This window comes from Arvicola amphibius, chromosome 5 (assembly GCF_903992535.2).
Source record: "Arvicola amphibius chromosome 5, mArvAmp1.2, whole genome shotgun sequence".
Lineage (NCBI taxonomy): Eukaryota > Metazoa > Chordata > Mammalia > Rodentia > Cricetidae > Arvicola > Arvicola amphibius.
In genome coordinates, this window is record NC_052051.1 from 24,063,183 (window position 1) to 24,203,643 (window position 140,461).

General features: G+C 47.6%; 6 protein-coding genes across 6 annotated transcripts; all 6 read right to left on the reverse strand.

The window, feature by feature from the left end:
• Positions 1 to 203: 203 nt before the first annotated feature.
• Positions 204 to 11,473, reverse strand: LOC119815145 (vomeromodulin-like). The gene is made up of 13 exons (XM_038331332.2): positions 11,209 to 11,473; positions 8,864 to 9,353; positions 8,455 to 8,556; positions 7,749 to 7,904; positions 6,886 to 6,970; positions 6,122 to 6,179; positions 5,141 to 5,211; positions 3,875 to 4,021; positions 2,766 to 2,888; positions 2,533 to 2,600; positions 2,237 to 2,267; positions 974 to 1,034; positions 204 to 295 (listed from the first exon to the last, which is right to left on the reverse strand). Exons 1-13 carry the CDS (start codon positions 11,471 to 11,473, stop codon positions 204 to 206), a joined length of 1,749 nt encoding a protein of 582 aa, XP_038187260.2.
• A 15,881-nt stretch (positions 11,474 to 27,354) lies between these two features.
• Positions 27,355 to 44,874, reverse strand: LOC119815866. Its single transcript, XM_038332191.1, has 15 exons — positions 44,766 to 44,874; positions 43,521 to 43,737; positions 41,936 to 42,040; positions 40,838 to 40,969; positions 40,161 to 40,245; positions 40,008 to 40,071; positions 39,518 to 39,603; positions 38,716 to 38,898; positions 36,030 to 36,083; positions 34,933 to 35,085; positions 33,814 to 33,881; positions 33,614 to 33,659; positions 31,232 to 31,295; positions 29,448 to 29,527; positions 27,355 to 27,384 (listed from the first exon to the last, which is right to left on the reverse strand). The coding sequence occupies exons 1-15, from the start codon at positions 44,872 to 44,874 to the stop codon at positions 27,355 to 27,357; spliced, it is 1,476 nt and encodes a 491-aa protein (XP_038188119.1).
• Positions 44,875 to 47,113: 2,239 nt separating this feature from the next.
• Positions 47,114 to 66,270, reverse strand: Bpifb1 (BPI fold containing family B member 1). The gene is made up of 15 exons (XM_038331865.1): positions 66,156 to 66,270; positions 64,238 to 64,376; positions 63,503 to 63,610; positions 62,555 to 62,704; positions 61,790 to 61,871; positions 58,254 to 58,317; positions 56,272 to 56,357; positions 54,688 to 54,867; positions 54,236 to 54,289; positions 53,726 to 53,884; positions 52,585 to 52,652; positions 51,644 to 51,689; positions 50,661 to 50,724; positions 49,094 to 49,170; positions 47,114 to 47,146 (listed from the first exon to the last, which is right to left on the reverse strand). Exons 1-15 carry the CDS (start codon positions 66,268 to 66,270, stop codon positions 47,114 to 47,116), a joined length of 1,425 nt encoding a protein of 474 aa, XP_038187793.1.
• Positions 66,271 to 103,977: 37,707 nt separating this feature from the next.
• On the reverse strand, positions 103,978 to 108,622 carry LOC119815065 (BPI fold-containing family A member 5-like). The gene is made up of 8 exons (XM_038331242.1): positions 108,483 to 108,622; positions 108,271 to 108,341; positions 107,452 to 107,608; positions 106,126 to 106,233; positions 105,676 to 105,825; positions 104,662 to 104,740; positions 104,321 to 104,384; positions 103,978 to 104,018 (listed from the first exon to the last, which is right to left on the reverse strand). The coding sequence occupies exons 1-8, from the start codon at positions 108,620 to 108,622 to the stop codon at positions 103,978 to 103,980; spliced, it is 810 nt and encodes a 269-aa protein (XP_038187170.1).
• An 11,408-nt stretch (positions 108,623 to 120,030) lies between these two features.
• LOC119814800 (BPI fold-containing family A member 1-like) lies at positions 120,031 to 124,461 on the reverse strand. The gene is made up of 7 exons (XM_038330854.1): positions 124,275 to 124,461; positions 123,955 to 124,114; positions 122,311 to 122,418; positions 121,873 to 122,022; positions 120,749 to 120,827; positions 120,410 to 120,473; positions 120,031 to 120,071 (listed from the first exon to the last, which is right to left on the reverse strand). The coding sequence occupies exons 1-7, from the start codon at positions 124,459 to 124,461 to the stop codon at positions 120,031 to 120,033; spliced, it is 789 nt and encodes a 262-aa protein (XP_038186782.1).
• A 6,951-nt stretch (positions 124,462 to 131,412) lies between these two features.
• On the reverse strand, positions 131,413 to 138,258 carry Bpifa3 (BPI fold containing family A member 3). Its single transcript, XM_038331333.1, has 7 exons — positions 138,132 to 138,258; positions 135,464 to 135,614; positions 134,197 to 134,304; positions 133,335 to 133,484; positions 132,358 to 132,442; positions 131,919 to 131,982; positions 131,413 to 131,447 (listed from the first exon to the last, which is right to left on the reverse strand). Exons 1-7 carry the CDS (start codon positions 138,256 to 138,258, stop codon positions 131,413 to 131,415), a joined length of 720 nt encoding a protein of 239 aa, XP_038187261.1.
• Between the last annotated feature and the right edge of the window lie 2,203 nt (positions 138,259 to 140,461).

Here is a 140,461-nt window from a genome sequence, read left to right on the forward strand (position 1 = left end):
CCTCTAGGAATTGCACTGGGCCCAGATGCAGGAAAGGATGGGGTCAGGTGCAGCTTAAAGTTTGAGTCATATGAGAGAAGCTGATGTTTTCTGTGTCAAATTTCATACTGATTGCACAGGCAGAGGATGAAAATATGTAAGGTCCTGCATTTGAGGAAAAATCAAGCAAAGCAAAGCAGAGAAGCAAGGAAAAGAATTGTATTTCAGTTTCTTACCGATTTCAGCGGTATGACATCGGCATTCAATAAGGCAAATGAAGACACTCCTTCTGGAACATTCATTTGTTTATACAGTTCTGAAATGGGGAAGTACCATCTTGTGACAAGAGTTAAGGGAAATGGTAACCTGGGTGGCTCTTCTGACCACAATCACACGTGGGATCTCTGACGTGTTTGTGGCCCTAGGAAAGTCATTGCCACACACATTCAGCATGGTGTCATGAATATGTCCACCCCAGCCTGTAGGATGGAAGCAAGGTATGGTGTAGGGGAAGAAAGGCCCCCAAAGCAGGTGGGGACCTGGTGGTCTAACACTGATGAGAAGCGATGCTCTGCCTCACTGCAGTACCTGGCTGGAGGTTGTATGTGCATTTGCTGACCAGTATACTATTTACAACCACAGTAGAGCTAACCAGGAATGTGCATACCTGGCACGTGGCACCACCATCATTGTTGTCTAAAAAAGGTTAAGCTTCAAGGGTCAGAACCCTAATGTCTGTAGTGCTGGGTGACCCAGGTCCACTGTTCATTTGTATGCCCTGGTGGTCTTGGTCCAAGGTACCTGTGAACAAGACTTCCTGGGAGCTGCAGAGCAGGCAATTTGATCTCTTTTCTCTTTGTAGCGTTAGCTGCTATCATTGATGACAGAGAAAGTGATGTGTAACCTGTCAGATGACAGGATGGCCCTGTGCTTGGTGCTTTAGTGTCACACATGTATATCTATGCCAGATGCCAGAGTTATTAATTCCACATACCATTGAAGACAGACCAGGACTTCTTCATGACTTCAGACAAAATGCCTTCCACCTGTTCCTTCTGCAAGACACAGGAAGACATTTACAGTAGAGCCTTGCAGGCCTCTGCTTGTCCTCAGGGCCTAGGACCTTAGCACAGGCTGCAGGTTCCTGTGGGATTTCTCTATTTCATGGGTCTGTCATGTGTTAAGTTGGAATGTAGAGATGGATCTCAGTGTATCCTTAGTACTCCTGTGTTTGGGAGTTCGGGGACCCCTTTTTTGTTTGTTCCCCTTGTGGTTCCATGAACAGAGGTATTGTCCTGTGCACTGGCACCTTGCTACTGTTACAGCAGGTGGCTTTGGAACTTCAGGAACAACTTGGAGACCAAAGGTGGGATGCCTGGCAGTTGTTGGCCACTGTATCTGTTGTGATGTGGTTCAAGGATGTTTAACTCTAGGTCCATCCCTGTTATGGTGCTCCCTTCTCTCTCTCGTGACCCTCCTCTGAGATCATATGGTGTCCATCCATGTCATGGTGCTCCCTTCTCTCTCTCTTGTGACCCTCCTCTGAGATCATATGGTGTTGTTTCTCTCTCGTGACCTTCCTATGAGATCATATGGTGTTGTTTCTGCACCTCTGCTTCCTTCTCATTGCTCACCCTTCTCTGTGGGAGGTCAGGTCTGCAGAACTGGTTTGGGGTGCCACTGTAACAGTACCCCACTGTGTGCACTCAGAGAACACTCCTTAAACTCTGCCCTCTAACATTCAGGGGCAACTCTTAGCATTAATGACTGTATTTGGGTGTCTCTATATGGTTGGGGGTCAATCCTACTCAGTGTTTTTCACTGATCCCACAGCCAGGAATATCCTGTTGAGAGGTAGGGATTGCTAGCCTTGGAATGTTCCCTGAGTCTGCTGCTTCACTGACTCTCCATATCTTGGGCTGCTAAAAGGACACATTTTCCAATTCCATCTCTGGGCACCCACTGTGGGCCTCTCTCCAGCTTGTGGCACCAGACTTTCAGTATCTTGTTTCCTTTTTATGTGTTTATATATATGCTCCTTGCACCCCCACCCCCACATATGTCAGTGTGAGCATGGGCAGCTGTGGTTTAAGAGTTCTCCAGAGAGCTAGTTAGGAGCCTGTGTTTCTGTTCCACATTAAGTTTGCATTCTATTCCCCATGGGCCTCTATTCCCCCACTCCTGAGACACTGTGTGTCCAGCATCGACATGATTTCCTAATTATCACGGGTCAGTATAAAAGGACACATCAACTTACAGCCTCAGGTGGCTCCACTCTGTGATCAGACCTGTCAGCCGCAAAGAACAGAGAAATGTTAGGCTCATGGGAACAGTACTACTCATGTTTAGAGTTCAAGTCTTATCTCAGTTGGTTTGGAATAAGTCATCTGTAGGCAGGAGCTACTGAGCAGAACAGACATATGACAAAGAGCACAGAAGCCACAATTCCTGAGTCCCTGTAATGATTCAGTTATCTGCCCAGACCCCATCATGTCTCTGTGTTTACAGGGTCTTTACAGTCTCTGAAGTCTGTGCAGTTGCACCTTGTAGTACCTTGTGAGTTTGATGTCTGGTACCAGTTTGGATTTTGAAATCTTGCTGTTATGGTTGATGATTAATTGCTGAAATGACACAAGGGAGCATGAGTGAGACATGGGTCCGTGGCCTTTCCATCCTCTATGAGGACACCAAGGCTGAATGGGCCTCAGGGTTTTGGGAAGCGTTCATTCCATGTCCAAGTCCTTGGCCTTATTCCAACTCACGAACCCTCATTTCTCGGCACTCACCGTTTTCCCAGTGGCAAAGTCCTCGCCATCCTTCGTTATTTTCACCTCATAAAAGACTCTGAGGAGTTTGTCTTTCTGGAAGGTATAGGCTATTTTGGTGATGTTGGCTTCCAGATCATTCATCTGTTGTGAAGAAGACTTTAGTTAGTTTGGGGAAGAGGATGGAGGTGCTGTATCATGAGCTAGCATGTGCTCTTCAGTCTTGGTTGAGATACTGAGTTTGATACTCTAGGCTTGGTCTCCCAGCTGGGGGCTGGTGCAACTGAGAAGAAGAAATGACAGGGACATTCCCAGCCCTTGCTCTGTTTAGTTCAGTGGATGGATGTTGAGGCGGAACCCTTGTGAAATGTCGTTTTCTATCAAGTCTTTCAAAGTAGCAGTGCACGTCTCTGCCCTTGTGTCCTGGAGGCTCTCTGCTGAAGGCTTATGGACTGTGTGGTGAAGATTCCTGTATGTTGCTTCACCTGATCATGGTTTATACAACTGTGAGCTTCTCTTACTGCAGTGAGTTCCTTTCATCTTTAATGAGGTGGAAGTCATTTTAAAGTACCCTGGTATAGGTCAGCCTGGTGCCCTTGTTGCTACTGTGACTTGGTCTGTCTCTGAGTCTTTGAGGGTATCAGTAAAATGAAGAAGAGTTCTTACATTGAGTTGTATTATGATAATTACTTGTCATTAATTATATGACTTTGTGTGCTTGGCATGTGGATGAAATACTTATAATGTTAACCTTTACCCCCTTGCCTGATTCTGATACCTTACTGATGATATCAACGGTCCTTTTAGTATACTAAGGATGATGTGTGTCCTGTGGCATTGGTCTTACCCATCTCGGCAAGAGCTTCCAGATCTATACCAGGCAGTGGTGGAACATGCCTTTAATCCTAGCACTTCAGAGGCAGAGGCAGGTTGACTTTGTTAGTTTAAGGCCAGCCTGGTCTACAGAGCTAGTCCAGTATACCCAGGGCTACACAAAGAAACCGTGTTTCAACCCCCCACCTCCGAAAAACCTTCAGATCTCATTTACATCTCTACTTTCTCCCTCAGAAGTGACAGTCTCCCCTCATGTCCAGAGTGGCGCAGACCTGGGGCTGATGAAGGACACTCACCTTGACAGAGCTCTGCTTGGCCACATAAACTAGAAGTGTCTTCAGCATTGAAGTGGACATAGTTACAGAAATGGTGGCGTTTCTGGGATCTGGAGGCAGTCGACTTCCAGGCACGGGCACAGTTCTTTTGCCAATGTTGGCTTCAGCCTACGGAGAGGAAATTAGAGACTATCTGTGTGAGCTCAGAAGACTAGAAGGAGAGGGAAGGCCTGTGACTCGGCTCTGACAGGGCAGGGTGAAGAGGCCTCAGCTCCAGTGGCAGGGTAGCAGGGCTCAGGGCGGCCAGGCTTTCCTGAGCAACCACGACTCCTCACCTGAGGCCAAGTCATCCTTTTATGACGGCCTTCATGAGGACGTGTGTGTTTACTGGTTGCTTCCTGTCCTTGTCACAGTCTACAGAACTGAGGGCTGGTCTCCCTCCATGTCCCCTCCTTCCTTTCTTCCCTTCCCACTTCCCTCCCTCCCTTGTACCATAAACCATGATATGGAGGAATAAGTTCTTAGATTAAGGCCATTCTTGAGTATTTTCTTGGTCTGTCTGTTTCATTCTCTTTTTGTATGCATTCTCCCCTCCTATTTCTGAGCTATAATCTCTTTCTGGAAGGGATATTGGAACATTCAGAGGTGAAATAGAAATGAAAGGGTTTTGCCTAACATCATTCTCCTGTGCATATGTCCGTTAGTTTTTGCCTTTAAGGTGATTCATATTATCAATTTATACTAGTTATATTCATAAATAATGGCTCTGTTTCCACATGTGACATGTGTAGAAGAATCTGACCCTTGGCTTGGCTATGTCCTTTGTGTGTGTTGTAGGTCGTTGATGAATGTCCTCCTGAATGTGCATGGATTTGTGTTTCAGCATCTGAGAGCAGTTTTGTTGATGGATTTGCAGAAGAGAAGCTGAGCCAACTCTGTCTCCTTTCTTCTGTTCTGTTTTGCCTTCCTGGTTGGGTAGCAGGTGGTTGGAAGGAGCTGGCCCTTTTTGTTTTATTGTGTATAACCCCCCGAGACTGGAGACCTGAGCTGGGCGAAGTTTTGGTTTTCTCTGTTGGGGTTCTCACAGGCCATGTGCTATGGGTTTGACTGAGCATAATGCTAGCCTGTGCATGCCCTGATGAGTCCTCAGGAGACTGATCCCAGGAAAGCATGAGGGGTGAGAAAAGAGCCGATCATTATTTTACTGTCCTGACTTTTTGATCTCTTTGTGAGCTCAGGTAGGCTTTCAGCCTTCATCCAGTTATTGCAATGACAGCAAATACTTACACAGTAGAAGATGGAAAGTCCTTTGGGAGATATCCTGGCACTTTGAGTCTGGTACTTGAATAAGCCAGTAGCTGTGGAGGAGAGGAGGGGGAGGAATGGAGAGAGTTCAGATGGCCATTGACGGCTGCTGTGCCTTAAATGCAGCTCTGGTCTGTCCCCCCCCCCCCCCGCAGATGGACATTTGATTCTGTCTGCCTTCCATGCACAAGGTGTTGTCTTGGATGCCTTCTACATCCTAAAGGATGCTATGCGCTTGTGGTTACCCACAAGGATTTAGATTTTTTTTTAAAGATTTATTTATTTATTATGTATACAGTGTTAGTTTCCATGTCTGCCCATATGCCAGAAGAGGGCTCCAGATCTCTATAGATAGCTGTGGAAATTGAACTCAGGACCTCTGGAAAAACAGTCAGTGTTCTTAACCTCTGAGCCATTGCTCCAGCCCCTGGATTTAGATTTTTTTAACCTGATGTATCAAAATCTTCTTGAAAAAGGAAGTACTTTCTATCTAGACCATGCATTTTGTCTACCCTGCGCCTTGAGAAATAAGCTAATTTTCCTACTTCAACTCTCTGTGTGGTTCAACCAAACATGTCCTCCCACCTTGGTTGTTGGCATGTTTATAGGGATATTGTGAGATTTCCTGACCTCAGGACTCCAAAATGAGGACCTGGGATTGAGGACCTGATTCAGAATCTTTGCAGTATTGGTTTGAAAATTGTTTGGGTTGGGAGCTCTGTGCAGATGCCCCAGAGGCACTGTGTCCTTTCTCTTCCATGTGCCAGAAGCCAAGTACCTTCAGAGAAAGGTCTGCTGGGCCATTCTCCTTCGTAAGTGTGCTGAGTAGGTTGTGTGAGCCCCTGTAGTTTTGGAGTCTGGTATCCCAGAGCCCATCCTCTGTAGTATGCCACCCTGTGAAATCCCCCAAGGTCCCGGGGGCACCTCAGTGTACTGGCAATATCCCACCATGGAAGTACTCACCGTTCTTGCACTCATTAAAGTTCGTGAGAACGATGGCGCAGGAGTTGGAATTCTCCAGCTGTGAAGTCAGCACAGGTTAGCTTAGCTGAGGGAGCACCAGTCGCCTGTCTTCTCATCCTACTTCCTCTCCATCTCCCCTGGCCTCCCTTTCCTGGGCCATTTCCCTGACCTCTATTGGACAGAAGTTATCCACTATACTCAATCTTGTGTTCTTTAGTTCTGCTGCTTGGTATACGTAGTGATATTTCATTGGTATTTTAATAAGTAAAGCATGTCTGGAGATCAGAGAGTGAAACTGCTTCCCTGGTCAGCCTTAAAGACCAGGCAGTGCTGACACACACCTTGAATCCCAGTAGCCACTCTAATTGCCACAGAAGCCAGGCAGTAGTGTGCACACCTTTAATGCCAGCACTAGAGAGGAATATGAAGCAGGAGGAGACAGCTCTCAGGTCAGTCTCATTGCGAGATTCCTGGAGGAAGGATCTCCATTGCAGACTGATGTAGAGGTAAGTTCCAGTTACTGGCTCTTTGCTTTTTCTGGTGTTCAGGTTGAGCCCCAGTATCTATCTCTGGGTTTTTATTAATTATACCACAGGCTTATGGTCCAGAGGAGCTGCTTGTCCATGGTGGCCCTTGTGTTCCAGAGGTCCCTGGCACTGTTCCTCAATCTGTCCCAGCAGCTGGGCATTTACAAATCTGCAAGTTTCTCTCCTCCTTCCCAGGGATCAGGTCTGTGCTGGAGCCCCACCCCTTCCCTGACTTACATTCTCATTCATTTCTGCTGTCAGCAGTACCGGGACGATCTCATTCAAGGGCAGAGGCACGGGGAGAGGCACAGTTCCTGTGACTCTGAAAGATATAATGCTGAGATAAGTGATCTTCATGTTCTGGGTTTGTCTGTGTCTTAGACACACCGACTCACTGATGAAGGCATCAGATGATGTCTGGCTTCTGAATGAGCGTGTGGGTCCTGAGCTCTTGTCTTGGTCTTTAGTGTTTAAGGAGCATGTAAAGATCCCTGGGCAAGTCACAGGACACCTGGCCCAGAGGTCCCCTTGGATGGATTCACCCTTCAGACACTGGAGCACTTTGTCCAGAGAGCTTTCTGTTGTCTTGGTGTAGCTATAGATCTGAATTCACAGCTTTCTACGTTCTAGTTAGAGAGAATATAATCACTCCTACCTAGGCCATAACAGAGGGAAGGAAGGAATGTCAAAGGTGGGTATGGGCACGTGAGAAGCATTTCTATTTTTCTAGTGTGTGCCTAGTCAGAAGGGCCTGGACCCTGTAGCTGTTCCAGGAGAGGAGCCATAGGCAGCTGGCCCACAGAAGTGGTAGAGAGATTTTTACTGTGTGACCTTGTGGTTCCTTTTTTCATTTTGACTCAGGTCTGTGTACTGTTTAGGAAAATATAGGAAGAGTCACTTAAATAGAGCCAGCAGGAAAGATATAAGGTAGGTGTGAGAAGGCTGTTCTTAGCTACAGAGGAACTCTGGTCGTCAGCTCTCCTGGCAATTCCTGACTGTCCTGTGTACCTATGGTGGACCAATCTCCTCTGAGGCAGCGGCTGGGCCCCTCTGGTACCTTTCTGCATTGATCGAGTAGAAAGAAAGCAGGTTTTACGTACGTCTCTATTAACTGAATGTTGACTTCGTTGACCTGGAATTGGGTGTCGTGGATGTCAAGGTTGACGCACTGGGTGTTGTTGGAGGAAACAGCAGCTTTCATGGTCACATCCATTGCAGTTTGAAACTGCAGTAAGCTGATGACAGGTCCAAGTACGCTGTGGATAGGATGTGCAGGGGAATGATGTACTGCCTGGGGTGAGGCTCCAGCATAGGGACGGGCATTTGGGAATCAGCCTTGGGCTTTGGGGAAGGTTGTTGTCTAGAGGGGAGGACTGTGTTCCCAGTCCACGTGCTCTATGTCCTCAGTCCCATGCCAGAGAGTGAAGAGGTTGGCCATTTTCGGTAGTTAGTCAATATTTGACAGATAATTGCCTTATGTAGTCTTGAGGAGGTCACCTGTTGTTGGTGGCAGAACCTAGGAGTCTCGTTCTTATGTCTTCTAGTTGTGTGGAAATACATAAGAAAAGCCTAGTTGGAGACAGCTTGGGCTTCTTAACATAGGAAGTTCCAGACAAGGCAAATAGTGTGTATGTGCGTGTGCGTGTGCGTGTGTGTGTGTGTGTGTGTGTATTTTTCAGAGGCAGGCTTGCTGGAAAATATGTGACTGTCCTTTTTCTGTGTACGTGTCCCTGTCATCTGGCTCTAGGGTAGGGACCTCATATCCTAATACTTGGTGACCCGGCAGTCGTTTGGGAACAGGCTCACCCTTTTCCACCTATGTTGGCCGTGACTGCCGAGTGGACTTGGATCTCATCCGCTGCCATGGTTATGTCCATGCTGTCCACGGTTACGTCATCAACCTTGAAGCTGCAGAATGACAACACAGACTCAGGTCTCCTCCTGGAACCAGCCTGGCCCCCATGAGAAACCCCGTGAGGTCGCCCGTTCAGCACCACCCGCGCTCTGCCAGTCCTCTGGCTGCCGAGTTCCCCTTCCCACCCAGTGGTTTAAGCTCAAGACTTCCTGGTCATGTTTTGCAGCTATTCCAGCAGGAATAAGTATGTCCCTGTATGAAAGGGTGGCTGTACCCAGGGTTGCTGTAGGGTGAGCATTAGCGCTCCCAGTGAGCAGTTGTTTGTCCAGAAACCCAGAGAATTGTGAAGGAAGTACTTACTCGAGCAGAAGGTCTTGGACCTTGACCTTGAGCAGATCTGAAAGTGGGTCTTTGATGCCTTCTGGGAGTATTTCATTCACCTTGGCCTCTACAGAGTCTCTTAGGTTGTCTACATTTCCAATCATGTCGTCCAATGGCTTCTTGAGATCGGAGAGCACATCTCCATTCAGAAGTCCTTTCCCAGGGCCCTTGTCTCCACCGAGGTTTAGTAAGCTGCCCAGGCCACCACCGCCCCCTGGGAGTAGCTGGCCGAGGCCTCCAGCGGCCTTGGGCCCTGAAGAGGGCTTTGAGGGATCCTCATTCCCTGCTTTGCCTAGGATTCCATCTAGGCCGAGACCGCCTGCCCCTTTTAGGAGGGAGGTGGGATCCAAGAGTGAGAGCAGGTCAGAGCTGTCCACCGTGGCTATCACTGTCCCAAGCACACCTGCCATGTTAACGTCATCACACTTGACAATGTCCTCGATCTGTGGGGGCAGAGCGTCCATGAGATCTGAAAAAGATCAAGAGACAGTCCTGCTGTGGGGTTTCTGTTCAGCTCATCCCTAGCAGCCTCCTTTTGGAAGATGGTATATTGAAATATGGGGCACATAGGAACTCTGAATTCTGCCTTCCAATTCGAGTGTTGCCTCTGCCCTAGTTAAGAATAGTTGTCTGTCAGATAGGTCCACATTTCTTGTTGCCCACAGTTCCCGTTAGTCCTCATGGAGCTAAATTTTATGGGATCATTTGTTTCAAAGATACTTGTGTATGGAGTGAAGTTGGAACCTCATATATGTATGTTATTTTTCTTGTAATTTGTCTTGTTTATTTCTTTTTTTTATTTAAAAAATATAACACGCAGTGTTTTTTTTCCCTCCCTGTGTCTACTCCTCAATATCAGCTCTGTTCTTTAGATTCTTCATGGTCCTCTGATCCCCATTCTCTGGGTTTTTTTTTTTTTTTTTTTGAGGCTTAAGTTCAGATGTGGTGCATGGCTTCCAGATGAAGGATACAGGCTATGGTTGCTGATATCTTGTGCATAGTCCAAGGACCACAGAAGTAGGTGTGTAGTTAAGGGACATGCATGGTTACCCTTTCTTTCTAGGCCATTTTGCCCCATTCGCCTCTGGCGTTTGATTCACCTCACCACCTCAGTAGTCTTTGCAGGGTATTGTTTCTGGGATGTGCTATGTTGTACAACTTTTGCCTTTGCCTGAGGCTTGGGCACTGATAGTCAGGTGCCTATCATATGCTTCCCTCCATCTGGTATAAATAGGAAGGGAGACATGGAATTCTGGGTAGTAGAGAGCAGGCTGAGAGCCACCCTGTGACCTGGAAAATAGTCTAATCGCTAGATTGCTATCCACATGCCTGTCTTGCTAGCTCTTGTAGGACGTGTATAGAAATACATGTTGGTGAAGTATTGAATATGTTCAGCCTTGCTAATTTCAGAGCCAAGACTGAACGATAGGGCATCTGACTCAGCAGAATTGCAGTTGAAGCAGTCCCCTGAAGCATCTCTTACAGCCTTGCTGGTCCTTCTTTGTTGAGTTCTGTGCCTAGGTCATTGGACTTATGGGGGGTGGTAGTTGGCCACTGTGACAGTTCAGTGGCTAATGGCCTTCATATCCATCCTGTCATGCTCTGATGCAGGCCTTTGCTAGACCATTGCTGCAAGGAACTTCCAAGATCTAGAAGGGTTTCTTGTTGTCCTTCTTTATTTTTCAAATTCTATCCATTTCCTGTTTAACAAACTGAATCAATTCTTTGCCATGCTTTTAGCTACCCAGGTTCCTATACTCTCAGCCTTTGAATTCCTCATCTCTTGGACCAATGTGTATCTCAGAGAGGGAATGGAGTAGAAGTTTCATGAGAGCATGTGTGGTAAAGGGCTTCCTGGCAGATTCTTAATTTTCTGTTTCCTTTTTCTGGAAACAGGCTGAGGGTTAATTAACTGTTGGAGTCTAGACGATCTTAGGACCCAACAAGGAGAAACTCTGGTGTAACAGAGTCTCTAGGTGGTAAAAACCCACTAGAAGGCAAATAGAGAGACAGACTTTGGGGTCAGACATGTCTGTCATCCAGTGTAGCATTGGTCTGTTCTGGGCTAAGTAAACATTGGAACCTTACATGAAGCTTCACCATCTCCCAGAGCTGTTGGATGAGCTGGATTCTCGCTCTTCCAGAATTTCTAGGTTTGAACCACATTCCCTTCTCTCCTTAGACACCAAGAAGATGTCCCAGGATCCTCATGTTTGAAAACCACTGTTTAAAAGGTTGACCAACCTGCTCTGAGCTCAGAAATGATCAGACTATGGGAGGTATGGACAGGAGCCAAGATGACAGCTGAGGTGAATCTTACTTACAGTCTTGGAGTTTGCCACTGGAGAGGAAGTATCTAGCTGCAGGTACACACTTGCCGCCTTTGGAGAGAGCTGGACGAATTTTGGGAGCTGAGCCTTGCTTGTTGGGGGGATCTCTGAGGAGTGGTGGTGTTGGCAGGTTAAGTGGGAGGGTGTTCACATTGGGCACAATGGCAGGGAGAGTGTTCAGCCCTGGGGGTGCTTCCACTAGGTCAAGTGTTCCTGCGTGGATGCTCAACATGATGGCCAAGGCCCAGAGAACCCACATCATTGTGACTGAAACCTGCAGAAGAGAAATGGGTCACATATGTCAGTCACAATGGGCCTTCGAGCTGGCATGCAACTTTGTGTAGAGGATTCCCTGGCTCTTATAAGAGCATGCTTTTCACATTTTGAAACTCCAGTTTCTCCTCTGTTCATGGAAATTTCTGTCTGATACACAGTATTTAACATCTCATGGAGCAACTCTTTCCTCTTTCTGTTTCTACTATGGGTAAATGTACAGGATTGACTGCAACCTGTCAATGTTGTCTGAGCCCTGCCCTGAGCTCTGACTTCCTGGGCTCATATATATCATCCTCCTATATTGTGCAGTCACGTATCCTTTGTATTATCCCCAGTATGAATTTCTCTCCTCTTTTGTTTCTCAGTGCTGAGGTTGTACATAGGACTTGCCCATGTTATACAATTGCTCTATCACTGAGCTATGTCCTAGCCCCCTGGTCGTGTCCTAGTCCCTGTCTGTGAACATGTCAAGACCTTAGCTCCAATCCCAGGTTTCTTCCCCAAGTGTCGTCTTAGTGAGTAGCTAGCATTGGACTTTCCCTGAGACATCTTACAGAACGGTGCCAGCAAAGCTGGGCAATAGGCCCCATTCCTATCCTGGTTTCCCTGTCTTGGCTGGTTTTCCTCATTCATGGTGGATCTGAGCTGTGCTGGTCACTCCTGGAGATTATTTTCCATCTCCCTGAGAAGGTTCCTTGCGTATGCTTATTCTCTAAGTGCTTTGTCTCTGACATTTACCTTGATTCATCTGATTATTCATTTTGAGACAGGGTCTTAATCTACAGTCCCAGCTTTCCTGAAGCTTGCTTTCTGGTTCTGCCTGGCTGTGACATCACCGAGAACTGTTGACTCTGTCCCTCCAGTGCTGGGATTAATGCCGTGCCCCTCCATGCCTGGCCTTCCTTTAAGTATTCATTGCTCCTCATTGTGTGTTCTAAGTCATGTGTAAGTCCCAGGACAAGTTGATGGAGTTGATTCTTTCTTTCTGTCATGTGGGTTGCAGGGATCAAACTGAGTTCATCTGGATTGGCAGCAGGCGTCTTTACCAGGTGAGTGGTTTCGCCATCCCCTCTCTTTACATTTAGAGCGGTGCTGAGCTATGTGCCCCTCACATCTGCCCTTAAGATATGTTTTGCAAGCCGGGCGGTGGTGGCGCGCGCCTTTAATCCCAGCACTCGGGAGGCAGAGGCAGGCGGATCTCTGTGAGTTCGAGACCAGCCTGGTCTACAAGAGCTAGTTCCAGGACAGGCTCCAAAGCCACAGAGAAACCCTGTCTCGAAAAACCAAAAAAAAAAAAAAAAAAAAAGATATGTTTTGCACTGTGACATTTCCTCCCTTTTGCCCTCCTTCACCTGCCAGGGTTTATAGTATTGGGGCATCTGGCTCTTTGCTGTGACCTTTGGGAAAGTTGTCAGAATTATCAATAGGTCCCTTCTGTCAAATCCTGATCCTGAAGGTAAATAAATTCTATTTTCTTAATGAATGACAGGACCCTGTGTATGTGTTCCTGTTTACAACAACCATTCCTCAGACTTCAGCTATAGCCCCTGCTTTCCAGAAACACTGCTGCTGCCTGGCACAGCTGAGGCTCCTATGGCATACCTGCCCAGCATGTGCCTCCTCTGCCCGTGACTGGTACCACTCTGGTAATTACTTGATGTTGATTTAAAATATCATCTATAATCCTTCTCCTTTCATCCTTCTAATCTTTCCATGCTCCGCTGTCTTTTCATACTCTAATCATCTCCAGTGCCCATGTCTTCCCAGAGCTGAGGGGGCCTTAGTCTGAGAAGCTGATGAACCTTAAACGGTGGTTGTGATGGCTTAGATCAGCATTGTGTTCACACATACTAGCAAAAGCAAGTCCTCTGTTGCCATTGCCATCAGAAAGTGGTTCCAGTAATTCAAGCCATTGACAATTCCTTGCCTTGAATAAATTGCCTTTTTGAAATCTAAATCTAGCCACAGTTCTTTCTTTTCTGACCTCTGGGAAATCTAAACAGTATTACATCCATCTAAATACACTGTTAGGACAAGTGGGGCATCTGTGCCTCTTAATGAGCTCATGGCTATGCCCAGGGGACTTGATGGACCCCTCTCAGAATTCAGCAGTCAGTTTCCTGTTTTCTTAAGAAAACAGTCTTCCACCTGGGCATGCCTTCAATCCCAGTATTCAGGAGGCAGAGGCAGGCAGATCTCCATGAGACCGAGGCCAGCCTGGTCTACAAGAGCTAGTTCCAGGATTGCCAGGGGTGTTACACAGAGAAACCCTGTCTCGAAAAACCAAAAGAAAAAAAAAGAAAATAGTCCTCTTATCAGCCCTTGATATCCACCGTCCCACTTTAGGCCCAGTGTCCTGCAGTTCAGCAGCAGAGGAACATTCTAGATTGTCAGTGAGTAAGCCCTAGTCATCTGTCCAGAGGTGACCTGTCCCATGGTCGTTCCCACGTAGCCTGCCATTCTTAGTGCATCCCTCTGGGCAGTCCTTACCTTGTCCCTCTGAAGGGTCAACGTCTTCAGAAGCTGCTTCTCCTCCTGCTCCTGCCTCTGACTGTCCACCCCAAGGCTGCACCCCACTTTTATAGGCATCCCCTGTCTCCTAGAAAGGTCATTATAGAGGAAGGGGCATGATCTAGATGTGCTGATAAGACGGGCGTGATGCAGTCTGCTTTCCAAAATCAGCAGCGGCTCTTCTTGCTTTTGTTGGCATGTCCCTAGGCCTGTCAGAGCTGGTTTTGAGATGGCAGAGTCAGGCATGTCACAGAGAGTGCAAAGGCCCTAGGGGCCTGGTGTTTCTTTGTGTTCTATATTCAGATATATGAGGAAGAGAAGACTATAAATTCTTTTGATCTGAACCTCCTTGAGTTTATCATTCTAGGTGGCTGATCTTTCTCTTCCTTCCTTTCTGTCACAATCTTGCTATCTTGTAGTCATACATGTTGGGTGAATGTCAGGGTAGAAAGGGCCTTGAAGCTGACAGTTTTCAGTCCTCTGAAATTCACTTCATGGCTCCTAACAATGCCCTGGGCATAGGTGAGACTCAGCGCAGGGTGACTGTCAGGAATCCATAGTACAGGACCATTTCAGACATGATTGACACGTAACATCTAGGAATGTAATGACGTAACAATGAGCATGGGATGCAGGTGAATGCACCAAGGGACCAGCTTAATTTGATTGAGTATTGCTGTGTTCCAGAGTTTGTTAAAAAGGAAAGCTAGATAATTGGGTGTTATCCCTTTTCTTTCTTCTCCCCATGGAATATAGCAGGCCTAATAGAGATAAAGGTGTTTTAAAAAGACAATGGAATCCCTACTGGCAAGGAGACTAAAACATAGCACTCTTGTGGATGGGCAATGACCCCTGGAACTCCACTTTGGGAACAGAAAGGCTGGAGCTCAGTGCCTGCCAGAGGAGTGGTGTGTCCTGGAAGAGATTTCACAGCTGGGGGCTCGTCAGACCACCAGCAGCAGAGCCTGCAGGGGGACAGTGATGGGAGCAAGCACATCCTGACTGGAACTGCTTAGCTGACATAACACTGGCCTCTACTTAGCCTGAACCTCATGCCAGACCCTAAAAAGGGTCTCAGTGGGGGAGACAGTGTGTCACTGGTCTCTTTGTCCTGCTTCCCATGGAGACATGCCGACTAAGTCTTCTTTTTGTGCTTTTCACATTCATTGGCTTTTAGTTATCTCCTTGAGAAGGGGTGTGCAAACCTGGCTTGTTGGATGGGGCACTGGGTGTGACCCTAAATTCAGTATCAGGATGAGATGTGAATGGTGTTAGTGGTCTGTGATGGTTCTGATTGTACCGAGTTTCTGCTCGGAGCCTGAATCCTTTCTGCCTCTTTTCTCATCTTGGGTTTCTCAAGCTTCCATGCCCGTTTTCTGGTGTGAGGCTTCCCTTCCACTTTCAAAGAAAGCTGCGGGGCTCCCATCCCTGAAGTGTTTGCCATTTCCCCCGCACATGCTGTCACAGGGTCTGGTAGTATCTGAGACCCTAGGCAGGATGGGGTTATTCAATGAGAGGTCTCTTATGGCTGCTCCGGCTGCCCACATGCTGGACTAGAGCAGTCTTCCTACTCACTGCCTGGCCCTTCAAGCAGCCCCAGCATGTCCATTCATTGCAGGGCTCTTCCCCAGCCACACTGGTCCTTGCTCTGAATCTCAGCAGCTGCTCCCCATTCAGGCCCCAGTGTGGTCTTGGTGAAATGTCAGATGCAAAGAACAGTTGGCAGCTGACCTTTTCTCACAGGGCAGAACTCAGAGCGTTACCCATGATGCTCAGTAGAAGACAGAAACTAAGTGTTGTAGGTCTTATTTTTTCTGGACATTTGAGGGAAATTGAATCATGTTTTTGATGACAGTTGTGCCACCTTTCAGTGATTAAACCTCTTGATTTAATGTCCCTTTTGGAGTCAAACAACTTATGTGAGAAGTGGGGAGCGAGCACACCAGGAGGCAGTCTGTGGTGGCCTCTGGTCTTCCTGGTTCTTAGGAGGTGTGGCAGCCATTGAATTCTGCCGATCCAGGATGCATGGAGTGTGTTATACAGGGCAGGTTTCCCAACTGGGGACAAAGGGCTGACAAAGGGCAGCTTGTCTCAGACACTAAGTGATTTAACCTTCTGATGTTCTTTTGAAGGGAGAGCCTTTAAAGGCTGTCCAGGACTGGTCTGAGGTCACAATTGCCTGATGTGTTGCAAGGTTGGTGCCAACTCTTAATGGCCTCAGTGTGAAGAGATCACAATGGGCCAGCTTGAACCAAAGGTGCCCCGTGGACACAGTCATCAAGATTTCATTTTCCCCTTTGATAGCTGTGTCCTTCAGCTCACACACAATGCGCACACTGGTGCACAGACTTCCATTTCTCTTTTCTCCTGGGCTTGTCTGTGTCTGGTCTTCTCTAAGTAGGGGCTGAGTTGGGCCTTTTGTGCCATTGCTTCTGATCTGATCAGTTCTGACCATTGGGAGTCACAGTCTGCAGGTCCCTCTCCTGGGTTCTTTGTGTCTCTGAACCTTCTGAATTTGTAGGTAAAGTGTGGTCTGGTCTGCACAGGTGACATTCAATTTTTCTAGTACTAGACATTGAACCAATGTCTTCCATGTGCTATGTCTGTACTCAATCACCAAGTGCTTTTCCTTTCATCTGCTCTTTTAACTTTGTATTGTTATTCTAAAGAAAAAAATGGGGATGAATTTTTTCATGTTTTTTTTGTGAGGTTTTAGCTTCTTCAATGCATGTGTATTGTGTGTGCTTGTTGGCCATGGAAGTCATAAATGTGAATCCACTTCATGTGACGTTATAGATGGTGGTTAGTCACTGTGTGGGTACTCACAAGTGAGTTTCAGTTCTCTGCAAGAGCAACAAGTGTTTTTAACCACTAAGCCAACTCCTAGCCCTTTAATTCTCTGATTTTTTGAAGCTGGGTATCATTTACCTCAGGCTGGCCTGGTTATTGTAGGTGATGGTGGTGTGGACTTCCTGCTCTTCCTGTCTCGACCTTCCCAGAGCAGTGATTACACGTGCGTCTACCACACACCCCTCAACTCTGCTTCACCTTTGAGATACAGCTAGAGTCAGTTATGCAAGGTGGACTTAATCCTTCTGCCTCAGTTTCTATGGCGGCTGAGATTACTTGGTCTTAATGAGTTTCTTCATGTATTTTGTTATTTACAAAATGTGACATTCCCCATAGTCAGAACCTGGAAACAACTAAATGCCCCTCTGAAGAATGGAAGGAAAATGTGGTACATTTACACAATGGAGTACTACACAGTAGAAAAAAATAATGACATCTTGAATTTTGCAGGAAAATGGAGGGAGCTAGAAAACATTATTTTGAGTGAAGTAACCCAGATACAGAAAGACAATTATCACATGTACTCACTCATAGGTGGTTTTTTAAATATAAAGCAAAGAAAAACAGCCTACAAACCACAATCCCAGAGAACTTAGACAACATTGTGGACACTAAGAGAGACTTACATAGATCTAATCTACATGGGAAGTAGAAAGTAGAAAAAGACAAGATCTCCTGAGTAAATTGGGAGCATGGGGACCTTGAAGGAGGGTTGAATAGGGAAGGGGAAAGGCAGGGAGGGGAGCAGAGAAAACTGTAGAGCTCAATAAAAATCAATAAAAAAAACAATTATAAAAAGAAAAAAGTGCGACAATCCCATAGTTTAGAAGGAGGTGAGATTTCTGACTCAGCTTTTGGGGTCAAATGGGGTCCAGAAGTGAATTGTGATTGAGCTGCTTGCAGGCTGCGTGTCCTTGGGTCATTAAGTTGGCCCGTGCCTTAGTTCCTTCATCCCACTTGAGTGTGAGCTCCTCTCTCATAGGATATTCATGGATTAAATTAGATGGACTACATCAAACAGTTGCTATCTTGACTGATATATGTGAGTAGCTATACTTTTCTTTCTTTTCCCCCTAAGAACTTAAAAAAATTATTTTATGTGTGTGCTTGACTGCATGTACATCTGTGAGTTGCATATGTACCTGGTACCTGTGAAGGCCTTGGATTCTCCAGAACTGAAGTTACAGACAGTTATGAGCCATGATGGGAATGCCGGGAATCAAACCTGGGTCCTCCGGAAGAGCAGTGGGTGCTCTTGGCTGCTGAGCCTACTCTCCAGCCCCTGTGCATTTTCTTCCTTGTCTCCCCCTCCTTCTTTTCCTTTTCCTCTTCTTTTTTCTCCTCGTTCTTTATCCTTGCATCTGCTACACTCAGGTTCCCCTGAAGCTTTTGTTCTATTTTATATTATCAAATTAGCAGTTCTGTAGATGTCATTATTTGACACTGCTTTTTTTTAACCTGTTTGCAAAGATGACCTATGGATTCTTCCTCCTCAGAGCTGAGGCTCAAATCCAGGGCCCTGTGCTTCCTAGGCAATTGCTTTGCCATTGTGCTAAACCCTCAACCCTAAAACATGGATTTTAAGGTTATGTTTTTTTTTTTGAAGGACACAAAATGGATCCTTTGTGGTGTTTTAGCAAAAAGAAGACAGTTGTTTTCAGTAGGAAGAAAGAGTCTTCTTGACGTCCTCTAGATCAGTGTGTGGGCTACTACTGAGCCAGTTCTAAAGGTGGTGGGAGTGGTGCCCTATGAGTATTGTGCCTGCTGTCAGGTTAGCGTACAAGATGTCTTCTGGGTCCTAGACCTGCCATAGAGGCAGCATGGCTTTTCCCATATTACTTGGTCTGATAGGGTTGAAGTGTGCATGTGACCTTCTGAGTATCAATGCTATTCTGAGGTCAGTGCCCAGGTGGCCTCCTGGCTACCATGGCAGCACTGGGGAGCAGTGTGCCAAAGGAAGTCAACCACATTTGACTTCAGGGAAGACTCTGGGTATTCGTCTTGTGTTGTAGGGCAGTATGTGGGCAGCCCTGGATGCAGAACTTTTTCTGGATGAAAGTGTGAAGGTAACAACGTGAATACTGGAACTACCCTGAGGATAGCTCTTTGGGAGCTTCCTTTGTATAGGAGATACCCTGGGAGCTTCATGTGGAAGCTTCCCTGGGTGTTGATCCTTGACTGTGGTCACCCTGGGCCTGATCACATGGCTACTAGATCTTCCCTGAGGTCAGTGTGCAGTCACCCACCTGGGTTCTTGTTCTGTCCCAGGAGCAGTGTACGGGTGCTCCAGGCAGTCCAACCGGAAGTCCATATATGCAGAAGTGAGCTCAGACTGGACTATAGAGTCACTTCTGACAGATAAAAGCCAGCATCCCTTAGGAACTTGTGAAATCAATTCCTATCTGCCTAAAGGAGTCTTTTTCCTTACCTCTGGCAGAAGGGACTTATGGCTCCATTGACATATACCTGTGGTTACATATCAAAGCCCATGCCAGCTTGCAGGCTTCCCCAGTGCCTACTCACAAGCACCCTGAGCACAATATATAACATTTAAAGCCCCAGTGCCAGCATTCCAGAACTTTTTTCTTTCCCAGGCTTCTCTTCTCCCAGGTACTAGTTTGTTCTCTTTATAACAGTGCCCACCTCTCTCGCCCCTGCTATTCTCCCTTCTCTTGCAGGCAGCCCTGGCCATGATCAGTCTGTTTCTCTATATCTCTGATCTGGACTTTTCCAGATGCCTCTGGACATTTTCTCTCTATTATTTACAATAAAAAACTTTTCTCTTAGCCATACGATGAGACAGTCATGTTGGCGTTTTCTGTGCCTGCTCATGTACAGAACTGCCTTGGGATCATTGTATGGTCATGCCATTGACTAACCTGCCCTGGGGATAGCTACAGTTGATCTCTTGGGATCTATGTCTCCACTGAACTCAGCATGTGGGCATTCCTATGGGTACTGGCCCTGCCCAAGGTAAGTGGAGGTATATTGTTCCTTCCTTGGGACAGTCCTCTTAATATTGGGTCTTCACGATGAAGTGTGTACTGGGCCCATGCTTATTTGTGTATATTTACCTCCTTGGAGCTGGGTTTGCCCTTTAGTCCACGTAAGGACATCCTCTGTGTATTGGGTCTACACCATAGACAGCATGGCCACATTCTCTTAGACATTAGACTTGCACTGATTTGAATATACATGCAGCCTTCTGTGTACTGGCTTGCTATGACATCAACATATGGGTTGCCTCTTGAGTACTTGCATTGAGTGCCAATGTGTTGCTGACCCCTGACTATGTAGGCAACCTGTGCTGGGGCTAGTGTGTTTTCAGTTTTCTGGGTGCTGGGCCTGCCCTGGTGGCCACATGCATGTAACTTTCTGGATCTTGGATTTGTCTTTTGGTCAACAAGCATACAGCTTCCTGGATTCTGAGCCTGCCCTAGAGTCAACATGAGTCACCCTCTGGTCAGTGGTCCCCTGTATAGGTTGAAGGTGTCTATGGTCCTCTGGACCCTTTCAGCATGTGAGCAGCTTCCTGGGTGATTTTGGCTTTGGACTCCAAATAGCCTTACTTTCCACATTCATCACTGAAGCTCTGACAGCGTGGGCGTACCTTGTTGAAGATGTAGCAGCAAAGGCATAGCTTTTTCTGGTAACGTTTATAGTTTCCTATTGTCCAAGCATGGCCAGTATTGGCTCATTGTAGGGTTTGATGAAGATGAGGATGAATAAGCAAGCAGGCAGAAGTCAGAGCTTCAGGAGGAAGAAGTGGTTACAAAGGCCATTAAGGAAGAAACTCCTGGGGCATATTAGTCTATTCTCCATCAGGATCTGGTCGGACTTCAGTATCTGATAACAATGAAGTAATAGAAGTGTCATATTAAAAATTCCAGGAAGTACAGAGAGCAGAGGAGGGAGACAGGCACTCTAACTTAAAGGTGTCTCCTCCCACTGGTAGGTGGAGTTAACGTTAGAGAGTAGACACCCAGAAACCCTGACTGCTGTGCTCTCTGCATTTGAGTATTTTGTATTTTTTTTGGAAATATTTATGGACATGACTAAAACTAAGCCACACTACAAAGCAACAAACAAAAACCAAAACAAAACCTCAGACATGTAGATTTATTTTATCCAGGTTGTCCTGAATAAGGGAAAAAGTGAATACTTGAATTCTTTTAAACATGAAAACTGGATTCAAATAAGACAGAGGTTCTGGGTAAGCAAGACCATGATTAGTGAAAACCGTGATTCTTTTTGTTTGTTTGAGTGAGGGTCTCTTTACACAGCATGCAACACCATGCCTCCCAGAATGTTGTTCATTAAATCTAAGGTTGGCATTATTTAATCACATAGCCACATACCAAGTAAAATAATAAATATCTGAAGCAATTGAAAAAGATTTATTTATATAATAATTTAAAAAGCATTACAAACTAAGAGAAATATATACTATCTTGGGATATTCCATTTGTTAATGCATTTTAAACCCACGCTTTTGCAGAATTTGACAAATTATTGGACTCATTTCTTCATTCAATAGTCTACATTAATAAATATATTTAAATACTTGTCCATTAAAATGAGATCCATGATCCCTATGCAGTTTAGCAAGAATAGCCCAAATAGGAATCATTCCCTTAATATTTTAAATGTGTGTGTGTGTGTGTGTATGTGCATGTGTGTGTATGTGTGTGTACATGTACATCCATTGTAGCTAGAGTTACAGGCAATTGTGAGCTGCCCAATGAGAGCACTGGGAACCTAATGCCAGCCCCTTGCAAGAGCAACAAGGATCTGTCACCACTGAGCCTTCTCTCTAGGCATACTTCTTTAGAAGAGAATTTTCCCTACTGATGAGGAAGTGGCTGTCTGGCAAGTGAAATCACAGATTTAAAATGTTTCATTTAAATGAATGTTTCATTAAAGAATAAAACAAAGTCCTTGCCTTTCTAAGCAAGTGATTTCTTTGTAAACATTACTAAAAGAAGATCAAAAAAAAATAAGATCAATACTTAAGAACACCTTGTTGTAAACAGAATGAAGCATACGTTTTATCTCAAGGCACTGAATTCTGACATTAATAAAAATTCAATAACTCATGATTATAATTGACTTCATTATTCTAAGTGAAGGCACAGTTAAAGCATTGAACTAGGCTACTGCTGTGCAGAAAGGAGCAGGCTCTTTCTTGGGAGGCAGAGAGAGCAGCAATGGTGGAGAGAGACAGTGGTGGGTTGTGGTGGGGGCAGTATGAAAGTCAGAGCAATCTGGTCGCTAGAGTGGGAGGTGTGGGTCAGTCAGAACAATATCTTTAAATTGAATGGCTTTTTCATCTAGTTTTATTTCTGGTCATCATAGATTTGGGCAGTATATGGTCATCAATTTAAATCCACTATAAACGATAAGTTACTTTCATGACATAATCAAATACATGGGATTATTTGAAAGTTTAAGACATCCTGGTTTATCTTTGAGCAGGTAATGGAGTTTTTATTTTTATTAATTTGTTTATTTTATTTATTTTTTATATAGACTCTCACTATGTAGGTCTGGCTGTCCTGGAACTCACTAATGTCAGTCAGGCTGGCCTTGAACTCAGTGAGATCAACCTGCCTCTGGGGTGCTGGGATTAAAGGCATGTGCCACTACACCTGGCATTTGTACAGTGTTAAAAATGAAATTACCTTAAAGTGCTTGTGTAGACACACATGCCAATGGCTATCCTTGTATACTATAGGTAGAAATCTTAAAAATGATAGAAGTGGTAATATCAGCATAAATCATATTATACAGCACCTCTCAATCTTATTTAGCTCTTTGAACATAAAATGACAGACAAATCATATAGACGGATTGGATGAAGGCTTTAGTAGCACACATGACAGCTGGAAGCACACGACAGCACATTGGAATAACATGCAATATGATTACATTGACCACTGAGAGAGCCAAAGGGTACGGTGGAGGTTTTTGAGTCTGTTTTGTGTAGTTTTTTTAAAAGTTTTTAGGGGAGCTTACTTGTGCAGGACGGAGAAATTCTGCTAGCTGAGTGCTTTTATGTCCTCCTTCCTCCAGAACATCTTGCCTTTGGTGACAGGCTGAGAACCGTGTTGCAGGTGAGTGGGGGAAATGAGGGTGGGTAGAACTTTATGTCTTTGGTGTGTGGCTTCCTGGGGATGCTTAGGGGACAAGAAAGAGGTACAGCTGAAGGCATTTCTGCAGGGTAAAGAATGTGGGACTACTTTGTGGGTTTTATTTGGATTTGGTTTGAGAGCCAATTTTACTTGGGTCACGTGTGGGCAATGAAGAAGTGGTAGGGTAGAGGGGCTAGCAGTTTGTAGGTGGAAGTATAATGCCTTTTTTTTGAGAGGAGCAGTGGTTGTTTCCTATGTATGCAGTCCTGCAGGCAGGTCTGGACAAGGCACCCCCGTGAAGGGCAGTGGACCAGGAGACAAACGCCAGTGCTGGGCTAGGGAAAAAGGAATGGGAAGCAGAGAGAAAGGGGGAAGATTTGACTGGGAAGTTCCCAGAGAGAGGGACAATCACCCCGGGAAGGGAAGAGCTGTTTTTCTGTCTCTTTTCTAGCCACATCTCCAGTGCAGTACCAAAGCGAAGACATCGATAGCTTGCCTTGACAGATCTAAGTGGTGATGAAGTCTGTTGGGATGTGCAATGGACATAAACCTTACAATTTAACAATGTATAGACAAGCAATCTTCGTTTATTGTATTACATTAGTGTGTAGTTTCGACTCAAATCTTTAAAAAATGAGGCAATATCATTATTTGTTAATGTGACCATATCGCACGATATTAAGAAAGGACATAAAGTGAAAGGGAACCGGAAAGGAGATGAAGAAAATGTCAGAAGGACGTAGGCAGAAAGATGTTTTTAGCAAAGAAGCATTTCTATGTTGTAGAGGGAATTTATGAACTATTTAGTTGTCTCTGCCTTATGTAAGTATTATATGGCACCTACATTTTAAAGCATGACTTATTTTTTAAAACTTCTGGGTGTTCAGTAACCACGCCTGCAATTCCACATCAGTGTGGACAGAGAACTAAAAGCACAGCCTGTACTTTGACCCTTGCCATCCGAGGTCAACATTTTCCAAATGAACACAGGACACCCTCTCAGAGGGCCATGTAGCTCTGGTAACTCATCTGTCCTCTCGTCTGAGATGCAGAACACATTCTGGAAAGAGGACAGAGTCCTCAAAGCTTCCAAAAGAAGGATCGGAAAAACCCCAACTCACCCAAAAATGACACAATGGGCAAAAGTAATATTAGAAGAACCAGAGGCCTCCCACGTCTCAAGTAACTCTCTGATGGCCACACCTTCAACTGGCCTTAATAATAAAATTGGAAATAGTCAACTTTGGCCATCTGTATGGTCTTAGCCACCTAACTGGAAAGTCCAGCTGCAACTAAAATGATTAGAGGCTTTTTAACTAGTCTAGGTACTCACATTCCCTAGATAGTATGCTTAAGTTCACATGAGATGTTTTAAGTTTGGTAAGAAACTGCAGCTCTGTGTATGCCTTTAATCCCAGCAGAGGCAGGTGGGTCTCTGAGTTCGAGGCCAGCCTTGTCTATAGACTGAGTGCCAGGATAGCCAGAGCTACAGAGAAACTCTGTTTTAAAAAACCAAATGAGAGGGCTGGAGAGATGGCTCAGAGGTAAAAGAGCACTGGCTGCTCTTCCAGAGGTCCTGAGTTCAATTCCCAGCAACCACATGGTGGCTCACAGCCATCTATAATGAGATCTGGTGCCCTCTTCTGGCGGGCAGGCATACATGCAGACAGATCATTGTATATATAATAAATAAATTAATTTAAAAAAAAGAAAAGAAAAACCAAATGAGGAAAGAAAAAGAAAGAAGAAAGGACAGACAGACAGACAGAAAGAAAGAAAAAAAGAAAGAAAGGAAGGAAGGAAATAAGGAAAGAAAGAAAGAAAGAAAGAAAGAAAGAAAGAAAGAAAGAAAGAAAGAAAGAAAGAAAAACTGCTACCCAGATACAGGCATTTAGCTTACTTTCAACACTCTGTGCCTACATAGGACCTGCTGCCCAGAGACAAGCTCACTATTGTTCCAACCTGAAGGTCAAAGAGGGTTAAGTCTCTTGTCTTTCTCCTTTTTGAGAGTTGACTTGAGAGGGGCCTTATGCAGTGATTCTGGCCACTCCAACGTTGCTCACAGTGCCTGAAGGCAAATCCTTGAAGGCCAGAGAAGGAAAGACCTAACTAGAAGCCCAGTAAGCCAGACATAGTTGGATGCTCTGGTGAGCCTGTGGGCTTTCATTCAGACATTTCATTTTTATTCTTTTAAAGATTTGTTTTATTTTTGTGCACGGGTGTGTGTGACTCTTTGTGTGTGTGTGTGTGTGTGTGCGTGCGCGTGCACGCGCGCGTGCGCAGGTGTCCACTGAGTTCAGAATACGGTGTTTGGTCCCTTGGAGCTGAAGTTGCAGGTGTTTGTGAACCAGCTGGTATGGGTGCTGGAGTCCAAGCTCAGACCCTCATGGGAGTGTCAAGTGCTCTCAACCACAGAGGTACATCTCCAGCTCCTGATTCAGAGACTGAATCTGAAATAAAAATCTCCTTTGTTCTGCCTTTTCCTGGTTCTCTTGAGCCCTAGAATGCTAAGCTTTTGTTGAGATCCTATCTGTTTACAGTGGAGTGGAATAATTTCTAATGTTCAAAGGGCTCCTGTTCCACTTTGCTAAGTCTTTGTTTTCTTTACACCTTCTCCTTCACATGCTGTCCAGATACCAAAGGCTTTTTTTCCCCATGTCACCTGGCTGCTCCACAAATGAAACCATGGAAGCACTTTCAAGTCCCTTAGACAGGATCACCAGAGAGGTGCCCTGACTGCCACCCCCAGTAGCCCCACCCAGCCAGAAGACCAGTCACCACCCCCACCCCTTTTCCTCATGGCAGTTAGGGTTGCTGCCTCTGAGGGGATGATGGGAACAGAAGACAGAAATGGCTCAGGCAGTTTTGAAGTCGGAGATCTTGATTCTTGTCCTCAGCTCTGTCCTAACTGGAAGGTAAAAATGCCAGAAGTATTTTAGGGCTCTAGATCCTGCCCTAACTTCTTGTTATCTTTCTTCTCTGTTTATACAGCTACCTGGAAACTGTAGGTGAGGGTGTGACCAAAACAGCAGTTCAGATACCTAGGGATGGAGAGGCACATGGATACCTAATGGGTGGGATAACTGGGCCAACCAACTCCCACAACCCATTTTCTGCCATAAGTCATATAAAAAGTCCTCAAACTAGCAGCTTAATGCCACCTTAATGACGCCCCATCCCCAGGCCCTTCTCTTGCTACACAGGAGCTGGTATTGCTTCTTCTCTCTTAAGCTCTCCCCTGTGAACCTATAATGAACTTATTTATAGAAACTCACCCTCTTCATGGTTCATGACATTTGCTCTGTGAATTTGTGAGACAGTCTGGAGCCACGGACACAGTGGAAGGAATTTTGTCTGACTCCTAGCTACTAGCACTCAAACTCCTGAATTAAGCCTTTCTGAGGCTAGAAAAGCCTCTGTTATACTCACGAACCCCACTTTCCTCTTGTTTTAAAGGGATCAAGAGGCCTGTTTGGATGAACCCATGATGGAGAGTGCTACAGACAGAGTTTCTATCCCACCTGGTCCTCTAGCTGTTCAGTTCCAAAGAAACGCACAGAGACTTATATAGTAATTATAAACTATTTGGCCTATTAGCTCAGGCTTATTAATAACTAGCTATTATAACTTAAATTAACCCATAATTGTTATCAATGTTTAGTCATGTGGCTTGGTACCTTTTCTTAGTAAGGCATTCTCATCTTGCTTGCTCTGTGTCTAGGTTGTGATTAATTCTCTACCTTTCCTCTTCCCAGAATTCTCCTAGTCTGGTAGTCCCACCTATATTTCCTGCCTGGCTACTGGCTAATCAGTATTTTATTAAGCCAATATGAAGTGACAAATCTTTACAGTGTACAAGAGCATTATCCCACATCATATCCCTTTTTTTCTTTTTAAAACAAGAGCCCTTGCAGGGATGAAGAGTCAAAAGGCTTTTCTCTTTTTTATTTTTCCATTCTCTTTCTCCTTACCCCTGCCCCTTTCTGGCTAGGTTTCCCTCTAGCCTGGGCTGACATGGAAGTCACTTTGTAACCTAGGCTGGCCCAAACACCTGACAGCTCCTCTACCTCAGCCTCCCACATTCTGGGCTGACAAGTGTGAACCACCATTCCCAGTCTTTCCTTCCACCAGGGACAGAACACAGAGCATTTTCCTGAAGGTTCACAGCAGAACTAGAGCGGGGAAGGATGCCCTTCATCTAAACCCTTCAAGGTCGCTTCCCTATTGTCAGGAAACAGCAAACTCAGACCCAGACTCACAGAGGAAACATCTTTATTACAGCTGAGAACTCCACTGGGACTGAAGCAGATCATGGACTTTCGGGTCTTGAGCACGTGCAGCTGGGGGCAGGGACTAGTCCTCTGCAGAGCAGCTACTCGGGAATGGTCAGTAGTATGTAATTCTGTGGACAGAGCAGAGTCCTTGTGTGTGCCCCAACTTCCACACAGTGTGCTTTCCCAGGGTTGCTCCTGACACACCAGAGGGGCCCACACCTGTGACTAAGAAAGGAGAGCCAGGGACTGAGTGGATGAGGGTGCAGAGCAGAGAGGAAGAGGAGGTCTTGGGAGCATTTATGAGGACAGGCACACTAGACTTTGCTTTCTGAGGTATGAAGTGAATGAAGGGCAATGAGGGCTGAAGGACAAGCAGGGCAGCCCTGGAAGGGTGTGTGTGTTGTACACTGCTCAGCTCCAGGTGACTTTTTTCTTTAAACCACAGTCTGCATGGTGTGCTCTGTAACCTGCACCTGAGAAACAGATCAGCAAGTGTGCCTTGCTTTTCACAGGTCTGGTCATGAGACAGGGCTGCATTGGCTAGAAGGTGCTGGCTGTGACCTGGCTCTGGCACTGGTGGCATTATTGTTAGGATAGTCACAAACCCTGGATTACCTGGATGTGTCCTCCAGACCTACTCAAGTAAGGGTTTCTCTGGACTCTCTAAGGCCCTTAGGCAGAAGCAGCAATGGTGGGGGATGGGGAGTGGAAGACACTGAGTGGCCTGATGAGGCAATGCCTGCTGCGGCTCCCACCTCAGATTCTTTTTTTTTTTTTTTTTTTTTTTTTTTTTTGGTTTTTCGAGACAGGGTTTCTCTGTAGCTTTGAAGCCTATCCTGGAACTAGCTCTTGTAGACCAGGCTGGTCTCGAACTCACAGAGATCCGCCTGCCTCTGCCTCCCGAGTGCTGGGATTAAAGGCGTGCGCCACCACCGCCCGGCCCACCTCAGATTCTTGAATGCAGACTTCTGCAGTCAGGAATGGGGATGGGAGGCTTGGGATCCTAAAGCTCAAGTTCATTCGTCTTTTTGTTTCTTCTTCTCTTCTGTCCTTCCTTTCTTTTTGACACAGGGTCCCATTATGTAGTCCAGTCTGACCTGGAACTCAGATCATCCTGGCTCCACCTCCTGAGTGCCGAGATTACAAGTATGTGCCACAACCTTGTAGTCATCTCAAGGGGAGGGAAGAAATGAAGAGTGTGTCTGAGCCCTGCCCTTCCTACCAACCTCCTTCCTCATTTCCCAAGATCCCTATCTCTGTCTCCATCTCTGTCTCAGTGTCTCTGTCTGTCTGTCTCTGTCTTCCCCTTGCCCAAATCTGGAGTTTATTGTGGTCATGTTCAGCTTTCAGAAGGCATTTCATTCTGAGAGATGTGTTCTGTTAACTGAGATTGCATTTCTGTCTGCCTTCCAACTTGTTCTTCTGAAACCTCCTTTAAATATTTCTTTCATCTTTCAAAACAATATGTTTATTTTGTTTTTATATTTGTGTATGTTTGTATGTCTGTGAGTGTATGTCATGTGTGTGCAGGTACCAGTGGAAACCAGAAGTGGGCATCAGGTCCCCTGGAGCTGGAGTACCAGGTGGTTGTGAGCCTCCTCTGGCTATGGGTGCTGGGAAGGGCAGCAACACTGTTCACCACTGAGCCCCCATCCCTGGAACTTTACGTAATGAACTTTCCCCCTTTGGGAGCCAGGACAGGAAACAGGACTGGCCTGGGAGCAGATCCCCAGGCTCACCTCAGAGACCCTCTAAGCTTATCCCTGCTTCCTGCCCTGGGTGTTTGCAGAGCATGGGCACTGGGCACAGCAGTACTGTTTGGGAACCAGGACACCTCAGTTCTAGGGAGGTGGGTGGTCCTGCCTAAGATATAGACTTGGAGGACAGATAAAGACTCCTGCTTTGTCACCCCGGCCCTGCTTTTCTGCCTTTCTGAGCCTTGAGTTTCCTCTCAGTCAAAGTGGGGAGAAATGTCTGTGTAAGGGGAGGGGCTCTTGATGATCCCTGAGTTCTGGCTTCCTGAGTGGCTCACACTGGCCCCCAAGGTCTCAGTCACTTTATAGCAGGTGTCGTATCCAGCATTGTGATGAGGTAGAGCTAACATGAGAGGCAGAGGCCTGGAGCAGCCTCAGCTTCTGACTTCCAGCTCATTAGCTGAGCATCATGGGGAGACCCCTCCCTCTGCACCTACCTCAGAGAAGTCCATTTGGGCCTGACTGAAGTAGATGCCCTTTATGTTGGGCAGTGGGAGGCCATGCTCTCTGAGCCACTCTGCAAGAGGAAGGCAGGAAGGCGCTCAGGGCCTGGAGGGCAGGACTGTCTGGCAGGTGTGCTTGGGAGACTCTGGGTGGCTACCCTTCACAGCCCCTAGCCAGGAGACCTTCTGCACCTTAATCCCCCTTGTCCAGGCAGTCCTGATAAGTAGCCTAGGAAAGGAGACGTTACTAGAGAAGTACCACTTTCAACATTTTGTTGTGATATTGTCATCTACAAACATGTTGGGACACACGTGTCCTGTGAGCCACAGGTCGGATCACCTCCCCATACCTTTACTTACACCTGTCTTTTAAAGGAACATTCTTACTAAATATGTCCCAGACCTGTGAACACATTGTTAGGAAGCTGTCCTGTGTGGTGTTTAAGGGAGATTCAATTTGATGAAGATTGAAGGTTTCCTGCGAATATGCTCAGGAAATGCATTTTACCTAAACCTCTCTCTCATTGAGCTTAAAATGAGCTGACGTGTTGAAACATGTTGAAATGAAACATCTCACAAATAGATGAGATGGGGACAGAACCAACTGAAAACGCTAGACATGGCCCTGTCAGACAGTATCAGATGTGTTTGCTCCCCAAACAGCTGCAAACTAAGCCTCAAATCAGTAAATTTACAGAGCTGGTCGGTTTGTGTCAGTGCTTCTGGCAACTACTTGGCTAGCTGATTTCCCATAAATAGTTGTGAAAAACTGAGGGCCTGGCATGGCCGCCTCCTGTGCACACCACCCTGTGTTGAGCAGACTTTCCCCCACCCCGTTCCACCCAGCCACTCTGGGCTTGGAGTGATCTGGCATCCTCTTGCTGGCCTAATGGTCACTTGGAGGTCAGGTGTTGGGGTGGATGGAGGAGGAAGAGCCCATGTGTGTGTTCTCCCGTTTGTCCTCAGACCTCACTGGGTCCCCAGCCTGAGGACCCCTCATGCTAGGTCTCTTCCATGGGGCTTTCCCAAGTCTCCCCACTGTGGTTTCTTCTCTCAAGTTGTTTCTTACAGCCCTCCTGGGTTTCTGCAATGGCCTCATACTGCCCTTTTCTCCTCTGGGTAGGGCTGCAGTGTGAACAGCACCCCGTGGAATTTGAGCAAGTTCCTAGCCTGGTGTTTAGACCTTGTATGACCATACCTGGCCAAGCAGGAAGCCCAGTGCTATGGATTTCCTTTCCATCTTCCTAACTCACCTCCCCAAGTGTCTACAGTGCCTTGTCTCAGCATCTGAGGAGCCCAGGGTGAGACAGGGAGTTTTGGAAAATTTTGGATTCCTGATAGCTAGAGGGAAGGTGATGTGTCGTGATATTTAGCTTTAAGCCGGTCTAGCAGGTACCGATGCCTACCCTGCTGATCATGTTTACAGTGTGAGCTGCCCACTTTAGCCATCCTTCCTATTGGCCTCAGCCCATCTAGCATTCCACTTGGGACCACTGACTGCTGGCCCTGTAGTTGCTGAGGCTGAGTGGCCCCTCCCCTCTTGTGACTTTACACCCTCCCTGCAGCTGCTCATCTGACCATCTGTCCATGCTCTGAGCTTGCATCAGCATTACGTCCTCCACAACTGCATCTGAAAGCTTGGGTGTCTACTGCCTCCTGCTTTGCCTGGAGGCCAGTCTCAAGTCTGACAGCTGTTTGCAGCTCCTGTGGACAGGTCTGGTGCTGCCTCCAGCCATGTATGTGATGTGTGGCTGACAGAGAGGTTCAGTGAGACTCACCGTTATGGTGAGGCAGGAACCGTCTCTTCAGGACCACCAAGAGCAAGGCCTTCAGATGCTCTTCCTGCAACGGGGAAAGAGCATACAGTTCAGTTTCTCTGGCTTGGTGCATCCCAGCCCAGGATGGGGAGGCTACTATACAGATGCTACATAGATTCTGGAGAAGTCCTATAGATACCACCTTAAAAATACCCAAAGTCTTCCTATATGGGCTAGGCTGACTTTGAACACACTATCCTCCTGCCTTAGCTTCCCTAGTGCTGGGATTACAGGTGCTACCACATCTATCCACATGTCACTTTTGAAGGACCTTGGAGGCTTTGGGTCAGATTAGTGAAAGGTCAGGCAACACTGAGGCGCCCAAGAAGGAGACACCTCCCCCACCAGCCACGTACCATCTCTGCAGGGAGGGAAACAGATGGGTCTATGGAACCCAGGGCATAACTTCTCAGGGACCAACTTTAGGTCAGTGTGAGAGACCACCTTCTAGTATTGAGAGATGCTGACAGCGGGACACGTTGAAACAGCAAGCCTCCCATCCCTAGGTGTGCGCAAGGAGGTCTTGATCAGGACTGTCCTGACTGCTGCTTTTTGTCTGGTGGGAGGCTGCTATTGCTACACACATGTTTTACATGTCTGTGGTGTAGGTGGCTTATACAGTGTATAAATTGTCGCCCTGGTCTCATGGGTGTCCTGTGATATGTCACAGACAAGATTCCAGATTGGAGAAAAAGAGTCTTTGTGCCTTTAATGCAGATTCAAAGCAAGTGAAAACCATAATATTCTGTAGGGCAGGCCTGGGTTCTGGCCCCAGTGAACTCTCCATACAGTGTTTCTTGGTTCATATACTCATTCGGCCCCACCTCCCTGTGACTCTTCTCTTTTAGAGCTGGAGTCTGTGACATACAGGCCTACAGAGAGGTCTGGTGGACTGTTGGGGGAGAGCCTACTGTGGCACCCTTCTTCCCAAGCAAGAGCAGGATCAACCCTTGGGGAAGAGGTACAGTTACATAAGCAGTGGATTGAGCTCAGGGCTGAAGGCTAGTAGGTTCAGCCATGTTGCACAGCTCCCTGCACTCCTGTGTTTAACATGTAGAACACAACTGGTCCTTAAAAAGCTTGCACCATCCTAGATGACTCCCCAGTTCCTTCCCCTTTTCTGACCAGGCTAGGAATCCTGTTGGTTAGGACCACCTTCAAAGATGCCAGTCCCTGACTCTTGTGTACTGGGCCACCACTACCACCTCCTGGGAACCTCGTCCACCCTCTGCTGGCTACACCCTGCTGTGGCCCCATTGCCTTCTTTTCCCCATGCACCCTCTGCTGGCTACACCCTGCTGTGGCCCCATTGCCTTCTTTTCCCCATGCACCCTCTGCTGGCTACACCCTGCTGTGACCCCATTGCCTTCTTTTCCCCATGCACCCTCTGCTGGCTACACCCTGCTGTGACCCCATTGCCTTCTTTTTCCCATGCACCCTCTGCTGGCTACACCCTGCTGTGGCCCCATTGCCTTCTCTTGGTGCTGCTTCTCCTCTGCTTACACTCTCTCAACAAGGCTTCCATTTCAGTCTGAGGAAAAGTCACCCCAGTATGAGCCCAGTAGGACCTGCCCTGCCCATCTTGGGTCTTGCACTTTGCTCCAGAGCCCTGGCTCTTCCTTGAACCCATGGGGACACATTTAGTCTTGGGTCTTTGGCTCACCTCTTCCCTGATGTCTCTAGTCTCCCCACTTCTGCTTTGAGTTTTTGTTTAAAAGCCACCTCAATACAACCCCCGACTCCCTTCTTAAAATAAATGATTTATTTATTTTTATTTTATGTACATTGGTGTTTTGTCTGCATGTATGTCTGTGTGAGGGTGTTGGCTCCCCTGGAACAAACAGTTGTGAGCTGCCATGTGGGTGCTGGAAATTGAACCAGGGCAGTGCTCTTAACCACTGAGCCATCTCTCTAGCCCCAGACTCCTTTCTAATGTTGCTGATCTTCACACTGACTCCTCTTCTTTCTTCATGGTGCTATCACCTGACTCTGTGCTGTACGGTTTGCTTTGCTGAGGCTTATATGGTCTTATGGCTGCTAGCCTATGAGGGGTAGGGGCCTTTGTGTTGATACCTGACTCATCTGTGTACCTGGGGCAAGGCTAGGCACATAGAAGGTACTCAATTAATATTTGTTATATATATGCAAAAGGATGAAACAGACAAGCCAGAGCCTCAGAGGCTACACCCTACCCTAGTAGGAGTCAGGGGCTCCAGGGTGAGATGAGATTAGGGACAGAGTGTGACTCAGGCTTTCCCAGTGTCACTGTGTCAGTGACTTGGGAGTAGTTACACTGTGCATTTATGGATCTTCTAAGACACAAGGCTGAAGAAAGGGACTCACCTGCTTCTCAATGATGGTGGGGTAGGAGCCCAAGGTGACAACAGTGCTGCCAGAAGAAAGAGAGTAAATCGGTGAGTGAGCTGGGAGTCTAAGTACCTGTCCTGCCCTGGGCACAGAGGGGGCTGCCATCCCCAACCATCCCCTTTCTCCTCATCCCTCACTCCCAACTGTCTTATATTTCCCAAATCAAAACCCATTACCTGTGTGGCGTGAACTGGAGTTTTAGTTTCTGACTTCTTGTGGAGAACGCAGCTTTGGAGAGGAGTCGCTGAGATGGATTGAAAGCAGACAGGCAGGGAAGAGTTGGAGCCATTTCTTACAGAGCTCCCCAACCCTTACCAACCCCATCCCAGTCCCAACCTGAGGCCCAGCCCATGAACTTGGGTTCTGTCCCATGGTCCTCATCCTGTACCCATGCCACTGTCTCTCCCATACTATGTGTCACCTGGGGGGTGTCTCTGGTGGGGCAGGACACTCATGGAAGGCAGAGGAGCCAGGCCTGAACCTGAGGCAGGCTCAATGGAAAGGTCTTTATTCTGGAATCATTTCTGGAAACCAGTAGGCGTCTTGCCTGTGTACATGTTGGGATGAACCTAGGGCCTCGTACTAGGCTAGGGCTCTATCAATGAGCAAGAGGCCTAACTGACAATATCATCATCATCATCATCATCATCATCATCATCATCACCCTTTTATTTAAAATGGATTCTTGCTATGTTGCCCAAGTTTGTCTCAGACTCCTGGACTCAGCGATCCCTCTGCCTCAGCTTCTCACTGGTTGAGATTACAGTGTGTGCCATCACGGCTGGCACCCCTTGGTTTTGCTGGGTGTAGATAGTCCTCTAATTCATATGGACAGGTTCAGCGCTCTTCACTTCCAGTGAGGGATAACTAACTCTTGTTTGTACAGTGATGCCATCTGGCTCACCTGTGGCAGAATACTCTTCTGCTTTCTCACCCAAGGTGCTTTTCAATTTTGAGGTCAGGGATTCAGAATCGAGCCGTTGGAATTTGGAGGGGCTGCATTTCCCAGAATCCTTCCCATGATGATTGGTATGGTGTCTTGACTTTGTAACTCATCCATCCCTAGGGGAGTTCTTTGAAAGCCCTAACTGCACCCTACAAGAGGGTCTGGAGTCGGAATGTCTTCATGGCTGAGGAGGTCTTCAGTGAGCACGGAAACTAGTATGTGGATGTTAGCAGTGGGCACAGCTGCCCACATGTAGACCATTGGCAGAGGGTGGCAGGATTGGTCACAGCCATCCCATCCCTGCCCTCAGCCTGCAGACTGGGAACCAAATCCCTGCAGTTTCTCTCACCCAGGCAATTGCACCAAAGGAGGCATTGTTGGTCCCCTGCAGCATCAGTAAGCCCTGCTGGGTGACTGTGGCCCCGACGTCATCAAGGAGGACAGTGGGGGGATCCAGAGCGCTGATGATCAGTCCCGGGCTCCCTCTGGTCAGATTATACACCTGAATGAAGTTAAAGCAGGGATGGTAGAGGGAGGGTTAAAGGTAGTTTTCCCTGGCCCTGGCTTGGGAGGGTGGGAACAAGACTCTCTGATGAGGCAGGGGACTGGGTTTCTCTTCTAGCCCTACAACATCGTGCTGTGTGGCTTAGGTGAAGTTACTTGGCTCCTCTGAACTTCTCTGAGGTGAGATCACATCCTTTGGTCCTGGGCATGCACAGTGCTGATTTTGAGAGTTGAAGTGCTGGCTCTACCCCTGAAAGCTTTGTAGCCTGAAACAAAATTCTTTTTTTTTTTTTTTTTTGGTTTTTTTCGAGACAGGGTTTCCCTGTAGTTTCTAGAGCCTGTCCTGGAACTAGCTGGCCTCGAACTCAGAGATCCACCTGCCTCTGCCTCCAGAGTGCTGGGATTAAAGGCGTGCGCCACCACCGCCTGGCTCTGAAACAAAATTCTTAATCCCTCTGTGCTTTCCATTTTCATTCTTATAAAATAAAGGTAAGAATTGTGCCCGCTCCACAAAGTCGTGTGGCTTAAGTGAGCTAACAAATGTGCTATGCTCAAAAGGCATTAGCACCTACAGTGCTACAGGCTTCTCTGCTGTAATTGCTTGTCCATCCGGTGAAGAGCTCTCAGAGAGGTCAGTGAGTTCACATCCTAGAGCAGAGACTGGGTTCCAATCTTGCTCTTCCAGGTCCTCAGCAATGCTTCCTTCAAGGCGCTGAGCCCTGGATGAGTCTTAGCAGGGCGGGACATGCTTAGTGTGAACACTGACAGCCCACAGTCACAGTCACTGTCTTGACTGCTTCCTCCTGTTTTACATCCCTGACACTGTAAAGGGCTGCAGTGACTTCCAGAGCCCACAGCAGAAAAATGCAACATGTCCATGAAACCTTTCGGTCCAGGTTGCCTAGCCCAGGGTGCTGGTGGAGGGGCAGGCACCATACCTACCTCTGGCCTGGGTGTTGGGGCACTCAGGGACAACAACTCCCACAGGCTGGTTTCCTAGAAAGGTAAGGGCCAAGTTAGCTGTGGAGTCCTGCAGGTGTGTTCTGACCAAACTGGGGGCTCAGGGAGACGGCTGTCTCTACTTGGTGCACTGTCGGCATGAGTCAGCCTCAGCTCAGGGCCAATCGTGTCTGGCTTCCCAGAGTCACTTATCTGAAAAGGTTAACTTTCAGTGGTTTTGATCATTTTTAGTCTAACATTTTATTATACTTTTTTGAGCGAGGGTCTCGCTTGCCACGTATCACTCTTGCCTCAAACTCACTGTGTAATTGAACTCCTGATCCTCCCCACAAGTGCTGGGATTACAGGTGATGCAATGCCCCAGATGGAAGCCAGGGCTTCGCATCTGTTAGGGAAACACTACTCACTGAGCCACACCCACAGCCTCTTAACTATGAAAAGCGCTGTAAAGACAATGAGCTGAGAGGGTTTTGTAGGGAACATTTGCGTGCTCGATTCCTGCCATTGCTTTATCACACTCCTGCCCATCCATCTATGCTCTACTGATTTCCAGGGAGGCATTGGGACTGAACTCAGGGCCTCACACGTGCTAAGCTCATTCTTGACCTCTGAGTTACAGTGGATCCCTGCTCCATTGGTTTTCCAAAATCACAATCATCACAGAGAAAGCTATAGAAATGTCTAAAGAAAAATTCACCCAATGTATCTTTACTTTTCTCTCTGAATCCAATTCTCAGAGGTAACTATTGTTGACATTTTGAAGGATATCCAAATGGACTCTCTCTGCTCACATACAAGCATGAACAGAGAGGAGCATTCTGGGCACATAGCCCTGTGCCTCGTTAGTGCCGCTCAGTGCCAGGACCAACAGAGCAATCTTGTTCTTACAAAGCACGGTGGCTTAGTTTACATTGCCTGTAGTCTCTGTAAATTTACTAGTTGTTTAGTGATGGGCCAGGAATCAACTTTGATTTTTCCTCTGTAGCAAACGAGGCTCTACAGGACACCCTGCAGATGTGCACACCCTGAAGATGTGCACACCCAGCAGATGTGCACACCCAGCAGATGTGCACACCCTGAAGATGTGCACACCCTGAAGATGTGCACACCCTGAAGATGTGTCTCTGTTTACCACTGTAAGAACTTCTTCAGATGTAGGGCTTACTTCTAACCGTTTCAGAGCTGTCGTACCTGTGAGGGATACAGATGCGAGCAGCGGGAGACAGGAGACCTCATCTATAGCCAGTCCCTCTTATGGATGATATAGAATAGGCCACTTCCCCAGTCTGGGCCCTCATTTGTGTAACTATACAAAACAACGTTCTTTGTGCAATGTATCTTTCTGGATGTGGCATGTTCCACTTGTGGTGTCATGTGGGCTCTTGAAAAGTTTTTAGATTTTGGAGCATTTGAATTTCAGATCTGAGTTAAAGATGCCCAACATACATACGTATACACACATATATATGCACTTTGCATTTGTAATTTCATATACATATGAAATTATATATAAAGTTAAAATGATATCAGTGTTTTAAAAGAGTAAGAGAAAGGGAGTAAAGGAAGAGAGAGAGAGAGAGAGAGAGAGAGACAGAGAGAGAGAGAGGAAGGCTGCACTTTCTTCCATCTTTAGATGCAGCAGTCTTAAAGGAGCAGTGTGAGGAGATGACATTCATACCGAGACTCCCAGTGAGAGAATAATGTTCCAGGCAGAGAGCCCTGAGCTGGGAATCAGTGCAGCCTGAGTGGCTAGAAGGCAGGGATTAGAGAGACAGAGCTAGAGAGAGGCCAGGGATCAGACTGCCCAGACCCACACAGAGGAGCCTGGCCTTTAACCCTGCGATAGGGAGAAGCTGCTGTGGGCTTTTGAACAGGGATATAGGATGCCTTGTTCATTGTTCCCATCAGCCTTGGGAAGCACTAATTCTCCTTGACCTGTGTGTGCGCCTCCTCACCACTGCAGAGGCCAGCCTCAGGTATGTCTTCCCTAGTGACAGTATGCAGGTGGCCTTCTGGCCGCCCTTATTGCTTTAAGAAAAGCCAGCTAGTTATTCTAAGAATGGACTGTTAGAACCTGGCCTCCACCAGGCCGCACATGGTACTTACAGTGGCATCCTTTCACAGATCCTGGCAGGCACCTCTCCATCCTCAGATCCCACCTCTGCCAGGAAGGCTCTGAGCCTGTCTTCAGAGACTGCCATGTTGTTTCCCATTGTCTGTCTGTCTGTCTGTCTGTCTGTGGTGTTAATAGCTCTAAACTCCTTACTCCCCAGTAATCCATCTCAGTGTCCCCTTGAGCATCCACCCTCAAGTCGTTCACTTACCACAACATTTTCTCGCTCAGTTTTCTATTCCCCTATGAGACTCTGATCCCTACATGATAGGGGCCCTGTGCTTATAGGGCCAGCCCACAGAGTCTTTCATAAGTATCTGCTGTGTAAGAATGGGTATGTGTTATAAAGAAAACAAGAAAGGCATGCGCATGTTCCTCTTCTCAAATAAAGGGACTTTTGCGAAGGGTTCTGAAGGATAAATAGGAGCTAGTCAGGTTAGACTGGTCAAGTCCAGAGTGGGGAAGTGACTTTTCTACTGGGGCCTTAGCTCTTCCACGTAAGAAACGGGGCAGGAACATTCTGTCCCTCCCTCCTACCCACTTCCCAGCACTCACTGAGGAGTCTTGGGGCTCCACGAAGATCTCCTGACTGGTGTACAGACAGGACAAGATGTCATTGTAGATTTCGAGCCAAAAGGCAAAGTCTGCCATGCTGTCCTGGGCTAATGCTGGGAGAGGTGGGGGAACCACATGCTCCGGCCTTGAGGCCCGCTGGTGTAGGCCACAGGGAGTCACAAGCTTCAGAGAAATGGTGGAAGGAAGATGGTCAGTGGGGATAGGTCTCCTGGTGGACACCTGGTTCAGCTCACCTTGCTGACACAGCAGGCACATACGGGCCCTGACACAGTTCCGTTTGAATTTACCAACAGCATCACCAGAGGGGAGCCATTATGGTCACTGTCTGACCACCAGGAAGCTGAGGCCCAGAGAGGCGATGCCACTCACTCAAATCTCACAGGAGAAGAGGTAGAGCCTGGCTTCCTGGCCTCCATCGAGCTCCACTCATTCTCTGAACCCTGTCCCTGCTGGGCCCTCTTGTTCCTCCTACCTTCCATACAGAGAGACATCAAGGAGCAGTAGGCAGGATCTGGGCAGTCCTCAACCATTCTCTGTCCTCAGTTTCCCCATCTGACTCAGCTGCTTTCTTCTGGGTTTGACTCACTCACTGGTCAGCAGCCTGTGTGGCCTCTCCATCCTCTTTCCTCTTTGGTTGACCATTCCCTTTTCTGATTTCTCGATTTCCTGTCTTCCTTTCCCCCCTTCGCTCCCCACCCAGTGAGGCCCCATCTCCCTTTCTCTTTGCCTGTCCACTCTCAGCAGGTTCCCCAAGGGCCTGTGGCAGTCTAGGGTTGCCTACCTGCACTTCCATCAGGATGGCTCCCTCTGTGAACTCCGTGCTGGTCACATAGTACTGGAAATCATTGGGACCCGAAATGATTGGAGCTGTGGTGCAGAAATGAAACCTAACTCATTCAGGGGTAGAGGTGGGAAGGATGCTGTGGAAGGCAGGGAGAAATTCCTTCTCCTCTGCTCAGCCTTATGTTCCTTGATGGCTAGGCACATGGCCTCCTAGAACAAGGGACATTTATTGCATGCTGGCTTTGAGCCAGGTTGTTAGTATTATTCTAACAGGCCTTATCTATGGGCCTTCCATTGATCCTGTTTAACAGATAGGGAAACTGAGGCTCAGAGGGGAAGTGACATATGAAGGTTACAAGCCATGTTGTCCCCTCCTTTTCCCCATTAGAAAGCATCCTCCCTGCAGGTAGGATTGTCCTGTCTCTGGATATATTCCTACACACGGTGCCTGGCACACGGCAAGGGACAGTTGACCAGCAGCAACATACGAAGAACGATGTGTAGCAGGTCTTCCAGCAGGAAGTTGAGGAGGTTTGTGGTCACAGGGCACACCTAGGGGGAAGGGAAGGGGGAGTCCCGTTGGTATGGAGCCGAGGTAGGGGGGCTCTCTTCGGGGCTACACCCCCCCCCACATGACTCACTATCTTTTGGAGGAGGAACGGCAGTGACTCGTCCAGGATCTCAGTCACCAGTTTCAGCAGCTGGTTTGGCAACAGGGTGTCTGCTCTAGGGGAGGGATGTGGGTAGGGAAGGGGCAGCTGAGCACCACTGAGGCAGGACAGCAGGACATTTCCTTTCCCTGGCATTCCAACCTCCTCTCCATTTTCTTCTTCCTGCTTCCCCCTCCAGTTTTCTGCATTGTGTTCTGATTTTTATTCTTTCCTTCATAAAGGTCTTTGGGATTTTCACTCAGAAAGTAACCCCACTGGCAATGAAAAGACCTCATCCTGCTTCCTGCAGGCTCTGGGTCTTGTAAATAGATGAATGATCCCCTTGGGAGTCAGTTTCTGTGCTATGTAAGTGGGTTCTTACATCTCCTGCCTAGGAGCATTCCGTGTGGGTTGGGTACTGTCAACAATGCAACCGAGGCTCCCAGAATGCAGGATCTGGCTGGGACCCTCTGTTAGGATTAGCTAGGCAGAGGTTGAGTCTTAACCATGACCTTCAGGGTGGAGGCAGGTGAGATTGATAGGTGGCAGGCACAGTTTGTGACTTTGAAGGAGAGGCAGCCCCAGCCCTGGGTTTCAGAGACGGATCACTGCAGGAAGAGCAACCATCTGCCACACCCAGGGTAGGTTCAGAAGCACCAGGTACTCACTGCTTCAAGATCTCAATGTTGAGGCTTCCAGGTGGTGTATGGCACTCCTCGAAGGCCACCTGGGTCTTGTTCCCTATCTGTTCTAGCCGTACTCCAATGCGTATGTTCTTGATGACTTCCAGCCACAGGATCCTGTAGGGATAGTGTGTCTGGGCAGGCTCCCAGCCAGACTCCAAGGTTGAGACCAGAAGTCATGAGCTGGTTGATACTGCTACCTGCGGGCTTGCATTAGGAACTAAGAGAGTGCTTTAAAATGTAGAACCTGCTGGCAGACCGGGCAGCATTGAGCCAGTGTCCTGACAGGGCAAGAGACATCTACACTGAGTGTGACCTTGAGATGGGACACATGTTCACCCGGTCGCCAAGGTCCATGGGTCAGGAATCTTACTATTGCCACACTACCCTAACCAAGGCAATAATATGTTCCTCAGGGAGCAGAGGCACATTTCTCAGGGCCCCTCGACTCTGTCGTAGTGTTTCCTTGGGCTTACATCTCTCATGCAAGCACTAACTAAGGGTCCTGGTTAGCTTGCAACTAAGCAGATTCATTCCAGGGGGAGTGGTCATAGAATGTTCCATTATTAAGTGGTAAAGTCACAGCAAAAGGTCATATTCACAAGAAAGGCAGGAGCTGGCGCATTTCCAAAGGGCGTTGTGACTCTCCCTCCTTCACAAGCCAGCATGGGTCTGTATCCCTGCCATTGCTGGTGGCCACAAGTATAACCACTCCCAGATCAGAGCTGTGCAGGTAGGCACTTGGCCTGCTGTAGCAGGGAACTGGAATTATACCTTGTTATAGACTCATGCCCGGGGAGTGGATACTCTTGCTTTAGCTTCCCAGTCCAGGAATCCCAGACCCCTCCCAGATGGCCCCATTAGTGCCAGTGTGCCCACATGTGCAGACAGCACGGGAGAGGACCCTCACTGCAGATTCACTTTATGCTCCTGGACAGGGCTCCTCCCCATTCTATGCCTCAGTTTCCCTGTAAGTCAGTCATTGAAGCATGCCCAGGGTGGGAAGGACTTGTGGTTCTTGTGGTAGCTTTTGTTGGTCTTGCTTCCTGGCAGCACACGGGAAGGAAGCACAAGGGCACTTACTCCAGGAGCGAGAGGTACAGTTTGCAGCGCAGTGTGATCTGCAGCAGGCTGTCACTTAAAATTTCCAGGGTGACTTCCGGTCCCTTGGCATCTTCTATGACCAACCTATGGGAGACACAGGGGTTGATGTGTCTGGCCCCACACATGTCTGGGGTAGCTTCTCCACATCAGGAGAAGTGGAGGCAGCTTTGGGATAGCCTGTCCTTGCCTGGTGGCCTGCTAGAGGCCACAGAACTCAGCGTCTAGTCTAAGCCTTGAGAATCTTACCCTTCTTGGAGTCAGCCTCTAAAAAACCAGGAATTATGGCTTAAGTCTATGCATACACAGCCATCTGAATCCTAGTATAAGCCTCTGGGACCGAGGCTGTGGCTCAGTGGGAGAAGCCTTGCCTATCATACACGTGATCTTGGGTTTGATCCCTAGGTATAGGAAACAAGGCTCTAGAGTTTCTCAAAAGGAAAGTCATCTGGCAAAAGCATGGAGAAGCAGCCCCTCTGCCACCCATGAAGGATCTGTGGGCTCTCCTGAGCACTTTGCTCCCTTCTGAGGCCTCAGGTGCCTCCCAACCCTGGGCTCTGAGGGGTCAAGTTTGCATAATGGACACCAGTGTCAGCTGGTGATTTCTCTGGAGCCACCGAGTCAGGCAACAATGCATTCTATCAAAGGGGAACCCTGGCTACCAGTTTGGAGCCTTCTGGAGTTTTTTTTTCTCTGTTTGTTTCAAAACAAGGTCTCATACAGCTTGGCCTAGTCTCTATGTAGTTAAGGATAGTCTTGGCTACAGTCTTTATGTAGCTAAGGATGGAACTTCTGATGCACTTGCCCAGCCTGGAGGATATTTTATTTTTAGGATCAGACCATGTGGTGTTTTCCTTAGTCCTTCCCAAGCCATGTCCTGGGCTAGGGATAGGCTTATAGCCATGGCATGACTACCCAGGTGTGGTGGGGGAATCAGTAGACAGTACCAATACTTGGCATGTCTGGGGTGGTATTTGTCTATGCTGCCTCCCAAGTTTCCCTGGGTAGTTCTCCTTACACTATAATTCCATGGCTTCTTACTCCTTTTCACACCCACCAGATAAAACCCTTTTGGAGCCTGGGGTCTTAGGACCTGTGGGTCTTTTCTTCTCATGTTGGGGAGGGACTCATGCATTTGGGGCCAAGCCTGTGGCTGTGCAGGTCACCTTGAGGAAGACATGGCCCCAGTCAACGTCAGCACCATTCCTTTAGGCGGTTTCTTGTTTGGGTAGGAGGCTCCAACCTGGGGCTTTCAGGTCTGAGCAAATAGCATGGTGGGACATCTGGGGACTAGCCAAGGGACTGGAGACCTGACACAAATGTTCGGCAGGTGTGGCCAGATTTTCATTTTAAGGGAAATCAGCATTATGGGCTGCACTGCCTCCATGTTTGTGGGGATTTGGAGAGGTCTGGAAAGGTAGCCATGTAGTAGGAGGAAACCGGCTTCATGCATTTGAGGCTGGGGAGATGCTGTTGACCCCACGTTCCCCCCTACCTCTGCTCTACTTGTCAGAGAAAAGCCTCCTGAGGGAGAAGAGTGGCAGAGGCCGCCTCGCTGGACACTCACCCAGTTGTCTCCAGTAACTTCTTCAGCTCAGGCATGGTCTTCCCAGAGAGCAGGTCCCCTACGAGCGACAAATCCAGCCCGCTCTTCTTCCTAACCAACTCCTTTCTGGCGAAGGGCAGGGTGTCCAGGACAGACACACCCTCACTTGGGGATCCAGTCACAGGCATCCTGATCAGACCCTTGAGGACCTGGTGCTCAGTGAACAGATCTGAAATGTCTGGGGGCAGAGCATCCCCTCAGGGTCCATTCAACCGTCTAGCAAACGCCCACCAGCACCCGGGCCCAGCTGGCAGACAAGACAGCCATTCAGCAACAAGTTCTTAGGAGGAGACCCGAGCTCAGGCCTCACTGTTTTGACCAGGTTGTTCTCAAAGTCCTGGGCTCAAGTCATTCTCCTGGCTCATCCTCACCTTGCCACCAAGTTCAGTGCGCAAGTCTTAGTCTGCTGAGCTCAGGAGGCAGTGTGGCTCCTGCTGCCCCAGAGTCGACATGTTAGTTGGGGAGAAAGACAAACTAGCAGTCAGGTCAGCGAGCACAGTATATTTTGTTACAAAGAAAATGAAACAGGGACAGGGCTGAGTCAAAGAGCGTTGAGTGAGGAGTCCCTGCTTCAGACATGGTGGTCAGGGAGGCCCCGCGCTGGAGAGGAGGACAAGCCTTGGGACAGACATCTCAGGGAAGGGAAAGATCTCATTATGGAAGGTTCTAGGGAGAACAGGTGAATTTCCGAACCAGATCTTCAAGCTGGGACAAGTACCTCACAGACAAGAGGCAGGGAGAATAGCAGACAGACAGACAGACAGGCAGGCTGGCTGGCAGGTGTGTCTGGACTGGGCCATTGGGGTTCTGCCAGAGGGCTGTGGGAGCCCAGAAGGAGAGACCTAACTGCTGCAGGGAGATCAGAAGAGGTTTCTGTAGGAGAGGAGCTGAGGGCTTTGCCTTCAAGGCCCAGTCAGAGTACATTACATTGAGAAGGAAAGAGAGGGGGAAGGGCCCACACCTGCCAAGGAAGTAGCCATGATGCCCAGGTGGTGGATAGGGAACATGGTGGCGAAGAGTTATGGAGTTTTGAATGTCAGGGTAAGGATTACTCATGACACGTGGAGGCCATGCAAATGTTAGAACCAAGGAGGGACAGCAGAGGTGGCCGGTAAGTGGGAGGCCAGAGGAGGAGAAGCCCAGAGCTGTCCCCTGCTCTGCCTTCTTGGAGATCATGCCTCACCAAGCTCATTCCCTGAGAGTCACCTGTTTCCAGCTGGCTCTCGCTGATCCGCAGGAGGAGAGGACTATGGGTTGTCCCTTGGGCTCCGTGTAGCAGCCGCCAGTACAACAGCAGTGTCCAGAGCAGCAGCATTCTCCTGTTAGGACCTGTGGCCATGGAGGTGAGAGCTTCTGTCCTCTCCAGGGGCACACGGCCCTGTGCCCCCACTCTCTACCCCCACATCTATCCTTTTATGTCCTGCTCTGGGCCAGATTCGCCCATGGTGACAGAGCAAGTGGCAGAGCACTTGGATCTGAACCCAGCGTGACTGGATGCTGAGAACCTCTGCTTTATTTCATCATGTGATAATGGGGTGCAGTCTGAGTATGCGGGTGCTGTCTTTTTTGTCCTTACCACTCCCAGAATGGAACCTTCTAGAATCTCTCAGTCTGGTGTCACCAGCTTTCTTGAAGGATTGCTCTTATAGCCAATCTCTGGAGCAAGGGGTGGGCACATGATGGGAAGTCAAGGCCCCTGGCCAGGGCTTGGCACACTCAGGAGTTCTTCAGGGGAAGAATCACTCCTCTTGGCTCTGTGTAGCCAGGGGCTTTTGGCCAAAATTGATAAAACCTGTTACTGAGGTGGGGATTAGAGGACAGGAGAGGTAAGCTTAGAACGTGGCAGACCCCAAGGAGGAAGTGGGCCAGGCCTGGACCCTCCTGTTGGCACATCTTCAGCTCTTGTGAGGGGTGCAGAGGCTACTAATGCAAGATGTGACTGGCATGGAGCCCGAGGAGTGAGGATATGTGTATGCACGTGTGTGTGTGGGGGGAGGGGGTGTGTAGCAGCTGAGGGGCAAATATGAGGCTGACAGTGTCTATGGCCACCTTGCCACTGCTATTCCCGTCTTTTTTATGTATGTTACCTGGGCTCTCATCTCATTTCTGCCCAGGTGTGGTCACTAAAATTGCAGACAGGCCTTGGAATGGTTGCTTTCACTATACAAGAGCTAAGAATTAAGAACAAGCCTTGTTCACTTTCTTCTAAGCCTCATTCAGAATATGATAAACATACCTATGGCATTGGGGGGATGGTGAAGGTCACTGTGGCCACTCATACAGATGTGAGCACGTCATACAGATGTGAGCACGGGCCTGGTGCACAGGAGGGGCTAACCAGCTGTTACGACTATTTACATTCTACCCACGAGGGAGCTGAGCTGTTGAGGGGCAAGTGCCCCCATCAAGGTCAGGTAGCATGCCCAAGGAAAGCTGGGATTTGATGTCAGGGTCCAGAAAGGGCACCGAGATTTGGTGGCTCTATCACAGCAGTTTCAAGCCTGAGCTCTCTACCACCTAGCTGTGCAGAGGCCCTGCCTTGTGGGGATCCAACCCCCTTGCTTCTGCATGCATCGAGTTGGGTGAGCGCAGCTCCTTCATTATTGGGTGGTGTGGCCACCCCATGGCAGACAGGACCATCTCCAGTTGGCTTGGGGTTTTCTCCTACACAACTCAGGGCACAAGCAGGACAGGTGTTAGCTCCATTTTTATTTCCTTTTTGTTTTAAACTTAGTTCTTTGAGATAATAATATCATTACAACACTTCTCCCGTCCTGCCCCACACTTTCCTCCCTGAGCTCCAGCTCTCACCTGGAGACTGTGCTCTGACAGCCAGTACTGCCCCTTCCCAGACACTGCTCCTGTCTTCCTGTAAAGGCTCTTGTGTGACTGAAGGCTGTGTCTGGGTGTGGGCACAACCCAGGCCTAAAAACAGAGGCCTATTGTCTTGTCTCAGAACCCTGGGCCTTCAGGGAAGGAAGGAGACAATGACTCTCAGCCTGTGCTCCCTGAGGTCAGGTGGCGAGTGCTTGTGAGGCCAAGGTGCTACTGGCTGAGTGCCAGGAGGCACTTCATTTAATCTTCACCTCAGCTCTGCAAGGTGAGAACCGTGATTCTCCCCATTTGAAGGGCAAAGAGGCCCACCCAGGGGAAGCCGCATCCTGTTTGCCTGTCTCCAGAACCACAGGGCTCAGAGAGCACATGACCTACCATGCCTACAAGATCAACAAAGTGGGTGCTCAAAAGCCATCCAAAAGGGAGGTGATCCCAACCCTACTAGCCTTCTATGGTCATGGAGTTTCCATATGACAAAGACTTGGCCAGGTTGGCTCAGAGGTGTCTGAACCCCTCCCATAGGTCTCTATCCTAGGCCTTCCAGAGACAGATGACTTGCATGCTGGACAAAACCACCCTGACAAGAGCAGCCATGGGCAAGTGTTTATTGATTGCAAAGGGTAGTCTACATGGATGGCTCCCACACTCCCAGCTGAGACCTGGCCTGTGTTAGGCAGCTCCGGTGCAGGTCTTCACCAGAAGGGAAAAGAGCCAGGGTTCTAGGAGGAGACTGGGGTGAGCTTGAGGGCACCCTAGAATCGAAGAAAAGTCGATCTGGTTAGTTTGTTGCTTTGGTTTGGTTTTTACTTCCTGCTTTTGGGGGGTTGCCCTATCTTTGTTCTCCATGAAGGAAGCCCTGGTGTTGGGGACCAGTCATAACCCTGAACATGCATGTGCAGAGCCTGTAACACAGTTGTAAGCCAAGGGTTTGGGTTCGAACAGTAATTTCCTCTAGCGCTCTTGGCCCAGTGGAAGGGTTTGTGCGCAGTGGCTGCGTTGTGTATGGCAGTTGTCCTCAAGCCCACGGGGGACACTAAGACATTTTATAAATGCAGACTCCTGGCTGCCTCTAGAGGACACCTGAGTTTTAAACAATTGTCTATTTAAAAACAAATGGAAACAAAACTAAGCGTAATGATAAAACTTGCTCTGGTCTAGTCCTCAAGACCGTATTCTGATCTCATTACAGCGCCAAGCAGAGTAGAAGCGTGCGACGGGCACGTAACCTTGTCGCCTGTGTTCCCCCGTCTCCTCTCACGCGCTGGCTTTACCTCACTCTGTTTTCACCCTCCTCACACTAGTTCAAATGTATGGTGCCACCAGCTATAGAGCACAACCAGTGAATTGCTGGCTACAGAGGAACCAACAGAGCCAAACGGGACATTTGGAAATAGGGGGAATATGGATTTAGATTTGGGGATTTCCCCATAACTAAATGGCTCAGGAGCTCCGTGGTCCTAATTGGAAGCTTGGAGGAAAATTGGGACTTGTAAGAGTCACAGGTTTGGCCCAGAGTGCCTCTGCAGGGTGAGGCTGAACACCTTGCCACATCAGGGCGGTCAGCAAGTCATCTGTGGGCTTTCTCATCATTAGCGTCTCTTTCTCTTTAAGGAGCCAGAGTTTCCTTCTCTTTTGTTCATTGTTGTGACCAGTGTTTGCACATAGTAGGTGCTTAATAATTGCCCACTGGCCTGCTGACCAAGATGGGCACTTCATTGACTGGCTCATGAAGAAGTTGGGGCGAAAGCAAGGGGTTATGGGGCAGGTTTCAATCGCAAATCCTGACTCTGCCACCAGTAGGCTGTGTGGCTTTGGAAAGGATCTTGCTGTCACTGAGTCTCAGTTTCCCCATCTGAAAAAGGAGATCAAAGATTCACCGCATGAGCTCAGTGTGAAGATGACAGCACAGTTGGTGCTGACATTGTTGTTAAGGCTGACGCGGGAGTGAGGTGCCTGACTCTGTTCAGCCCCTTTCCGAGCTGCAGCCAGGAATATAACGTGCTTACCAGCCATTTATCAAACACCTAGGGTGTGTCAGGCCTTGCTGACCATACTCCTGGGGGCAGCTGCACGGACAACCCAGCAATCACTCTGGTCTCCTCAAGCTGAGGTCTCTTAACCACACAGGTGTGTGTGTAATCTGAAATCTAGAGCATTGGGTGCTACCTCATACCCCAGACCTGTTCCTCATCTTTCCTGGAACAGTAAACATCTCAGCCTCAGGGCCTTTGAACTTGCTGGTCCTTTTGGTAGGACACTTTCCCCACCATCCACAGGGCTCACCATCTTGCCTTCCAGGTACCAGGAAACATCACCTTTTCAGGGAGGCCTTTCCTGCCCACCCCATCAATACCAGCATCCCACTTTCTCCTCTGAGCCTGCCTTCTTTTCCTTCCCAGCCTTTATTTGCTTGATTCTATATATTAGTTTATATAGGTGTCTCTCTTGCTAGAATGTAGGCTATCTCAGGTGGACAGTGTTTGCTGTTTCTATAGCCTGAAGCACTAGGAGCCATGCCTAGCACATATTACACCGTCAAGAAAGATTCCTGAATAAGTCAGTGAGGAAATAAAGGACAACAAGCAGGTGGGGAGGAGCACTGGCTTCTCACTTACAGGTGCCCACAGCCTGACAGAGCCAGGAGTGGTGGCATGTAGGCCACCCCCCGCCCAGACTGGTTATTTCCACACGCCTCTCACCTTGTTCACAGACAACATGGATTTCTCATATCCCAAGGCTCTCACCAACGACAGGGGGACTCCAGTTCTCACTTTGCCTGAAATAACAAATGCAGGCAGAGAGTGGTGGGTCAGTTTGGGCCTAGGTAGCAGTGGGCATGCCTGCAGTTCCTGGAGGCAAGCCTGGGATCTGGCATGTAGGACCTGCTATTTCCCTCCTTCTGCATGTGTGTCCTCTACTCTGGCATTTGCCTAACCCTATCTGGACCTCTGGCACCAGCTTGTGGTTGTCCCACAATGCACCTCACATCATCTAACACTCTTGCCTAAGAAGAGCCATGGCTCCCAACACCTGCTGCAGAAGTTTCTCTCCCTGAGATTTCCCACGCATAGAGCAAAATTAAAAAGGCAATGATGTCACTGGTACCAGCGATCACCCCTCATGCAGGTTATGATGTCACAGGTACCAGCGATCACCCCTCATGCATGGTGATGCTGTTACAGGCACCAGTCTCCCCACCTCTCACACATGGTGATGATGTCACAGGACCAGTGATCTCCACTCTTCATGCATGGTGATGATTTTACAGGGACCAGATCTCCCCACCCCTCACACATGGTGATGTCACAGGTACCAGCGATCTCCACCCCTCACAAATGGTGATGTCACAGGTACCAGTCTCCCCACCCCTCACACATGGTGATGATGTCACAGGTACCAGCGATCTCCACCCCTCACACATGGTGATGATGTCACAGGTACCAGTGATCTCCACTCTTCATGCATGGTGATGATTTTACAGGGACCAGATCTCCCCACCCCTCACACATGGTGATGTCACAGGTACCAGTCTCCCCACCCCTCACACATGGTGATGATGTCACAGGTACCAGCGATCTCCACCCCTCACACATGGTGATGATGTCACAGGTACCAGCGATCTCCACCCCTCACACATGGTGATGATGTCACAGGCACCAGTCTCCCCACCTCTCACTGCTTCCTCTCATTCTTATCTCTGAGGAAAGTACTCTTACTTTTCCCTTTCACAGCTGGAGAACCCGAGGCCCAGGAGGACCAGGCAGCTTGTTGAAGGCCAGCCAGCCAGCAAGAGTAGTTGGGCACTTGAGCTCAGTCTGCCCGTGGCCCCTTGAGTGAGCTCTAACTGTCTGTTTGCACGTGGTTCTAGCTGGTACTATGAATCTGCCAGCTCCTCCCTGCCTGCCTTAGATCTGTCATTAGTAAAGGGCCAGGCTGGGAGGAGGGATGCAGGAGGGGAGGGAGGAAGATGAGGCAGGAGGGTGAGGCAGAGGAGGAGGGAGGAGGGGGATGTGGGAAGGAGGGGTAGGAGGAGGAGGTAGGACGGGGACACAGGAGAGTCTTTTCCAGTCAGTGACTACGAAGGCTCCCTGGAGCAGGGAGAATTTGAACTACGCTTAGAAGATAGGTGGGTCTGGTAGTTTGAAAGAAAACGTCTCTTCATAGCAACAGAAACCCTAAGACAGTGGGCCATGAATAAAAGGGTCCCCAGGTGAAGGCAGGAGGTTCAGCAGCGTAGGAAAGGGCATTGAAGGCTGGGGGACTCACCGTTCTCATTGGGCAGCAATGTGTAGTTAAGGATCTTGGTCAGGGTGCTCCTCATGATTTCCGGCTGCGAGAAAGAGAAAAGCCATTACCAGGCTGCTTGTCAGGTCCTCTGGGCCATTACAGGGTTCCTTACTTGTCCCCCATGACAAGGACAGCCAGTAGGCGTGTGTCGGAGTACCAGGTCTCCTGTAGGCTAGAGCGGCCGTGGTGGGCCAGATAGACTGTGGAGAGGCCCTCCCTGCTCTGGCTGTGGCTCATTGACATTCAGGGACTTTTTTCCAGCCGGCAACACCCCGAGGGAATGCTGCTTTTGAAGAAAAGCCAGATGTCCAGATTTTCACAAACCTTACATTAAAATATTGTTTTTAAGACAAATATATCATAGAAACCAACGAAATGTCAGATGTGGTAATGGATACCTACAGTTCCAGCAATCAGAAGTTAGAGGCAGGAGGATTGTCATGAGTTTCAAGACTGGCTCCAGAGCTACATGGTGAGACTGGTCTCAACAAAACAAACAAAACAAAAACCCAAAACCCACAACTAACAAAATAAAGCAAATGAAAATTGAAACCAAACAGCAAAAGCACCACCTATAACAACAACCAAACTCAAAATAATGCAAAACAAAACAAACCCCAAAGATGAAGATAAGACTCAGCCCAAATGAGCTCTCTTCAGGCTAGGGACCTGAGAAGCTGAGGACCAGAGGGAAGGGGCAGCCCAGGGTCAGTAAAAGGACATTATTTATAACAGAGAGCAGGCTTAGATCTGTACGTGATCGGTGTTCTCAGTTATGTCTGTAGACAGTGCTCAGTAAAACGGGGAGCCTACAGACCAAACTTGCGAGGGAAGTAAGGAAACCCCCAGCCCATCCTGGGGTCCCTGTGATATCTTCTTAAAGCAAATCCTGGGTGGATTGTCTCATTTTAGAATGGTCCATTCTGGCCCCGTGCCCTTAGAGATAATCTGTTAATACTTACATTGAACAGTTTAATATCTGAGATCATCAGTTTGATGCGATCAATACTGTAACAGAGATACTTGTGAGAGTGGTCTCTTGGTGTCTTAGTTAATAACTTTGTTTACTGAGGACCTGTTGTGTGCCAGGCACAGGCAGGCTCTCATAGGACAATGGTTAATCAGGAAAGGTACTTGCTTCACGGTGCCACAGTCTAAACAGGGTGGGAAATGGCCCAAAAGACAGGAAATCACCCGGGAATGAAGGAGGATTGGTGAACTAATTAGTTCAAGTCTTTTCTAGAGGGGCCGCTAATTCCCATTCAACTACTCATGTAGAAATAATTCCAGTTTGGGTGATGGAGTAGTTTGATATCTATCTATCTATCTATCTATCTATCTATCTATCTATCTATCTATCTATCTATCTATCTATCTTTCTATCTATCATCTGTCACCTATTTATCTACCTTCTATCTATCTGTCTGTCTGTCTGTCATCTGCCATTTTCTACCTAGCTATCATCTTACTCTGTATGGACTAAATAAAGTGCTCTTCTGAGCCTAAATTTATCACTGGAGCCTCCAGTTGGAGTACCTGAATTTAGTTTGGGACAGAAGGTGGTAGACCTTTCAGGGCTGGCAGGGGCACAGATGTCCTTCTGTGCTGGGCCCCAAGTTTAGTATCTGGGGCTGTTACTGTTTCTGTCTTGAAAAGTTTCAGAATGGGCCGTTTTAAGCCTGGGTGGGGCATGGCAGGCCAGCCCTGTGGTGGGGCTGGCTTACTCTGTGGCTCCTGTGAAGCCCCTTCATTTTCTATTTGGAATTAGCTCTTAAGGCAGATCAGGCCTGGCAAGGCAGCCTTCTGGCATCAGCCATCTCTGGTGCCCCCTACTGGCGGTTTAGAGAAACCCACTGCTCTGGTCCAGCACTCAGCAGCACCTCACACAGATTCACACATTTACCTGACGTTATTGAAGTTGAGCATAAACCGGTCACCTTCCATGTAAAACTGAGCTTCATAATTGGTCTCCTGCAACAAGAGAACCCATCCCTCAGTTTTTGAAGAGAATTTATCTTGAGGGAGGGTTATACAGGAAAGATGGAGGTCAAGGAAATCTGATTTGACTCTTGGCTACTGACTCTGTGACCTTAGGATATAGTTTAGCCTCTATGAGTCCCACTTTGCATGCCCTTGTCCCTGTTTGACAGGTGACCCTTCAAGCCTAGGATGACAATTCCAACACAGTCAATCTGCACTGGCTGCTCACTGTGTGTCAGACAGTTCAAACGCTTTCTTCAATAAGCCCACCACCCCTCGAGGGAGCCCGTCAGTTCTCTAGTGTCCCTGGGAGGAGACCAAGGGGCAGAGGGGGTCAGTGGCTCTGGGAAGCCCTAAGCACCGTTAATATGATCACAAAGCTCAGTGGCTAAGTCAGGCTTGACCCACGGAGCTCAAGCCTTGCATCGGCTTGATCCCCAGGGCCAATCACTAGGCTCTGTTATAGCGGAGCCCAGGTAACCAATTCTTTCTGCTGTGCTTCCCATTGACCATGGAGGGGGTCATCAGGGAGTGAGGTTGGCCTGAGAAGTGGGTTACCACACTGTCTTTCACTGCAAGGCCAGGAAGTCAAGATGAACTCTCTGGGAGGTACCAACACACCTATAGTCTGTAAAAGGCACCCCTGATTGTGTGGTATAGAACTGCACATAGAGAACCCCCACTATGAGGAGTCAACATATAGAACCCCCACTATGAGGAGTCAACTCCTCCTCCTCACAACTGGTACTGCTCGTCCCCTCTGGGTAAGCCTGGGTGGCGGCACTCATGAGCCTGCCTTTCTCCAGTCTTTGCTGCCCTCTGGAGTACATGTGGTTGCCGTCCTACTCTGACCCACCTCTTCCTTCCAGGAGGGGCTCTGCCTTCAGAGGCTGCATGTTGCCTGTTCTCTGGAAAATGCTCCTAGCTGGAATGTAGCTGCCTTAATGGGAGTTATAGCCCTCTCCCTGGGGCTGCTGAGCCCCCAAAGTTCTTGACTCTTGGTTCTCAATGGAAAGGAAGACCTCCCCAGGCTTTTTTTCTGTGCTACAGACACTTGAACTCACAATGCCGAGGGAGAAGAAGGGCCGGACATCTGTATTGGTTGGGAAAACTTCCAGGATGATATTTTGGGCTGCTGTGGCACCGTCCTCACTCAGCACGACCTGGGGACCGCTATAAGTGGCAATCTTCACCATCTGGGTGGACTCCAGCCTGTTTGCTGCCTAGAAAGACATCAGACCCACACGCCTGGCTACAGTGCACAGGCCCTTATGGCCCCCTCTGGTGTTTCCCTGTGCTCCATCTCTGCCCTCTCCAATGCCCTGTGTGGGTGTTCTCTGGTTTCTCAGCCTGGAACAGGGCCTTAGAGTTGCTCTCACCACCCAGCGCCGGTCCATCCAGGTAATCATCAGATTTAAGATTCTCTGCTAGATTGAAGGAAGTCTCTGGGCTTCCAGGAGGCCTGGTCCCCATAGTGGAAAACAAGAGAGCAGCCCACATCTCTTCTCCACTGCAGAGACCCAAGGACAGTGGCAGCAAGCACCCAGCCAGCTACAGATGAGAAACAGACCCACCTCTGCATTGATCTCCTTGATGTCTTCCTGTAGCTGGCGGGCTATCTCAGGAATCTGGAGAAAAGGGAGGAGATGTGAGTCAGTTGCATCAATCATGATGCAGTAAGAGGACCAGAGTATGTGTTGGTACCCAGGCTCAGGAGAAACGAGGGTCTTGATCAGTTAGTGACCACTGGGGTGCAGGCACCATTCTGGGTTCCTCAGGATCCTGAATGTTCTTGAGCCCCCTGAGGATATCTGGAGGAGGAAATAGGCATACCCAGTCCCGTAAGGCAGAACCAGGGCCCAAGCTGGGTGTTAAGGGGTGCTTTTGGCTCTAGCATCGAATGTCAGAAACAGGGTCTCTCTGAAGGGAGGACAGAGTTGATCATTATTGGGAGTTTCCACCTCAGGCTCCTTTCAGTGGGCTGATGATGCAGAGGTGAGTTATTCCTGTTCGCAGCGGGGCTTACCACAAATCTAAGCAGGATCACGAGCTCCTCCTTGGGGACCAGGGCGTTCACAACGGCATTCACCAGGTCCTGCCTCAGGAGCAGGCTGAAAGGGGCCCCGTCTGGGGTGGTCTCCATCAGGGAAGTCACAGAGCTGTTGAACCAGTTGGTCACCCTTGCCTGTGAGTCCAGCAGCTTGGCCTGAGGAGACACAGGACAGGTCGCGGTTTGAGGGCTTTGATTCTGCCTTGTATCCCACAACTACCTGGAAGGAAAGGACTGTGCTGGGGGGAGGGGAGTTGGCTCCCAGAAGTCTCACGATGGAAGCCTTATCCCAGTGTAGCAGGATTGAGAGACGCACACGTCCTTCAAGAGGTGACTGGGCCTTGATCACTGGTCAGTGCTGGTACAGGAGTGGCCTAGTGACTGCAGGTGGGAGTGGGCCACTGGAAGGTAAGCTCAACCCCTGGCTGCCCTTGCAGTCACCCTCCCTCACTCTCTGTCTTCCACCATGGGCTGATTCAACATGGAGGCCCTCACCAGAAGATGCACCATGCTCTTGGATATCCTAACTACCAGGACCATGAGCCCAGCAAACTTCTATTTCTTATAAACCATTCAGGTGCTGTGTCCAGGCAACACAAAGTAGACTAACACAGATGCCGTTCTGTCTGCTCCCCAGCTTCGCCCTTGTGTTGGGAAGCTTAGATTGATGAAAGCAATGCCTGTCAGGTATCTGGCAGCCTCCACTCCTGAGTCCCTTACCTCTACTCTCCCTTCATCCCTCCCTCAGTTTCTTTCTCCATCCTTCTCTCTGTCCTTCTGCCTCATGTTTATAGAGATGGCATCTTCCTATGCTGCCCAGGCTGGCCCTTAATGCCTCAGCTGCAATGATCCTCTGTGGGCTCCCTCTTCAGAGTGCCTAGGATGGTGGATGCATGCTACCTGTGCCTAGCTTGTAACTGAAATGCTTGCTTTTCACTTGGGTTTCAACCTCTCAAACCCTCTAGAGGAAGAGAGGATCCAGACTGCAACAGAACAGAAGCAACTGTCCCATGCTGTGGTTTCCGAGGGACTCCTGAGAACAGGTCTGGGACTCACACCACCCACAGGGTGTGTGCAGTGCGGTATTTTACAGAGGTCCACTGTTATCGAGTGCCTCCTGTCTGGGAAGCCAGTATGTTTCATCTAATTGTCTCCTAGTATTAAAAGATATATTTTACAGTCAAGGAAACTGAGGCTCAGAGAGGTGAAGAAATCTGCCTAGAGCTACACAGCCAGGGAGTCATGGATCCAGGAATGGTAAGGCTATATGCTCCTCGAGGGTGCCTCTGTCCTGAGGCCATGCTGCAATGCCGTTGGAAGTCTGGGGTTTGGCAGGAGCTTGCCTGAAAGCCAGGGAACCATACACACATAGACAAAGGCTGAGGTCAGGACCTTTGGGTGGTGGGACATGAAGTTCTACTTGTTACCTTTCACAGAGTTCTTCGGGTCTGACTTTATCAGCTGCTGCCCTGATGCTGTGTAGGTATTAGGCCCTGGGTGGTCATAGAGGCGCAGCTGTTCCTCATTGTCCCCACTTGGCTCTGAGGTCTGTACACTCACCTTCAGGTTGAGCATGATATTACTGTCCTGGATAGCAGGAGACAGAAGGTCAAACGTCAGGGCTCCAGGGCTGAGGCCAACGGGTGCTTCTCAAGGCAAGAAGAAAGCTTGTGAGGATAGAGGGTGGGGTCGGGTGGGGTGGTTTTCTACAGCCCCAGCTTAGAAACTGCTAAGAGTCAGGGAAAAGGATGCTGTTGGTGGTAACTATGGCAATGATTATAGGGACCATTCAGAACACCAGCACAGAGATAGACTTTTATGTGTATAACTGGAACCCATCCAGTCCTATGCCAAACCTGAAAGGCTGTTTATAACCTGTGCCTCCCTCACCTCACTGCAACCCACTCTGGGCGCTGAATACAGATGTGCTCCTACAAGTTCAACCATCACCTGTGTTTGCCTTGGTTTTCCCCACTTGGTGAACAGGGATGGAGATATCCCATCTTCTCAGCTGTTGGGTGGAGATGGCAATGCATGGCCTGTTCCTGCCCTCTTCCAGCCCCTGTCACTGATCTCTCTCTCCTCGAGTCTCACACATACTAGGTAAGCCATGGCCATAACAACCCACCTCTAATTGGAGCAGGGGGAATTAGGCTCCAGTCTTCTGTACCACAAATCTCCTCTGTGAGCTCGGAGGAGATTTTCACACACATGCATTCAGGCAATTGAGTGCACCGAGGAAGTGAGACAGAAATGCCCAGCCCTGGATTTAGCCCTCAGATGCATTAGGCCCTTTCCTTTGTTCCCTTCGTCTCACTCAGGCTACCCTGTGACATGCCTCTTTGGATCCTAAATCAGCACATGATAGGGTTTTCTTCCACCTTGTTGATTACCATCCTGAGGGGATTGAGAAGGACCAATTTCCAAGGTTAAGGGTAGAAGCCCATAACATCTCCTCTTTGCTACTTTCAGGAAGGGAGAAATCACATCTGTTCTGGGTACATAGCTCACTTCTGTCCCTGTTCCTTCCTCTCAGTAGCACACAGTAATCAGTCTACCACTCATCCATCCATCCGTCATTCATCATCCATCCATCCACCCATCATCCATCATCCATCCATCCACCCATCATCCATCATCCATCCATCCATCATCCATCCATCCATCCATCCATCATCCATCCATCCATCCATCCATCCATCCATCATCCATCCATCCATCCATCATCCATCCATCCATCCATCATCCATCATCCATCCATCCATCCATCATCCATCCATCATCCATCCATCCATCCATCCATCATCCACCCATCATCCATCATCCATCCATCCGTCCATCCATCCACCCATCCATCCATCATCCATCCATGCATCCATGCATCCATCCATCATCCATCCATCCATCGTCCATCCATCCATCATCTGACATGCATTGATTTTTAAGCAACTCTGTGTTAGGCAGTGTATTCTATATGTTCAGAACTTTCCTATAATCTTTAAATGGTGACTATAATCCATTGAGGTTGGGAGGTAGAAAACCTTATTTTACAAATTAGGAAACTGAGAAAAAAAGGGTAAAGTGACTTTCCCCAAATCAAGGAACAAGTCAGAATCAGAGCTGGGCTTTAACTTGGCTCTACCTGAGTATCTGCTCACATAGAGCAGTGGTTCTCAGCCTTTGGGGGCTGTATATCAGATATCCTGAATATCAGACATCTGCATTACAATTCACAACACTAGCAAAATTAGTTATGAAGTAGCAATGAAATAATTTTATAGTGGGGGGTCACCATAGCATGAGAAACTGCATTAAAGGGTTTCAGCCTTAGGAAGGTTGAGAACCACTGTCTTAGATAGAGCCTCGCACATATAAGATGACCATGAAGTTGAAGCGGCAGCATCTGGACAAGGCTTAGCAAGTGCTGTGCACTGGTGCTGGGCCCAAGGCACTGATCGGACACAAGGGGGTGGCCTCTCCTGGGTAAAGGTGGGGCCTGAAGAACAAGCCCACAGATAAAGGAAAGACAGCAGAACCCTTACCTGTTGCCAGCTTCAGGAAGTCACTGTACATGTCATCGAAGGCTTGCTGGATCACAGGGCACAGCTGCAACAGCACAAATGCAGGGCCATCAGTGAAGACTCGGTCCCATGCCCACAGTGTCCCGGGCCTGGTCTCCCCCAGCCCGGGTCTCACTGCAGTGCCCCAGATAGTCAAATATTCATCTGTGGAGTTGAGGACGCACAGATTTGCCCACCTCTGTCCCCCATTGCTGTTCAGAGTCCATGACTGTTCTAAGGGCCACTCAGGGCCTTTCTGCAATAGTTTGCCTTTTGCCTTGTGTCCAGATTGTGCCTGGCCTGCCAGCTCCCCTCTCCAGGACACCCATGACTACTCAAAGGAGCCCATGCTTCCTTAGAGGAAGCCAAGAATTCACTTGTTCATTCCATAAGAACTCACAGAGTTCCTCCCACCTCAGACTCTAGAGCAGAGGCCAGCTGGGCCGCCCCATCAGATGGAAGCAGTTTCTGTACCTTGGTGAGTTTCCAGCCCCAGACACATTGCTGTGCCACCAGGGAATTCTCTGCCTAAGAGGGATAGCACCTCTCAACAGGAAATAATTTTGGTCTCTGGCAAGACACTGGGAAACATTTTTTAATGTGTCAGATGAGCCATACTGACATCTAGTGGACACAGGTCAAGGATGCTACTACATACCCCTCTCAGCCCAGCCCCAAAGTGTCAAAGTATAGGTAGCTCCTAGAGTCAGCAGTGTGGCTTTAGTTGTTCTGCTGAAGGGTGCATGTGTGTGAACATTTGCCTTGCTATCTTTAGGATCCGCGGACCTTTTGGTACTTAGCTGCTCTAATGGAAGGACCATCTCACTGGCTCCCCCTTCAGTAATCCTGTGTGATAGTGTATTTTGGTACTTAGCTGCTCTAATGGAAGGGCCATCTCACTGGCTCCCCTCAGTAATCCTGTGTGGTGTATTATTTTGAGAAATGCTAACTTGTGAACGATGGTCCCCTGCTTCCATCAGCTTTCCTAACCCATGGCCCAGAGAGGAGGAGGAAGGACAGACAAGCCGAGCGACATCTGATTCGGGGGTTAGAATTCTAATACTAGTGAGCAATTGGCTTGAGCTGGAAACCACATATGTCTGCTTAGTCTCCTATTTCCTAACTCTCTTTCTCCAACCTCCCCTCTTCCAAGAAGAACCAGGATTGTTTCCTCCCTCCCTCCCTTCCCCCTTCCTTCATCCCTTCTCCCTCCCTTCTTCCCTTCCCCCTCCCTCCTTCCACTCCCTCTACCTTCTTCCCTCCCTCCTTCCTTCCTTTTCTCCTTTCCTTCCTTCCCCTCTGAGGACCATTCCCAGGTCTCACACATGCTCAGTAAGTGCTCTACCACTGAGCCACATCTCCAGGCCTTTTGGCTTACTTTTAGTTTTGAGGAAGGATCTTGTCAAGCTGCCCAGACTGGCCTTGAACTTTCTCTATAGCACAGGCAAACATTGAACTTCTATCCTTTCCTAGACTCCTGAGAAGCTGAGGTTACCAGCCTATTCCAGACTGGTTAATACTCTTTTTCAACGAACTCTATAAAATATAGGATCCAGGGGCCTGGAGAGATGGCTCAACAGTTAAGAGTGTGTATTAAGAGGACCCAAGTTTGACTCACAGCACCCACCCCAGGCATTCAAACCTGCTTGAAGTTCCAGCTTCAGGGATCAGATACTCCTGGCCTCAGTGGGCTCCCATGTATGCAGAATATGCTCCTTCTCCCATACACACTTATACACGTGATATTAAGAATAAACTGGATCTTTGCAGTAAAATAAAATCTCACTTATGATTTCTTCTCTTTTCTTTTTTTGTGGTGCTGGGCCTCGTGCATGCTAAGCAAGTGCTTTATCACCAAGGTACATTCTTAGCCCTTAGGGTTTTTTTTAATAATTTGATTGTTTTTCTTTTTTCTCTGTAATATTTAGACATGTAGTCTACTAATAACAGATCCAGTAGACTGTTTCCCATCATAGAAACGGGTTGAAGCTTTACCAAGAATGAATTTAAAAAAATTAAAGCACAATTCAGTATTATACAATAGACTGTGATTAGCAGAAGCAAATGCCACACTTCTTTCTTGAAGATGACTTGGTAGGATTTGATACAATTTTGAACAATTTGGAGGGAAACTGATACTCTATTGTTTTAAAATAAAACCCCATCATACATATGAAATGTTGTTTTAAATATCACTGTTGTTTTAAAGTAATCTTAATACAACCATTTCATTAAAAATATCTTTTGATACATAGTTAAATATGATCCAACTATTATAACAATTATAAGTGCTAGATGAGGACCACGGAACGTCAGGTACAGTCACATAGAAATATGAGTGCCTGCGGGTAGAGCCGGAGATGTACAAATGGTCAAACAGCTGCTCGATTGGACTAGACACATTACGAATATTTTCTTCCCAGCTTGTGCTAGTTATTATGCCATCGTTTTCATTTAAACATTGCCATGGTACCAGCGAGACAAATGGCATCTTGTAGGCTTATGGTTAAGAAATGACAGCTGTTTTTGACAAGGAGCTCTATGCCCTCTGGGTAACTACTGAAGTGAATACATCTTGAATTTACAATGGAAATCACAGGTAATTAGGAATGGATCCACGTACGGCATGTTAGTTCACCTGTGGCATATTGCAGGTACCTCCTGTTGTAGAAGACTTGCCTAGCAGGCATGAAGCCCTGGGTTCTATCCCCAGCACCACACACACACACACACACACACACACACAGAGAGAGAGAGAGAGAGAGAGAGAGAGAGAGAGAGAGAGAGAGAGAGAGAGAGCCCGAGTTTACTGGCACAAATGAAATAGATGCAGTTGATCTGGTGGGCTGAACTGCCTACAAAGCACGTCTGGACGGCTGAGCAGGGGCATGCCACAGCTCGCTCATGACAGTATTCCAGCACAAAATGCTGGATGTTCAGGGATTTCCAGCTTAGGTTTTAAAGGTAAGGTATATAGACTTGCATAAAAACACACTAAAATAAACTTGATAAAGTGGAAAGGCCACCCCTCCCTGGGTGTTTTGCTCAGCATCCACTGTTGTCTACTGCTCTTGAGGTTGCTCTTGCCTACTGTCTGTTTGGTGTGGTCCCTCACAGAAGCTTGCTACTACTGTGCGCCTTCTTCCAGTTCTGCCCCATGACACCCCTTTACTCAAGTCAGCCTGGAGGCAGGATTTACAGCCAGGAAGTCAGCAAAAGCTCCACGTAGTTTCCACCCTTAACCCTCGTAGAGACAAGTGTTAAAAGCTTAGTCAGCACGCCACTGATTAAAGCTTCCTGGCTTTTTGGCTGTTCTGTTGCATTGACCTCAATGATCTCACTGACTCAGTGATTCAGTTCATTGACTCTGCGGTTTATTGCTCCTTTGCTTTAGGAATTATTCAGTCCCAGAAGCATCCCACCCAAGGAGACCAGACTCAGTTGGCACCAGCCTGCAGTCACACCTTAGCCCTACAGAGGATGCCATCTCCATAGGCCAGAAGTCTGGATTTACTCACGTGGTTTTTCACCATCTGAGGTAGGGCTGGCACCAGGAGATTCATGACATTATTTGCCAAGGAGTTGACCATGAAGGAGAGCCTTTGGCAAAGCAGAGTGGGAGATTAGGAAGCTTTATAAGAGAGAGAGTTGACCCTGCTTTATAGAGTGATATGGAATCCTAGGAGGAAGGAGCTGGCTCAAGTTTACCCGGGGTATTAGCCAAAGCTGAAGAAGAGGCTGAGCTGAGGGCAGACATCGACCTGGGTATTGTCTTTACAGATCTGGGTTGACATTAGGATGCTGGGAGCTGACGGGTCCCCTGAGAGGTGACATGCACTTGTATGAGTAGGTCACTCTTGCTGCCTGGAAAGTGTCATTAGCAGCATTTTCCAGACCAGAAAAGGTAACCATCTGAAGGTGGTTTGCCCAACATCACCCAGTCAAGGAAGAAGATAAACTTGCTTTGGGCTCACCTAGGTCTCCCTGGGTGATCTGGGAACCCTAAATGGAGGCTCTGCTCTGTCAGCAGGTGTTTGCCCCATGCCCACCCCACACACCCCTCCCCCATCCCTACCCCCCCTGCTACCCACACCCCACACCCACCCTCCCATCCTGGTGTCATGCCACCATTGCTGCTTTCATCTTTGCCATCCAGAGCTGCTCTGGCATCCTGGAGTCTTAGATCTAGAGTCAGGAGGGACCTGTGTCCGTTCCTTCAGTGTTGTCCATGGGCAAGGCCACGGTTTGCTTCTTCCGCGGGCATGATGGAGCCCGGCACTCACTTGTTCAGCAGGCTGAGGCGCAGGGTGTTCTCACTGCTAGAGCAGTCACTAAGGTTCAGGCGGGCAGGGCCGCTCTTGCTTTTCTCCACCCGGATGAGGGCTTGGATCTCGGTGTTCATTTGGAACTGCACCAGGGTCTTGATCAGTGGCCTATGCGGACAACATCAGTGAGAGTGAGTGCCGTTCAAGCCCACGCGGGAGCCGCAGATGGGTGTCTGTCCCTCACTGTCTGTTTTGGCTGGTTCCCCTCATCCCTTCAACATCTGGAGTCCTCTCCTGATCTCACCCATTACAGATGCCATGGGATTCCAAGTCACACACCGCGCCCCACTTGGATGTCCTTTGAGTTCCTCACGATAGCAGGGCAGTAGTAGATTTCACATCGTCCCCTGGCCAGCCACTCTCAAACTTTGTCCTCTTGGTTGCTGGCCGCTCCTCCCGGATTGACCTGGGAGCAGATCCTGGAGCAATCCTTGATCTCTCTCTCTCTCCATATTTAACTCACCAGGAATCCCTGCTGTTTCTGCCTGCTCCCAATACATAGCTAGAATCTGATCACTCCTTTGTTCACCTGACCTCAGCCATCACTATCTCCTCTAGAGTTGTTGAAGGACCTTCTATGGTGCATTCCTGCCTCCCCTCTTCCCACACTGTCCCCCCATAGCTCTTCCTTGGCTCAGACCTTCTGTTGCTCATGACCCTCATACTCCATGAAAGCCAAGTTCTCGTCTTGGGCTTGCATCATCAGGCTCCAACAGCTTGCTGATCTCAACTCTACCCCACTCCTACCCCTGCCATTTTTGAGCAAGGCAAGTAACACTCAGGCCCTTTGCACTTGTTCTTACTTTTGGGTTCATTTCTAGATATCTGCATGGAGGGAGGAGGGAGGAGGGAGGAGAGCAAGATGAAGCTGTTAGGTTAGCTGTATCAGATTCAGGGGACACTCACGTGTTGAGTCCAGCCACCATGTCCAGGGGGATTCTGACTACCAGTTCCTGGTCATAGGTGGAAGGCTGCACGACCAACTGGAGGATGTTAGCAGAGGTGACCCTCATCCTGGACAGGGAGGGGGGAGATGGAGTCACGTTCAGGTTCAGATGAGTGTGTCCCCCACCTGAACCTCTTCCCATCTTCTTTCCTGACTTCCGCGCATCTGACCAGACCCCAAGCCCAGTCTACTAACCTTCTCCATCATGGTCCTACCTCTGTCTCTCCCCTACACCCTTGCTTACCTCTTTGCAGATTCTTTGGTTTTTAGCCTCAGTCTGTTGGGCTGGCCGGGAGCCCCTCTATGACCCTACCCTACTGGCCTGTCACTCTTTACTGTGGGGGTTTGAAATGCAATCATTCTGAGTGATTCTTGCCCCTACATGCTTTTGCCCTACTGGTCCCTTTGCCTGGAATGCTAGTTTCTTGGTGTCTCTGGCTTAGCCATGACCTCCACTGAGAAGCATTGCCTGGTCCTGACACTGTACCACTTGGGGCTACCTTCCTATGTGACTGCCTTTTAAGGTACCAGTGACACTGCCTTATGGGCACTATTAGCTATTCTAGGACTTTTCAAAAGAGGGGCTTAGTCTGGTCAGTCTCCACCAGGTTTGTTGACTGAAAGCTGAGCAATTAGCATACTCGGGCAGAGGTGTGGGGAAGAGACAGCTCCCAACCCTGTCCAGCACTGCTCACCAGATGACGTATCTCAGAATAGAGCGCATCAGGCCGTCCAGAATGGGGATGCCCCCAGACCCCTCCTGCATGGCACTGAGCAGCGGCAACTCATGGAGGATGGCAGTGGCATCATGGTTCTTCAGTGCCTGGGTCAGGTCTGCAGATAGACCCAGGAATTAGAGGTCATGAGGAGGCTGAGGATGGCCATCACTCAGGACTCCTTGGACCTGGCATCAGGTGAGACTGGTGGTCTTGAGCCAGTGGGAACCCTCACACTCAGAATGTTGCCAGTCACTGCTGGGGTGCAGGACCTGTGTCCTCCCTCTCCCTAGTCAGGCCAAATATTTTTTGAGCTAAGAAGTCAATTGGGGACAATTTTGTGGCCAAATCACACTTCTGGCTCCCTCACTGTCCCGTTGTCCAGAGCACCTTAGGTGCTGAGCAGAGCAAGCAAGAAATGGGAGCGAGGGCCTTGGGGCTGGTGCCTGTTGGCTTTTCACCAGTGGGCAGAGCCCATTCTGTAGACAGTGATCCAGGGCCCTCGGGCCATTCCTACCAAGCATTTGCCTATTCTGTGCTAATGGGACTGGATCCATTAGCATTTTTCTTTGCCTGGTGTCAGTCTTTAATCCTATCAGCATAGGTGCTCAGGAGTCCTGAGAGCCTCCAGCAAGCTTCCAGGGGTCACACAGAGTTGGTTCTCTGGAGAGATATAACAGCTTCTCTTTCCAGGGAAGTCATTCAAAGGACATCCTCAACTGAGGGCAGGGAAGTGCTCTGCAGCTTCTATCTGCCAGCATCAGGCCAGTGCTGGCCTAGAACAACACTGCTAGCTTCCCTCCATCCAACAGGCCCTCATCACACCCAGGCCCAGGAGACCTTGGGAGGGGTCTCTGAGTGTGAGTGTGTTCTGTCCTTGGGTGCTACCTCATTGCTGGGTGCCCCTTAGAGTTAGTTCTCTTTGTCCCTCCTAGTCAAGTCCTCCTTCCTTTGATGTCCCAATATAGTCTTTTACATTAAACACTCCCCCCAAGGTTTATGGTGTGACTTTTATCTTCTTATGGAGTTAACGGATGCAGTTGCCTAGTGACTTCTGACCCTCAGTGGTCACTTGCTTAGATGGGCCACTGATTCTCCTGCAGGGGTTCTGCAGGAATCTCCTTCCAGACTGCACTGGTCATAACTCCTTGGCTGCACACTTATACCATGGTTGCTCACCCCAAGCTTCCTATAGCTCAAATGCCACATGTTTGGGAGTCACAGTTTGGGCTTCAGGTCATCTGCTTTCCCCAGCCTTTGGCACAGTGCTTGTCCACCAGGTAATTGCCACATTGTCATAGAAGACATGTGTCCATATCTGGGTGGAAGGAGCTTCCAAGTGTCTCCTAGCACACAGGACTATGCCCCATGCCAGAGAGGATCTGGGATGAAAGCTGTGACCCTGCTTGGTTCCTACGGTGTTGGAGGTTCTGGTTGGCACAGGGAGAAAGACCTTTTCATGTGCTTACGGAGAGTGAGGCTAGGTCCAGGGTGATGGACCTGTGTGTGGGACTGAGGCCACCAGACTCTGTCCAGGCCTCTGCTTTGGGGACCAGGAATATGCTGGGTGTTAACTTGTTGATAGGAGTCCAGGCAAGGACAGTACTGGGGTGCATCCCTGCATACAGAGACCATATACTACTCATAAGGCTCCCAGACCCCTGGAGTAGTGGCTTTTGGAATAATATCATTTGAGGACATCTTGGCATTGTGTGATCTTGAGATCATAATATTCCAGACCTTCATACCTCAGCCACTACTCTGTCTCACTCAAGTCTTGGGCTCCACCATGCCTGATAGACCCCTTTGACAAAAACTCCCCTGCTTTTTGGAGGGCTGTTCCATCTGTCCCTTGCTTTATGGTGATGAGGCTTGGGGGAGGAGGGTCATGACTTACATTTCTCGATGATTTCTGGGCCGAGGTTTAGCACTGCAGGGGGACCAAGGTTAGCTTGGACCAGTGTGGCTCCCAGCAAACCACAGAGGAGGGTAACAATCCACGGGCCAGACATTTTCCTGGGTGTTGATGAGAAGTAGGTAGCAGGTAGCAGGGCCTAGAGTAAGCACAAAGGGTCCTACTAGCTGGACAGAGGAGCCCATGCCTGGGGCACAGTGTCCAGAAGAAGCATTCAGGGAAGCTGGCTAAGAGTCAAGGCTTAGTTGTGCTTCTTTGAATAATTAAGGCACAACTACCTCTGAGCCTCAGGGTTCTGTAGTAGTAGGAGGCCACTTGTTCTTCCTGGCCACCCGGCTAGCTTAGACCCAAAATAATCACACAGAAACCATATTATTTAAGTCACCACTTGGCCCATTAGCTCTAGCTTCTGTTGGGCGTCAATCTGTAGTAAGGAGAGAGGCCGCTTGGTCATTCTGGGCTGCTCAGCCTTAAAATAACCATACAGAAACTATATTATTTAAGTCACTGTTTGACCCATTAGCTCTAACTTCTTATTGGCTAACTTTTGCTTCTTAATTTAATCCTCATTAATCTGTATCGCCACGTGGCAGTGGCTTACCAGCAAAATTTCGCATGCCTGACTCCAGCAGCTCCATGGCGCCTCCCTGACTCCACCTCTTTTCTCATAGCATTTTGTTTAGTTTTCCTTGCCTAGCTCTGTTCTCCTATAGCTCTGCTATAGGCCCAAAGCAGTTTCTTTATTAACCAGTTGTAATCACAGCATATAGAGGGGAATCCCACATCAGGGTTCTCCTCTGCTAAGTGGACAGGATGAAACTTCTCTTCATAGTCTCTGTGGTTAACAGTTAGTATCTAGAGATTGTTCAGTGTGGTGTTTCCCCACGGGAAGAACTTGGGGGACATTCACAGTTTTCAGTGACTACAGCTACTGGCATCAGAGGAAACCACGCCAAGATCACAGCCAGAGGGTAGAACTGACAACCTACATTGATTGACCAGGCAGACCACACCCTCAAACCATGCCTTTGTCTTCCCAATATTTTGCCCTTTTCTCCTTCCCACTGCTCAGATTTCTGATCAGACGGGTTCTGAACCCAAGACCTGTAGTGCCACCTCTCATGGGAGACACTGTCTCTGGCAAATCCCAGCCTGCATCCACCCACCACATGGTCCTCAGTCCCTGCCCTCTTCATGAACCCAGCACGTGGTCCTCAGCTCCTGCCCTCTTCATGGACCCAGCACGTGGTCCTCAGCCCCTGCCTTCTTCATGGATGCTTTTTGCCCCTTTCTAGCATCCACCCAGCTTTGCATCCCACATTCTACCTCTTCCAGGAAGCTCCTCTGACTGCCCTCTCTCTGGTCCTGGGCTTTCCTATAACACAGTAGGCCCACAATGGTCCCTTGGGAGTTCTTTGATGACTGCTGTGATTAATGCATCTCTTCGTCCCCCGAAAGAGCTCAGCACATGCAGGCACGGCACAACCAGTATGTGCAGAGCAGGTTGAAGTCCCTGGACTGAGGACTGGGAAAGACCAACAACCTGCCTCATGCCTCCATCTTTGCTCATGGCTTTTTGACGAGAGCACCAGTACCTCTCTGCCTCTCCCCTTAGGCCCCAGAAACCATAGCTGACAGGGGCGTTATTAGTTGGGCTGACCTCAGCAGGTGTCCCCTGTGAGGAACATTCTTGACTGCCCAGGCTTCTCCCTTCCCCACGTTTTACCTGGATGTGCTAGAGTCCTGGGTCTGCCTGCTCCTTTCCCAGGTGGTGGGTCTGGAGACCCAGCCTTATATACTGCAAAGCTGACTTGGGCAGCCACCCTGAGCATGTGGGCCAAGATCTCGGGCTGGGCTGAGGTCTCCAAGGTAAATATTTGCAGCTCTTGGTGAACCAGAGCCCTTCCTGGAGGCAGTCTAGGAACTCTCTAGCTTCCTGAGAGTTGTAGAAATGAGGGTCCAAGATAGCTGGAAGGGCAGAGGAAGCACTGGGGCATATGGCAGGGAGGTGGCTCAGGTACACACAAGCCTCACAAGGGGCTACTGCATCTCGGGCAGTCACTGCTGCAGGACCATGCAGGGGTCTCTGCAGCCTCCACAGCCAGCAGAGTCATAATCTGCAGGAGGCAAGAAGGCAGTTCAGTTCAGTAGGATTCAGTAGCTGGTGATGAGTCAAACTTCTGGAGTCTGACTGTGTGTAGTTTATTTGGGGCATATTCAAGCATAGTAATATTTGGTGAAAACTTATTTTGGTGATAATTAGCTGAGTCTCGTATTCACAACAAAGCATCCGTCAGTCTTGTTGAGGAACAAAGTAAGCTAAATATAGATCAGACATGACTACATCAAAACTCTTATAAAGTTCATAATGATAGATTTTTTTTTAGACTGACCAAGAAACACAAATTTACAATAAGGGTCTTGGGGAGGACTGGTGCCAGAAAAAGTCTCCAGCCACACAGATAGAGCAAAGGTCACCAGGTTAATTAACATGTCCTCTCTCTGCCTTTTGGGAGGATCACAGGCCATGCATTCCTTCCCCTGAGGGAACAGCCCTGTGTGTGTAATATTCCAGGTTCACCTAGTGCTTCTCTGTGAGCACAAAGACCTCTCTGCCTCCTACAGCACCATAGCGATCACAGCAGCAGTCGTGAAGGATGAACATCCCTGACATGGCTGCGTCATTCCTGCTTTCCATCAGTTAGGTTAATGGGCGTCATCCCTATGTGTGGTCAGCCAGTCTACATGAGGAGGAACCAGCCACCGCAGTCAGCAAACAGAAGAGCAAGGATAGTAAACAGAGATCTGGCTTTAAAAGTCATCTGGGGACATCCCCACAGCTTGGTGGACACAGGATGTGTGCTAGGGGACAGATCAGATTCAAGTCCTGGTTTCACCTTCTTCACTCTGAGCGACTTGGACTCTGAGCCTCTCTGTTTCCATATGTGAAATGGGCACTCGAGCACCTCTTGCTTTGAGGGCATAGAGTTGGGGACACTGGGCCTCCTCAGAGGAACGTTCAGTAACGATGCATTTGGGCCTCTTGTCATTGTTACTGCTTACAACAGGGTGAGATTTGTAAGAGGCAGCATTAACAGTTTAGTCAAGGCAACTGCCTGGAGAGGAGGAAGGTACAGCCTTGCCCACCTCGCTTTCTCCTCTGCATCGTGAGGACCTCTTCACACACCGATTCCTTCAAGAGAACAGGTTTGAAAAAGCTGCAGAGAAACCCTGTCTTGAAAAACCAAAAAAAAAAAAAAAGAGAGAGAACAGGTTTGAATCCCACCTCTGCCACTTCTTTGCTGTGCTCCCCTGGGCAGGGCGCTTCACTTCTCAGGGCCTCTCTAACCTCCTGGGTCCAGGGGGGCTCATGGTAAAGCTGTTCATCAGGCCCGTGAGAGCATCAGCTGGGCTATGGGCCATATGCCCTTGTCATGGACTTTCATTTGGTCATTTTATGACCCGAGCACCTCTCTGTCTCACCATTGCCAGAGAAGCTGTGGATGCTTGTGGAGTAGAAGAACAATGAGTGATGGACCACGGACCAAGCGTGAATGGCCAGAGGAACCCTGGCCACCCTTGCCTGGGCACCAGCTAGTCTCATGTAGCCACACAGCACCCAAGGGGAATAAACAGTCTTGCTTTTCCCAGGAGCACTGGCTGCTCAGGGGACAGTGATTTTATCAAGGTCACAGGACCAGGGGTATCAGAGAGGGGACTTGAGCACATCGTGCACACTCCTAGCCATACTGGCTTATTGACTCCTGGTTAATGTTAGGGTTAGCAGGGATAAAGATGTGACCTTTGGATAGCACATGGGCACATGTCTTGGCTTCGGTCTGTAAGTGATAAGCTATGGATTAGGGTAAGGAGATCCATTGTTGAGTCTTGTCCCCATCTGTGGTGTGAGGAGAGAGGGGCAGTGTCTATGAGGTCACACAGGTCCTGAATGGTCACGGAGGAAAATGTGGTTTGCATCCTGCCGTGTCTGGAACACTCAATAGGTTCTGAACACCAAAGCCAGAAAGGGCTCCCCGGAAGGACCCCGCCAGTGCCTTGGGCACATGTGAAGAGAGACACACACCCCTGCTTGGCTCCTCGACTGCCATGCCTGCTGCTCAGGGACAATGTCCCTCTGTGGGGTGGTGGAGCTGGTGCCAAGGCCAATGCCCATGTCTGCTCCAGCTTCCTGCCTGTTGGTTTGACCTATTAGGGTTGAATAGTCACTGTGCCCCCCCCCCCTTGGGCTGTGTACCCAGTCCCATGTGGCCCTGCCCTGCACCTCTCTCTTCCTATTGTCTCATCTCTTTCAGAGCCTCACTTTCTTTGGGTGTGTCCCCTTCCTGGAACTCCTCACACCTCACTAAAGCTCCTTCATGGGCCTGGAGAGATGAACAGTGGTTAAGAGCACTGACTGCTCTTACAGAGGACCCTGGGTTTGATTCCTAGCATCCACATGGCAGCTCGCAACTGTTTGTAACTGCAGTTCCAGGGGATCCAGTGCCCTCTTCTGGTCTCTGTACACCAGACACACACTTGGTGCACAGATATGCATGCAAAACATTCATATATGCATATATACATATTAATTAAAATAAAATAAAGAAATTTAAGTGAAATACAAAAAGATCTTCTGTGGTGGTGGCCAGAAGGAAACCTTGGAGTTTGAGACAAGACTTTCACCCTTTCCTGTGCCGTGAACTGTGGCCTCACTGAACATTGCTCCCTTTTGAGGAGGAAATGCCTGGATCATCACCCACTGAATTGCAATTCCACCACTACTACAGAACTGCCCTCACTAGTCCCCTTCAAGGTCCAATCCAGAAGGGAACATCTGCTCAGTCTGGTCCCTGTCATCTTACCCTCCTGAGTCCTCAAAGCCCACACTCCATTCCCAAGATATAAACCCTGTGCCTTGAGGAATGTTATTGCCTTCTGTCCCTCCATTATTCCTTAAAACTTCAGTCTTTTAAAGGTTATTTATTTATTTAGTGTGTGTATGTGTGTGTGTGCGCGCATGCGCACATCTGTGAATGTGGTATGTGCATGTGCGTGTGTGTATGCATGAGCATGTGTGTGTGCAAGCATGTCTGTGGATATGGTGTGTGTGTGTATGTGTGTGTGTGTGAACATGTCTGTGTGTGCAGAGGTCAGAGGTTGATGTCAGCTGTCTACTTCTTCTACACCCTCCAGAGCTCTCCATCTTATTATCTTTTAAAATGTTTTTTTTTTTAGTTTTTATTTATGTGTCTGTTTCTGTATGAATATATGGCATGTGTGTGGAGGTACCCACGGAGGCCAGACAGGGACATCAGATTCCTTGCTTGTAGTGACAGGCAGTTATGAGTCGCCTAGTGTGGGTGCTGGAAACCATCTCAGGACCTCTGGAAAAGCAAGCAACACATGCTCTAACTAGGAGCCACCTTTCTAGCCCCATCTCCATCTTCTGTTTTGAAACATTCTCTCACTGGCCCTGGAGCTCGCTGATTCAGCTGGACAGGCTGGACAGTGAGTCCCCAGAACCTGCCTGTTCCTGGCCCTGGCCAGTATTGTCATCAAACACACACTGCTGTATTGGGCTTTTATGTGGGTGCTGGAGACCCAAACTCAGGTCCACATGCTGCACAGCAGGAACCTTGTGCACTGATCCACTCCCTGCTTCCCTCCTCCCTCTGTTCGCATACAGGCCTCACTTAGTCTCCGAGTCCTCACCTTTAAGTCCCTCTTACTGCAACTGCAGAGCCAGGGGCCCTTGCTAAACTTTGTAAAGTCTTTATGAAGCTTGCCAAAGCCTGCGGTGCTCTTGCGTGAGACCCAAGCTCTAGGAGACCCAGCATGACTGGCTGCTCACCTAAGCCCTCATTTCTCACCAGTTTGCTCGTTTCCTTTTATCCCACCTTAGGGCCTTTGCACATGCCGAGGCTTCTCCCAGGCTGGCTCCTTCTCCACCAATCTCTGCTTCTCTCCTCCCTTTCTGTCCCTCAGGCTGGTCTTGGACTCTCCATTTTCCTGCCTTTGCCTCCCAGGTGCTGGAGTCACAAACATGGCACCACCACGTCCATCTCTGTAAAGGCATTTCCGAAGTGACGGCTGTGGTCTACCAAGAAAGGAGCAGGGGCTCTAGAAGGAGAGGGAGGTCCCGAGACCACTTGGGAGCTTGAAGCTGTGTTCCTAGAATGAGATGCACAACGGACTGAGCTCTGTGCGGGTGGATGAGCTGCAGTTGCGGAGGGCAGAGCGACATGTTTGGGAAGTCATTGCTGTGGATGGCACCCGGGCTGGTATAGACATAGCAGGACAGGGTTCTCGCCTGTCAGAAATCATGGTTTGGAGAGGAGCTGAGGTGATGACAGAGAGATGAGGAGGACCAGGGAGGGCTGGAGAGGCTGGTCCGGTGTGCAGGGTGGACAGCAGGGAGCTCTGCCTTGGACTGATTCAGCTTGGGAAGCTCAGCAGAGAGCCTTAGAGAAGCTCCCACAAAGGGCCACTGAGGCTCAGTGTAAGCACATCCTGTGCACAGAGAGCGAGGGCACCTTGCCACAGTCAGGCTACACTTTCCTTCCCTCTTCCCCACACATCTGTACTCCACTCCCTGATGGCGAGAGGAGCAGAGCTGACCGTCATCCAAGGCAGCTTGGATTAGGGCTGAGGAGAGAGGCCATGTCTTGTCAAAGCTGGTTGTCCCAGCAAAGCAAGAGGCAGAGAGGAGAAGAACACCAACCTCTACTCTATCATCACACAGACCCAGGAAGGAGAAAATAGCAATGTTGGCACTTCCCCTTTCCAGGTGAATTGGGGTCTAGGAGAAGAGCAGAGATCTGCCTGAGTTCCCACAGCCCTAAAGCCAGGGCTAGATAGAAACTAGGCCAGCTCTTTCTGACTTTATCCCATGCTCTGCCACCCTGTCCAGCTGCAATGGGGGCAGCTTCTCTGGAGAAGGCTATGGCCACATAGAAACAGAAGACGTGGGAGGGTGTGGCATGGCAGGGTTGGTCAGGTGGAAACCAGAGAACTTGCAAACTGTTCCTTGCCCAGAAGAGAGGTGAGAAGGAAGGCAAGAATTCAAGCTGCTCTCGGCAGACTCAAGTCCTTTACACAATGGCTCTTCTTGGCCCCAGCAAGCCTTCACTATTGTGCCAAGCCCAGTCATGGTTGTTGAAGTGCTCAGGATTAGGGTCTGGGGCCAGCAGAAAAGAATGTGACAACTGATTAGCAATGTCTGCCATGAACAATACAGAGGTTGAACTGCTGCCTCCTGTACCCTCCCCGTTAAGACTGTCTGCCTGTGTAAAACCCCAAAGACACAATGAAATGGACATGGGGACCCTGCAGAGGACACAGAGTTTGCCTCTGCCTCCAGTGGATTGATTTCGGATGAGCTGGTTCCTATCTGGCCTCAGTCTCCCCAGATGCAAAATAGAGGTGTAGGCTGGGTTTGTGAGCCCGTTGGTTGGACTGCTTTGTCTAAGCCTGTCCGTAGCAGAGGGAACTAGCTAATATTCAGGATGGGGCGAGGTGTGCTCCACACACTGTGAGTTCTGAGATAGGTTCAGCCCCTTGATTTGGAAGTAATGGCAAGGCTCTGCCGAGGGGATTGCCCAGTAGTCTGGGAAAAGGATTGTTAGGCTGATGGCTGTAGTGTGGTTACTTGTAATAGTCTCAAAGCAGGGCTAGCTTTGTAAATGTTTATGTAACTGGAGATCTTTTCAACCCCCAGACACTAGACAGCTGTCACTAAACAATGCCTGGAGACTGAAGCAAGAGAAATGGACCTAGAGAAAGTTTTGGAAGGATCTGGTCCCCTGAGATAACATCTGGGTTTTTTTTTGTTTGTTTGTTTTGTTTTGGTTTTGGTTTTTTATTTTTTTTGGTGACATGGTCCTAGGTGACTTTTATGACTTCCTTGGTGATTTTAAGATTTAAATATTTTTTACACAATGCATTTTTTTTTTGATCAGCAAACTACCACACTAAACAACTTGAAAATGAGCAGAAGGAGGCTGGCAGAGGTCAAGGAGTACAGGAAGGCTCCCTGCCCACCCCGCCCTTCCCAGGGCTTGAGTCATAGCCCTGCCTACTCCAAATTAGCTGGAAACTTTGCCACACCACTGCTGATACGTGCAACAAAAGCGAGGTTACATCAGTCCGGAAATCCCGTTCTGGAACCTTCTGGGCATAATCTCTCTTTTGTAGGGCAGGAATAGACAACATTGAATGCAAACAACCCATGGCTAAACCAGGCTACGTCCCAGCTCTGCCTGGTAATGAGGACCAGGGACCTGCCCTGATGAGGTTCACAATCAGGTCCTGGCAGGTGCTGAGTGGCCTCTCAGAGGTCACGGTAGGCAATGGTGGGGCTTGGTGCTGGCACTTCCTTCCCCACTGGTAGCATGCTATCAGAGGAGGACAGAGGCTGGGTGCCGTAAGGACAGAACCTGGAACAGGGTGGGGCATAGTCCAGGTCAAGTGTGGCATGCTAGCACGGAGCTTGGCACGGGGACTGTGTCAGAGCCTGGGAGTGTGGCGCACAAGCAGTGTGAGGACAGAAGCAACACACAGTGGAAGATCAGTACTGACAGAGGCTGGCACCCATCTAGGGTGTGGCTGTCCCTAGAATCACTGATGAGGCCTCCAGAACAGGTGCACAGAGAGGAGTTAGATCAGAGACAGCTTCTGGAAGTGGTGACGTTTGCCCTGGGCTGGAAGAGGGTAATAACTAAGAGCTGGCTACAGAGGGAGGGAGGCATTTCATGTGGGGCCCCACGGGGGCAAAACAATGAGTCTAGAAGCTTGTTCAAACCCTGTAGCAAGGATAGGGTAGATCGTAGGGGCCCTTGGCTCATCCCAGGACACGGCAGCCTGCACCAGAACCTCCCTTGGGTACGATTCTGATTCTCCAAGTCAGAGCCTTGGAGGACTGCTGTTCTGTCTCCAGCCCCAGTTCTCCTTCTCAGTGTCTGGTCCTCCAAGCCTGTCACTTTCCTCTGTCTTCTTCTCGCTCTTCCATTCTTTCTCATACCTATCTTGCCTGGTCCCACATCTCTCCCTATCTCTCTCTCCTTCCCTTCTAGTGTCTTTCTCTCTCTCTGTGCATCTCTAGGTGCCAGCCACCATGGAAGCCGAGACAGAGCTGAGGAACCATGGAGAGCAAGGTTTTGGTACCTGGATAAAGCAGGAGACCACTCCCGATTATGTGGCCCTGGATACGTGTCCTCACCTCTCTATGATACAGCCCGGGCCTGGCAGAGGGGCTCAATGTGTCAGTTCTGGGCACCCAGCTATGTTTAACCTTGACTGGGTAGCACTTCTCAGGGATGGACTTGGAAAGCTCAAAGTGTTGGCTTAGAGCAGGGCCTGGGCCCAGGGCAGGGTTTAGTTCATTTGCTTGTTTTTAATTTATTTTGTTTTATGTGTACAAGTGTTTTGCTTACATGTACACAAACCTCATGCATGCCTGGTGCCTGTGGAGGCCAGAGAGAGTGGTGGATCTTTTGGAACTGGAGTTACCTATGCATGGGTGCTAGACCGCTCAAATAGCAGAGTCACCTCCACAGCCCCAAATCAAGGGACTAACCTGAGCAGCTCTGACATCGTTACTGCCCGTGCTGAGATTGCTGTGCGTGTCCATGGCTGGAAAAAAAGAAAAAACCCAGTGCTCTGGAAAGTCCAGGCTTCTAGAATAAATACTCCCAGAGGTGTGGCTGTGTTGCTGGGGCCCTAGAGAATGGGGGATCTCTGCATTGAGGATGTTTCTGAGTGACAAGTCACTCAAATTGAGAGCTTCAGTTTGGAGGTGTTCAGAGGCTAGCCTCCCCCTCCCCCTCCCCCACCCCCCTTAGCCATGGTGGAGATAGACTCTCAGGGCAGCTCCTTCCACTCTACTCCAGTGCAGGCCAGGGCTGCAGCCTGAGACCTCATTATGCCATCTTAGGAGTTCACCTGAGCAGAATCTCTCACTGAAGTTTCTATTTCTTTAGAAGTTTAGGAGGGAGGGAGGGAGGGAGGGAGGGAGAGAGAGAGAGAGAGAGAGAGAGAGAGAGAGAGAGAGAGAGAGAGAGAGAGAGAGAGAGAGAGAGAGAGAGATCCAGCCAAGAGCTGAGCTGGCTAGTCAGCAAAAGTGTGGCAACCCCCCCACCATGTGGGAGCAGAGTTCTGTATGCCTTGGACACAGCAGGGGACACATTCTCCTAGACTAAGGTTTTCTGGGCAAGATGGAGTGAACTAGAAATAGACAAAGTGATGTAAAACCACAGTACTCTGTATTCTCTCTTAGGGCTAGAGCAGAGAGGCAACCAGAGAGGCCATTGGGGTGCTGTGCTGTGGAGGTCTAGGAGGTTTTAGTCCTACTGGAAAGTGGATGGTTCCTCCAAACTCTCTCTCTCTCTCTCTCTCTCTCTCTCTCTCTCTCTCTCTCTCTCTCTCACACACACACACACACACACACACATACACACACACACCCATCTCTCTTGTTCAACTGTCACATATTTGGATTTATAAACAACTTTGGAGGTTTCCTTTCACAGAAGCAAGGGGGGTGCCTGGCATGCAGAACAAGCTGGCCCTGCCACTCTGAGTGCTCACCCGCCACAGGAAGCCAGGGTGTGTGACTCCAATACTTGCTCTCTTGTCCTTTTGCCAGTGTCTGCTGACACCTGTGTGCCATCCTTTCCTGCCCACAACCTCCTCAGATAACACCACCTACCAACTGCTTGAGAGTCTTAATTATCAACATTCATTTTGGCCCATGAAGTCACATTGGAAAACTTGAATAAGTTCAATGATCTTTTTCTAATTGGAAAATGTGTCTCACTCCCTAAAGTGAAGAATGTCACTGTCTGTCAATAGAAAGTTAAAACAGGGCCATCGTGATGGCAATAACCAAGCTTAGTGGTTATTTATAGTGTAATGGGTGCCAGGTCCTTTGATTTTGCTGTTTTGATCCGTGCAGCCTCAGACAGGTGCCTGGACATATGTGGATGGGGTTTGGGTAAACTTTTGTTAGAGAGATGAAATGGCTTTTCTAAACATCAGTGCAAACAGAAGCATGCTATTGACCTCTGGCGACAACTCCTCCCCCACCTCAGTGCTGGGGATTGAACCCAGAAGCCAGGTCTGAGCAAGCACTCTGGGCCTTTGCTCTTTCCTCCCCAAGGGGAGAGCCAGCGAATGGCTGGAGATGTGTTGAGAGCACATGAGCACTATGTCTAGTCTTTTTCTGAGTTGCCATCACGAAGACAGAGAAAATAGGAATGATGGCACCTAGTGCCACCCAATGGTGCCACAGTGCCACCCAACAGTGCCATAGCAGCATAGATCTCAGAAAACCCTTCCCCAGATGTCCAACATCAGCAATGCTTTGAGGACATCCCAAGCCCATACACTAGGGTTGCAGTCTCTCACCTTGGGATGGCTGGGTCCAGTGATAGAGTCTCTGATGCCCAAGTGAAGCGAGTCCCCCACCTGTTCTGCAGCGTGGGCCCTCCCAAGGCTTTGAACATCTTGGTGTTTGCTTGACCTGACCTCCTGTGGGCCAGCAGGGGTGCACAGGGGAACCTCCCTTGTGGTCCCCTTGACAGGGTTGGGTTTCTGTGCTAACATTTACTCATTAGGTTACCAGGTCATCCAGGACAAAGAAGCAATCAGGAGTTCAGCTCTTGACAAAGGTGAGCCAGGCTCACCACTGAAAAGTGGGGGATCGTCTGTGATCCCTCCCCTGCTCCCTTCCAGTGTGCCCTCTCTGCACCCATCCCTCTTTGTTCCACTCTGCTGCTCCTGACATTTCTTTGGAGTAGACCTGACTTCTGGTCATTCTTCACTTCGGTGTCTGTCCCCCCAAGTCGCCTACAAATGGGGCCTCTGGCCGCTGCCAGGCCTCCCCTCAGGTCTCCTCATTTATTCTCCCTAACTTCCACCCAGCTGTCAGATCGATTGCTTGTCTCTGTAACCAGAGCCATCTTGCCTAACCCCAGCGATTTACTACAGACCTCTGTGAACAGAGTACCGGGCACTGCGGTGCCGCTCTGGATACCTGCCTGTGCTTGCTTTATTCCCTGCCTGCCGTCTGCCTATGGTGCTGGTTGAGGTATTCCAAAGGAAGGTTGCAGATGTCTGTGCCCTTTCCCTCGATACTGTGGCGATGTTTTAGAGCCTGGAGTTCAATATTTGTTAACAGTCTGGTTTCAGCTTGGAGGCGGCTATCATATAGCTTTCTTTGTTCAATATCCGGGTTCATTTGATACTAGACGCCTCTGCCACCCCACTGAGCTGGTTCCCCGGAAATCAAAGTCAGGCACCTGCTGTGGAATTCGACACCACCCTTTGGGCCTCAAAGCAACTGGCAGCTGGGAGGGTTTAAATTCAGAGTGCAGAGGATGCTCAGAATGGGTGGGGCCAACCTGAAAGATGACTTCTTTTATCAAAGGTCCCCAGAGACAGAAGGAGGCACATAGACATAAAGTGTGGTGGGAATAGACCCTTGGTGAGACCGGCAACAGTGCCTGACATAGCTGGTATCTATCCTTAGACAAGAGAACTTTCTGGAACCAATAAAACAGTCCTGGGGACTGTGCAGTCTGTGTGATGCAGTGCTCATGGCTGCCACTCTCATGACGTCATGGTTGACATTTATCGTCATACTGCAGAACATCAGTTTAGTTGAGGGACACAGAGAAAAACCAAATATAAAGTGTGACAAAGGAATATGCCCATGTAACCCACTCCCGTCAAGATTCAGAATGTCACTATCACTTCAGAGAGATCCCAGTTCAACCCCTGCCTTGAACTCCAACTGCAGGGGTAGGATCTAACTTTTTCCACCATAGATTAGTCTTGTCTGTTCTACGGTTCCAAGCACACATGTACCCCTCAGTCGTGCTCAGCCATGAGTTATCACTGGTAATAGTTTGGTAGCATCTGGGCTGTAGCTGAGCCTTTGACAAGCACAGTCTTCCATTGTGTGAACCTGACAAAAATATGTTCGTTTATTCTTCTTTCAAATGACCCCCTGAGCAGTTTCCAGTTGTGGATATACTTTTTATACATGTTTTATGCAGTTCAATTTCTGAATATTCCTCCTGAGGTGAAATTGCTTGGTCATAGGACTAAGTGTACGATTAGCTATAGAAGAAACTTCCAGAACCTTCCCAAAGTGGGTACGACTCTACATGTTCACCTGCAGCATACAAGTGTTCTGTCAGTCCATCCCTTCCCTAACCTTTGATGATGTCAGCTCCTGTGGTTTACAAGACTCTTTGTGATTCTCAGGAGAAGATTTGGTTCCTGACTCAGTATTCAAATCCTCCATGGTTTAGTTCATCTTTGCCCAGTTTTGAACTTCCCATGTTTCCCTCCTAACTGATGCTTATAGTTCTCCTGCATGTGATCAGGCAGTTCCTTGTTGGGACCAATTGAGTCCTGGCCTTCAGCTGCTCTTCCCTGCTAGAGCCTTCTAATTGAAGTGACTAAAAGCTGTACCTTGCCTAGAGGATCAAAGGATGGGATTTTCACCTGTTGGCCATTGACTGCTGGGTATTTAAGCCTCCATGGTGCTATTAAAGAGGGGATTTGGTACCAGTGATTGGAGGTCCATGTGTCGGTCTGTCTCTGCGTGTGTTTCCTCAAAGTCCAGCCCCTTGCTGGAAGCTCGCGAACTGGATTCTAGCACATAGAGCGCAGATGGGGGAGCGGTTTTTCGAGACAGGGTTTCTCTGTAGCTTTGGTGCCTGTCCTGGAACTTGCTCTGTAGACTAAGCTAGCCTCAAATTCACAAACATCCACCTGCTTCTGCCTTCTGAGTGCTGGGATTAAAGGCGTGTGCCACCACCGCCTGGCCCTTAAGTAGTTTTTCTATAAGTTTAATTTTATCATTTTTTGGGATAATTTTTTATTAATCTCTTAAAAGATTAGCACAAGCTCTTTGTCAAGGTTTATTGTCTTTTTATAATTTTTAAATTTTATCAGTAGTAAAAGGCACTGTAATATTTGTTGGGTCTATCATCATGGCAGGGAGCATGGTGGCAAGGAGTATGAATGGCTGTGGGCATGCATGTTGCTGGAGAAGCAACTGTGATCTACAGCCTGAACTGTTGGCTGTTAGAGAGACTCTGGGCTTGGCATGGGCCTTTGAAACCTCAAAGCCCATCCCCAATAACACACTTCCTCCAACAAGGCCACACCTCTATTCCTTCTAATCCTTTCAAAAAGTGCTACTCCCTCTACTACACCTTCAAATATATGAACCATGGGGGCCATTCTTATTCAAACCACCACACATACCTTCACATACATGTCTATGTATGCCGCGTGCATGTACTACACTGATATACATACATCCCCCCCCAAAGTAGTGCACAGTTGTGCTTAAAGATTTGTACATTTCATTATGTATGAAGTTTACCTTAAAATTAAAAATATAGATTGAAGAGATGGTTCAGTAGTTAAGAGCACTGACAGCCTTTGCAGATGATCTGGCTCCCCTCCCAACACCAACATAGTGGCTACAGCTACCAGTAACTCCAGCTCCAGGTGATCGTATGCCCTCTTCTGGCCTCTGCAGGCACTGCACACATGAGGTGCACATACATGGGTAGAAGGACAGGATGGGTAGATACACTGTGAGCTGGCAAGCAGAACAGCTGTATGGGTGCACACATGCTACACAGTTCAAATTGTGTGCAGGTGTGGAGACTTAGGATTTGTTTGTTTATTTTTGAGGCAGAACCACCTGCAGTCCATTCCGCAGATAGCCAAGGATGACCTTACACTTCTGACCATTCTGCCTCCATCTCCTGGGTGCTAGGTCACTACACTCAGTTTATGCAGGGCTGGTGTTTGAACTCATGGCTTCATGCATGCTATGCAATCACACGGCCAACTGAGCCAGTGGTCCAGTCCCAGATCTTTGTTTTGTAAAATGTTTGGGGAAAGAGGCTCACCTGGTAGAGTAACCTTCTCTGGAGTAGCAGGAGGTGGAGACAAACCCAGGACAAAGGACTCCAATGTTCTGTCCCTGTTCTCCTATCTCGGGGGGCATGGGCATGCGTTGGGGATTCCCTTCCCTTCCACCACCTAACCATACGACATCACTTCTTCCTCAGCATCCCAGTGTCATTGAAATATGCCATAGCTGCCGACAGCAGTTTTCCCTCCCTGAGAGGGGGGCGTTCTTATTTCTAATAGTCCCATTGTTGACAGTTAGTTCTGGGGACAGGTGGGACAGGTTCTCCAGGGTCAGAAATTCTGGGTCTGTGGGCACGCATTTTAGTTTTATATTCTGACTGTTTCAGGCAGGGTTTTCTAGAGGAACGGAACCAACAGACTGTTTACCATAAAGGGAGGTTGATTAGATTGGCTGGGTTGTCAGCAATGGCAGAGATGCAGGCAGCTGCTTAGACACAAAACTCGGCACTCTGGCAGTCCCAGGCTGGTGCTGAAAGCCTGGAAACTCCCTGGAGAGTCCCACGTTGGAATGGGTGTGGCAGAACCAGAATCCGAGCCCTACACAGCATCTGTAGCAGAGATCTCTACTCAGGTCAAGACAGATTCTCGGACTGTGCCCCAGGAATGAATTTCAAGTTGAGCCAGTAGGAAACAGGGCTGGGACTTTTATCAGGAAACAGCTTTAATATGTGTCTACAAGGTGGGGATGGGTGTTTTTAGGAAAGGAATGGGGCAGCTAAGTGTGAGAGAACTGTGGTCAAGTGATATACTGTTTTGGTGGCTTCTCATTACGTTGTTCAAAGGGTTTAGGAATAACTTTTCTACCATTAAAAAAAACACTTATTTGTTTTTATTGTTTATATTTGAGCGTTTGCCTGTATAGATGTGTGTCTGCTGCCTGAGCAGGACAGAAGTGGGTGTCAGATCCCCTGGAACTGAGGTTAGAGCTGGTGTGAGCCATCACGTGGGTGCTGAGACCCAGGCCCAGCTCCTCTGCAAGGACAGCTCCCCTGCAAGGGCAGCTCCCCTGCAAGGGCAGCTCCCCTGCAAGGGCAGCTCTTAACTGCTCAGCCACTTTCTCAGCCCCTTTCTGTGTTTTTCCTTTTAGGTAAACAAGGTCATAGGCTAGCTCCCAAGGTACACTGGATAGGATTGGAGCTGGTAAGGTAAAACCACAGGTCACAGGGTTGCACAAGGAAATTAAGACATACTTTTTTTTCTGTAAGTAAAGTTTAGAGTCTTGTTTGTGAGATTCCCAGAAAACTGAAACTTTGCATCTGGGAAAGAAGAGTTGGTCTTACTAAGGCCATGTTCATTTGGCATTTGGCAAGCGTGCTCCAAGACTGCCTTGGCTTTCTCTTGGAACCTTTCTGCTTTAGAGGAAATATTTAACCATACACAAGTAATAAAGCATTAGCAGATGATTTTGCCTGATGTCAAGACTGACACCAAAGCCAGCTGTGCTTTTTACATTTTCTTCTCTCACGAGGTGCCTGCTAACCACGATGCAAACAAATCGTCAAAACCTACTGCAGAACGAGGCACAGATCTCTGGGCATGCGCACTGTGGAGGACTGAGGGTACAACTTGCCCTGGTTCTCAGCTCAGCGCTCTGCATCACAGTGGCACGGCTTTCGCCAGACTCTCAAGGGCTGTTTGGTTCTGTTGGACAGCTGTCTCTGTCATCTTCTGTGCTTAAGAACAGGACTGTTTGGATTATTATTATTAATTTGTTTTGTAAGAACCGATGGTGGCATTGTGAGACTATGACGAAACACCAAAGAACGATCCTAAGGAGAAAGGCGATGGAGATTGTAATCACCGAGTACCCGAGACTGTAGAACTGTGTCTAAAGGAAAAGCCATGAAGCAGACCGGAACCGAAAGCAACGTTGCAGCTGCTGGGGCGATTAGAAATGGAACTTATCGCTTTTAAGAGGTTAATATGTAGGGAGCTGAGGAAGCCCTGAGTGAGTGAAGTCTTGGGTAGATGTGTATTTTAGCATGGGCATGGCCATGTTGAGGACTTCAAGGCCAATTGACTCATGGGAAATTGGCAAAATTGTTACTCAGGCTCAAAAGAAGTGGCAAAGCTTCCCCTTGGGGATCTGAGTCTGAGTGTTTATGGACTATTGATGATGTGTGCAAGGACTGGCAACTGCAGCTTCTTCCTCCCAGATGTTACAGTCTGCATCTGTTCCCTACAGAGACCTCCTATGGACTAGCTAACCCCTCCTCCTGTGCTGTACCTAATAAGCACGCAGTGGTCCCAGGCTGTGGTGGGAGCAGAAGTTCTCCTGGTCACAGCCTCACTGTGATGGTTCCTTTCTTCATTCCACATGCTTCAAGCTGTTGTGCTTTCTTGTTTGAAGAGAATTTTCAAGATTTCCCAGCTCATACTGTAAGCGACCTTATTCCAAGGATATTCTCCAGGCTGTGAAGACCCAGAGGGCCTGAGGAGTTTCTCCTAGGGAACAAGCTCTTGCATTCTGGTAGCCTGGGTGAGTAGGCCCTTATTCATCCTGAGAGGTGTCAGCAAACACCAGAAGATGTTTACATCTCTAACAAGGAAGCAGTCGAGAGCTCTCCAGTGCCAGCCCTTTTCCTCAGAATGTGTCCACAGTTTGCACAAGATGGAGGAGAGGTGGTGGCCTGGTTAGTGTCACTGGAGCAGCGCGGCAGGAGCTCACAACCTTTTGGACTGAGGACTTCAAGATCCTTTTTGTTTTTCTTGTTGTCCCCCAAAGGCACAAGCGGCTAGAGCATTGATGCTTGACTTTTGAGGCGCCACGAGTCACAAAGTCCCCTGGTAATGTTTGCTATGTGTGGGGTGACAGAATCTTTTATTCCCCTGTGTCCACCAGTTATTTTCCATGAGTGTTTATCTTTTCTGAGTAACCCATTCTTTCTCTGCTTCTGTGTCAGGTGGGCTGAGGTAGGTGGAGGGGGAGCATCTCTGTGAAACTCAGAGCATGTGCTAGTCCCAAAGATGGGAGGAGAAAGACCCCAGGTCCAAATCATCATGGCCAAATTAATTAAAGCAAGCAACTAATTAAAGCAAGCTTTTTTTTTATTCGTGTCCGTGGGCTTCTCTCAACATTGGATGCAAGGAAAGCAGGGCTTTTATAGCTCAGGGGTAGGGATTTTCCAAATGTGGGATTTGGTGGGCAAAATAGGCGGGGTTACAGGAGCAGAACATAAACATAGCAAGTTAGTCTCTCCTGAAACAAAGATATGGCTACAAGGTGGGCATAACAAGGTAATCAGAGCAAGGTAGCCATATGTGGTAGTTTGAATGTAATTGGCCCTCATAATCTCATAGGGAGTGGCACTATTAGGAGGTGTGGCTTTGTTGGAGTGGGTAAGACCTTGTTGGAGGAAGTGTGCCACTGTGGGGCAGGCTTTGAGGTTTCCTATGCTCAGGATACTGCCCAGCGTCTCAGTCTACTTCCTGCTGCCTTCTGGACAAGATGCAGCCAGCACCATGTCTGTCTGCACGCTGCCATACTCCCAGCCACCATGATCCCCACCATGAGGATAATGAACTGAACCTCTGAAATTGAGTCACTCCAATTAAATGTTTTCTTTATAAGATTCTATTAGGAGCTAGCCTCCACCCAAAACTCTGCAATATCCCAAGCATTGTTTAGGCCCTAATCCTGATTCCAAGCTTTGTCTCTCAGTGAGCAGAACCCATCCCTATGACAGAGGCCCCATGTACTTTGCATCCACCAAAAGAATCCATCCTTATGCTTATCACAGATCTTTATTCTAGGCCCTAGCCCTGAGACTGTTTATCAGCCAGTAGAACCCGTTCTTATTGTAAAGGTCCCAGGTGCTTTGCTGCCATGCTAGGGAGTTTCGGGAGCTTTGTTGTGGTAATTGTCATGTGGAAACCCCTTACCAAAATTTTACTGTGCTCAAACGTATAAGAAGAATAAGTTATGAGGTCAGACTGTGGAGGTTTTGACCCAGTTCCTGCAAAGATGGCATTGTCTCTAGTTTTATTTACCCTGGCAAGGCTTGTGGGGTCCCTGGCACCCACCCATCCATCAGGACCAGTCCTGAATCTCACCTTCACAACTCTCTGTGATCCTGCTGACACCACCCTGTGGCTTGGCTCAGGGGCCTCCTGCATCTTTCCAGCTAGTTCAGTGATGTCTCTTCTAATCATTTGCAGTGACTCTTTGAGTTTGCATCAACTGTCAACTTCTAGTTAGTGTTCTTAGAATTTTTGACCTCTGGAGCCCTTTAATCCTTTTGCAGTCATTCTGTAATCTACATATGTTCACATACGCAGATATGATTTAGTGCTATGTGAGGCATAATCTAAGAGTCAATATTAATAATTGAGATTGGAATAAAAGACCTCGGTTTGCCGTGGGCCAGTGATCAAGAGAAATCATGAGTGCCTGCCAAACTGCAGCCAGCAAAACTGATGTGGTCCTTAAACTTATTATTTAATAAATACCAACGTTGTGTCTGTGCATGTGTGGGCACAGCACGCTCACAAAGCTAGGCAACCTTGGGCAGCTTCAGAGGCAGCCAGCCCCAGAGCTGAAGGTCCATGCTCCCTTTGGAGGGACTTCTCTATTAGAGTGGGCTTTGAGGTCTAGCCTTGCCTCTCCTGAAACTCCCTCTCTTTGATTCCTGCATGTTGATAGAACTGTGCTCAGCCAGTTTCTTGTTCTGGCTATCTGCTGTAGAGCACAACCTAATCCCTCATCAGGGTGGCATGGAGGGTTGCCATGGCTGAACCATCACCGCCCATCACTACTACGTAATCATCACCAGCAATTTTGCTGACCCAGCCCCTGTTTGGTGTTGGAGGAGGCGGCTAGTTAGTTTCCGGCTGCTTAGCCCAGAAATAGCCACACAGAAACTGTATGATTTAAATCACTGCTTGGCCAATTATCTCAAGCTTCTTATTGGCTAACTCTTACATCTTAATTTAACCCATCTCCAATAATCTGTGCATCACCACGAGGTCGTGGCCTACCAGCAAAATTTCAGCATGTCTGTCTCTGGCGGCGGCTCCATGGCTTCTCTCTGACTCTGCCTTTCTTTCTCCCAGCATTCAGTTTAATTCCTCCCTCCTCCCCCAACTAGCTCTGTTCTCCCCTATCAGGTGGAGCCAGTTTCCTTATTAACCAATGGTATTCACAGCATACAGAGGGGAATCCACATCAGTTTGATCAACAGCCTGGTGGATTGCCAGCCTAAGGTTAGTAGAGAGGATGGAACCCGGGGCCTTGGGTCTGCTCAGCATGTATTTCACCCACTGAGCTACACCCTCAACCCATACTCTTTTTCCCCCCAAGCAATCAAAAGATGTTTATTTTTTATAAAGATCTGTAAAAAATAATTTTTCAAACAGCTTTACTTTCATAGAGAAAACTTTCTACAGAGGTTGACTAAGATTTTAATATTTTCAATTGTACCATCATTAAATAAGGTGGGACACCATATAAATTTCATTGCACTGGAAGAAATACAGAGCATTTTTAATATAAAGTGTACAGAGCATTCTAGGCAACTACACCTGTGTTACAGCTATGTGTTCTTTTGGATTTGGTCCAAAGAAACCTGAGTCTGTTTCCAGAGAGAATGAAAGTGTTATAGACACCTGATCAATTACTCCTTACCAAAGGATGCACAAAAACAGCATCCTTGTAGATCCCACTGAATCCAGCTCCCAACACTTGACCCTTCCTCTTCCCGTCCCCCACCTCAGTTCACTTTGGGTTCCAGGTTCAGTTCCTAAAACACCAGGCATCCAGATTTTCTTCAGACACACGTCCTGTGGTCAGATGAACTACCCAGGTTTCTAGTCTGCCATCACCTCTTCCGTTCCCAGATCTCGGCCATGTTAAGATCCAGGTCTTTAAGGCCTTTTAAGGCTTGAAGATTTCCAGTGTAAAAAGCTACCTCTGCTGTGACCAACTCATTCTGAGGTCCTCCATCATTTATTACATTTAAGTGTGACAACTGCTTTTTCAAGTGGAGTTTGTAACTTGCATTAATTCTTAAAAATAACATCTGTGTTTGTTCTTCAGGAAGAAGATCAAATATAGCTTCATGCATTTTTTGTCATTTGCTCACAAATATTCCTGAAACAAGGGGAAGGGACAGGAGTTTTCACCTCGTACTTTGACAAAAGCTTATCACCAACCCATACTCTTTAGGGACTGTCCTGGTTAGATTTTGTTTTCATAATTTGACATAAGTCCACATCATCTGGGAACAGGGAACCTCGACTGAGAGGATGCTTCCATCACATTGGTCTGTAGGCAAGTCTATGGGGGGAATTTCCTTGATTGGTGATCGATGTGGCATGGCCCAAACAACTGTGGGTGATGCACCCCGGGGCTAGTGGGTTGTATAAAAGTAAGCTGAAAGAACAGTACTCAGCTTCATATGGAAAAGCAAAAACCCAGGATAGCCAAAACAATCCTGTACAATAAAGGAACTTCTGGAGGCATCATAATCCCCGACTTCAATCTCTATTACAGAGTTACAGTAGAGTTGAAAACAGCCTGGTATTAGCATAAAAACAGACAGGAAGACTGGTGGAACCAAATCAAAGACCCAGATATCAATCCACACACCTACAAATACCTAATTTTTGACCGAGAAGTAAATAATATAAAATGGGAAAAAAAGCATATTTAACAAATGGTGATGGCATAACTGAATATCAATATATAGATTTTTTTTGCTTTTCCATATGAAGTTGAGTACTGTTCTTTCAAGGTCTGTGAAGAATTTTGCTGGGATTTTGATGGGCTTGCATTAAATCTGTAGATTGCTTTTGGTAAGATTGCCATTTTTTACTATGTTAATTCTGCCTACCCAAGAGCATGGGAAATCTTTCCAATTTCTGGTATCTTCTTCAATTTCTTTCTTCAAAGATTTAAAGTTCTTGTCATACAAGTCTTCCACTTGTTTGGTTAGAGTTACTCTGAGATATTTTATGCCATCTGTGGTTATTGTGAAGGGTGTTGATTCTCTGATTTCTTTCTCAGCCCTTTTATTATCTGTGTACAGGAGGGCTACTGATTTTTTTTTAGTTAATCTTCTATCCTGCTACATTACTGAAAGAAAGTGTTTATGAGTTGTAGAAGTTCCTCGGTAGAATTTTTGGGGTTGCTTATGTAAACTATCATATCATCAGCAAATAGTGAGAGTTTGACTACTTCTTTTCCGATTTGTACCCCTTTGATCTCCTTTGTTGTCCTATTGCTCTAGCTCGGACCTCAAGAACTATGTTGAATAGATGTGGAGAGAGTGGACAACCTTGTCTTGTTCCTGATTTCTGTGGGATCGCTGTGAGTTTCTCTCCATTTAGTTTGATGCTGGCTGTTGGCTTGTTGTATATTGTCTTTAATATGTTTAGGTATGTTCCTTGTATCCCTGCTCTCTCCAAGACCTTTATCATGAAGGGATATTGTATTTTGTCAAAGGCTTTTTCAGTGTCTAATGAGATGATCATGTGGTTTTTATTTTCATTTTGTTTATATGGTGGATTATGTTGACAAATTTTTGTATGTTGAATCATTCCTGCATCTAGAATCATGGTGAGTGATGTTTCTAATGTGTTCTTGGATTCAGTTTGCCAGTATTTTATTGAATATTTTTGTTTCAATGTTCATGAGTGAGATTGATCTATAATTCTCTTTATATGGTTTGGATATCAGGGTAGTTGTAGCCTCATAAAAAAATTTGGTAATGTCCCTTCTGTTTCTATTGTTTGGAACAATTTGAGGAGTATTGATTGGTATTCTTCTTTGAAAATCTTGTAGAATTCTGAGCTGCAAGTATCTGGTCCTGGGCTTTTTTTGGTTGGGAGACTTTTGAAGACTGTTTGTATTTCTTTAGCAGTTATAGGTCTATTTAATTAGCTTATCTGGTCTTGATTTAATTTGGTAAGTGATATTTATCCAGAAAGTTGTCCATTTCCTTTAAGTTTTCCAATTTTGTGGAGTACAGTTTTTCTAAATATGAACTAATGATTCTCTGGATTTCCTCCCTGTCTGTTGTTATGTCCCCCTTTTTATTTCTGATTTTGTTAATTTGAATATTCTCTCTCTGCTTTTTCGTTAGTTTGGATAAAGGTTTGTCTATTTTGTTGACTTTCTCAAAGAACAAACTTTGTCTAATTGATTCTTTGTATTTTTTTTGTTTCTATTTTGTTGATTTCAGCTCCAATTTGTTTATTTCCTGCTGTCTAGTTCTCCTGGGTGAGTTTGCTTCTTTTTGTTCTAGAGTTTTCAAATGTTCTGCTAATTGGGATTTTTCCAGTTTCTTTATGTAGGCATTTAGTGCTATGAACTTTCCTCTTAACAGTGCTTTCATTGTGTCCCATAAATTTGGGTATGTTGTGTGGTCATTTTCACTAAATTTTAGGAAGTCTTTCATTTCTCCCTTTATTTCTTCCTTGACCCATTGATGCTTCAGGTGAGCATTATTTAATTTCCATGTGTTTGTGGGCTTTCTGAAATTAGTGTTGCTGTTGAATTCTAATTTTAAGCCATAATGATCTGATAAGATACATGGGGTTATTCCAATTTTTTTTGTGTCTGTTGAGGTTTGTTTTGTTACCTAGTATGTGGTCAGTTTTTGAGAAGGTTCTGTGAGGTGCTGAGAAAAAGGTATATTCTTTTCTGTTTGGATGGAATGTTCTATAGATGTCTGTTAAGTCCATTTGAGTCATAACATCTGTTAGTTCCCTTATTTCTCTGTTAATTTTTTATCTGACTGACCTGTCCAGTGATGAGAGGGGAGTGTTGAAGTCTCTCACTATTAGTGTGTAGGGTTTAATGTATGATTTAAGCTTTAGAAGTATTTCTTTTACATATGAGGGTGCCCTTGTATTTGGGGCATAGATGTTCAGTATTGAGATTTCCTCTTGATGGATTTTTTCCTGTGACTAATATGAAATGTCCTTCTTTGTCTCTTTTGATTGAGTTTAGTTTGAAGTCTATTTTGTTAGATATTAGGTTAGCTACACCAGCTTGTTTCTTAGGTCCTCTTGATTGGATTTTCCCCCCAACCTTTTACTCTGAGGTGATGTCTGTCTTTGAGGTTAAGGTGTATTTCTTCTATGCAGAAGAAGGATGGATTCTGTTTCCATATCCAGTCTGTTATCCCATGTCTTTTTATAGGTGAGTTAAGTCCATTTATATTAAGGGATATTAATGAACAGTGATTGCTATCTCTTGTTAATTTAGTTTTTGTTGTTGGTGATGTTATTTTGTGTGTTTTTCCCTTCTTTGGGATTTGCTGCTTTGAGATCATCTACTGTCTGTGTTTTTGTTGATGTAGCCAACTTCCTTGGGCTGGAGTTTTCCTTCTAGTATTTTGTGTAGGACTGGGTTTATGGCTAGGTATTGGTTAAATCTGGTTCTATCATGCAATATCTTGTTTTGTCCTTCTTTGGTGATTGAAAGTTTTGCTGGGTATAGTAGTCTGGGCTGGCATCCGTGGTCTCTTAATGTCTGCATAATGCTTGACCAGTACCTTCTGGCTTTCATTGTTTCCATTGAGAAGTCAGGTGTAATTCTAATAGGATTGTCTTCACATGTTACTTCGCCTTTATCCTTTGCAGCTCTTGATATTCTTTCTTTATTCTGTATGTTTAGTGTTTTGATTATTATGTGGTGAGGGGACCTTTTTTTGATCTGGTCTATTTGGTATCCTGTAAGCTTCTTGTATCTTCACAGGCATATCTTTCTTTTTTTTTTTTTTTTTTTTTTTTTTGGTTTTTCGAGACAGGGTTTCTCTGTGGCTTTGGAGCCTGTCCTGGAACTAGCTCTTGTAGACCAGGCTGGTCTCGAACTCACAGAGATCCGCCTGCCTCTGCCTCCCGAGTGCTAGGATTAAAGGCGTGCGCCACCACCGCCCGGCAGGCATATCTTTCTTTAGGTAGGGAAAGTTTTCTTCTATGATTATGTTATATATTTTGTAAATATATTTTCTGTGCTTTTGAGTTAGACTTCTTCTCCTTCTATACCTATTATTCTTATGTTGGTCTTTTCATGGTGTCCCATATTTCCTAGATATTTTGTGTTAAGCTTTTGTCAGAGTTAATGGGTTTTTTTAACCGATGAGTATATTTCCTCTATTGTATCTTCAGTGCTTGAGATTCTCTCTTCCATCTCTTGTATTCTGTTCTTTATGCTTGCATTTGTGGTTCCTGATCATTTTCTCATGATTTCTGTTTCTATAATTCCCTTGGCTTGTGTTTCCTTTATTGTCTTTATTTCAGTTTTCAAGTCTTGAATAGTTTTTTCATATGTTTGGTTGCTTTTTCTTGGTTTTCTTTAAAGGAATTTGTTGATGTCTTCTTATTTTTGTTTATCTTTTCCTCCATTTCTTTAAGAGAGTTTTACGTTTCCTCTTTAAGGGCCTCAAACATTCTCCTAAAGTTATTTTTTTTTATTAAAAATTGCCATCTCCTCTCCTCCTCCTCCCCCTTCCCTCCTCTCCCCTCCACCCACACCCCCACTCCCTCCCTCTTGAGGCCAAACAGCCATCAGGGTTCTCTACACTATGTTGAGTCCAAGGTCCTCCCAACTCCCCCCAGGTCCAGGAAGGTGAGCAACCAAACTGACAAGGCTCACACAGAGCCCGTCCATGTCGTAGAGGCCAAGCCCATCGCCATTGTCCTTGGCTCCTCGGTCAGCCTCCACCATCAGCCACCCTCAGAGAGTCCGATTTGGTCGCATGTTCCATCAGTCCCATTCCAAGTGGACTTGGTGGTCTCCCATTAGTTCTGTCCTGCCGTCTCAGTGGGTGAACGCATCCCTCATGGTTCTGACTTTCTTTCTCATGATCTCTCTCCATCCGCTCCTCATCAGAACTTTGGGAGCTCAGTCCGGTGCTCCAATGTGGGGCTCTGTCTCTATCTCCATCCATCGCCAGGTGAAGGTTAAGGCTCACAGTGAGCCCGTCCATGCTGTAGAGTTCACATTCATTGCTGTTGTCCTTGGTTTCTCAGTCCTCCTCCACCGTCAGCCACATTCAGAGAGCCCGGTTTGGTCCCCTGTTCCATCAGTTCCATTCCAACTGGACTTGGTGGTCTCCCGTTAGATCTGTCCCACCGTCTCAATGGGTAAACGCACTCCTCACGGTCCTGACTTCCTTGCTCATGATCTCCCTCCTTTTGCTCCTCATCGGGACCTTGGGAGCTCAGTCCGGTGCTCCTATGTGGGGCTCTGTCATTTTCTCCATCCAATGCCAGGTGAAGGTTCTATGGTGATATGCAAGATATTCATGAGTATGGTAATAGGATCTGGACATTTCTGGCACCCTCTCCTCAGCTGCCCAAGGACCTAGCTGGGGGCGTCTTCCTGGACACCTGGGAACCCCTCTAGAGTCAAGCCTCTGCCAACCCTAGAATGGCTCCCTTAAATAAGATATATAATTCCTTGTTCCCATATCCACCCTTCCTATATCCCAACCATCCTATTCCCCCAAGCTCTTCCCATCCTCCACTTCACACTTTTCTCGCCCCATCCCCCCTCCCCCCATCCCACCCCACCCCTATGTTCCCATTTTTTGTCCGGCAATCTTGTCTACTTCCAGTAGCCAGGAGGATAACTATATGTTTTTCTTTGGGTTCACCTTCTTATATAGCTTCTCTAGGATTTTTTACAAATTATAGGCTCGATGTCCTTTATTTATGGCTAGAACCCAATTATGAGTGAGTACAACCCATGTTCATCTTTTTGGGCCTGGGTTACCTCACTCAGGATGGTGTTTTCTATTTCCCTCCATTTGCATGCAAAATTCAAGATGTCATTGTTTTTTACCACTGAGTAGTATTCTAGCATGTATATATTCCATACTTTCTTCAACCATTCTTCCACTGAAGGGCATCTAGGTTGTTTCCAGGTTCTGGCTATTACAAATAATGCTGCTATAAACATAGTTGAACAGATGCTTTTGTAATATGATTGGGCATCTCTTGGGTAAATTCCCAAGAGTGGGATTGCTGGGTCCTGGGGTAGGTGGATCCCAAATTTCCTGAGAAACCTCCACACTGCTTTCCAAAGCGGTTGCACAAGTTTGCATTCCCACCAGCAATGGATGAGTGTACCCCTTACTCCACATCCTCTCCAGCAAAGGCTATCATTGGTGTTTTTGATTTTAGCCATTCTGACAGGTGTAAGATGGTATCTTAACGTCGTTTTGATTTGCATTTCCCTGATTGCTAAGGAGGTTGAACATGCCCTTAAGTGTCTTTTGGCCATTCGAACTTCTTCTGTTGAGAATTCTCTGTTGAGTTCAGTGCCCCATTTTTTAATTGGGTTCATTAGCATTTTAAAGTCTAGTCTCTTGAGTTCCTTATATATTTTGGAGATCAGACCTTTGTCTGTTGTGGGGTTGGTGAAGATCTTTTCCCAGTCAGTAGGCTGCCTTTTTGTCTTAGTGACAGTGTCCTTTACTTTACAGAAGCTGCTCAGCTTCAGGAGGTCCCATTTATTCAATGTTGCCCTTAATGTCTGTGCTGCTGGGGCTATACGTAGGAAGCGGTCTCCTGTGCCCAAATGTTGTAGAGTACTTCCCACTTTCTCCTCTAACAGGTTCAGTGTGTTCAGATTGATATTGAGGTCTTTAATCCATTTGGACTTGAGTTTTGTGCATGGTGATAGACACGGATCTACTTTCATTCTTCTACAGGTTGACATCCAGTTATGCCAGCAACATTTGTTGAAGATGCTTTCTTTCTTCCATTGTGTGCTTTTAGCTCCTTTATCAGAAATCCGGTGTTCATAGGTTTGTGGGTTAGGATCTGGGTCTTCTATTCGATTCCATTGGTCGACTTCTCTATTTTTATGCCAATACCAAGCTGTTTTCAATACTGTAGCTCTGTAATAGAGTTTGAAGTCAGGGATGGTAATGCCTCCAGAAGTTCCTTTATTGTATAAGATTGTTTTGGCTATCCTGGGTTTCTTGTTCTTCCATATAAAGTTGATTATTGTCCTCTCAAGATCTGTGAAGAATTTTGATGGGATCTTTAAGGGGATTGCATTAAATCTATAGATTGCCTTTGGTAGTATTGCCATTTTTACTATGTTGATCCTCCCAATCCAAGAGCAAGGGAGATCCTTCCATTTTCTGGTATCCTCTTCAATTTCTTTCTTCAAAGACTTAAAGTTCTTGTCAAATAGGTCTTTCACTTCCTTGGTTAGAGTTACCCCAAGATATTTTATGCTATTTGTGGCTATCGTGAAAGGTGAAGCTTCTCTGATTTCTTTCTCTGCTTCTTTATCCTTTGTATATAGGAGGGCGACTGATTTTTTGGAGTTGATCTTGTAACCTGCCACGCTACTAAAGGACTTTATCAGCTGTAGGAGTTCTTTGGTGGAGTTTTTCGGGTCGCTTATGTACACTATCATATCATCTGCAAATAATGAAAGTTTAACTTCTTCCTTTCCAATTCGAATCCCCTTGATCCCCTTGTTTTGTCTTATTGCTATTGCTAGAACTTCAAGTACTATATTGAAGAGATAAGGAGAGAGTGGACAGCCTTGTCGCGTTCCTGAATTTAGTGGGATGGCCTTGAGTTTCTCTCCATTTAATTTGATGTTAGCTGTCGGCTTGCTGTAAATAGCCTTTATTATATTTAGGAATGACCCCTGTATCCCTAATCTCTCCAAGACCTTTATCATAAAGGGGTGCTAAGTTTTGTCAAATGCTTTTTCTGCAGCTAATGAGATGATCATATGGTTTTTATCCTTCAGTTTATTTATATGATGGATTACATTGATAGATTTTCATATGTTGAACCAGCCCTGCATCTCTGGGATGAAGCCTACTTGATCATAGTGGATAATTTTTCTAATGTGTTCTTGGATTCTGTTTGCCAGTATTTTATTGAGAATTTTTGCATCGATGTTCATGAGTGAGATTGGCCTGTAATTCTCTTTCTTGGTTAAGTCTTTGTGTGGTTTAGGTATCAGGGTAATTGTAGCTTCATAAAAGGAATTTGGCAATGACTGTTCTGTTTCTATATTATGAAATACCTTAAGGAGTATAGGTATTAGGTCTTCTTGGAAGTTCTGGTAGAATTCTGCATTGAACCCATCAGGTCCTGGGCTCTTTTTTGTAGGGAGGTTTCCGATAACAGTTTCCAATTCTTCGCGACTAACAGGACTATTTAGAGCATTTACCTGGTCCTGGTTTAACTTTGGTACATGGTACTTATCTAAAAAAGTGTCCATTTCTTTTACATTTTCCAATTTTGTGGCATACAGGCTGTTGTAGTAAGATCTAATGATTCTTTGTATTTCCTCTGTGTCTGTGGTTATGTCCCCTTTTTCATTTCTGATCTTATTAATTTGTGTGTTCTCTCTCTGCCGTTTGATTAGTTTGGCTAGGGGTTTGTCAATCTTGTTGATTTTCTCCAAGAACCAGCTTTTTGTTTCATTGATTCTTTGGATTGTTTTCTGTGTTTCTATTTTGTTGATTTCTGCCCTCAGTTTGATAATTTCCAGTCTTCTACTCCTCCTAGGTGAGTCTGCTTCTTTCTTTTCTAAAGCTTTCAGGTGTGCTGTTAAGTCTCCAATGTGTGCTTTCTCCATTTTTTTAAGTGGGCACTTAGTGCTATGAATTTTCCTCTTAGCACTGCTTTCATAGTGTCCCATAAGTTTGAGTATGTTGTGTCTTTATTTTCATTAAATTCAAGAAAGACTTTAAATTTCTTTCTTTATTTCTTCCTTGACCCAGCTGTGGTTCAGTAGTTGACTGTTCAGTTTCCATGAGTTTGTAGGCTTTCTGGGGGTAGCATTGTTGTTGAATTCTAATTTTAATCCATGGTGATCCGATAAGATGCAGGTGGTTACTAATATGTTTTTGTAACTGTGGAAGTTTGCTTTGTTACCGAGTATGTGGTCAATTTTTGAAAAGGTTCCATGAGCCGCAGAGAAGAAGGTATATTCTTTCCTGTTTGGGTGGAACGTTCTATAGATGTCTGTTAAGTCCATTTGGTTCATTACCTCTATTAAGTCTCTTAATTCTCTGTTAGGTTTCTGTCTGATTGACCTGTCCATTGGTGAAAGAGGAGTGTTGAAGTCTCCCACTATCAGTGTGTTTGGTTTGATGGCTGTCTTGAGTTCTAGTAATGTTTCTTTTATATAAGTGGGTGCTTTTGTATTAGGGGCATAGATATTCAGGATTGAGACTTCATTCTGATAGATTTTTCCTGTGATGAGTATAAAGTGTCCCTTTCCATCTCTTCTGATTGATTTTAGTTTGAAGTCAACTTTGTTAGAAATTAGTATGGCCACACCGGCTTGTTTCTTAGGTCCATTTGCTTGATAAACCTTTTCCCAACCCTTTACTCTGAGTAGATGTCTGTCTTTGTGGTTGAGGTGTGTTTCTTGTAAACAGCAGAATGTTGGATCCTGTTTTCGTATCCAATCTCTTAGCCTGTGCCTTTTTATAGGTGAATTGAGTCCATTGATATTAAGTGATATTAATGACCAGTGGATGTTAACTCCGGTTGTCATTTTTTATTTGGTAGTAGAGATTGTGTTTCCTTTCTTTGCGATGTGCTGGTGAAGGGTCGCTAGATGTCTGAGTTATTTTGGGCAATGCTGGACTCCTTTGTTTGTGAATTTCCTTCTATTACTTTCCGTAAGGCTGGATTTGTGGCTATGTATTGTTTAAATTTGTTTTTATCCTGGAATATTTTGTTTTCTCCATTTATAGTGAATGAAAGTTTGGCTGGGTATAGTAATCTGGGCTTGCATCCATGGTCTCTTAGTTTCTGCAAAACATCTATCCAGGACCTTCTGGCTTTCATGGTTTCCATAGAGAAGTCAGGTGTTAGTCTGATAGGTTTACCTTTATATGTTACTTGACCTTTTTCCTTTGCAGCTCTTAATATTCTTTCTTTATTCTGTATGTTTTGTGTTTTGATTATAATATGGCGAGGGGATTTTTTTTTTTTTTTGATCCAGTCTATTTGGTGTTCTGTAAGCTTCTTGAACCTTAATAGGAATATCTTTTTTTAGGTTTGGGAAGTTTTCTTCTATAATTTTATTAAATATATTTTCTGAACCATTGAGCTGTATTTCTTCTCCTTCTTCTACGCCTATTATTCTTAGGTTTGGTCTTTTTATTGTGTCCCAGATTTCCTGAATGTTTTGTGATGAGGATTTGTTGGATTTGCTGTTTTCTTTGATCAGTGCATTTATTTTCTCTATGGTATCTTCAGAATCTGAGATTCTTTCTTCTATCTCTTGTATTCTATTGGTTATGCTTGTTTCTGTAGTCTCTGTTCGTTTACATAGATTTTCCAAATCCAGTTGGCCCTCGGGTTGTGTTTTCTTCCTTGCCTCCATTTCAGTTTTCAAGTCTTGCACTGTTTCCATTATCTGTTTGATTGTTTTTCTTGGTTTCCTAGGATATTGTTTACGGATTTACTCAGTTCTTCAAACTTTTTGTTATTCTTCTCCTCCATTTCCTTAAGGGAGTTTTTCACCTCCTGTTTAAGGGACTCTATTACTTTCATAAAGTCAATTTTTTCTACTTCTTCTTGATTAGTGTGTTCAAGTCCTCCTGTTATAAGTTCGCTGGGTTCTGGTGCTTTCATGTTGTTTTTCAAATTGTTGGAGGAATTCTTGCATTGGCGCCTGCCCATTTGTTTCTCTGAATAATCCCCTTTGGGTCTTCTTTTAGAAGTTCAATTCACCCCAATGAATTAAATTCACTCACCCCAATGAATGATGGATCCTCTGGCAGACTGTCAGGTCTCCTTGCAGGCCAAACAGCTCACTGACAAAGGGCCTACCTTGCTGCAGGCAGTCTAATGAAGGAGGGGACCTCCCACAGGCCTGGGTGCACTCACTTCCAGGTCCCCAGCGCCTAAACAGGCTGAGCTGTGGGATTTTGTGGCCCCAAAGACGGGAGGATGAGGCGGGGGGGGGGGGGGGAGGATTCTGGGTGCAAGCTGGGAAGGGACAGGAAGAGAGAGGCAGTATCCGGGGAGAATAACCCCTGCAGGAAGAGCAGGAAGTGTGCGGGTGGCGGGAAGGGGGGGGGGAGGAGTTGTGGAATGTCGGTGGTCCCTCTCCGGGCAGCTGCCGCAGTTCGGGCACTCACTCCTCACTCACCCCAAAGAATGATGGATCCTCTGGCAGACTGTCAGGTCCCCTTGCAGGCCAAGCAGCTCCTCCTAAAGTTATTTTTAAGGTCATTCTCTTCTACTTCATCTGTATTTTGTTATTCAAGTCTTGCAGCTGTGGAGTCACTAGTTTCTACTGGTGTTGTGCTGCTCTTTGTGGTGTTGCCTGTGTTCTTACCTTGTCTACCCATCTTTTCCTCTGATTGGTGTTGTTGGGGCTGTCTGTGACTCTTGTGGTCAGTCTTCCAGGTGCCAGTGGTGCTCAGATGGTTGCTCCTCATGGTGTAGTCAGGGCCATGGTTCCAGTCACCTCGTTGGTCACTCTGTATTCCTAAAGGTTGCTTGATTCAGGCCTGCTCCCATGGAGATTGCTTGCTTGGTGCTCTTTCTGCTGCGGTTGCTGCCTTGGACATGCTCTGGCAGAGGTCCTGGCTCAAGCCTACTCCCTCAGAGGTCCCAGACTCATGCTCGGACCCACAGAGGTCTCTGGTTCCGGTCTACTCCCTCAGGGGTTGCTCCGTTGTACCTGCTCCTGTGGAGTTCACTATCTCTGGAACTAGCTCTTGTAGATTAGGCTAGCCTTGAACTCACAGAGATCCACCTGCCTCTGCCTCCCCAGTGCTGGGATTCAAGGGAAGGCTCTTGATTGGCATCTGCTGCCTTGAGAAATGTGAGCTGCCATAGTTTCAAAACAGTAACCTCCGTCACCTATGGAGAGATCAACTCGGTTCGTTTTAATCCCTCATGGCAATGTAAGTTGGTTTTACCAGTTTAAAGGTTATTACCCCTGAATTGGCAATAGAGTATCTCATGTTTGTACACTTTGCTGTCTGCTTGCTCAGTCCTAGGAGGAGATTGGGTCAAGAACCACTGACTCACTTGGACCCACATAGTGGAAGAAATAAACTGACTCTAAGAAGTTGTATTGAGATGGAACATATGTGAACACACACACACACACACACACACACACACACGCACGCATGCACGCATGCACGCGCGAACACACACACATACTGTAAAAGTCAATTCTTTCAACTGCAGTGGGGAATAGCGTGTGTATTTGCTCCCTCTTGTGGTAACAGAGATAACTGCACTCCAATGCCGGATTAGTAGCCTGAAGATCTGGGTTCTAAGAAGTCTAGACAGGCTGTGAAGCTCCACCATCTCCCTTGTTTACATCACACATTCCTCTAAATGGTCCCCAGTTTTTATTTCAAGACATCTATATTTCGAGGATATTGTTTAGTCTGTAGAGTGCTTGTAAAAAGGAATAAGGACCTGGGTTTGATCCCAGCACTCGGGTCTTCGAGGTCAGTGACACTACCCACTGAGCCACCTAACCAGCCTGATGGAATTAAGTTAAAAAGCCCTCAGAAGCAAACTGTCTTAATAAAAGGTGACTGCAAAGCAGATACGAGTGAGACAGATGTTAGTAAGTTTACGTTTTTAAGTAATGTGAAGAGAGGAATCTCTCTCTCCCTGGTCCTCATCTCTGCATCTAAGACAGTAGCACCCAAGAAGAGCTGCCTCCCTATCAGGACGTTACTCTTGCTGCAGTTAAATGGCAAAAGATTGGGTATGAAAAAAAGCATGGCTGCTCTATGCTTACAGTTACTTCACTCTGTCCGAACTCCACCTGAGCTTGCTTCACAAGGCCCTCAGTGGGGAGGCATGGTGGATGGAGAGATGCAGAAGTCCAGAGAACATCTTCTTTACTGCCTGCTACAGAAGGTCTGCCACAAACCCTGAACCGCAGTCATCTCCATCTTCAAAGACAGCCGATTATAGGGAACAGGTGGCTTGCTGGGGCTTTGCATACCCGTGCCTCTGGCTACCGACTGAAGGCCATGCCCAGAGACATTTGCAAGGGAGAGGGGAGGTGGCTTTTAGTCTCGCCCACAGATGCTCAGTTGCTCCTTCCAGAGTGCAAGCTTGACTCCCCCTTCCTTGGTGACTTGTGTCTAGTTAAGAGCAATCAACCAAAAGTGATGTGTGTGACTTCGGAGCAGCGTAGGCCCTAAACATCTTCCCATTCTCTCCCTGAGGGCTTCGGGGAAGTGCCCCACCATGTTGTATGCACATTTGCTATCTTTTGGATGTGATACATCCCCCAAAGCTCACTTCTTCTCCAGTCCCTGGAGCTATGAAGAAACAGTGAAACCATAGAGATGGGGACTAGTGGGAGAAAGGTCATTGTTACTAACTAACTAACTAACTAACAACTAACTAACTAACAAACAACTAACTAACTAACAACTAACTAACAACTAACTAACAACTAACTAACTAACAACTAACTAACTAACTAACTAACTGGTGTCCTTGCAAGGAACATTGGACTGTGACTTTCTTCTTGTCTCCCAGTTGTTATGAAATGAGCCACGGTGGTCTGTCTCATGACAAGTTCAAAGGAATGGATCCGATGGACCATAGACTGTAAACTCTGAAATCACGAGCCAGAATAATCTTTTTTGCTCCTTTGAGTTGGTTTCCCCAGGCATTTCGTTACAGCAACAGAAAGATGCTTGTCACAATACTTCAGCAGCTCAGTGAGAACTGCTGCTTAAATTGTCTTTCTCGGATGAGACTCCTGACTCTGATGACATGTATCATATGTTCTTTGTGTCTCTTTATCCAGTCACTGCCTTCTGGGGTCTACAAGGCTGAACAAGCCATCCCCCGATGACCTTTGCTTCAGTTTTGCCAGCTCCGGGTTCGTGCCTTGATTTCTTACCCTAAGCTGAAATCAACCCTTTTCTCCAAGTTGCTTTGGTTGTGGTCTTTTATCATGCAATAGAAACCTTAGCTAAGGCAGCAATTTATACCGGGTCATGGGGTATTGTCGTGACAGAATGGATCATATGTTTTTGGGAGGAGGGTAGTAGCATTTTAGCTTTGGACTAGAACAGCCATGGAATGGAGTGCTCAGGCCTCAGTGGGCTGTTTGATGGGAACTTAAATGTTGAGAGTGGAGAGATGATGAGGCCTGGCTTGTGAAGTTCCAGAGGGAGGTAGGAGAGTCCCCTAAGGACTCTATTGGGGCCATCCGATATTTCGAATTAAGAATCTATGGTTCTGGTTAGCTGTGGATCATTAAAGGGAAAACTTTGCTTTGCAGGGACAATCAATGCTGGTCATCAGAAGCTGAGAAATTAGTGGTGATTAAGATGAGACTAGTATCACTGAAGCCAAATCATCTGGGAAGTGTTAATCAGGGTCATCTCATGGAAACTGTGGTCCAGAGGGGGCCAGGTGTATACTGTGCTGGAAGCCAAACTTAGTGTGTGTAAGAGTCTCCCAGGTGGTGCTGGTTTTGAAGGCATAAAGGGATCATGGAGAATAATTGAGACTTGACACTGTTTTGGCAGGACTTGAGTCCCTGAAGAGAATCTGGGAGAGACCATTGGTGAAGGTTCGGCCTCATCTGTAGTAGAAGCACCAGGACTGAAGAGATCATGGAGAGGAGATGGGGATTGGCGCTGTGTGGCAGGATCAGAGTCCCTAAAGAGAGCTCAGGAGAGGTTATCGGTGACGGTGCAGCCAAGTGGCTGGGGAGACGCCAACATTTTGGAGATGCCAGGTGATGTAACCAAGGATATCAGCAGCCGAAAAATGGGGCTGACTTGAGCCCCAGGGAGCACTGTCTGTTCTGTGGCAAGCCTGTTGGAGCCCAGAAGATGAGTGAGTCCCAGAAGTCTGACTCTGAGCCTTACATGGTTGGACTTTGGTTTTGCATTGTGGTTGTATCCTGGTTCTTTCCTCCTGGAGTAAGAAAGGATTTAACTTATTTTTTATTTTACAGGAGCCCACAATTGAGAAGTGTTGGAATCTTAGAGAGACTGAACTTTAACAGTGTTTGAATTTCTAAAGACTGAGATTTTTCAAAGTTGGAATGTTTTATATTGTTATATTAACATTAACATGCTGTCTTGGGGAAAAATGGACAGGAGAATTTTAGGTAATTTTAGTTTAATTTAATTTTAGTTAAATGTGTTTGTGTGTCAAGTTGACAAGGGGTCAGTTGTACTGGCTAGTTTTATGTCCACTTAACACAAACTGGAGCTATTTGGGAATAGGTACTCTCAATGGATAAAATGCCCCAGTACTGCATTTTTTATTAATTATATTAATGTAGGAGGGATCAAATCACTGACGGTGATGCCAGTCCAGGAAGGCAGTCTGGAGCATATACGAAAGGGGGCTGAGGAGCTGTGCAGTAGGCAGTGTTCCTCCATGGCTTCTGCTTCACTTCCTGCTTCCAGATCCCTCCCTTGAGTTCCTTCCCTGGCTTCCTTCAGTGATGGAGCTATAAGCTGTGGAGTGAAAGAAACCCTTTCCTTCCCAAGTGGCTTTTGCTTTTGATCATGTTTTCTATCTATCATCTATCTATCTATCTATCTACCATCATCTATCTATCTGTATGAGTGTCTTGCTTGCATGTACATATGTGTACCCTGTGCATGCCTGGTGCCCCCAGAAGCCAGAAGGGGGCACCAAGTCTCCTAGAAGGGTAGTTATAGATGGTTGTGGGTCATCATGTGGATGCCACAAATACTTTGCAAGAGCAGCAATTCTCTTAACCATTGAGCTATCTCTCCAGGCCCTGGTCATGGTATTTTATTACAGCAATTTTATCCTTGGGTAAGACAGCCTGGATCCCTAGCCTGAGATGCAGACTGGAGCCATGTGTCCTTACACACCTCCTTCCGTGCCCAGCTCTTGGCTAACTCTTAAATCTGCTGCTTCACTTTTGTGTGCTAGCACTGCGTGTGAACATCTATGTGTGGATATTTATCCACTCCCAGCTTCCTCATGGGCACTTTGTAAGAACAGAAGGGCAGTCATCTGAACCCCAGCCCTCAGCTCTTCAAGACCGTTCAGTTCTGTGATGTGAGGTCCAGCTGATATAGCTATGTCACCAGCCTCTAAAGCCTCAAGAGATGAGAGGAACATAAGACCCAGTGTAGAATCAGAGCCATTTTATTTAGTTATGAACACAGACTATTCATCACGTCTCAGAAAAGAAGAGAGAAGGTTTCTTGAGAAGATGGTCATGCCATTTTCCAGGACATGGGCCCCTTCTGTGAGCTATGGGAAGCTGGGCAAGAGGAAGTGGACAGAGCAGCAAGAAATGATTCTGTTGGGAGAAGAGTTTAATCATCAGGGAGACTTGAAGTTGGTGACTCTTACTGATACTGTTCCATTAACACCTGGCATTCTCAGGGACAGGGGCATGCTGAGACTCAAGGCTATGTCTTGATGGCTGCTTGTGTATGTGTATGAATGTGTGTCTGTGTACTCACGGAGACTTGACTAGTGAGTCTGTATATGTGTGCCCATGTGGATGAGTGTTTGATTGCCAAGCCTATGTGAATGAGTGTGTGCCTGTGATCACATATGTTTCTTTTTGGAGCTGGATTGCTTTGGTTCTGGTCTATCTCCATATCTGTCAGTTACTCCATGGACTGCACACATCTCTGTGTGTCTACAACCATGTTTGTCTCTCTCCTGGCGTATTGCTGCTATAGCTTGGATCTAACATCCTCTCCCGAAGCCCACGTGTTAAAGGCTTTGTGCCCACAGCGGTGCTGTCGGGAGAGCTGCTGTAGGTGCTGTTGTCTTAAGAGCCTGGCTTCTCTGTCCTAGAGGATAACAGCTAGTTTACAGATTCTGGGAAATGAGAGAAGCATTTACCGTCGCAGCAGAGACGGGTCCTTTCACAGAAGGCTTAGACCTTAATGACAAATTGTACGCCATGCAGCAGCAAGTCTAGAAGAAAAAAATGACTAAAGTTATGATCTGGAGGCGAAGGAGCCCAGAAGAACCTGAGTACCACCCGAGGCTCTGGAGCACCAGCCGTGCTCACTGTGCCCAGACACGTCGGGCAACACGAGGTCTTCCACTCCAGCCAGCCCAGCTGTTCTCAGGTCGGGCTGAGGAAGAGGCCAACTGTACCTCAGACTCATCTGGATCGTTCATGGGAATAAAGACACTCCAACCAAGGAGGATGTGGCTAATGAGACCTGGCAGTCCCATGGTGTGTAGGGAAAAAACTTGGAAACAGCACTTACCAGCAACATCATGCATCAGGGTGATATCCAAGAGGCTGAGGATTCCACTGACCACAGGACACACCTGACCCAGGGCAAAGAGGGGAGTTAGGCACAGGACCTCCTGCAAGAGACCCTCAGAGAAGCAGCATGCCCACGGTGGAATATATTCAAGGATACTTTCTACAGTCCAGAAGAAGTCAACCAATGTGTTTGGAGGTGTGGAAAGACGTAACACAGATGGCTGGATCACAGGACAGAGGGACTGATGGATGGATATTTCCCATCTAGAGTAGCCAATTTGCTCCGCCCAAGAAGCTCTAAGACTCGTGGAGCAAGGGACTCTCCCTTTGATCTCTTACCACGCCCTGTACCAGGCCAGGAATGACTTTAGTCAAGATGTCTGTGAGGCTGTCTACCAGGTTTTGAAGTAGATTGAGTCTGGAAGAGAAAGGCATGCATGTGACCCAGAGGCTTGGGGTTGGTCTGGAGGAGTCCGTCAGTCACTGTACACACCCAGTCTTGTCACCCGGTAACTGAGACCAGGCCTTGCACACTCATGTCCCTGGCAGATTTAACAGCAAGGACCCTAGATGAAGAGAGTGACACCCAGGCCAGCTGTGCACGTACAGAGGAACATAGAATAAACACACATTCCAGGGACACAGTAGGTGCACAACAAGACTGGAATCCATGAATGTATGAAAAGTACCTGCTTTGTAGTTGTCATGGAGATTCAATGAAATGACACATACAACGTTCAATATATGAGTTTAGCAAATGTGAATTGTGGTGTGACCAGGTCCTATACTCTATGACTGGCTGGGCCTTCCCATGTGGCAGTCACCTGGAACAAGCAATCCAAATAGGTGCTGCATCTATTTTTTCTCTTAAGAAGATTCTATTAATACTATTAATAATATCACATAGTTTTGTGTTGAAGATAAGCAAGGTGAGACCAAATTAGAGGAACCTAGCCAGGTTCATGTCAGAGGTGCTCTGATTCTCCTCATCAGGCTATAAATGTTGGTCTTAAACCATATTTTATGTTGCCTGTCCAACATAAAATTGATCATCTTAGTTTAATAAGGGGTAAGTGAACATTTACTCATTCATTTACTTATCTACCGATACACCTGCCTATACATCTTTCTCCCTACCCACCAAATGTCTTACCATCCATTCATCAATCCATCTAAATATCCACCCATCCATTCACCTGCCCATCAATCCATCCTCCACCCACCCATCCACACTTCCTTCCCCAACATATCTTTCTTCCTGTCTTCTAACTCATTCATCTTCTCTTTATTCCATTGTTTTACCTGGGCAGGTAAACCAGTCTCTGGGCAGGAGAACCAGCCCTTTGGCCTTACCCTTTAGGCAGTGTGATACGCAAGCTGCCAGGAGAGTTAATGCAGTCACCAATGACCAGGCGGCTCCTCCCTTGAATGTCTCTCACAGCGTAGATTTCTGCAGTGAGATCCAGCTTCACAGCGAACTCCAACAGTTTTCCAACCAGGGGTCTGACAGAGAAGGCAGCTCAGAAATGGCATCTGACTTCTCCCATTCCAAGGCAGAAGGCTTCTCCTTGGCAGGAGTGCCAGCCTCACCTTAATTCCATTTTTGTAACAGTGGTATTGATCTCTGTTCCCATTAGGGGAAACCAAGATTCATAGAGGTTGTGTGTTTTCCACATGACTCGAGTTTGTTCAACACTTCGAATAGATAAGGTTCGAGGCTCGGCCTTTGCAACTCTCCACAGCCATCAGGCTGTCCCTTTGTGAGTCCTCCTCCCACCACCACCCATCCTGGGACCTACTCACGTGTTCACTTTGAGATCAAAGCCCAGAGGGATAGTGACGTAGAGGCGGTGGAAGTCATAGCTCTGCACCAGACCGAGTTCCAGCAGCTGGGGATTGGTGACTTTTATGCTGGCGGGGGAGAAACGTTAGCATGTTAAGCCCCAAACCAGGGAACTGCCTTTAAATTTGCTCATCACAGAGCCGAACACCTGGGATCAGAATAGCCTTGGAGTCAGGACCACTCGGGGTTCTGAGCCATGCCCCTATCATTTCCAATTTCCTTCTGGATCAGATCCTGACATACCCCACCCTCTGTTTACCTCAAGCCTAAGAGATCTTTGAGGAAAGAGACTGGGTATGCTGGTTTGGAGCCTTTCAAAGAAAAAGGCTGACTTTTAACTTGGTAGGAAGATGAGTCATTGGATATGGGGAGGGTGGATGGCAGAGGGAGTGGTTAGATGAAAGGAAGGAAAAATGGATACATGGATGGATGCACTGTCAAAGGAAAGGGCAGCACCTGTTGGGAAGAATTCAGAAAAGGTGGGAGGGCACCTTCCCTGAGCCATCCATGGTGCCAGGATTTGCCCTTTGCTGGTCTCCTCCACACCCTTTCTCTGTGCGTATAACCCCATCTCACAGATGGAAAAATCAAGTCCAGGAGACCAGGTGCCTGACTCTGGATCATCCAACACAGACAGTCTGATGGCAATCAAACTGAAGCCTGTACTGTCTCCAGGTCAGGAAGCAAAGGCTTGGGAGGCTGGCAATCCTGGCAATGGCTTTGGTCTGGTCTTACTAAGGACTCAGGTTGGGTATCTGGTCATTGGCAATAAGCTCCCCAAGGTGGCTTTGTGCCTAGGAAGCTCTTGAGTGGCTCATGGGAAGCCCCACATCAAGTCTCCACCACATCACTGAGGTGATACGGTTGAGGAGGGTAGCCTAGTGACAGCTCACATTCCCCAGAAGGGATGAGCAGTGGGCAGAAAAGGCCCCAGGTTGGTGCTTGTCTGAGTTAGACTCCTGACTCTGCATCACCCTAGCTATGTGAGCACAGGCATATCTCTGTGCCTCAGTTTCTCCATCTGGGAACTGGGGATACTGGAGTTGACATGGAAGGGTTGTCATGGGGATAATAGCTGCTCCTGGAACCCAGGATGTGCCTTAGGACTGGGGGCAGCTACAGGTCAAAAGGGCCACTGTTCCTTGTAGAGTAGAGAGAAGCCTGGAGATTGAGCCTTGGCTTCATGCTCAATCCCCATCCCCTTCTCTCTCTCTGTAGGGCTGCTGCCTGGGGCTGGCAGGTATTCAGCTGTTAGTGGGAACCAAGTTCCTCTTTGGAAAACTCACTCAAGGATGTTGTTCAGGATTGGGATTGAGGAAATCACTCTTCCAATCACCCCGACTAGACCACCGACGTTGTTTCCTGCAGGTCTTACGTAGCTCAGGAGAGGCATGTGTTCCAGAAAGCCCAGGATGCCCCCAGACAGCAAACCTTGGCTAAAAGCTGCAAAGTGGAGAATCTCAGGGTTCACACTACTAACTCTAGAGCAGCAGTTCTCGGCCTATGGGTCACAACCCCTTGGGGGTTAAATGGCCCTCTCACAGGGGTTTGCTAAGACCATCAGAAAGCACAGATATTTACATCATTATTCATAACAGTAGCAAAATTATTACTATGAAGTAGCAATGAAAACAATTGTTTGGTTGGGGTCACCACGGCATGAGGAACTGTATTAAAGGGTAACAGCTTTAGGAAGGTTGAGAAACACTGCTCTAGAGCCTTAGCCATTCTTTCTCATTCCCCTTTTTATTATTGGGAAGTTGTATAGACCAGAGCACACATGTGTAAACACACACACCCACACCATACACCACACAATACACACACACCATACACCACACACACTGTACACCACACACCACACACACACTGTACACCATACCACACAATACATAATACACACACACCGTACACCACACACACACTGTACACCACACACACCATACACCACATACACTGTACACCACACTACATCACACACACACACATACACACCATACACTACATACACACTGTACACCATACCACACACACATACACAGCATACACCACACACACACTGTACACCACACACACATCCCTGAAAGACACTGTCGCAGACTCACCATTTCTGAAGTTTGCAGCAATAAGGTGTGTAGGGTATGTTGTTACAACTGGAGTCACAGTGTAGGATGGGCTCGGGCTCAGGTGCACGGGCCGGTAGTGACCCACAGATGTGGGCAGGTTCTGGTCCAGGTGCAAGGGCCGGTAGTGACCCACAGATGTGGGCAGGTTCTGGTTCAGGTGCAAGGGCCGGCAGTGACCCACAGGTGTAGGCAGGTTCTGGTCCAGGTACAAGGACCGGCAGTAACCCGCAGATGTGGGCAGGTCATAGCTTAGGGGTAAGGGATAAGCCAGCTGGGCTGAACTCTGGGCCAGCAGCCCACAGAGGACAACGAGGCTTCCAACTAGAAGCATCTCTTGGTATCTGCAGAAAGAATAACAAGTCACCGTGGTATGGGTATCAGAAGATTCTCTGCACTGCCTGCCCTGTCCCCAGGTGTGGGGTTTCTTCCCACTCCCTGAGGGGAGTGATAACTAGCAACAATAGCTAACACTGCTATAGTGTCATCTGTCCCAGGCCCCAGGCTGATCCATTCAGTCACCAGCTTCATTGTCACCGCATCCTCAGACGCGGGCATGGACAACCTCTAGTGCACAGTTGGAGCAGATGCCCAGTGACTCCAGGCAGTCTCCCCCAATGTCACAGGTTGCAGCAGAGAGAAGAGCTGAAGTCAAGCATGCCTGACCCAGAAGCTTCTGTGTAGTTAAGTGACCGTCAGAGTTACTCTGGGGCTGGGCATGTGGCTGTGGTGGCCTGACTCCCCAGTGTGGATGAAGAGACTCCAACATGGCAGAGGCTGAAGATCTGAACTGCTCGGCCATCATCTCTAAGAGATGTTTCTTTGGTCTTTGGATGGTTTGGGCCATGATGGTTTGTGGATACCATCAAGAGCCGTGGAATGTCCAAGGTCACACAACCATAGACAGCTTCTCAACTGTGATGGAACCTGAAGTTAAAGTTCCTTCCCTCCAGCCTTGACTCCGGGCACGTTGAGAGCCCACTGCTCCATCAATGTTGCCCTCTCTAGGAAAGGTGAGTGAACAGAGTCCCTTGCCCCGGACCAAGGCCACCGCTGTTTCTCTTGGAAGGTCCCCAGTTAGTGACAGTACCATCTGCCAGCATGAGCCTACAGTGAGGCGCATGGCCTCCTGCTCCCCAGAGTATCCATGGAGCAGAAGAAGGGGCAGGTCTCACCTGAGTCCCGAGGTCTCAGCGGCTGTCCTGGGCTTCTCTCCTATCTGCTTCTGCTTAGGAGCTGAGGGCCTCTTTTATAGAACCGGACTCAGGAAACACAAGATTAGATGATGGGCTTCTAGATAATTCCCAATTCTGCAATCTGGCAGTGTCTTCCAGGGTTCTGCAAAGTAAACAATTACCAATCACTTAATCAGGTGAGTCAGCTGTTTGATCCACACGTTAAGCAAGACGACTTGAGATGGCAGGTTATTAAAGACTTCATGGTCCCATGCATGAGGATTATGTTGGAGATCCACGTTCATGAGTGGTAGGAAGATCAAGCTTGGAATGGAGCAGAACAGCCAGAGTAGCCTCGTCAGGAACTTCATTCTTTGTTCTCAGTCCATATCCTTCCCTGATCTCGTTCCTTTTCTATGTTTGGTGATGTTTTGCTCACACACTGCATGTGGCCTTCCGAGTTCTGAACGATCCCTTCATTCTGTGCACACATATGTGTAGGTGTAGGGGCACGCACGTGTGCATGCTGTTTTCTAAGTCGCCAGTGCTTGATGGTTAGGTGCTTGTAGGTCCTCACCAGATTCCTGGTAGGGATGCTGCTTGTTTCCAGAGGAGAATACTGAGGTCCAGCTAGGGAAAGTGACCCAGAGTACAGGGCAGCATTAGAAGTCAACTCACTGGATAGTAATGGCATATAAACAAAGGCAGCATCGGGTGCGTGCCCGTCCTCAGAGCCCTAGGGGTGGGAATGAGCTTTGACAATGGGAGCTGGGGCTCAAGTATGAGGTGGCAGGACAGAGAGACAGTCACACTTGGTCTTTCTCCTAATCAGTGTACTGGAAGATGAAGCCTCCTTTAATTTACTTGCTCTTTGCTTTCCTACTCATACCTCCCACTTCGAATAAAGATTTATTTGGGTTGGAGGGAGGGCTTCCAGGTTAAGAGTGTTTGTGGGTCTTGTAGAGGACCCAGATTCGGATCCTGGCATCCACCCCATGACTCTAGTTCCCGTGGATCTGATGGCCCATGTCTTTCCTCTGGCACATGCACACACAGGTTGCGCTCTTTCAGGAGGTTATGGGGCTTTTAAGCATGGGAGCTTTGCTGGAGGAAGTCCATCACAGGAAGTGGGCTTTGAGTTTCTGTAGCTTCACCTCACTTGCCATTCATTCTCTTTGATTCCCGCATGTTGATAGACATGTGATCAGCCAGGTTCCTGTCCCAGCTGTCTGCTGCCATGCCTCCCCACCATTGCGGGCTTGCCCTCTGCGACCATAAGCCAAGCCGGATTCTGCCTGTAGGCTGCTTTTGGTCTTGGCATTTTAGCACAGCAACGGAACAGTGGTAACACAAAGACCTTGTTGTTTGCATCGATAATGCCATCATAGTCATGGGTGATGTTGGATGTGTCAGCCTTTGGAGCAAATTCACCACAGAAACAACATTTCTCAAATTCCTCCATGGAGCTGTAGGTAATCAAGTTCTTTCCAAATCAGTATCTTGCCATTGACCATTCTCTGAATCTTCTGGCAGTGGCCACTGGAGCCCGTACTGATGCTGTGAGTCTCTTACAGTCCTCTTCGTTGAGGTGCCATGGCAAGCCACCATGGCTGAACCAACACCACCTTACCATTTTCCAAACCATGCTGCCTCGGCCTCCACTTAATTCACCCCTGGTGGACCACTGAACCCAGAGCCAGAGTGTAGATATTTTGCAGTTTTTATTTCCAGTACAGAGAATGGAACCCATGATCTTGGGCCTGCTCAGCACACACTCAACTAATGAGCTACACCCTCATCTCCTATGCTTTTATTGATAAGTCCGCAATCCTACTTCAGGGCTAATAATTAATGTAAGGAAAGTGAAGAGTATACTTACCGTTAGTACCCCGCTGGACGCTAGTCACATTCAATATAAGTTTCTTCCAGAAAGTAATCTGGGCATGTATGAGCCTTAACCATTAGAGGGCTTGCCTACCAGGAAGGAAAGCCTGGACTCAACCCATAGTACCATATAAAATGGAAGTGGTACATTCCTGTAATCCCAGCGTTCTGGAGGTGGAGGCAGGAGGATCAGATAGTCAAGGTCATCCTTGCTTATGTAGGGAGTTTTGATGGCATCCTGTGCTAGAGACAGCTTGTTTTTTTTGTTATTGTTGTTCGTTTGTTTTGAAAGTACTAGACTTGCCAGGAGCCCATGAGTTTTCCACCTGCAGCGAATTACCTGAGTGGTGGACCTTGACTGCTGGTGTCTGATAGACCCATTGCTCACAAGCCGTGTGACTTTGGGCTTTCAACTCTCCATATGTGAGGAGATGAGATCAAGTCCTTGCCAGACATCGAGGTGATAGGCCAATCTCTTTTGCATAAATGGTTAAGAGACTCTCTGAATACGGGTGATAGTTGTATGGCTGGGGCAGACTGTGGGGCTACTGGCAATGAGATCAGGATTTATCCTTACTGTTTGTGCTGGTTTTTGGGAACCCATTCTCTCTGGAGGGACACCTTGCTCAGCCTATATAGTGGGGAGGGCCTTGGTCCTGCTTCAAAGCAATGTGCTAGGCTTTGTTGACTCCCCATGGGAAGCCCTACTTTCTCTGAGGAGTGGATGGGGGTGTGCTGAAGGGGAAGATGGAGGGAGTGGGAGGAGGGGAGGGAGTGGGAAGTGGAAATGGTATGTAAAGTGAGAAAAGATAGTTTTTTCCTTTTTAAAATAAAAAATAAACTAAAAAAAAAGTTCTTTCACAGGCCGGGGGGTGGGGGGGAGCAGAGTGTAGATTGCCTCCCTCTTGTGGTTGCAGAGCAAACTGCACATTGATGCCCCGTGAGGGGCCTTTAGATCCTCACTTCTAGAGACCTAGGGCAGAGTCTGGCTAGGCCCATTCATTACCTGCATTTTTATCATTGTTCCTCTAAACGGTCTCTCTACTTTTTGAAGGAGAAAAGAGTTACAGGCAAAAAAATATTTACACTGTTCTGTGCATGACTGGTGCATATGTGTTTATGTGAGTGTGTGTGTGTGTGTGTGTGTGTGTGTGTTTGGTGGTGGTGGTGGCTGCTACTATCCCTCAGAGACTATCCACGTTATTGTTAGAAAGTCTCTCAATAATGTAAAATTTGCCAAGAAGGTTAGGCTTGATTGGCAGCGAGTCCCAGAGATCTGTCTCGGCCTGTTCAATGCTGGGATTATAAACATGTGCAGCCATGCCAAGTTTTGTGTATATGTGTGTTCATTTGTATGTTTATGTGTGTGTATATGTGTATGTATATATGTGTTTATGTGTGTGCTTATATGTATGTGTTTATGTTTGTATATGTGAGTGTGAGTGTCTATGTATGTTTATGTGTGTGTGTGTGTGTTCTGGAGAACAAGCTTCAGTCCATGCAAGGCAACAGGTTTGCAAGGCAAGAACTTTCCCTACTGAGCCACCTTCCAGTCTTACCATCTTTTAGATTTTGGGGCTTTTTGTTGTTGTTGTTGTTGTTTCTCTGTGTAGCCCTGGCTGTCCTAGAACTCGTTCTGTAGACCAGGCTGGCCTCAAACTCACAGAGATCCGCCTGCCGCTGCTGCCTCCGGAGTGCTGGGATTAAAGGTGTGCGCCACCGCCTCTCATCTGCCTTACTGTCTTTTATACTTTCCTATTACTCATCAGGTGTTCTTTATTTCTCTCCATAGCTTCCACTTTTGCTAACTTCCCTTCTCTTTCAGCCCGACGGGCCCCTTTAGGGCATGCTTAGTGTGTCCGGTTTACGGATTATTTTTTTTCCTGTTTTTCCTGTGAAAGCACTGACATACTCACCACAGACAGGGAAGCTGCGCTGACTGAAGTAATGAGTTGAGAGGAGACCGCTGTGAACATTTAGGCAGAAGGGATTTAAGGTTTCCAGGTGTGGTGGTACACACTTTTCAACCCCTCCCAGCACTTGAGAGGCAGAGGCAGGTGGATCTCTGCGAGTCTGAGATTACACCAAGAGACCTAATCTAAAACAAAAGTCCCCTTACAGTTTTACTGTGTGTGTGGTGCTGGGGTTAGAACAAGGCCTCATGCATGCTGCCCAACACCCCACCCCTGAACTGCACCTCAAGCTCCTTCTTCCCCTTAAAGCACAGCTTCTCTGGATTCTGAGTTCTTGACTGATGGTCTTTTTCTCTCAGAACCCACAGGTTAGGTCTGTTAGTGAATGTCTCACTTAGCTCACCATGCTTCTCAACTCCAGGGGTTTGGGGATTCTTTCTCATTGATTCCTGTCATAATGTTGATATCTTCTATTTGGAAGACATTGTTCTGATATTTTTCCTGTAGTTTTTCCACAAGATTTATGTGGATTTGAATGAGAATGACCCCCACAGGCTTATATAGTTAAATGATTGGGCCTTGATTAGTGGACCTGTTTGAGAAGGAGGTGTGGCTTGTTGGAGGAAATGTGTCATTGGGGGTGGGGCTTGGAGGTTTCAAAAACCCATGCCAGGCCCAGTCTCTCTGCCTCCTGAAACCTTTGAATCAGTTGTGAACTCTCAAGTACTGCTTCAGAGCCATGCTTGCTTGACTCCTGCCATGCTTCCTGCCATGATCAAGGACTTACCCTCTGAAGCTGTAAGCAAGCCCCCAATTAAATGCTTCCTTTTATAAGTTGTCTTGGCCATGATTTTTAATCACAGTAATAGAACAGTATTAAAATAGTTTCTTAGATGAGTGTTTATTGAATATATTTAAAATAGAAAATTTAAGTTTTTGTGTTGTAAGTTCAACATCTGAGAGTCCTTGGGTATTTCTCAAATGTAGGAGCCATATTTTCTTGTTCCTTTGTGTGCCTCATACATTTTACAAATATAACAATTATTATTATATTTTGCACATGTGAATGTTTTGGCCGCATGTATGTCTGTGCATCATGTGCACACAAAGCTCACGGAGGCTAGAACAGGGTGCCAGAATCTATGGTACTGGAGTTACAGATGATTGTGAGTCACATATATGTGCTGGGAACCAAACCTGGGTCCCTTAGAAGAACAGTAAGTGCTTTTAACCACTGAGCCGTTTCTCCAGCTGCTGCTGTGTCTCTGTGCCTTCTACTTAAAAATATAATACAACCACTTTGCAAATTGAATTGTTCCTTCTCTCCAGAGTTTTCTTTTGTTGTGGTTAGTGGTGGTTTTAGGTGTCTGTCTAATGACTGAACTAATCCTAATTCTGTAAGCTTCTCTTCTATGTGGTGTGTGTATTCCTAGTTGTGCTAAGAGTGGCTGTCTTTTGCATACAGTGTTTTGACCCTTTGCTTGGCTAGGTTAAGATGAGCCTTGGGCCTGGGACACTTCCCATGCTTTCATCCATGGTGGATTCTGCTCCATACTGAGTTGTCTGCAGCAGCCTAAAGAGTTCCTTCCTTCTTCAGACTCTTCTCTTAGATAAAACTGGATCCTTAGTTTTGCCAGAGAAAAGGATCCTAGTAGGAGCTTGTATGAAGTGAAATTGGAGTGTGTTAAGAAGGAGATGCTTAGTATAGATTTACTATACTTATATTATATAAGGCGTTATGAGAGGGGAGGCAGTCAGGAAAAGACTGAGGCATACTGAGCAATGGTGTGGGCTTCTCAAAGTGGAGCCAGGCTTCATCTTCTTTATAATTGTCATATATGCAATTTTGGTAGGTTCTGAAAGTTTTATATTAAAATGAGGTAACAGGATGGCTTCTGAGATGCAGCAGACAAGATTATGGTGAATAAATAACTTCTTAGATCATAGGGATGCGAGAAGTTAGTGTATCTTGTGTCTCCGTGTATAGTATTTTTTGTGAGCTTCTCAGAAAGTATCTGGGGGAGGAGTGAAGCTCTGCCTGAGGTCTTAAGCATGGTTTATTGGTGGTCTAGCATTATCACCTGAAAATATTCCTATAGAAAAGGCAGTTTGTCTCTATATTATAGCAACCTACAGAGAAAATGCTATCCATACTGGAATTACTCTCAGCTGCTGAGAGGCTTCAACCAAACCCAAGTGAGGAGTAGCTGTTCCTTCTAATGACCCACAACATTCTGTCCTCATCTTTCTGTCATGACAAAGAGGCCACAGCATCTGTGCCTTGCACAGGGACCCTTCTGTTCTAGAGAATTCTTCTTCACTCTGCTTCAGTGTACTTGTCAATGGCTTCAGACATGCCCCAGCTTTCAATGTGCAGACTCCACTAGGGAGGGACAGGAGTCTGCATGGCTCAGCAGGGTGATCCTGGTTTGTTGTTGGCACAGCAGGGTGATCCTGGTTTGTTGCTGGCACAGCAGGGTGATCCTGGTTTGTTGCTGGCACAGCAGGGTGATCCTGGTTTGTTGTTGGCACAGCAGGGTGATCCTGGTTTGTTGTTGGCACAGCAGGGTGATCCTGGTTTGTTGTTGGCACAGCAGGGTGATCCTGGTTTGTTGTTGGCACAGCAGGGTGATCCTGGTTTGTTGTTGGCACAGCAGGGTGATCCTGGTTAGTTGCTGGCATTGGCTGCTGGTCTTGTCTCTTTCCTCCTCTCCCCCGTGTAAGCAAAGCATTTGTGACAAGTCACCCCAACCTTTTGCTTGGATGGGAAGCACCTATCCCATTAGTGAAGTGAACCTATACGAATGTCTGTGAGGGGTGTTCCAGAGACCACTAATACACTCATACCCATGGCATTATGCCATAGGCTTAGAGCCCTCATTGGGTGATAGAGAGGGAATTCTGTTAGCACAGGCCTGCTCCCTCTCTGCTTCCTGATCACTAGGTGGTGAGCTGCTCCACACAACCCTGTCCTTCCTACTGTGATGCACTGAAACCTCTGAAAACTGTGAGTCAAAATAATGTCACTTACTGATTTGTTCAGACATTTGCCACAGTGACTAGAAACCATCAGCATTGTCTTAGCCAGCTCCTGACTCTCCCGTGTCCCTTGAACATGTCATTAACAGCAAGCCTTGGGTATAAGTGTTTAAATTCTGCTCTTGGGGTTGGGGACCAGTATGTGCTGTCTGCTCAGCAGTCTGGCACAGTGAGCAAGGTTACCAAGGAAACAAGTCAGGGCATTGTCAAATGGTAGGTCCTTGCTCCAAGATGGGGTTAGCAGCGGGGAGTGGGTGATGGCTGACTGAGGTGCTGGCTGTCCTTTGGCTTTGCAGGGATAAGGTGGTGAACATCAGCTCTCGTCACTTCCTAGATGATGCCTGGAGCAGGCAGAGGGGCCAGTGCAGGGAGCCTCCGTGGTCTGGGTTTCTTGAGGTCCCCTAGGAAGACCTGTTTTCATGCACTAATGATGAGAATGAGACTTAAGTTATTTTCTGAGGGAGAGACTTGACACTGAAAGAGCAGATGTGGACAAAGGCCAGAGAAGCCTCACACCATAACCTGATTGGTGCTTGTGGGATAAAGGACCATTGTAGATACAAATGTCTTAGGCTGAATGGTGCTCTAAAGGATAGGGGCCAACTGACCAGCAGCTTTCTTTCCCTGTTAAGATAGAAAGATGCTAGAGGAGAATGTAGACTTTGCTGTAGCTTTTTTTTTTTTTTTTTTTTGGTTTTTCGAGACAGGGTTTCTCTGCAGCTTTTTTAGAGCCTGTCCTGGAACTAGCTCTTGTAGACCAGGCTGGCCTCGAACTCACAGAGATCCGCCTGCCTCTGCCTCCCGAGTGCTGGGATTAAAGGCTTGCGCCACTACTGCCCGGCTTTTGCTGTAGCTTTTGCAGATGCTTTCATGACAAGATTTTCTGGTCTCCCTACGAGACAAGGGAAACTGGTGGCATTAGGTAATTTGGGGCTAATTTGCTGACCCAGGGTGTTTTTCTGCCCGTGGTGCTTATGTGCATGGAGGTGGGGCCCTTTGGATGGTTTTGAGTGCTGGTGACTGCTGAATACATCACAGCATTGACACATTAGCTGCTTATGGAGCATAACACCTCCAGCACCCGAGGGAACATTCCTGCTCATAGTTAAAGATTTGAGCCATAGGAGGAGGAGGTGTGACCCACTGCCTGCCAGCCAAGCCCCTGTGGGTTAGTCAGCAAAAGCTGTGCTGTGTAGCTGGAGGGAAATGAGATGCTTCTTTTGTTTATCCTGTACTTACTGAGGCAGGAATGTCACAAACAACCTTGTCACAATGGAAAGGCCACTTTAGTTCAGCAGGCTTCCAAGGCACAAGGGCTGGTAAGGGGTTACAACAAACCCTTGGCACTCAATGAAACCCCACCAGTACAAATGGATGAACTCAACAGAACTGTATCTCCAAAAGGAACTGGCACAGACAAGAGTGTCCCAGTCAGAAATTCTAGGGTTCAGCAGGCTCTACCATCAAATAGCCAGCTCACCAGGAGGGAGTGAACCACCAGATGTGGTCCAAGATTCAAGTACATGCCCTGACATACTGATAGTTCTGCAGAACTAAAGGCCCATGGGGCCCGCTGGACCCAGGCAGTTCCCCATTTTATGCATGCATGGCCTCCTGGAATCCCACAAATGTGCTGACCATTTTCAAAGCCTACATCCTATCTCCTGGATTGTCCTTTGAAGCTTTATCACAGGGGCATCATTGTTTGTGTTCAGCGTTACTACCACCTCAGGCAGCCAGTGCTAAGCAAGACCCCCGAGTGTTTCTCAGCAAACGCACATCCGAGAAGTTGTGTGTTTCTAGTCTGTGAACTCTGAGTCAGGTCAAATGAAGGAAAACTTAAAAGCTGACCCTGCAGGGACCCAGTGAGCAGGTCACATGATGTCATTGCTCTGTGAAAGAGGTCTTAGAGTTGCTCTACCCCTTCCCTGGCTCTGGTGTCCACTGACTGCTTTTTTTTTTTTAAACCAAGACTGTGGGCTTTTGATTTTGATTTTCTGATCTTCTAGCGACTCCTTTCTTGCATCCAATTTTTCAGTTTTTTATACCCTCTCAACTTTCCTCTAAATTGTTTCCCCTAAAAAAGATGACAACCCCTATTAGCCTCTGCCTTGCTATTCACAAGCAGTTAGCCCTCCTTCCTTTTGCTTGTTTTCTTTGCCATTCTGTCTTTCTGTTGCCAGAAGAACAGGGAAGAGGCCAGTATGACAATGTTCTTTAGCTTTCCAGGTGTCTTCTTAAGGGTCTCCCAAGCATCACCACACAGAGTGGCCCCCTCCCTTTCAGGCCTTCTCTTCCTGCCGTGATCAGTTCACGTTCTCACATTCCTGGTTGCTTCCAACACCCAGCCTGAGATATGAGTCAGAGACACATATGTCCTCACACCCCCCTTCATGCCCAGCTCTGGAGCACATCTGTTATCGGCTGCTTCGCTCCTTGTGGGAACCTGTATGTGAACAACAATGCCTAAGTGTTTATTCACACCACCTAAGCACAGCAGGGCAGCCGCCCAAATCTCCATTCACCTGAACCCAGCCCTCTGCTCTTCAAGATCACTCAGACTCAGAATGAGTCTCTAGGGCATGGCCCTGATTGCTAGGTAGTGCTCGTTCTAGCTTCTAAAGCCTCAAGTAATATTGAAGAACACAAGCCATAAGTGCAGATGAAGAGCCATTTTATTTAGTGATAATCATGGGATTAATCATTCCTGATGGGAAAGGAGGAGATCGGGTTCCTTGGAGAGGCGTATCATTTTCCAGGACAGGAGCCCCCTCCTGTGAGCCATGGGACACTGGGCAAGAAGCAGGAGACTGAGCAGCCACAATTCTTCTCTGTTGGGAGAAGAATTCGATCAGGAGGGAGACGTGAAGCCAGTGACTCTCACTGGTATTGTTCATCATCACACTGGCCTCTGAGGGACAGAGGTATGCTGAGACCCAAGGATAAGACCTCAGCCGTAAGGAGCCTGACTCTTTGTGCAGGTGTTGTCTTCGGACCTGTGTGGACTTGACTGTAGTGAGTCTGTATATGTTTGCACATATGTGTAAGAATAGTGGTGTGGGACTGCATGCATTTGCATCACATATGTATCTGGCTCATATGTGTGTGAGTCCAGGATGCTGCGTGTTTCTCTTTGCTGTTGTGTTCACACAGCATCTGTGTCTCTCCTCCTCTGTCGGCTTCTCTGTGGATCTTTGTAGATATTTCTGTGTGTCATCGTGTGGATGCTTTTTTCTCTTTGGATATTGCTATAACTTGAATCTTAGACATTTCTCTAAGGGCCCAGATGTTAAAGGTGTGGTCCCCAGGGCGGTGGTGCTGGGAGACAATGGAACCAGTGGGAGTGAGGTCTCTGGGGAGCAGGAGGCCTTTAGGTGGCTAGAGCTTTCCCTCAGAGGGAATTGGAATTCTACTTCTTGGTGCCTCTTGGCTACTGAATGAATGAATGGTTTCCTCCACTAAGACACACTGCCTTAGCACAGTCCCAAAGCAATAGAAGGATTGGTCATGAACCGGGTCTGCAAAACTGTGAGCCAAAAGAAACCCTTTCCTTTTTATAAGCTGATTATATTAGGTCTTTCATTACAGAGACGGAAAGCTGACTAATACTGATGATATTGTCCCTAGGTCCTGCTTCCTTCTAGAAGGACAATGACCTATCCTCCAGTACTGAGGAATGTGGAACAGTGCTCACCAGCTCAATGAAGGCAGATCCTCCCTCCCTGGGAGGCCTAGACTTTGATGACAATTTTTAGTCCATGGATCAGTAATTCTGGACAACAAAAACAACACAAAAGTCAGATTAGAGTCACGTTCTGGCAGTGAAGAAGTCCAGCAAGAGCTCTGGTCACCAGTCATGGTTACCATGCTCAGGTATGTGGGGAAGGCTGAGCCTCCTCCTCCAGATAGCCCAGCCAGTCTCAGGTCAGGCTTAGATGGGGAGGCAGGCTTTGCTTCAACCTCATCTGGATCATTCATGGGAACAAAGACATCCCCAAAGAGAAAGGGATGAAGTCAATGAGGTCTGGTTGTCCCCCGATGTTCAGGGATAAAACTCCTTGGGGGAAACTGATGCTTCCTTGGAGTGGGAGACCTGGAAACAGCACTTACCAGCAATGTCGTGCACCATAGTGACATCCAAATGGCTGAGAACTGCATTGACCAGAGGACATACCTGACCCAAGCCAGAGAGTGGAATTAGAAACAAGACCTCCGGCAAGGAGACCCTCAGAGAAGCAGCATGCCCAGGGTGGAATATATTCAGAAATACTTTCTACAGCCTAGAAGGAGCCAACCAATGTGTTTGGAGGGGTGGACCACAGGACAGATGGGCTGAGGGCTGGATTCACTTTTCATATATAGTTGCTCAGTTTAGTTCACTCCAGAGTTCTCTTTCAGCCCGAGAAGCTCTAAGACCCATGGAGCAGGTCAGTCACTTTGATCCCTTACCTTGCCCTGCACCAGGTCAGGGAGGACTTTAGTCAATATCACTGTGAGGCTGTCTAAAAAGCTTTGAAGGGGAGTGGATCTGGAAAAGAAAGGCATGCATGTGACCTAGAGGCTTGGGGGTTGGTCTGGAGGAGTCCAGCAGCCACTACGCACACTCAGTCTTGGCACTGGGCAACTGAGACCAGATCTTGCACACTCATGTCCCTGGCAGATGTAATAGCAAGGATCCTAGATGAAAAGTTACACTCATCCAGACAAGCACACAGATGAATGTAAACACACATTTCAGGGATGTAGTAGGTGCATAACAAGACTGAAATCCATGAATATATGAGCAGATCTTAGTTTTTTTCTTACTATGGGAACTCAATGGAAAGATACACACAAAACCCAATATATGCTTTTATCAAATGTGAGCCATGTTGTGGACAGGTCCTATGTACTTTGCATGACATGCCATGTGACAGGCAACTGAAGCAAGCAATCCAAATAAGTGTTACATCTATACAGCGCTTAGGAGGATTCTGCCAATCATCTCAATGTAGTTTTGCATTACAAGTAAATAATATGAGACAAAATTGGAGAATTGCCAGTGAAGCTCACATCCCCTGTGATAGGTGGGACTGAAATTTAAACTATTTATTGCCTAATCCATTATAAAATTGGCCACCCTATTATAAATATGATGGCGTGATAAGCAGAATAATGTTCTCTAACACCATCTCCCTTACTTTTTGAGCAACTCACAGCAGTGCAATTTGCCTCTTTGTAATAACTAGATAACTTTAGATAGACTGTCGGTGAAGGTCCATGAAGTAGGCAAAACAGACAAAAAGCATTCAGGTCGCTGATGTGTACACTGCTGCTTTTTCATAGCACTAAGAATTGGCCATTCTGTCTAACAAGGGATAAGCGAGCATTATGTATGCATTGGCTTACCCATCTGTCCACGTCTGTCTGTCTTTCCCTTCTCTCGCCAAGCACACACACGTCGTTCTACCTACCCATCTCCTCCTCGTGTGCACAGATCTCTTTTTATCCTCTTACTCGCCTGTCCTCCATTGTTCTGTAATTCCACCCTGCCGTTTCTGGGTGGGAGAAGCTAGCTAGCTCTTTGGCCTCACCCATCGAGCAAGATGATCTGCAGGCTGCCAGGGGAGTGGGTGCAGTCACCGAGAACCAGGTGGACCCTCCCCTGATTGTTTTTCACGGCTAAGACTTCCGAGGTGATGTTCAGCTTCACAGCCAATTCCAAAAGACTTCCAACCAGGGGCCTGCCAGAAAAGAAGGAAGTAACCCAACTGGCACCCATCCCTTTCATGCACTTGGAGGGTTTCTTCTTGATAGCAGGGCCAGCCTCACCTTACCAAGAGTTTTCATAGTTGTTCTTATCTCCCAAGAAGGAGAAAGCAAGGCTCAGAGAGGCCAAACTACATGGCTCAGTTTGCTCAACATAGCAGCAACTGTGCAAGGCTGGAGGCCCAGACACTTGCAGTTCACATAGCCATCAAGCTCTCCCTTTGGGAGCCACCCCCTTCCCAGCCTCCCTGAGCCCTACTCACGTTTTCACTTTGACCATGAAGCCCAGAGGGATGGTGACATAGAGACGATGGCCGTCCGGGCTCTGCACAAGGCCAAGCTCCAGCAGCTGGGGATCAGTGATTTTTAGGCTGTTTAGGGGACAACATGAGAGGACAGAAATCAGTGTCTCAGGTCTGAAGCCTAGGAGCTGCTATCATGCAGATTTACCCATCTCGGAGGGACAGCTGGCCCCTCAAGATGAGGAAGACAAGAGTCTTTCAGTCGCATCATTCTTCCTTAAATTCTGCCTGGATTGAATGCGGACACACCCTCTGTCCATTTGAAGTCTAGGAGGTATTTGATGAAAGAGACTGCACATGACAACATGGAATCTTATAAAGCAAATGGATGGTTCTGTGGGCTGGGAGGAGATGGGTAATTGGATGTGTAGAATGGTGGAGAGAAGAGCGAGTAGTTAGATGAAAGGAAGGAAAGATGGATGGATGGATAGGTGGATGGATGGATGGATGGATGGATGGATGGATGGATGGATAGGTGGATGGATGGATGGATGGATGGATGGATGGGTAGGTGGATGGATGGATGGATGGATGGATGGATGGGTAGGTGGATGGATGGATGGGTGGGTGGATGGATGGATGGATGGATGGATGGATGGATGGGTGGATGGATGGGTAGGTGGATGGATGGATGGGTGGGTGGACTGTCATAGAAGGTACATGGGCAACTAGGGTATAAACCCTGTACAGAACTTATGGCAGAAATCACTTGTTCTGTTGTAACCTGTAATAGCATATCAGCTCTCAATGATTATCACAAGGATTAAAGAAGAGAGGGTAGAAAAAATGCTACATGGTGGGAGGGACCTTTCCCTGTGCCATCCATGTTGCCAGGTATTTGCCCTTCCCTGGTCTCCTTATCCTTTCTTTGTGCGTATAACCCCATCTCACAGATGGAGTAACCAAGTCCAGGAGACCAAGTGCCTGACTCTGGATTGTCCAACACAGACAGTCTGATGGCAATCAAACTGAAGCCTGTACTGTCTCCAGGTCAGGAAGCAAAGGCTTGGGAGGCTGGCAATCCTGGCAATGGCTTTGGTCTGTTCTTACTAAGGACTCAGGTTGGGTATCTGGTCATTGGCAATAAGCTCCCCATGGTGGCTTTGTGCCTAGGAAGCTCTTGAGTGGCTCATGGGAAGCCCCACATCAAGTCTCCACCACATCACTGAGGTGATACGGTTGAGGAGGGTAGCCTAGTGACAGCTCACATTCCCCAGAAGGGATGAGCAGTGGGCAGAAAAGGCCCCAGGTTGGTGCTTGTCTGAGTTAGACTCCTGACTCTGCATCACCCTAGCTATGTGAGCACAGGCATATCTCTGTGCCTCAGTTTCTCCATCTGGGAACTGGGGATACTGGAGTTGACATGGAAGGGTTGTCATGGGGATAACAGCTGCTCCTGGAGCCCAGGATGTATGTGCCTTAGGACTGGGGGCAGCTACAGGTCAAAAGGGCCACTGTTCCTTATAGAGTGGAGAGAGGCCTGGAGATTGAGTCTTGGCTTCATGCTCAATCCCCATCCCCTTCTCTCTCTCTGTAGGGCTGCTGCCTGGGGCTGGCAGGTATTCAGCTATTAGTGGGAACCAAGTCCCTCTTTGGGAAACTCACTCAAGGATGTTGTTCAGGAAAGGGATTGATGAAGTCAGTTTTCCAAGCAGGCCCCCAACCAGGCCATAAGAAGTGCCTCCTCCAGACTTTACAATATCCAGGAGTGGAATATTTTCCAAATTGCCCAGCAGTCCTCCAGACAGCAGACCACCACTGAGAGCTGCAAAAGAGAAAAGGGTGCTTAGGGGTCACATCTGCTGCCTTAGGTCCTCGCAGCCTTGTTCTCACTGCGTACCGGGAGGTTGAATATACGAGAGCACACATGTGTAAACACAGACACGCATCCACACATGCCCCGAAAGAGGCTGTCATAGACTCACCATCTGTGAAACTGCCAGCAAGATGACCTGTGGGATCTGAAGGCAGGCCCTGGTTCAGAGGCAAGGGCAGGCCCTGGCCTTGGGGCAAGGGCAGACCCTGGCCCAAGGGCAAAGGCAGGCCTGCCAGCTGGGCTGAACTCTGGGCCAGCAGCCCACAGAGGACAACGAGGCTCCCGACTAGAAGCATCTCTTGGTATCTGCAGAAAGAATAACAAGTCACCGTGGTATGGGTATCAGAAGATTCTATGCACTGCCTGCCCTGTCCCCAGGTGTGGGGTTTCTTCCCACTCCCTGAAGGGAGTGATAACTAGCAACAATAGCTAACACTGCCATAGTGTCATCTGTCCCAGGCCCCAGGCTGATCCATTCAGTCACCAGCTTCATTGTCACCGCATCCTCAGACACGGGCATGGACAACCTCTAGTGCACAGTTGGAGCAGAGGCCCAGTGACTCCAGGCAGTCTCCCCCAATGTCACAGGTTGCAGCAGAGAGAGGAGCTGAAGTCAAGCATGCCTGACCCAGAAGCTTCTGTGTAGTTAAGTGACCGTCAGAGTTACTCTGGGGCTGGGCATGTGGCTGTGGTGGCCTGACTCCCCAGTGTGGATGAAGAGACTCCAACATGGCAGAGGCTGAAGATCTGAACTGCTCGGCCATCATCTCTCCTAAGGGATGGTTCTTTGGTCTTTGGATGGTTTGGGCCATGATGGTTTGTAGATACCATCAAGAGCCATGGAATTTCCAAGGTCATATGACCATAGACAGCTTCTCAACTGTGATGGAACCTGAAGTTAAAGTTCCTTCCCTCCAGCCTTGACTTCGGGCATGTTGAGAGCCCACTGCACCAACAATGTTACCGTCTCTAAGAAAGGTGAGTGAACAGAGTCCCTTGCCCCGGACCAAGGCCACCGCTGTTTCTCTTGGAAGGTCCCCAGTTAGTAACAGTACCATCTGCCAGCATGAGCCTACAGTGAGGCGCATGGCCTCCTGCTCCCCAGAGCATCTGTGGAGCAAAGGAAGGGGCAGGTCTCACCTGAGTCTCGAGGTCTCAGCAGCTGTCCTGGACTTCTCTCCTATCTGCTTCTGCCCCAGAGGAATCAGCTTCTTTTATAGAGTGGGAATTGGGAAACCTGATATTGGTTGATGGGCTTCGAGATAATTCCAATTTCTGCAATGTGGAAGTGTCTTTCAGGGCTCTCCAAAGTAAATAATTGTCAATCACATTAACAGGTGAGTCAGTTAAGCTGCTCAGTCCACAAATTAAACAAGAAAATCTGAGATGGAGGCTTACTCAAGACTTCATGGTTTCATGCATGAGGCAGAGGCTGAAGACCCATGCTCACAGGGCTGAAAGTCAGATTGTCAGTGTTGAAAGGAACAGTCTGTCAGATCCCTCAGGAACCTTGATCTGGCTCTCGCCTCCTGTGTGCTCTTGCCCCTGGTCTTATTCTTTTTCTACGGTTGGCAAACTCTTGTTCCCACGGTGTTAAGAGTCAAACCACATTTGCCCCCCATCTTGAACTACCCCTCAGTTTCATTTGTGTGCGTGTATGAGGTGGATCTTTTGTTTTTCAAGCCCCTGGTACGTTGCAATCATGTGCTTGCAGGTACTCATAAGATCTTGGGACAAAAAGGTCACTACTGTTTCCTTACAGAGGAGGAACCTGGGGCCTGGTTAGCACAAACGGTCCAGAGAGGAAGTGGTAGAGCTTGAAGTCAACTCTTTGGATAATAATGGCAAGGAACCAAGACCAGGAGTGAATACTTGCCAGGCTCCAGCATGTGCCAGGTCCATTCATCCTGGCCAGAGGGGTTTGGGTTTCTTTAGTGAGAAACTGGGGCTTGAGTCTTCCCCACACTTCTCTCCAATTTGATTTCCACATTATACCTCCCACTTCTTGGTTCTGGAAACATCTTTCTGGGACTATCTTGCAGCCTCCTGACCTCCCCCTTAGCCCTAGACTTTCCTCAGGTAAATAATAAAGCACTGCTTTCCACTACTTAGGACTATGAGGACTATTTTACAGAGGGAAAAACCAAGACAGGTATAGGCCAAGGTCTTAAATTGTGAGAACAACCAGGCCATGCGATATCACATGGGATTGCCTTGAAGTCACTATGAAGCCCAACCTGTCCTTGAACTGATTCTCCTGCCTCAGACTCCTGAGCGCTGGGATGACAGGCATGTCCCTAAGCCAGGTCTGAGAGTAAGTCTTGCTACTAACCTTTGGGTAAATGGAGGCAGATAAAGTCTGGAAAAGAGATGAGGTTGTGTATTTGGCTAATAGAAATCTTTAAAGTTAAGAGGTTGGGTATGGGTTATAGCAGGAAACAGGGCAGGTTGGGTCCTAGCTGTATACTAGCCTGGGTGGGCTCCCTCCAGTTATGGAAACGTTTACCCCTTGTGTAAGATGGAGATGGTGTCACACAGCTCAGGGCTACGAGGAGAACACACTTGTGGAGCGGTCTGCATCTCGTTGGGTAGCATAGGCGTCTACACGTTCCTCCCATTTACTCAACACCTGCTATTTCTGATGGCATTTTGCTCAGTTAGAGAAATGTCTTCATTTCCCTCTGAGGTCTCATTTCTGCTCCAGGGGCCTTACCTTTACCACGGTGCTCAGAGGAGGTTACCTTGTCCTTGGACTTAACTGGAAAAACAGACGCGTCGTAGACCACCTGGCTTCCTCCGCTTTAGCATTTACCACCTCCTCCTTGGACACCCAGCATAGTCTATGCCCAGACCCTCAGGCAAAACTATGGGTGGCTGTTGGCCCAGCTGCCCGTCCCCACCTAAGCTCTCTGGTTCACCGGCTCTCCTTGAGACACTCACTGTCTTGGCCCTGGGCATGGGTGTGAGCACAGGCACCCTCTGTCCCCAACTCAGCACGCCTGTGGAGTTTCCTGCATCCATCCATGTTGAGTTCTGTCTTACGGGGAGAGAGGCAGTGTGTGACGCCTTTTGGGCCCCTTGGAGCTCTGTTCTCATCAGTTTCTCTCTCATTCTTCCCACTCCCATTCCAGGATAGGAAATTGTCCAGTCTTGAGGGTGGGCACTCTTGTTTTACACCCTCATGTGTTTACTTTCAGCTCTCTGCCCTGAGTTTTAAAAATCCCAGTTAAAAAAAAAATAAATAAATAAAAAAAATAAAAATAAAAATAAAAATCCCAGTTGAGGTAAACACACTAGGGTAGCATTCAGTAAAGGCGCTCTTCTTTCAGTGTGAACTTGGATGAATTCTCACCTAGTACGGCTTTATGCGATCATCATAGCAGGGGCCAGGCATCTCGGTCTGAAACATTTCCCATCCATTCTGCCCTTGGAGAGCAGAGCACCCAGCTGCCCTCAGTAACTGGGCCCAAACCCTAGACTTAGGAGACATAAAGTCCCTATTTCTGCTTCGGCTGGAATTACTCCTTGAGGAGGTCCATGGGCTGCACACTGGGTGTGCCAGCAGGGAAGCTCCTGACAGACACACAGCGGCCACAGCTAATGTTCCAGACCCAGCTTTCCATACCAGGTGACACTGATGAAGCCCAATGTGCTTCAGAGAAACCTCATGTCAGAAGCGACTCCCCCACTCCCCGCCCGGTGGATCGTATGTAGGAGCCTATACTGGTGGCGTGCGTGAATCACGGTTCTGCTTTGTTTTCTAAATTCGCTACAAACAGAAGGATATAACTTGCAGAGGCTTATGAAAAATCTATCGGGGTGCTTTCTTAAGAAAAATGTGGCAGGGTGGTGTAGAAGACACCCCAAAGGCCACTGAGTTACAGCCATTTTTAAAGAGCAAAGAGGAGTTTTCTTGTTAAAAGGAAACTCTGTTCCAGGTTCATTCTCTAGAACTTGGGAATAGGATACACAGGAGGTAAACAAGGATTTCAGATGAACTTGGAAACTCCAGAGTGCAGGAGGGGTTGGGGGAGGGAGGAAGGGAGAGAGGGAATTTGGTGAGAAAATGGGTCTTCTCAGGAGTGTTAGCCTTGAGACTGACCTCACCAGCATCAGGGACAGGCAGTGGCAAAGCCCTCTGAGGAGACACTGGGGACTTAAACCACTTATCACAATCCTTTGGGGGGAGGGACTGAGGTTCAAATAAGGTTGTGACCTGCCTGAGGTCACCTCAGCTAGAGAAAGGTGACAACAGGCTGTCATCATTTAGGGCTGTATTGTTTCAGTGCCTTTCAAGAACAAGTTTACAGAGTCTTCAGTTCCAAAGGAACTGGCCATGGTCTCTGGAGGCCTCCTATGGGCCATGATGTCAGCGAGCACAGAGTTCCAAATCTGACAGGGCTTATCACCAACTGAATGATGCTGGGAAAAATGTTTCTCTCCTCATCCTTTTCTTTTTCTCTTTCTTTTCTGTTTCATTCATTTTTAAATTTAAAAAAAAATTGTGGTACTAACTCAAGCTGAAGGCTACTCCCTTTGTGGACTTTAGAATATGAGATATATCAATGCTAGCCATAGGGACCATGAGGGAAATCTCTAGAACATTTTCAAGGCTTGTCTTTGAGTTAGGTTACCTCACCTATAACAAGGAGTTAACCACAAACACCTCCCAAGGCTGTGAGAGGTTAAAGTTTGGGGAAAGTGGTGTAGCTCCAGCTACATAGCCTATTCAAAGGCTGCCTGGACACCAAGGGGCAAAAAAGGTTTAAGGCACCCAGAGGTAGGACCTGGACAAAAGTTCTGACTATTTGGGGATAAATGTCTGCTTTATCCACCCATCATTGTGGACCCCAAGAGCACCAGAGGGGTCCATAGTCAAACAAGGTGTTCTGGGAACAAGTGTGGAAAGGCACTGAACTCTGCAAACCTTGGAACAAAGACAGGATGGAGAACACCAAGGAGGCATCTTGATGGAGACCTTGAGACAACCCCGAAGGTGTCAGGAGGAATACAGACAAAAGCTTTCTCCCAAGGAAGCGGCCTTTCGGCCTAGCCCTCCTGTGTTTGCTCTTTGACTCAAGAGCAGGAAGAACCCTGTAAGCCAAAGGCTATCAAGTGGAATGTTCAGGAACATGGCGTTTAGGGTTGCAAATCCCCAGTGAAGCATTTCGGATTAGGGGGTTTGAATTGAGAGATGGAGACAGAGGAGTTCTCTGGCCCTCTTCTCAGCTCTGAGCAGTTAAGACTTCCTTGTTTGAGCTTGTCAATTCTCCTGAGCCTGGATTTCATCACATCGCCTCCCCCCGACCCCGTGAGTGGGAGGGAAGGCTGGAGCGGGGCTAGAAGGGAGGGAGGAAAGACCTGGGAGAGGGGTTCACAATTAAGTGTCTGAGTTTTGGAATCTTGCTGCCAGCGCGTAACTGATGGGGTTGACTGGGCTGACATGGCCTGTTCCTCTTTGTATGACTTTAGGCAAGTGACTCTCAGAATTCTCGTGTTTAAGCTAGGAGACAATTTCGCACCTCACAGAGTCACTGTGAGGCATTTAATGAGACGCTGAAGACTTGTCATGTGCTTATAACATGTGCTACTATTATTTACTTTTAAAGATTTTTTTATTTCTGTGTATGTGTATGTATGCCATGTGTACTCTCATGGAAACCAGAAGAGGGCACTGGATTCTCCTGGAGTTGGAATCACAGGCAGTTATGTTCAGGTGCTGGGATCTGAAATGGGGACCTCTGGAAGAGCAGTAAGAGCTCTTAACCACTGAGCCGTCTTTCTAACCATGCTGTTATTATTAATATGTGATATTGATCCTCAATTTTTGATGAATTAGAATGGAAATCAACACTCAATCGCTGAGTAGCTAGTAGGCGGATAGTTAACAATGAACTCAATGGCCTTGAATAAACATTTTCCACTTAGACAATATCTTGCAAATGTTTTTTATATACCCCACACACATGTGCTTCATGCTAAATATTTTATTTTAAACATTGTTATAATATTATGTCTTATAAAAAAGGTACATACACACATAACTGAATGAACTGAATGAGCTTTCCACAGATAGAACACTTTTCCCCACAGCCAGCACCAGGCCGAGAAATAGACCATGACCACTTCTCTGGAAGTCCCTCCCTGCTGTTGGGCCTTGCCCTACCGTAATTACCCTAACCTCTAGCAGTGTGCCTTAGCTTTGTTGTTTTTGTCCTGTGTCACTGGAGTTGCAACACGTGCTCTTTAGGTTGGATTTTTCTGATGCAACTTCAGAAGGGTCACCCAAATTGTTGTGTGAAGTGGGCTGTCATTTTTGTAAACTATTTTGTCACAGCGTGTGGCTCTGCTGCCTTCCTACCTGTCTGTCAGTCCTCTGTAGCCATTCAGGAAGATTGCTGCTTTAGGGCTATTGTAAGCATGGCTACCACAACACCCTTGTCTTCTGACACCTTGTGGGGACCCTGCCACAAGACTAGCCAGGTGCAAAGCTCAGCTTGACTGAATGCGGCCAGTGTCCTGAAGGGTCGGTGTGATTCCCCTGATGTCAGCAGCATGCTATGGGTCTTGAAAAACCTTTAGTCCCACATTGCAGGTGACAATGCCCAAAGGGTGCTGGCCTTTGTCTAAGACACAGATAGTGAGTCCTCAAGTCAGGAGTCATCCACTCATTTGTGCCCCAAACCACCTTTGCTGAGCCTGCCCTCTTGCTTTCTTTTGCGTGAGTACTGAGGACACTGGTTGCCTTTATAGAGCTGAATCTGGTCTGATCCTGGGTCTCTTTTGATTTCTTCCTCTTATGCTTCCTCTGTGACCTCTGGGAGCCCAGCAACAGACATGGCCCAGAGTAGGTGCTCGCTAAACATCGCTGAGCAAATGAGGAGGGAGACATCACTGGCCCTTCCCTGCTTTGAGCAAGGTCCCTGGCTGCCAACAACAGGCTAGAGTGAGCATTCCCCACCATTACTGGGCTGGTGAGCAAATCGGGATGTTTACACTAAAGCTCAAGGAAGGGTCGGGTTAAGAGGTGGTGGTGTACCCTCCCGGTGGGGCTAGTGTATCCTTCAGAGTTAGAGTTTATTGTTGGAGAGGACAGGATGTCTTGGAACCTGGGGGTCATGTTTCCAGGGTACAGCAGAAAACCCACATTAAGAGAGACTTAAGGTCTCAACCGGAAGTACCTTCTTCTGACCAACGGCAGGCAGTGGGAGGCCCCTCAAGCCTGGCACCCAAGGGGTTTGGCTGATTCAGAGTTGACCAAGATTATGAGCAGCCACCTGTTCTGAAAGGAGAAGGGGAGCCTTGGTTTCCAGGTGACCCTTCTGATCCCGAGGTCCACAGAGAAGGGAGAGCTTTCGCGTCCATCCTCCAAGGACTGGGGCCAAGAACATTCCCATCACTCGCTCAGAATGACATCCCTGATGGATGACTTCCTGCCTTCTATTCCCAAGACTGTGAGCTCCATCAGGGCAGGGGCTGAAGCAGTCCAGCTGTCTCTGGAGCAGGAGTAGTCTTGAGTTGAGATCAGAGTGTTCTCCCTACTGGACTTACAGAGTTCTTGGGGAAAGCTAGAATCTCTGGGTAGGGTACAACCTGGTTGGCAGGGGTTCCTTCTATTTTTCCCATTCTCTTGGCGGGGGGACATTGCAATAGAGTCCCTATAGTATATTCTCACAGTACATGAGAGTTATGGCTCCTCCCTTAGTATCTACCAATCCCAAAGAGGCCTCCCAGGCTGGACCCCAACACTCACCCACGAGGCCTTTCAACAGCTTCACATCCAGCTGCCGGAGGATCTCACCGATCAGAGGACATACCTAGGTCCCCACCACAAAGACGATCAGTCAGGGATAGGAAGAAACTGAGGTATCTGGGGCAAGAAGTCCCTGCACCCCTGGATTCCAGCAGGATTCAGTCAACCATTAGGAGCCATGAACAGCACATCCATGCCCCACATCCTAAAGCCCCACAACTCTGAGGTAGGGACTTCAGCTCCCTGTGCTGCACATGAAGATATGGGACACTTAGGGTGGCTGTCCCTTGCTTGTGGAAACAATCTCATGGCAATTGGGATTTGCTGTTAGGTCCCAAAGCCCAGGATTAAAAGATCTCTGTTAAATTACCCAGATGTGTGCTTTGATCCTCAGACTCATGGAAGCCTGCAGGGCAGATGGAACTCCTGGATACCTTACCTGACTTTCTACTAGGTTCGGGATAACTTTCCCCAGGCTTTCTCGGAGGTTGTGGAGAAAATGTTTCATCTTGGGTGGGACTTCCCTAGGAAAAGAGGTGGGAATTCAGGATAGAATAATCAGTCCAGGCCACACCAACGCTGGGAGGTAGGTACTGAATACACTCTCCTATTCCAAATCCTTACTTGACCTTCTAGGGAGGTATTCTTGCTAACTTTAGTCAATGGCGACCCAGAGAGGTGACGTTACATGGCCAAGGTCACACAGAGAGTAAGTGCTGATTCTTTGCAGGACCACGGCAGGAAAGCCCTAGAGTTCATGGTCTTCCTCTTCCTTGCCAATGTCTGCTGCAGCCTAAGCTGGCACCACACGCCTGGTGTTTATGTGGGCAAGCACGAAAGCGTTGTGACCCAGCACTTGGGAATTACAGGGAGAAGTCAGCACACTCCTCACAGTGGTGTGTTGAGACACGCAGCTGATCCGCCATCCCTAGACCTCCGTGTCTCTTGTGTCTGTCTTGTTCATCCTGGTGTCTCGTTAGGCTGGGTGCCTGGCGCTAGGGACTTCTTAAGGAGTACTTGGACATACCTTCATAAGGTGCTTAAAAGGGCCAGAAAGGCATTCTCAAAGAGATACTGCTATGTGTAGGGGTGTGAAGAGGAGTGACCGATGGCAGAGGATGAATAGTCACAGAACCAGGCAGGGGTGAGAACAGAAGGCTCAAGAGGCTTTTCTGAATTTGTTATTCTCCTCAAAGGTTTTGGGGTGGGAACCAAGGGGAGAAACTTATTTCTGTGGTGGGTGGAGAATGGGATGGGGTCAGTGACCACAGAGTTTCTGGGAGGGGGGCACAGGAGGAGCAAGTCCTGGTGAAACGATGAAGTCTGCCTTGGTCTCATGAGGACATGGGGGGACTATATAAGCCACAGCTGCTCATGAGTCAGGGCTGCCCCACAAGGGCGGGAGGGAGGCCTTACTCAGTGGACATAGATGCACCGTCACTGTCGGGCTCCATGTGGCATCTGCCCATCACTAGCTCCCTCCGGCCAAACTCATCTTTCTCCAGCCAGGACTCTGCAGCAAGGCCCATGCGGGCATGCGTCTTGATGATATTTGAATTGAAGGGCCTGTGGCGAGAGAGGAGGAGGCAGAAGGGATGGAGAAGGAGGTGGGGGGAAGCCAGCAAGAAGAGCAGCAAAGCCAGGCACCACCCACTGTCCTCCCAACAACCATGTCTGCTAAAGCCTAGGTTAGTGAGTAAGGAGAAAGCAGCCATCGACCCTGGAGACCTCTATGCTTGGTTTTCTTTTTCTGGTGCTGGAAATGGAATGCAAAGCCTGGGCGTGTTAAGCGCGGGCTCTAGCACTGAAGCCACTCCCACACCCCTCCCCACTTCCAACTTGGAGTGACATTTGAAAGTTGCTTAAGGATGTCATTTAGGAGTTTTGGGAAATTCAAGAGTTTAGAGTAAGCTGCTATTTTAAGAACTTTTCCATGTGGGTGCAGCTCCTGACTCCCTTACAGGAAGTTTGAGCAGGAGAGAAATGAGCAGAGGGAGAGGAAGAGTGGCTACCCCATTCTTCCATGGGACCTTCCCTGCTGATCTCACAAATGACCCCTTCATTATGAGCGTCATCTTATCTTTGCTACAGAAGAAGAAACCAAGGTTCAGGGAAGAGTGACTCATCCCAGGTCACAGTAAGTCAGTGCAGGGAGTCAGGATTTGAGTTGGGGGTCCCCTGATATGGCTTTCCTAGTCTTTCCTGCCTCACCCCACCCTGAGCTCCCAAGAAGGAGGAACAGTGCCTGAGAGACACTGCTTTGTTAGGTAGGACTCACAGTCGGAATTCAACGTCAAATTCCAGTGTGATGTTTGTCGAGAACCACTCTTTAGGCAGCGCCATCTGGATCCCATCACAGTCCAGTTGCACATTGGTGATGTTGATGCTACCCGTAGAAAAAGGAGAAGCCCCACAAAGGTGAGGGATGGCAACTCAGAAGTGAGGCCAGCCTTGGCTGCAAGGAGGGGCTGGGAATCAGAACTTGGTGTGGAGACTCTGACAGCCTGGGTGGCCAGCTTTCCCAGGGCTCCTGAAACATTCCCCACAGCTGTGGACTGTGCAGTCCAGAGCCAGATGTTGACAGGCAGGACCCTCCATCCCAGGACACTGGGACACCTCTCAGACCAAGACTCCCTTCATGATAAACTGCCCTGTCATCTGTCTGGGACTCCGCAGGGAAGCTCCTCAGTGTTCCCACACTCTACCCCCACTTGCTGCCTGCAAACCACCTTGGCCTACTTGCAATATGCATGAGTGTGAGCACCTCCACTGCTCACACCACCTCTTCAGTTCCTCCCTGGGCTAGTGAGGCAGCCTGGGTGGCCTTCATGCAGCCCCTTGTCCCCTGGTTCCTCTCTACTCTTGGAATAAGATACAAACTGTACAATAGAATGGCACTCAGGGCCGAATGGAGACCTGGGAAGTAAGGTTCTAGGGAGCAGTCTCAGTAGCTCTGGGTAGGATGTATCCAGTAATGCCATGGAAACCCCAGCTACCAAGGGTTATCTGTCCCATGTATTTACCACAGAAGTTCTGTGCAGGACTGTCAGAGTTTCTAGCATCTCCTCCAGTGGGACTATCACTGTGACTGTTTACCTGATGAGGGCCCAAGGTTTGTGAGCAGTGCAATCCACTACTTATGCAGAGCCACAAAGCTATGCCCCGCTTAAATAGAGATTCAAGGGTCTGGTTGCAGCCCTGGCCTTGTTTGATATCCAGATGTTTATCCAGGCTCTGTTCTGTGTCCCCATTTTACAGGTGAGGTTGGAATGGCCAAACAATTTCCCAAAAGTTGGCGGCAAAGGTGGGCTTGAAGTACCGCAGACATATCTGCTACTGAGCTGTTATTGCTAATTGCCCTGCTGTGCCACCTCCCCAAACAACTCCTGACAGAGGCCTCCAGCTTGCTCACATTCGGGCTTTGTGTCTTGCCTTCCTTGAGTTTGAGTGCCTTCCTTCTTCAGAAGCCTTGCTCTCTGTTTTGTCCTCTGACCCAGAAGTCCCTAGAGTGCCCCCAGAGTCTAGAGAGGAATTCAAGGTCTCACCTGATCTCTTGCTGCTGCTGGAAGTTCATGCCACCAATCAACCAGCCTACCATCCCTGGGGCCACCATCCCTGAGACATTCAGACGGTCCAGGAGTTGCATGCTCTGGATTCGGCCTTCGGCGTTGTGCTTCAGGAGGCCCTGCGCAATAACTGGGAACGGAGAAGGGAGGGTGATGTTCATATTGCTGTGTAAGAGTGGGGTACAGGGAAAATAGGTCTGGTGTGAGCCCAGGGGATCCTCTTTCTTCTGAGCACTTATTCATGTTTCCAAGTCTCCCACAGGGAAGAAATGAGTCCATCTTAAAAAGTTTCCTAGTAGAAACTGTGGCTGAGGATCTCTCCAAAAACAACAACAACAACAATAACAAAAAAAACCCCAAACCATCAGGTTGGATTACAATATGGGAATGGACTGAAGCGATAGCTCAGGGGTTAAGAGCATGACTGCTCTTTCAGAGGACCTGGGGTTCAATTCCCAGCACCCATATGGCAGCTAACAACTCCCTGTAACTCTAAGATCTCTGACAGCCTCACAATACATGCAGGCAAAACACCAATGCACATAAAAGCAAATAAAAGAAATTAAAAAGAAAGTCATTTACTCTGCAGCAAAAACTATACATTCTCAAGAAATCAACTTGAGAAACTATGCTCAAAACTTTTCTAAGATTTTATGGGGCATAGAGCAAAATCTGATTAACAACACACTAAGCCTATGAGAAGGGTCTGCCATTGTGAAGAAACTCCTTTCTTCTAAATATACAGACAGATTGAATGTGGGTGTGATCAGATCAAAGAGGAAGACTTTGAGAACAACCCAACACCCTTGAAAATTCATATGTAAGAATAGGAAAAGTCTGTCAGAAAAAGCAGTGATCCACAAAGATGCAACAATGAAAGTGTTAGGTACGGAGATGGATCTCTAAGCAGGTGGAGAACAAGGAGTCTTGGGTTGGCCATTTGGCCGGTTAGTAGAAGGTCTGGGAAACTGACTCACGTGGGCAGAAATGAAGCTGATTCTTTGCTTTCCATGCACAGATGCACACAGAGATAAATATCCATGGTGCGGATTAACATCCTCAGTGTGGAAGGTAAAACTAGAACAGTGTTGAAAGAGGCAACTGGAGTGATTCCCGGATGTGAGGAGACCTTCAGACTCCAAACAAACTCTATCATGAGATATTGGTGATTTTGAAACTGTTCTTGTTTGGTGAAGTCAACAGGTGCCATTTGAGAGGAATACTGCCCTTCTGTTCTGTCTGCAGATTCAATCAACCATGGATTGGAAATATTTGGAAAAAAATTGCCTGTATTCTGAGCATTTCCAGTCTTTCTTCTTGCTGTTATCTATTGAATGGTCCATAACAGCTATTTGCATGTCATTTGCATAGTCTAATATCTAATGAGTAATCTGGAGATGGTTTCAAGTGTGAGGAAGGATTTGCATCAGTTCTGTGAAACCATTGCACCATTTTATGTAAAGGGGAAACCTGGAACCAATCCCCAAGGTATCTAGGAACAACTGTGTTTGATATAGTGCTTTCCTGGTAGTAAATACATTTAAATAAGGTCATGGGGTTGGCCCTAATTTGATATAACTGGTATATTTGGAAGAGGAAGACATCAGGTATAATCCTTCTCTGAAAGACTATGAGAGGGTGCCATCCATAAGCCAGCAAAGGAGGTCCCTCCCCAGATACCAAACATATCAGTACCTTAAACTTGAACTTTCAACTGCCAGAACTATGTGAAAAATAGCCATCTGTTGTTTGACTCCACTGCCACCACCCCAGGTCCACCCTATCTATGGCATCTTGCTTTGGCAGCACTGACTGGTGGATACAGGTGGATGCCCTCCAGTAGTGGGGAGATATGTTCTCTTACAAGTGGAGTGAGTGTACAACAGCACCACAATTTAAGGAAGATTCCAACATTTTTAACTAAATCGAGCTTACATCTCTTCTGAATATCTCTAGCCAAGAAGAGTTCTCCCACATGTTCTAACGGGGACATGTCCAAGGTCACTCATGTCAATGTTGCTTACAGCAATGGGAAGATACGAACAGTTTAGGTGACAGTCCCGAGGGAGCAGTCAGTTAAATGGAGATAATGAATGTGTGGGCCTCTGTGCAGCCACCAGGCAACTGAGATGCCAGGAGTAGAGCGAGAAGTGACAAGTCAGAGTCATATGAATTAAAACACCTCCTGCAAAGGATGCAGGTGTGGCTTGTTGTTTTAAGACAGTCTTACCATGTAAGACCAGGCTGGCCTCAAACTCAGAGATTTGCCTATTTCTGACTCTCAGGTGCTGGGATTTAAGACATGCACAACCATGCCCTGCCAGATACAGACAGACATAGGCACACATGCTAAGTACATGGCAGTTCCTGACAAGGTCTGTAAGGGAATGGGAATAGGATAAGAGAGAAAGAGAAAATGACATAAAACAAGAGACCATATGCCATGAATTGGAAAAGTGTAACTCAGACTCAATTTTGTTTACTTAAGGTAAAGGGGAAAAATAAATAAATAAGCAAACAAACAAATAATAGATAAATAAATTAGATGAGAGGCTGACCCAAGGTGGTTCAGCAGTTAGTGGTGGGGCCCAGGCTGTGCCTTCCCCACACTCTATGGACAGCAGGCCATGCCCAGGGGTAAGCTCACTTCTCGCTAGGGTAGACCTTCCATCCTTGTAGGCTGTGGTTAGTCCGGGCCAAGGCTGCTTGAGCAGGCCTGAGGGCAAGGCTAACAATCCCAGGAGGAGGACCAGGAGCCTCCAGAGTGGATTCATCTCAGGAGCTGGCACCTGAACCTGCAGGTGTCAGTAAGGGTCCAGCAGAGCCAGGCAGCTGACTGTGAGTATGGCCACCCAGATGGGTGGGCTTGTGGCTTTCTTCAGGCAGGTGGCTCCACAGCTGCCCCCAGCATGCTGTGGGAGGTGGTGCAAATGGCTCTGGCAGCTGCCCCCAGCGCTAGCTCACATGGCCAGTAGATGCAAGAGGCCAGGGCTGCAGAGGCAAGCTTGGTTGCTTGGAAACGCTCACCAGAGCTACTGTTGGGTCATCCAATAGGAGTCCTCTCCCTGACCCTGACACAGACGCTTCAGTGAGTGGGGTTGACCAGCCCAGCACTGTCCAAATGGAATAGAACTTTCTTGTTCCCTTTTTCTTTTGGGGGGGGAAGGGGACCTCCAGAATTTATTCATCTCCTAACTGCAAAACTATCTCCCTGAACCCTCACTTGTCTCCCTCCCCCATTATAGGCCCTTTTCCTACTATTTCTGTGCTTTCTACTTTTATAGAACTTACTTAAAAGTGAGATCGTGTAGTGTTTGTCTTTCAACATCTGGCTTATTTCGCATAGCAGAATAGCCTCCTGGTTTGGTCACATCATCAGAAATGGTGGCGTTTTCTTCTTTGCAAAGACTTAGGAATATTCCATCCAACTACTGATAAACACTGCCTAGGTGAACATTTCTCAGATGTGTAATTTTGTGATTTCCCTGTGAACCCAGAAGTGGGATTGCTAGATCATATAGTGGTGATTTATTTTTTGAGGTCCTGTTGTTTTCCATATGAACAGTTTACATCCTTGTCAGCAAAACAAATGCGGTCACTTAACATTCTCTCCACATTTGACATATTTCAACTTGTTTTTTTTAGTATAATATTTGTGTTTATTCTTTGAGCATTTCTTATATTTATACAGCATATTTGATCATATCCACCCCTCCCTTCCTCTCAGCTTCCTCCAGGTCCCATAACATATCTCCAGTTAGTGCTAGCCACATGCACCAGAATGTGGGACCATCTACTGGACCATGGGCAACCTACCAACAGCCACTCTTCCTCTTTTAGTAGCCACCAGTTATCTCAGCTAAGGACAGGGCCTTGCGAACCCCTCCACTCTTCACGCTGGTGTTTGGCCGAACTGATCCTTGTGCCGGCTTCTGTGAGCTGCTGAGTGCAATGTCCATGCTGCGTCCAGAAAACAGCACTTCACAGCACTGCTCCTCATCTTCCGGTTTTCCAGCCTTTCTCTCTTTTGCAATGTTTTCTGGTCTGAGCCTTGGGGAGAGGTAGATAGGGAGGCCTCATTTCAAGTCACTCAGTGACTTTCAGCACTTTGATGCCTCTGTATTAACCACTGCCCACTGCAAAAAGAGCTTCTCTGATGAAGGTGAAGAGTTTTACTAACCTATGGGTGTAAACATAAGTATTGGGAAGGCAGCTTGAGAATACGTCTATTTAGGAAAACAATAGTAGTATGTTTCCCTAGGATCTAGGACCACCTCAGCTACAGGATTTTGGCAAGGTTTACAGTTAGTTATAGGGGTGAACTCCCTCCTGTGGAGCAGGTGTCAGATCCAATCAGAAAGCGATCGGTTCTTTCCGTCATAGCCATCCATTATTGCAGCAGTAGGCACATCTTGCCTGATGGACTGATACTGTGGCCTATGGATTATCATTGTTGTATACCCACACCCCAGAGCACCCCAGAGCACCCCAGAGCACCCCAGAGCACCCCAGAGGACGAACTACCACAGAGCACTTCCAGCACTTTGAAACTGAAGCAACAGGGGAAAAGTTTCTTGGTCATCTTCAGATTGATTTATGTCCTACAACCAAATATATGATGCCTTCAAATTTTAGGTAAGCATACAAAGTGTTGGGTTTCATCACGGTGTCTTCATATATACGGATTGCTGCACTTTGTTCTTGCTTTCTCCCCTCTTCCACTGCTCTGCTCCAGGCCTCCTGCCCTGTTTCAGCTGGTTCCCTCCCTTCCTGATTTCTTACCGCATGGCATGCATTCCGTTGCTCCTTACCTTCCCCACCTCCCTTAAGTTAGCTTTCTCCCCTTCCATCATCTCCTTTCTGGTTTTGTCATCCTCCACACGTATATTCCCACATATAATTTTAAATCTAGTTCCACACATAATAGAAAATGAGTTATTTGTTTTTCTGAGTCCGGTTTATTTCACTTAACATACT

Coding starts and splice junctions, on each gene's coding strand:
- Bpifb1 (XM_038331865.1), bottom strand. CDS start 66,270: ATGTCTGGCCCGTGGATTGTTACCCTCCTCTGTGGTTTGCTGGGAGCC. Junction 61,872..62,554: donor CGCCTCAGCCTGCTGAACAA/GTGAGTGCCGGG, acceptor GCTTTGCCAAAG/GCTCTCCTTCATGGTCAACT. Junction 52,653..53,725: donor CCTTCTTCTCCCTCGGCATT/GTGAGTTCAAGT, acceptor CTCTTGTTGCAG/GAGACCAATTATGAAGCTCA.
- LOC119815065 (XM_038331242.1), bottom strand. CDS start 108,622: ATGCTTCTAGTTGGAAGCCTCGTTGTCCTCTGTGGGCTGCTGGCCCAG. Junction 104,741..105,675: donor CGTATCACACTGCCTAAAGG/GTAAGGCCAAAG, acceptor TTTCTCTTCCAG/ACTCAATCTACTTCAAAACC. Junction 104,019..104,320: donor CCTGATGCATGATGTTGCTG/GTAAGTGCTGTT, acceptor TTTTTCTTCTAG/ACTTGCTGCTGCATGGCGTA.
- LOC119814800 (XM_038330854.1), bottom strand. CDS start 124,461: ATGCTTCTAGTCGGGAGCCTCGTTGTCCTCTGTGGGCTGCTGGCCCAG. Junction 122,023..122,310: donor TTCATGGTCAAAGTGAAAAC/GTGAGTAGGGCT, acceptor CTTTTCTGGCAG/GCCCCTGGTTGGAAGTCTTT. Junction 120,474..120,748: donor CTGACCTGGTGCAGGGCAAG/GTAAGGGATCAA, acceptor GGCTTGGGTCAG/GTATGTCCTCTGGTCAATGC.
- LOC119815145 (XM_038331332.2), bottom strand. CDS start 11,473: ATGTGGGTTCTCTGGGCCTTGGCCATCATGTTGAGCATCCACGCAGGA. Junction 9,354..11,208: donor CAGTGGCAAACTCCAAGACT/GTAAGTAAGATT, acceptor GATCTTTTTCAG/ATCTCATGGACGCTCTGCCC. Junction 4,022..5,140: donor GACTTTCCATCTTCTACTGT/GTAAGTATTTGC, acceptor TCCTCTCCGTAG/GCTGAAGCCAACATTGGCAA.
- LOC119815866 (XM_038332191.1), bottom strand. CDS start 44,874: ATGCTGCTGCTCTGGACACTGCTGTTGTACTGGCGGCTGCTACACGGA. Junction 38,899..39,517: donor CCATCCTGATGGAAGTGCAG/GTAGGCAACCCT, acceptor ATTTCTCTGAAG/CTTGTGACTCCCTGTGGCCT. Junction 27,385..29,447: donor CCCAAATGGACTTCTCTGAG/GTAGGTGCAGAG, acceptor CTCTGTCCACAG/AATTACATACTACTGACCAT.
- Bpifa3 (XM_038331333.1), bottom strand. CDS start 138,258: ATGAATCCACTCTGGAGGCTCCTGGTCCTCCTCCTGGGATTGTTAGCC. Junction 132,443..133,334: donor GGTGCATCTATGTCCACTGA/GTAAGGCCTCCC, acceptor CTCTTTTCCTAG/GGAAGTCCCACCCAAGATGA. Junction 131,983..132,357: donor CGAACCTAGTAGAAAGTCAG/GTAAGGTATCCA, acceptor GTGGGGACCTAG/GTATGTCCTCTGATCGGTGA.